The following is a 139,519-nucleotide window of genomic DNA, read 5'->3' as shown; positions in this document are numbered from 1 at the left end:
GTGAAGCTGGGACATGATCACTCCCCAAACACCCGGTCACCACCGATACATGGGTTCCTCGGCAGAGGCTGGCCCACTGCCCATTCCAGGTCGGGCTCCTTTGTTCTTAGATTCTATCTCCTCCCCGGGTAGCTCCTGTTCCCATTTCACACGGATTTCTGGCCGGAACTGTGTGTCCACTAGCAAGCCAGGCGCCCAGGCACACAAGGTTTCTCATCTCCTCTGAAGGTCGCCCCTGCCCAGAAAGCTCTGGGGAGGGCCAGTGTGCACGTACCATCCACGATGCCAGAGAGCCCCAGATACAAACTCTCTTTGCTCTCTGCCCCCTGCAGAGAGGACAGGCCCTGCACTGCTGGGGTCATTGCCCTCTCACTTTGGAGCCAAGTTCTACCAGGTAAGACGCTGTTAAGGCCTGACCAGAGTCGTAAGGGCGGCCGCCAACAAGCCGAGGGGGGGGCCCTGAGACAGTCTACTGCAGAGGGTCAGAGGCCTTCAGCCACTCTATCCTGATTCCTCCACAGCAACTTCTCAGACATGTTTCGGCTCTGTTCGCCCCTTCAACTGGCACGCTCGCTCACTGCTGCAGAGCGACGACAGAGAATAGGGATGACTGCACAGAAGGTATAGTTGCAGACTCGCAGGTGCTCCCGAGAGCACAGGCTTTGCCAGAGGGAGTCCTGGGTTTCGTGGTTCCCCGAGCCCATGACAACGCTGGGTCAGGAGTAGCCCCAGCACTGCTGGGCCCGATTCCCAAACCCCAAACCAAACAAGTGAATAAACAAACGAAACAATACAAAAGTGACTTCAAGCAAAGAACGGTTCCTCCTGTGGGGAGCAGGTCACGTGTTACTCTCCCTGACCAGCCTCAGAGGACAGTGGCTGCCTAAGGCAGAAGGAAAGCAGTGTCCACTCACCTCATCCTCACTTCCCGCACTTCCCTGAGGGCCCACTGTGCAGCTGCCCATGCTAGGCCAAGGTGTCAGCAGACCTGGTTCTGATACCAAGGGGCATAGACGGCCTCAGTTCACGGGCCTTGGGCTTGGGCTTTGGTGGTCAGTTTCTTCCTGTTGTTGTTTGCTTTCTGCTCTGTTTTACGTCCACATGCTATGGTGCTCAGGAACTCATCCTTGCTCTGCTCTCTAAGGTCATTCGCAGTGATGCTGGCATCATGCGTTCTGCCTTTGGCCTCCTGCTTCTGGGCCTGATGGTCCTAAAGTCAAGTCTCACAGTTCTGGACACACAGAGCTTACTAAGCAGCATTCTCCCCTGGATATAGACCTATAGCTCTTAAATGTTTTAAAATACGTTCTTCCATCCCCTCCCAGGAGAGGAAAAAAAAATTAAATGGTCATTCCATTTAAAAAAAAAAAAAAGAGCTATAGGTCGGCCATCTGCGTCTCCAGGAAACAAATACCTTAAACCAAGTTTTAAATTCTTCCAAACTTTGAAATGATTGTTTTTGTTTGTTAGCTTTCATTACCACTCTACAAAACTAAATGAAAGTTTTATAATGGTTGAAAAGGCAGAGACAGAAGCATTACTGAGAGAATAGAATGTACCCAGGCTAGAGAACCAAAGGGACCCAGGCAGAAAGAACAGTACATAGCTGGAGGAGGTGTCCTGGGGGTCATTACAGCACCACCTGGGCTTTCTTCAGAATCTAGAAGAGATGGGGAGAGGAAAAGGGAGGGGGAGGTAGGGGAGGGGAGATGAGGGGAGAGAGAAAGGAAGAAGAGGAGGGGAGGGGGAGGGGGGAGAAAGGAGGGGGAGGAGAGAGAGAGGAGACTAGCTTTTGCTGGGCAAATTGCTTCCTTTGCTTAGTGGAATTTTGTCCTCTGTAACATAAGGCTTTAGACAAGACCATCTATGATGTTCTACGGAGCTCTGGTTTTTTTTATTCTAAAGCAGATATTTAGACATGACAGTGTCTGAACAATATGCAACATGCAGGACTCACTAGCAAAGATCTAATGCATGTCAACAAGAGGGAAATGGCTTGAGACCCCTCCCCAGATCTGACAGCGTCACATTTGCACACAGCTCATCTGGGATTTGAAAAGTTGATTCTCAGAAGTCCACTGCACCAACATTGCACGCATACTTCAGAGTCATGTGCAGTGAGAGTAATGTCAAATTCCCATCTCAGCGTGTTCCAGATTGGGAAGCGGCTCTAAGCCGATCATTCCACCTCACCTTCCCTCGGCCAGGGTCAGCCAGCGTGTGGGATATGTACACAGAGCAAACACATGGGGAGTGTCGCCTTATTCTCCCCAGTTCATCAAGAAATGATCAAAGCAGGGGGAGCACCAGAGAAGACAACGAGAAACCTGGTAATAGAGCCTGTCCAAGTGACTTCACGGGGCCCTGCTCAGCGTGGGGCCCCACCACAAGGGCTCCGTGTGGACCCGTTCTGACCAAGGCCAGCAGTGCTCCTGCTCCCACATGAGCTGGTTTCAGAGAGGGAACTGTCGGGTGTAGCGTGTGGGGGAGGGGGGGCGCAACACACTACAACTTCCAGGGGTGGAAAAGAATTTCCAGTCAGTTCCTGCAGCGTTTGGTCCTTGGGATGATGATCGTGAATCAAAAGAGATTCTTAAGTTATTTCCCAGCTCATCTATTATCAGTTCAGAGTAGGACCCCATCGCCTTCGTCTCGTCTCCATGAATCAGCTACTCTGCGGACACTGAAGTGTTCAGTTGAATTTCAGTTTGATTCAGCCAATATTTATCGGGCGCAAATAGGTTTCCTAAACTGCTATGGACTTGGAAAGATGGCCTCTGTGTCCCAGAGGAGCTGGTCTGTCTGTCAGAGAGAAGCCCGAGAAGCTGACCAGAACAGGCCCTTGGTCACCCACGGGGTGAGTCATGCGCCAACTCAGCACGCAGTAGGGAACCCACAAACACTGCTTAGAGGTTCCGACAAGCATGTTCACCCATCCCTGAAGAGCTCTTTTTTTTTTCTTTTTGGGTCACACCCGACAATGCACAGGGGTTACTCCTGGTACTGCACTCAGGAATTATTCCTGGCAGTACTGGGGGACCATATGGAATGCTGGAAATCGAACCCAGGTTGGCCACATGGAAGGCAAATGCCTTACCTGCTTGCTCTCGCTCCAACCCCGAACTCTTTTTTTTAAAAAGTAGAATTCTCCAGTATGTAGTGGCTTCTGGGATGCAGCTTGAAAGACATCAAAGACAAGAGGTACAAGTGAGCGAAGCCCCGGTGGGGGAGGGGGAGAAGAACTGACGTGGACGGATCGTATAAAATATGAAGAAATATTCCTCCTTAGTAATATCCTTGAGGTCTATGACCACATAGATCGATAGTTCAATTCTACTTCTAGACACATGCAGCACACACGTGTATGCATGTGTGTCTAGAAGGGAGCCATAGGGAGGAGAGAGATCTTCTCCAGAACAGTTTCTTCTAGTCAAATCAGCAGGACCCAACTAACATCAAATAAAAACTGACATGTTTGGGGGCTAAAGAGATAGTAGAGGGGAGGGCACTTTTCTTGCAGGAAGTCAATTGGCTTCAAAGCCCAACCAGGAGTGAGCCCTGAGCACAGAGGCAGGAGTCATCCCAGAGCACAGAGTCAGGAGTCAGCCCTGAGCACAGAGTCAGGAGTCGGCCCTGAGCACAGAGCCAGGAGTGACCCTGAACACCACTGGGCAGGGACAGCTTTATTACCTTACATTTCCCTAGAACAGCCCACTCCATCCAGATCCTCAGTATAGGGAATCTATAGTATTCTAATTTCTGGATTTGCCTCTCCTGTTATTTTAATAAATAAGAAAATACAAAATTTTAATAAACAAGAAAAATAAAAATATAGCAACAAGAAAATACAGAATCTGGTAGTCATGCCTCACATGCTGTTATATTGATACGTTTGTGGACTTTCTATTTCTTAATTGAAATGATTTCTTTAAAAATCACAATGGGAAATAAGTTACACTATGCAGACATGTGCGAGTTTGCTGTTAGAGAAACGCATTATCCACTTGCTGATCTCGTGATTTAGTAACTGGTAGAATGAACATTCAGTGGAATGTTGGAAAAGTTCCAGGTAGAGAGCAAGCTCACAATAAAGAAATGACATTATCTTCCAGATAGGAAGAGGGAAAGGGAACATAGGTGAAAAATGAACTAAGGACAGGGATGATAATCTTGTGTTTCCTTTTTAGGTGGGGGAACTTGAGAATGAAGCAAACAGGAAGTTTAGGAGCATCAACAACAGGAAGTGGCCAGGCTATTACTGCCCTGAGGACATAGGGCAGGGAAGACCCTGCTAACTAGTTCCCTCTAGGGAGCTAGTGAACGAAATCATTAGCTGTAATTACTATAGTTAGATAATTTATAGGAGAAATGGCAGCATAGTAGAACCTCCATACCCCCAGGTCAGTTTGCTACCACTGGGGAGATGGGATCCTTTCTCCTCTTCCTGATCGTGCTTTGACAGCAATCTGCTTCCTCCTTTACTCTTTTAAGGAAAGGCTTTGGTCCAGATTCCTTTTCTCTCTTCCTGGCCAGACTCCCTCTGCTGAGAGCTGCCCTCCGTCCTCGCTGGGACCGCCAACCAGCCCCAGAAGGTGACTGGCGTTGTCTCCGTGTCTCTGGTTACCCACTGTTCCCGGGCAACCTTCCCAGCTGGGCTGGGAGACAGACAGACGTCCCAGTGGAGCCAAGAGCATCCCCGGGAACCTACCCTGGCTCCCGTCAGGGCAGATCAGCATCTGTGTCTGTAAAGGGAATTACAGAGGCATCTGGACTTCCGGAGATTTTCCTCTGGGTCAGGCAAACCAGAACATCAAGACACACGAGAAAAGCCAGTGCATCCAGGGCCTTCTGGCCACGGAGACAGACCGGTGCTCCCCTAAAGCCATCGGCCACTGCAGGCCCACAAGTCTCCCTGAGCTGCCCTGGGAAGGGGTCATGGCCAGGGGCCTTGTCTGTGATGTCAGAGGAGAAAATTTTCACCCCCAGACCAAGCACCCCCAGTGCTTCCCGCCTCCCATGGCCTGTGCCCAGTGACCGCTGGCGGGTCTGCCTCTTCTGGTACTTTCCATGATGTTCCAACAGCCTCCAGCGGTATCCCCACCCTGACTCATCTCTGTATGGTCTTCTCCAGGTCCTGGTGGCCAGGGTGGACCCGATTTAATTCTGCAGTGGTGGCATCCTCTGGCAGAAACCTGGCAGGGACAGCGGTGGTGCCCTCCTACTGAGGAAGGCTGCTGGGCTAACCAAGACACTTCAGGGGGTATCGAAACAGCGGGGTGATGCTGTGCAGGACTTGGCACGGCCTGGGACTGGCGTCTCAGTGCAGGCCACCACAACTCACTGCACCTGGACCTTCTCCTTTGAACCCCGAGGGGTGGGCAGCACGCTGACCAGATACACACTCACATTCCCTCACTTTTGCTTTGATGGTGTTGTTGCTTTGCTCGATGTGTTTGAGGCTCACTCTCCTTCCTCTCCCTTCCCCACCCAGCAGGACCGGGATGTGTGGACAGGGTCTGCTTCCTGAGGCTCAGAGGGAGAAGTCAGGTTACCTTCACGGTCACGGTCACGGTCCTCCCATTGTTCATCGATTTGCTCGAGCAGGCCCAGTAACGTCTCCATCATGAGACTTGTTGTTACTGTGTTTTGCATATCGAGTACGTCACAGGTAGCTTGCCAGGCTCTGCCGTGCGGGCGAGATACTCTCGGTAGCTTGCCAGGCTCTCCGAGAGGGGCGGAGGAATCGAACTCGAGTCGGCCATATTGGCTGCGTGCAAGGCAAACGCCTTACCGCTGTGCTATCACTCCAGCCCAGGTTACCTTATTCCACCAAAAAAAAAGGGGGGGGCAAAAAGCTCTCCTGCTTCTCCCAGCCTGGGGTTGTTTCCAAGATCATTTCTGTCCATCTGGTGTTCCTCTGCTCTTGCATCTTCCCGAATATTCAAAGGCTTGCATTACGTTGAGCACTTCTCTTCCTACTCTCCTTATTTAAAGCAAATGATTTTTTTTTCTTTTTGGGTCGCACCCAGCGATACTCAGGGGTTACTCCTGGATCTGCACTCAGGAATCACTCCTAGCAGTGATTGGGGGACCATATGGGATGCCGGGTATTGAACTCAGGTGGGCTGCGTCCAAGGCCTACCCACTGTACTATTGCTCTGCCCCGAAAGCAAGTGCTTTTTACTCTGTAGATGTTCCTTAATGTTTAAAATTTCTTTTTTTAAATTTTTTAAATTTTATAAGTTTGTTCACAATAATTGATTACATTCAATATTCCAACACCCATCCCGCCACCATGACCCCTTCCCACCACCATTACTTCAAATTTTCCCACCACCACCCAAGCCTGCTCAAAAGGCAGGTCCTAAATAATTTCTTTCGTGTGGCCTGTTATGAATAATATGCTAAAAATGGTTCAAAGGGTTTCCTTCAAGAAGTTTGTTTTCTTTTTCTTAAGGAGCAACGAACCATGGTCAGGCTTTTGCAGTGCCCGGGCTGGGCTCAGGGCTTCAACATGCACAGGACGTACTCTGCCTCAGAGCTACCTACCAGCCCCGGGCAATGGTTCTGATCAGATCTCTCTGCCCACAGCAGGCCTGCTCATTCCTGCTCAGGACCCAGCATTGGACAATCTGTGACCTGTCAACCTTTTGACAAGTGCGCTTTCACTGACTGATGGCACGTCTGCGGCCTGGGACACAAAATATTCTTGAGACTGAAAGGTCCAACAGCCACTCGGCAACCTTCCTCCCAAGTGCCAGAGGCTGTCTCAATCATCACAGCCGACCGGTCACTCTCCTTTCCAGAATCATGAGGATCTTGCTTTTCATCCTTGGGATTCTGGCCTTGCTGTCCGTATTCCCTCAAGGTAAGAGTTATCTGACCCGAGTTATGAAATCCTCCCACTGCCAAGTTATGAAAATATAAATGAAAGCCAAGAAGAGATCTCCCTCGAGTGTTAGAAACGCTAGACAGTGGGATAAGCCCCCTCCCTGCAGACGGCAGAAGGCAAAGTCGAAGCAAAAAAAACTGAAGGAGGGTGGAGGTGACCTAGGGTGTTGGGGCCTCAGGGGCACGTTGGTGATGGTGTGTACAATGCAAATAAAGAAATGGGAAGTTCGGGGCTGGAGCAATAGCACAGTGGATAGGGCATTTGCCTTGCACGCAGCCAACCTGGGTTCAATTCCCAGTATCCCATATGGTCCCCCGAGCAGCGCCAGGAGTATTTCCTGAGTGCATGAGCCAAGAGGAACCACTGTGCATCACCGGGTGTGACCCAAAAAGCAAAAAAAAAGAAAAGAAAAGAAATGAGAAGTTCCTATAGTAAGATGATTAACGTTTTATATTTGCAGTATAAGTGAGATAAAGCTTATCATTGAGAAAGGAATAGAACTGAAAAATATCCACCAGCTATATTCTAGGTATGAAATCCTCCCCCAACCTGTCAGGCAGAGCAGGACAACAGCTCACTCTTCACGCTGAGAAAAAGAAACCCAAGAGGAGTTCATACACCAAAGATACAGCTGTGTCTTACACACAGAGAGTCCTTTACAGAATGACCCCCTTAGGCTGCAGACAGCCAGTCTCTGCTGTGCTATATGTCTCTGTCTGGCCCTTCTTTCACGTGACTGACTGCTGTTCAGTGACTGACCCCCCCCCCCCCCACAGATGCCGTTGGGCCATTACAGTCTTCATGTCCCTGTCCAGATTCACATACGTACCTCTGGGCTGTGAAACTTCATTTCCTTCTTCCCAGATCCAATTCAATGGCATCTGATTTTACAAAATGTCTTAACCAGTTCATCTCTGAATTCTCTGTTTGTTTTTGCATCCGAGGGAATTTCAGTATTTCCAACCTCTCTAAAGGGACCAAAGTTCTCTTGAGTTTGTTCTTCAGAAACATCTGGTTTCATCTATCCAAAGAGAGGGGCTCTTTCCCTGTGTCGGCTCTGGCTCTTGGGAGGGGGGCAGGCATTGTCAGTTTTCTAGCCAGTGTGTGTTCTTTGAGCAAACTGCAATAAACATTTTCCACAAAAAAACAGGCCCAAAAAGAGTATAGTAGAAATGACATCTGCACTTGTATGTTCACTGCTGCACTGTTTACAATAGCCAAAAATCTGGAAAAAAACTGAGTGCTCGAGAACAGAAGACTGGTTAAAGAAACTCTGGCACATCTACACAATGGAATACGATGCAGCTGTTAGAAAAAGATGTAGTCGTGAAATTTGCATATAAGTGGATCAACATGGAAAGTATCATGTTAAGTGAAATGAGTCAGAAAGAGAGGGACAGACATAAAAAGATTGCACTCAACTGTGGAATATAAAGTAACAGAATGGGAGATTAACACCCAAAATAGTAGAGATAAGGACCAGGAGGCGGTTTATTCCATGGCTTGGAAGCCGGCCTCAAATGCTGGGGAAAAAGGCAGCGCAGATAGAGAAGTAAAGGGTGCTTGGAGGACCTGCTCAGGCTGGGAGATGTGTGCCGAAAGTAGACTATAGACTGAACACAATGGCCATTCAATGCCTCTATTGCAAACTAAAACATCCAAAAGGAGAGAGAGAACAAAAGGGAATGCCCGGCCACAGAGGTGGGTGGGGTGGGGGAGGGGGTGGGGTGGTGGGAGGGATACTGGGATCATTGGTGGTGGAGAATGGGCAACGGTAGAGGGAAACAGACTCAGCCCTGTGGGAATGGAAGCACTGCTGGAGCAGAGCACTGGGACTTCAGCGCTCCACCACAAGAGGGAGCAAGAACAGACGGTGTCCACACAGAATGGAAGCAGGTCAGACGCAGGCAAGACCCACAGAGCCAGTCACCCAGAGAAAGGCGGAAAGGCGTGCCTTAAACACTTGCCCGTCCCTCACGAGATCTTGAGTTTGAATCCCAGAGCCGCCCCAGGACTGTGTTCTCTGGAACATCCTCTTGTTGGGAATCCCAGTTAGAAGGGCTTGGAATGGCCCATGGACCAAGGGATCGTGCGGGGAAACGGGGAGTACTGAGCCTAGTCCCCAGTGCCACGCATGCCCCTAGATGACCTGGCTGCCCCCCAGTGCCCAGTCCTTTATCTAAACTCAATAAAGTGATTCATTAATAAGCTCTCTTTGACACGGCCTGGGGAGCGACCCCAGCTTCTGCTGGTGGCTCAGAGCCCTCGAAGCCCAGAAAGTTCATCAGGTCCCGGTCAGACCAACACAGCAAAATTCAGCATAACTGGTGGGTGCCCAGAGGTACCGACAACAGGTCACACAGGAGACCCGGGGGCAACCTTGGGGCCTAATATCAGTCATGGAATAACAAGAAAGCGAAGCTTATAGCTAATGGCTTCCTGGAGCTCTGGGCCATGGCACTCAGGAGCTCAGGGGCTGTTCATATGCCGAGACCTGTAGGAACTGCAAAGTCATGTAGAAAGCACAGCCCGACTGGCCTTCGAAGTCACCAGTCCCAGGGCTGGGCAGTGAAGACAGCAGAGAGACCGCAGCCAGGCACAGGGATAAAGCCCTGAGTCTACTGTGTGCCACGCCTCCACACAGGGCAGCACACAGGGCAGCAGAGCAGCTGGAACAGCCACGCGAGCTCCAGGAGCAGAAACAGGAAACAGTGTCACAGAGAGCAGTGATCCTCCGACAACCAAACTCAGAGCAGGGAACACCGGGGCTCACCTGAGAACAAGCCCTACACTGGTGTTTTTGAGGAAATTGAGTATGCAGCAAGAAAACAGAGAGGGGAAGTCGGGGCGGGGGTCCGCCTGTGCAGGGGGCACAGAGGTGTCGGGCACAGGCCGTGGACTGCGTGGAGGTGGATTCTCCCATCTCACACCGCCTTATTCACAAGAGTCACTGGGAAAAGAAACAGCCCCAGTGCCAAGTGATGGACAGAACAAACAAAAAAAAAACAGAGAAAAAGAAAAGGGGTTCGGACTTAACCTGGAGGCTTTGTACAACCTTACAGAGCAAGGGGAGTTCTCATTGACAACCGCACAGACAGACCTGGAGAGAAGCCGAGAGAAATAGCTGGGCTCAGAAAGCCAGGGCTCCCCACCTAGCGTCTGTGAGACTCAAGAGTCCAGGGGGAAGGGAGCCTGGCCCACTTGTGTGGGGTAAATAAGTTGCAGAACTCTGCACAGATCCTTCCTCCGGCCACCAATGCTGAACAATAGATTGACATTTCCTGAGCAATGCATCTTTTGAGGGCGGCCACTAGCAATCTCCTCTGCCTGCTGGGCCCTGGGCCAATGCCAGAGCCTGATGCTGTGGTGCCGGGATGCTGGGGAGATGCCACCCAGGGGTGCAGGTGGCCTCAGGGGCTGTACTCAGTGGGGCCTAGGCACCAGGTGGAACCCAGAATTGAATCCATGCAAGGCGCTTGCTGGGCATGAAACCCTAACTGCCTAACTGTTGTGCTAACTCTTGATCCCTGAGAGACAGATCTTACCTAAAAGGATCTTCCCACCAGTCATGATCATAATGGAAGTGGATGAAAGTTTGCTGGCATAATAAGTTAAAATAGCACCATCTTGGGCACCATGGGATCCCGCTGCATAAGGAAACAGTGTAAACACAGCCAACAATATGCAAACCTGCCTCACCACGAGTTTGGACATTGGCTGCCAGTAGTTTCTATCTCCTCCAGATGAGAAAGAGCCAGACAGAACTGGCTTCATGGTCTCTCTCCCTCTCCCTCTCCCTCTTCCTCTCTCTCTCCCTCTCCCTCTCCCTCTTCGCTCTCTCCCTCTCCCTCTTCTTCTCTCACTCTCACTCCCTATCTCTCCTTCTCTTCATCTCTCCCTCTCTCTTTCCCTCTCTCTCCCTCTCCCTCCCTCTTCCTCTTTCCCTCTCTCCCTCTCTCTCTGTCTCTCACACACTTTCTCTCTCACATACACACTCTCTCTCACACACACACTCTCTCACACACATTCACACACACACTTTCTCTCGCACACACACTCTTTCTCACTCTCTCTCTCACACCCACATACTCTCTCTCCCTACCCCACCCCTCCGTAAGTACTCACTACTACTCGCTACTACCACTACTACATCTATTACCACTTCCTGTGACTAGTTTTACGGCTTCTGCCACTATACAACTAGCTAAGAGACTCCAACTGGTTCTGACCTAGCATCTAATTCATTTGCAATTTGCTAAAGACACAGAGGATGCTGCGACTAGTTTAATTCTTTAGTAGTGTGTACAACAAGAAAGACATGTTTTCTAGGAAACTCTATGGAGCCAACATCTCAAGCTCTTCAACTGAAAAAATTTTTGTTTGTTTTTGAGCCATTCCCAGCAGTGGTCAGGGCTTATCGCTGGCTCAGACCCTGGTATGGGATGCCAGAGATTGAATCCAGGTCAGACATAGGCAAGGCAAGCACCCTACCGACTGTACTATCTCTCCAGCCCCTTGACAACAACTATATATATGTGTGCGAAAATGATTTGGAAAAGACCTATATATCTATACGGAATATCAATAATTATTGTAGCACTGTAGCACTGCCCTCCTGTTGTTCATCGATTTGCTTGAGTGGGTACCAGTAACGTCTCACAAAAATTCGTGAGACTTGTTGTTACTGTTTTTGGCATATCAAATACATCACGGAGAGTTTGCCAGGCTTTGCCGTGCAGCCGAGATACTCTCTGTAGCTTGCCGGGCTCTTCAAGAGGGGTGGAGGAATCGAACCTGCGTCAGCCACATGCAAGGCAAACGCCTTACCTGCTTGGCAAAGCCTGGCGATAATTATTGTAAGAAGCAAGAATGATATCCATGGATGAAAATTCAAGTGATAGAACCTGTATTTAAAAGTAGGGAAACTGGGGTCTTGGGTGGAGGTTAAGTGGGCACTGGTGAAGGAATTGAGGTTGGAGCAATATATGCCTGCAATGCAATCATAAATATCTTTATAAATTTGTAGTTCATGATGAATGAAAGTTTTAAAAATAATAATAGGTCTCACTCTTCAAGCCCGTATTGTGCCTAGAACACTCGCACTTGGTGGTCTCCCATCTCTTTGCTCACCTATTTCCACTCTGGAGACTCCCGTGTTCTCTCTTATAGATACTTCTCTCTCTTATTGCTCTCACATCCTTCTAAACAAGTTTCAATAAAAACAATCTTGCCTCCCCAGAAATAAAAGGGACCAGAGAGGTAGCTCAGTGGACAGAGCACATGCTTTGCACATAGGGGGCCAGACTTGAACTTGGCCCCACCATCCCCTAGAGGAACTCCAGGAGAACTTCCAGAACCAGGAGTAACCCCTGAGTAACCACTGCTAGGAGTAGACCGAAAACTAAGTTAATTGAATTAGGTTGTCTATAAAGTAAAGAAAGGATCGCTATAGAGCTGAGGAGAATTAAAGTTAAAAACCAGGGAGATGGAAGGAAGTAGAGAAGAAGGAGCCGGGAGGCAGTGAGAGAACGGGCTGAGAAAGCCCGCCGAGAAGCCGAGGCAAGAGCTGGCCATCTCAACAGCTTCCTGCCCAGCTAGTGGGTTCCAGAGGGAAAATCCCCTCTCCCTCTTCTCACTCTCAGCTGGCTTTTTATTGCACCCACGAAGTACAGCAGCAAGAGAGAACCCTCCCATCCTCACCGGCTCTGCATCTGTTTGTCCCAAACGCTGGAGACCTACTTGCTCTTTTTTTTTTCTTTTTGGGTCACACCCAGCGATGCTCAGGGGTTACTCCAGGCTCTGCACCCAGGAATTACCCCTGGCGGTGCTCAGGGGACCATATGGGATGCTGGGAATAGAACCTGGGTCGGCCGCGTGCAAGGCAAATGCTCTACCCGCTGTGCTATTGCTCCAGTCCCCACTTGCTCTTAAGAGTTGCTCAGGATGGGAGATGTGTGCTGAAAGTAGACTATGGACCGAACATGATGACCACTTAATACCCATATTGCAAACCATAACACCCAAAAGGAGAGCTAGAGTAAAAGGGAAGGCTCCTGCCACAGAGGCAAGGGGTGGGGAGTGGCAGAAGGGACATTGGGAACGTTGGTGGCAGAGAATGGGCACTGATGGAGGGATGGGTACTCGATCATTGTATGACTGAAACGTAAGCACGAATGTTTGCAAGTCTGTAACTGTAATCACCTCACAGTGATTCATTAAAAATTAAAATTAAAAAAAAGAGTCAAACATTCCTTCTCGCATGGAGGAGCCTGCCTCGAAGTGACTCATTTCTTTTCCAGTCAGATGTGCTGTAATCATTCTCATCAGATTGGGGGATGATTTGCCTGCGGGGTCCCCAGAGCCAGGCCTCAGCACCACATGGTCTCCCAACCATAGCCTCCAAACCTCATCAATATTCTTGAAACAACTCTCTCATTTATCTTTTCTCATCACAGAAGAAAAAAAAAATCCTGCTACCTGTTGCCAGGAGCCAAAATGTCAGTACAGCCTGACCTGCAATTTAAGAACTAATCTCTTCTTGGAAAAATGTTAAAATACATTGTGTAAGTTTCTGAGCTCTGCCTGGGATAACTGCCATGAGCCCACCGTTAGGACTCACACCACAATATATTGAATATCTGCATGCTTCGTTAATTTCCCATTTTGCCCACTTCCTCATGTAATAAGTAAATAAAAGGCTAGCTTGGGATAAATAAATTTGGAGCTTGATCAGAGTCTTGTCTTGCTTCCATTCTTCTGTTTCTCTTTTTTCCCACTCATGTACCCTCTCCCGGTTATCCACTTTGACTAGTCCCGTGGGTCAGGGCAACCTGTATTTAATATTTCTACTTTTTTTCCTTCATGTTCTACCTCGTTATTTTTCTTTTCCTGGTTAAGATTTCTGTTGATGTTTTAATGCAGTGTGAAATATTTCAGCTGGGTCAGAGCAACAGTTCAGCGTGGAGGGCGCTAGCCAGGTACCCACGGATTCAGGTTCGATCCCCGGCACCCTGTATGGTCCCCCTGCACCTGCCAGTGGTGATCTCTGAGTGTAGAGCCAGAAATAATCCCTGAGCATGGCCAGGTGTAGCCCCAAAACTAACTAAATGAATATCTCCGCCATTCGAGTATGCATAAAGGAGTAACACGGCGTTTTCTCTCCAGATGCCAAGAGCTCTTTTCTTTTCGATAGCTGCTCATGCCGGTTGGAGTGTGACCGCAGTGAGTACCTGGCCCGGTACTGCTCCGACGGGACCATCTGCTGCCTGACCAAGACGATCCCTGACTTTGTGAGGAATAAATAAAGTGTCAGCATTCACGCTCCTCTTTCTCGGCTGCTGAAGAAAATTGCCGATTTCTAGAAGAATAAACAATAGGATGGAAAAAAAGAAAGCCATGATTATTTCCTGCTTAGATGAAAAGAAATAAATTGTATAAAGGCTTACACCCTCTCTTCCTGTTGAATTTATATTGAGTTGCTGTATCTAATACTCACTTGACATAGTGTCATCTCTCCTGCTATCCCCTCTTCCCAACTGTAACCAACCTTAGCACTTCCTTCCCCAGGGTGTCCCTCCTACCTCAGGGTCCTTATCAGTAAAATGGGTCACTAGGGTGCTGTGAAGGTTTTAAGTTAACTGTGTAAAGTTCCTAAGCAGCCCCTGAACCCTAAGGAAGTTCTCTGTGTATTCGCAATGCCTTCACGAGACCAGAGAATGTCATCTGGACTACACCGTTTAAAAACTTGTCCGTCATTCTCTGTGGTCTAAGTTAAGCCTGGGATTTGTTAAAACTTAAGTGGTTATGAAAATAGGGAATATTCTATGCTTGCTAGATATTTGGCCTCCCACAAGCAAAACATGCTAATTCAGCAGCGTGCAAGCCGGTTATCCTGGCCAGAACCTTAGCAGCACTGAAAGGCAACAGAACTGCAGGATACCCGCAGCAGGGCTGTCCCAGGAGGGGTTCACATGGCACATGTCTTCCCCTTAAACACACAGATTTTCTTACCAGCTATGTAGAAAAATGTCTGGAAGTCCTGTGGGGAGAATAGTTAGGGTTTTTTTTTTTAATCTCAAACATGAGACTGGGTTCACAAAGGCATTCATCCATATGTCCAAACGTATCAAATCATATAGTCTAACATTTGACATTTTGTGTCACTTATATCATATAAAGATGTCTTAAAATAGCAAGAGTTCAAATCGAGCTGGGCAGAAGATCATGTGGGTTTTCAAATACCGTGTCCAGAGCATTTATAATACTGCAACAAAGCAGACATGGGTTCTAGACTGTCTCAAAGCAGGGACCTAATTAAGAATAACTGAAGTTTGTGACCATGCCAAAAAATATTAAACAACAAAAAATATCAATCTTTCTTAAAATCCAGTTTGGGAGTCAGAGTGATAGCGCTGCGGGAAGGAGACTGGGTTCAATCCCTGACATCCCTTGGGGTCCCTGAGCACCACCAGCACTGATCCCTGAGCACCTCCAGGTGTGGCCCAAAATCAAAATTAAAAAGAAGTCGTGGGTGGGCCAGAATGATAGCACAGCGGGTAGGGGATTTGCCTTGCACGCGGCCAACCTGGGTTCAATCCCCGGCATCCCATATGGTCCCCAAGCACCGCCAGGAATAACCCCTGAGCATTGCTGGGTGTGACCCAAAAAGCAAAAAAAAAAAAAATGTCGTGGGTAGTTTCTAAGAGGGGTTCAAGTGCAGCTCCTCCTTCCTCGGTCTTAGCAGACCACACAGTTCCTAGACCTTCATTTGCTTCCATTATGACGCGAGCACCAAACTAGCCATATTTCATTTACTTAAAATATTAAAAGCTGAGTTGGAGAAACAGTATGGGTATTTGGCTAACATGTGGCCAAATCCCACCAGGATTCAATCTCTGACACCCTATACAATTCTTCAAACCCTGCCAGCAGTGACCCCTGAGCACGGAACCAAGAGTAAACCCCAAACACTACCAACTGGGACCAAAAAAAATATTTTAAAAAATCTATAGTATTGCTAACCAAAAAGGGGAAAAAAATAGAAATTAGAGACAGGACTAAAGAAACAGTCAGGCACTGCCTTGCACGCGGCTGACCCAGGTCCAATCCTGAGCAGCCCACAGGTCCCCTGAGCTCCACCAGGAACAATTCCTAAGTGCAGAGCCAGGGGTCAGTCCTGGGCACTGCCAGGTGTGGCCCAAAACCAAAAAGAGAGAAAAGAGGAAAAGCAGGTAGTTCAGGGCCTAAGGCCCCTGTGGAAAGCCCAGCTCAGGGGTGTGGGTGGGGAGGGGGGCAGCTTTTCTGGCAGAAGCTGCTCAACAGGAAAGGGCTGTTTGTGCCTCCTGAGAGCTTGGGCGTGGCAGCTGCCTCCTGAGGGCACCCACCGTCCACACTGCCAAAGGCAGTGCCCAAGTCTCCTCCAGCCTGGTCAGACCCTGCCGCCAGACTCCCAGCCATGAGGCTTCTCCTCACTGCTCCCCACACCATGAAGTTTCTTCTCACTCTCCTCATCTTTTCCTTCTCCACGACCTCTACACTGGCAGGTAAATGGGGACCCCGTGGGCTGGGGGCGGCGGCTTGTCTAGACCCGATTCCCCTGAGCCCATCAAAGCACGTCCCCCAGCACCGAGTCCTGGACTGTCCCAACAGCAGAAGCACCTGGATGGTGACCCCTGCCCAAGCTTCTCCCGGGGCCAGAGAGGCTTGAGGGAGGGAGCTGGACTTGCTCAGAACTGAACTGGTTTGATTCCCGGTCCACTAGGAGGCCTCCCCAATCTCAACAGGAGTGATCCTTGAGCACAAAGCCAGGAGTCAGCCCCGAGACCCACCAGGTGTGCCCCCCAACATTACAAGTCTCGGCTTCTCAGAGAAGCTTCATCCTGTCCTTCACGCAGTGAAAATGCACGAGTGTGCCGGACGAGAAAGGCCGGCTCACGGCAGAACCTGCTGCACACGGGGAGACTGCTCAGGGCCATCGTCCCTACACAGCTGGTCTCAGTCCAGTTTTGACACTGCTGCTTGTCTCAAAAGCAGAACACAGCCAAGCATGACCTTCAAGCCCAGCAAACAACCGGACTTGAGAAACTCTCCCGGGCTGCTAAGGCACTTGCCTTGCACGCAGCTCTCTCTGTTAGCTCCCTGCCATCCCGGGGAGGGGGGGGCAGGGGGGTCCCTGAGCCCACCAGTTGTGAACCCTGAGCACAGAGCCAGGAGTCATCCCTGAATCCCACGGGTGCAGCCACGCACAATAGGCCAGAAAATAACCATGACACCGTTTGTTATGCTTGTTCTAAAGTACTGAGGTGACTTGCAGTTAATTCACTATTTGCAGATCCCCACGTCCATGTGGGGTTGGAGGTGGGTCTGGAACAGCTTGGCTGAAGAGTGGAGGAGCTGGTGTGTCACAATGTCTGGTTGGGTCCAGCAGCATGAGGGGAGAGAGAAACAGTGGGCCTCCTTCAGACGAGGTCCAGTGCGGCCAGAGCTGTTCAGAAATCTCACCCTTAGTGCATGTGCCGCCGTGCCCATAGGACGCTGTCAAGCTTGGGTCATGCCCACATCACCCTTCCTGAGGTGTGGACCTTCATGCTCTCCTGTCTGATGCCAGCGTGGTGTGGGAGCCCCCTCTCCACTCCGGAGAAGCCCACCTTCTCTCTTGAGCACTTGATTCTCTCGCCCTCTCTATCTCTTCCCTGCCTCCTCAAAGCTCCCAAATCAAACCTGTATTTTCACTTCACTGCCAAAAGAGAAAGAAGGAAATCTCTCTTTTTTTTTAATTATATGTGCAGTCTCTTGGAAATCTCATTTTTAATGAGCTGAGATTTTAACTCATGAGATGAGTGCTTTAACTCAGCACTCCTGGGTCCGTTCACATCACGCGGGGTTTCGTGAATGTCTCCCCTCCCTGCATAGTCTCCTCACACGTGGACTGGACCTTAAGCCATGCATGGGCACTAACTGGCTGTGCTTAAGCACCCACACAATCCAGACCTCTTGAGGCTGTAGATGAACCGAGTCTACTGTGGTTCGTGGCAGTGAATCAACAGCCACAGAACATCCGAGAACCGCATCTAGCGCACCCATGCCCATCGCTGGTGCAAGAACATTTTGCCTTGTTCTGCAGACCATCGCAACCATCTGGCCTGACTTCTGTCCTGCCCTGCCAGTGACCATGGCCTCTTAGTGTCTCTCACTGGACAGATGTGCTCCAGGACATCATGTAATGGTCAGGGGTCCGAGAAAGAAAGAAAACAGTGGCTCCGAATTTCTCCTGATGGCAAGATACGAATGCCCTTTGCTTTGTTACACTCCCTGACGCATGGAAAGCAGCATTCATGCCCTGATGGTTCCACAGAGTAGCAGGGTTGCAGGAGTGGAAGCCTGAATCTCCTCCACACACATGCCTGGCGGGTGCAGCATCTCACACACATGCTCCTGGGCTTCCGTGTCCCTTCTTGTCTATGCGGTGGTCTAGCTCCTGCTCAGGTGTGTACCCAGCAGTGTGATGGGGCACAGGGGCTCTAACACCCGGCTGGGGTCTGGGAGCTCTGCTCCTGTGCATTTTTCTGCATGTGGGTGTGCCCCTTGGCCCCCCACCACCACAGCACTGAGCCCCTCCCCCAGGCCCCTCCATTGTGGGGAGCAAAACATTAAAAATGTGAAAAAACAATGATTGATGTGTAAATGGTATAGATAACTTGGCTATTTAGAGCAGCATTTCTCAACCAGTCACCCCCACCACCACCACCAGCTGTGTGCTCCCAGCATGCCCCAAGGGAGACACAGGTACAAATCTCTAAAGTAAAGGTGGGCACAGCATGAGCGGGTACCAGGGGAAACGAGGTCGGAAGCGGACACAGGCTGCTGGGCTGTATAGGGTTTGGGCACTCACCTCACACATGCCGCGACCCGATCCTGGCTTGGCCCCAGCACCACCAGCCATGCCTGAGCCCAAAAGGGACCCCTGAGCACTGCCAAGTGTGGACCCCAAAAAAGATAAATTAAAAAGAGAAAGGGGGGAAAGGTTGAGAAATACTGGTTTCGAGTTTTTTGACCATGGGACGACAGCACAGCCAGGAGGGTATTTGCTTGTACACAGCTGACCCGGGTTCAATCCCCGGCATCCCATAGGGTCCTCCGAGCACCATCAGGAGCAAATCCCAATTGCAGAGCCAGGAGTGACCCCTGAGCATTGCCGGGTGTGACCCCAAAACTAAAAATGGAGTATATTGGCAGAGCTGGGAGATTTCTGAGTTATGGAGTGCATCAGCTCAGACCCTCCCAGCCAAATCCCACAGACTGAGTGGCTTAAGCACAGTCGAACCCGGCCAGTTTGGCAGCTAAAAGTCCAAACTCAGTGTCTAAGTCTTGGGCGGCGCAGACTCTGCCTCCGCCTCCTTTTCCCTCTGGAGCGGACCCCCACACACACACTTCTTTCAGTCCCAAGGATGTCAGGGTGAAGGGCCCTCGTCTGGTGACGTCCCCTCCCTCTTGCAGGCATAACCCATCCGGTCCAGTTGGAGCTGCACAAATTCTGCAGCAACGGCGGCACCTGCAGACTTGAGTGCTACAAGAGTGAGATGCTCGTGGACCTCTGCCTGTTCCAGCTCGAGTGCTGCGTCACCGGCAACCCTGAGCCCACGCCCTTGGCCCCCTTCACAGACTGACAGTTGCCAGGCACCGTGCCGGGTGTCTGACCCCTGTTTGTTGCTTCTCCGTGTTTCTTCACGCCCCATAGAGCTCTCAGGCCTTGGATTTAGGGTTGCAGCCTCAGTAAGACAACTCATCCCCCACAAAAACAACTCTGAGGGCCACAGAGAATGAATACCGCACCCAGCACCACATAGGATCCCCGAGCACAGAACCAGGAGTCATCCCTGAGCACAGAGCCAGGAATGAGCCCTCAGCACAGAGCCAGGAGTGAGTCCTGAGCACAGAGCCAGGAGTGAGTCCTGAGCACAGAGCCAGGAGTCATCCCAGAGCACAGAGCCAGGAGTTATCCCAGAGCACAGAGCCAGAAGTGAGCCCTGAGCAAAGAGCCAGGAATCAGCCCTGAGCCCAGAGCCAGAAGCCAGCCCTGAGCACAGAACCGGGAGTGAGTCCTGAGATCAGAGCCAGGAGTGAGTCCTTGAGTCTCACCTGGGGTGACCTGGAGGTGGGGCAGGTGAGCCCACCACCCACCCAAACAGAGACACAAGTCTCCAGAACCCAATCACCAACATGCTTATGGACAATCTCCACAGGCTCAGAACGAGCCTCATTCATGAAAGAACCTGTTGATAAGTTCAGATGTGCAGGTTTTGTGACCAACATCTCCAGGCTCTCACAGAGTTGGGGATGGGCAACTTCTCCCCATCTTCCTGCTCTTCCAGGAGCCCTCGAGCTGCCTCTGGCGCCATGTAAGCTCATTAACCGGCCATGATCCAGAGACTCACAAACAAATCTCAGAAGAGAGCAACACGCTGTAGAGATGCCTCCAGACTCCAAAATCACCATCCAGTTAAAAATCTAACTCCAGCTGCATCAAACTATTTAAAATTTTAGAATTCCTGGAACGCGTGGCCACATTCACAGTCATGTGACATCTCATACCCTACACCACTGATGTCCCAGGAGTAGCACAGCACATTGAAAAAAAGTGTAACATAGAAGGAAACTGATCTCGATCCAAAAAATAACTGCACGTTAAGTCTCAACCTGTAACAGCATGTCAGTAATCTCTTATATATCTTATATAAAGTAATCTCTTATATAAAGGCTCAGTGGCTCCAGGCTGAGATACAACAATCTTCACACCCTTTCTTCTAAGGAAACTTTCTTCGATCATTTTCAGTGGATTATCCATAACAAGTAACACAAAATAAATTATTTAGGGCCTGCTATTGGGGAAGGCTTGGGTGGTTGTTGGGAAAATTCAAAATAATGGTGGTGGGAAGGTGTAAATGGTGATGGGATTGGTGTTGAAATATTAAATGTAATGAAGTATTGTGAACAATCTTATAAAAATAAAATTAAATAAATAAATAGACAAGAGAAAAAATAAAAAGGAGTGAGCCCTGAGCACAGAATCAGGAGGGAGCCCTGAGCACTGAGCCAGGAGGAGGCCCTGGGAACCTCCAGATGAGGCCCAAAACCAAAAAACAAAAAAAAAAATCGTGGCTTATATACACAACGGAATACTACTCACTCAGGCAGAGGAAGCCTGGGAGGGTCCTTGAAGCAGAACCAGCGGCCGGTCCCAGGTGTGGAGCCTAAGGGAGCAGTAGGGGGACTGACAATGGCCAGGGAGACCCTGGGGCGGGGACGGGGCTGTCTAGACATGAATGTCCGGCTGGCACACCCAGTTCTACAATAAACGCTTTTGGTTGAGAAGCTGATGCACAAACCCGCACCCAAGGCTGTGACGGCCAGTGGGGGCATCCTCAGGAGGGCCGGGGTCTGCCCCTCCATGGCTCGGGCTGCAGGGCTGAGCGGGACCAGCTGGTACTCGGGACCACTAGCCCAGCAGAGCCCCAGCTGCAAGCAGCCAACTGTGGTGGTTTCGGTTTGAGGAATTCAGGGCGGGTCCTGGGCTGAAATGGTGCCACACACCCCCACCCCCACCCAAGCCATCTCTGTCCACTCTGCAGCTGGCGGGAGACGAGGAAAGGAGAGGCCATGGCATGTGACCTCCCCAACAAGGGAGAAGGAGGAGGGGAGCTGATGCCCAGCCACACCTTGCGCTCCCTCCTGCTGTGCGGGGAGGGTGTCCCTGCCACTGGTGTGGCCTCTGTCTCCCATCTTCCATTCAGATACACCCACTCAGTCATCCAGCTGAGCCTGGGGGCGGGGGAGGGGGGAGTCCCTGTCCTGAGGGACGGGACCTGGCTGACCCTGAAGCAGGGGCCCCCAGGACCCCTCCAAGGTCCCTCCTGGCCCCTTCCCTAGAAGGATTGGGGACTCTCAGCGCTGATCAGGCCAGGGCAGACACAAGTTCCCGGAGCTAGAAGGACCCAGACACTGGAGACAGACCTGCCCTGCCCGCTCCACCTCTCTGGGTTTCAGCCCCCAAAGTCCACAGACAGAGATCCCCCACCCCAGGCACAGACTGGCCACTCAAGGTCTCCCACCAGCTAGTCCTGCTGTGGCCTGCTGTGAAACCTGAGCGGAAGTGGACTGGCCTGGGCCAGTCCCTGTACAAAAGACACTTTTCTAGGCCTGGACAGTTCAGCGTGTGGCTGACCAGAGATTCCAAACCCGCCCGGAGTGACCCCCCAAACACTGAGCCAGGAGTAAGCCCTGAGCACTGGTGAGTGTAGCCCATGGTTCCCACCCAAGAACACTCAATTCTCAGATAGATGCTGTCCCCTGAGACCTCCTGAGCCCCCAACTTGGGGTACAGGAGACCCTGGGAAGAACACCCTGTTAAAGCCAACGCAGCTCCATGCCCGCAGAATGGCCTCTGGCAGGGCCCTGGGTCCCTTCCCATAGCAGGGCCCTGGCTCCCTCGACCATGACCATGGCCTGCAGAATCAGGTCCAGCTGCCCAGAAACAGGACTCAGATGGGCAGGAGGAAGACCTGGGTAAGACAGGCCACGCAAGGCATTGTACTGCCCACAGGACCAAGGGACACTGCAAGACGGGTCGACACGTTGGTCTTTGGGAGGCTGCAGACACCGTCAGGGGAACATAGTGCCCCCCCCCCCCCCCCGCACACCCTCTGCCTGCATCTGACCCAGTTCCGGCACCGCATGTGCCCAGAGCACAGTCTTTCCCTGAGCTTGGCCCAAAACAACCAAGTGCAGGAAAAACAAACATGAAATTATTGGTGTTTTCCAGGATATGTGCCTTCTCTCCCTTTTTATTTATCTACCATGAGCAGTAGAGTGAGCAGGAAGCCCCCAGTCCCCGCAGATCCCGCCGCTGGGCCTTGCCCGCTAACTCTGTGGCTGCAAGGATGCCGTGCCCCTAGTCACTGTCCAGCCACTGTGGCACCCAGTCCCTAGGGTCCTCCTGCCTGGCCTGGCTGGGGAACGCCACACACAGGGTCAGCGACCCCCCCCCCCCCCCCCCCCGCCGCGCCCTGTGCAGCCGATTGGTCAGGGCTGGGACTTCCCCAGTGGCCAACAGCTCCTGAGTTGGCAGTGAGCGAGGTTCCAGAGGTGACATGCAGAGGGCCAGGGCCAGGGCTAAGGAATAGGTGTTGGTCCCAACCCTGCACCAAGGCTTGGTCCCCCCAGCACTGTCAGAGCAGACCTGGTGCACCCCTGGATGTATCCCCCAAAACCAAAGAAGCTCACAGAAACCCACGAGCTTTGTACTGCATCGGTATGCTCAGTGGGACCCATCCCAGGGACAGAGACGGGACCCGGACAGGGATGGGGATGGGGACAGGAACATGGACACGGACAGAGAAGGAACTCCACAGACCATGGGAGTGAGCCTGAGCGCGCCCTCTGCTGGCCCCTTTGCGGTACAGCTGGGAGCCGCGGGCGCCCAGTGTCCGCCCCAGGTTCGAAAACACCTGCTGACCAGTCTGCAGGGACATGCCGGGAACTCTGTGGGGCAGCCCAGGAAGCTCCAGCCCGAGCGTTTCAGAGCAGGAGTGTGGTGGACAAGGGCACTGCACCAGGCCCACAGGTCTGGAAAGCGAACACAATACATTAATTAGGGCATGAAAGACAGTGGGGGCCACTACCCACTGGCCCTGCAAGGGACTCAAAAAGCCCCCAAGGGGCTGGAGCGATAGCACAGTGGGTAGGGTGTTTGCCTTGCACGCGGCTGACCCGGGTTTGATTCCCAGCATCCCATATGGTCCCCCGAGCACCACCAGGAGTAATTCCTGAGTGCATAAGCCAGGAATAACCCCTGTGCAATGCCGGGTGTGACCCAAAAAGAAAAAAAAAGGAAAAAAAGAATCACACATTGGGCTGGAGAGATAGCACAGCGGGTAAGGATTTTTTCCGTGCCGACCTGAGTTCGATTCCCAGCATCCCATATGGTCCCCTGAGCACCTCCAGGAGTAACTCCTGAGTGCAGAGTCAGGAGTAAACCCTGTGCATCGCCGGGTATGACCCAAAAAGCAAAAAAAAAAAAAAAAAAGCTCCCAAGCACCTGCAGAGCCCACTACATACGAAGCAGCTGAGCATGCAGGTCAGCGCCAGGTCAGCACCAGGTCAGTGCCAGGTCAGTGCACAGTTGAATGCCAGGTGAGCATACAAGTGAGTGCAGGTGAGTGTGCAGGTGAGCGCACAGGTGAGTGCTAGGTGAGCACACAGGCAAGCGCACAAGTGAGTGCCAGGTGAACGTGCACGTGAGCACGCAAGTGTCAGGTGAGCACCAGGTGAGCGCACAGGTGAGCACCAGGTGAACATGCAGGTGAACACACAGGTGAGTGCCAGGTGACTGAGTGCACAGGCAGTGCCAGGTGAGCTCAGGTGAGTGCAAGATGACCGAAGGAGTCCAACACGGGAGCTGGGTCATTCCTCATTTCTGCCACCAGGGGGTGCAGCTGATCTGCTCATCCAGGCCCCAGCCTCTGCTGGCATGACCCGCATAGCTGGTCCAACTTTGGGGAGTGGGACCCCAGCACAGGCCGGGAGGACTCTGGCACTACAGTACAGTCCCCAAGCTGGCAGCGGGCAGCAGGCAGAGTGGGCTTGGAACTCTGCTCCACCAGCTCAGGACAGAACCTCGGGCCACCAAAGGCAAGCAAGATGCCTCCAAACAGATTGAAGCGTCTCAGCTGCAAGAAAGGAACATGCCAGCCAGGACTGTCCACAGACTGGACGATGGCACTGTTAGAGGTGTGGTGGCCTCATCACAGACACAGGATGGGTCTATTAGAGATGGTCCGTGGGTGTGATCTGTGTGCTGACATGTCTTAAGTGCGTCCTAGGTGTGCGGTAGGCACAGTGGTGACCCAGATGTGGGACTCGTTACAAGCATGTGATGAGTTTGGCGCAGAGGTCTGAGAGTAGGTATGTTGGCACCGTGTCATAGATGTGTGATAGCCATTTTGTAGGTTAGTTGGTGAGTTATGGATGTTTTATAGATGTGATTGGTGTCTTAAAAACATATTAGAGACATGTGATGAGTGATTTATAGGTATGTTACAGGGATTTATAGTGTCATAGGTGTGCTGTGTGTCATAACTGCACAGATTTATAGACATGATACACACTCGGTGAGGGATAGGTGTGTTACATGTATGTCATAGAGATGACATAGGTGTGTTATAGAAATGTGTTCAGTGTTTTAGAGGTGTTAGAAGTGTGTTATAGATGTTGCAGAATTAAAGCCATTTTTGGTGTTATAGGTGTTTTCTAAGTATTTTATAAATATGTTATGTTCTAGGGATGTATGTTATCAGTGTTATAGGTGTGTTATAGACTTAGTGTGCAGTAGAGACTTGATATAGGGGTGTTCTAGACAGTCTACCTATGTTATAGACACTGCACATGTGTCATAGACACTGTGTTACAGACACTGTGTGTTACGGACACTGTGTGTGTATTAGACACTGTGTGTGTATTAGACACTGTGTTACAAATACTGTATGTGTGTACTAACTACTCTGTGTTACAGACACTGTATTAGATGCTATATGTTACAGATTCTGTATGTGTGTTACAAATACTGTGTGTGCTACAGACACTGTGTTACAGACACTGTGTTAGACACTGTGTGTTACAGACATTGTGTGTGTTACAGACACTATGTATATATTATAGACACTGTGTGTTATAGATAGTGGACTCCTGTTACAGACATTGTATACATGTTATGGGTTTGTTACACGTGTGCTGTAGCCTGGCTGTTGGCGTGTCATCGATGGTGACAGGGGGCAAAGGGGCACCGGATCCGTCTTGTGGCTGGGTCCCCCCTTGGCGCTGCCCAGGAGGAGCCCACAGCTGGACAGCCTCCCCTAGGCCTCCCAACTGGCCAGCCCCTGGCGGCTCCTGGCCCTCCACACCCCTGCCCGGGCACTCCCAGATAAGCCTGGACTCCCGCGGCTGGCGCCGACCCAGGGGCAGCAGACAGACACGCAGCCCTCGGGACCCTGCCTGCCCCCAGCCCTTCCCGCCCCTCCCTGGCACCAAAACAGATGACTTCATCCGGCTCTGGGCCCAGCCCTGGGAGCAGGGGAGCTGCGGCTGCTCGCTGCTACCTTGGCCCGGCTGGGGAGTGTCCGAGGAGCGTCCAGAGCACAGCTCCCAACCCCTGCCTGGCCCCCCACCCCTCTCCTGAGCCCAGCCGCCCTGGGGAAGTGGGCAACACCCCTTTCCCGCCAGCAAGTGGGAATCTGGGATCCACAGGCCACAGCAAAGGGCTGAGGTTTCATCCTGGGGGGAGGGGGTGTGAAGGGGGGTGCAGTGTCCATCCAAAGCAGGACTGAAGCCACCACTGGCCAGCTGTGTCCATTCCCTCCCATGTGGTGCGTGACCGTGCAGAGGACCCTGTATCCTTCACTGGCCTGGGACCCGGGAACCCTAAATCTGGAAACAATTCGCCCTTGGTTCCCAGTCCCCTGCCAAGACCTGCTGGCACCGCCCAGACCTGGTGCCACCAGCTTGTCTCCGACCCCACCCCGCCCAATCCACACCGAGGGTCTCCTTACCCTGCCCACACCTGGGTCTGCATGAGTTTGACCCCCAGTTCTGGGGACCTGTGGGGAGGCCTTGCTCCAGTTTTGAGACTTGCGTGGATCCCGGTAGGTTGATCATAACAGCAGTGGCCCATGGAAATGTTAGCTGCCTTCTCCTGGGAAGGGAAGCCCCGGATTTTCTTTTCTTTGGGAGTCCACATCCCCAGCAATGCTGGGAATCAAGCCTGGGCAGCCTGGGCTCTGGAGACCTGAACAGCCTCACCTTTGTGCTCACAGAGGGCAGTGTGCAAGGCCCAGTGAGCAGCATTATGTAGAGCACCTCAGGGGACAAGCATGTTCACTGTGACCCATGTCTCTGGCTGCCAGGAGCAGACAGACCTGGTCCTTACGCCTGCAAGCCAGGAGCTCTGCGGCTCATTTACACGCGGAGAGTGGGGTTAGAGGGATGGGACAGTGGGGAGGGCACGCATGTACCCAGCTATGGTCCTGCCAGGAGCAATTCCCGGTGCAGAGCCAGGAGTAAGGGCTGAGCATCGCTGGGTGTGACCCCCAAGCCAAAATGCAGAAGCTCAGAGCTAGATGAGGGGAGCCCAGCGGGTCCCCCCAAGAGTTAATGTCTGTCACCACATCTTACTGGCTGCAGCTTTTCCTCGTCTGTGTGGGCTTGGTCTGGAGGCCACACCTGGCTCTGCACTCAGGATGACTCGGGGCTCGGGGGACCCTATGTCATGCTGAGGACCCGGCCCGGGTCAGCTGCCTGTAAGTGCCCACCCCGCCTCGTCCTGTCCTCTCATGCCCAGCTGCAGAGCCCATTTAAGGGAGAGGGATTCACTGACAATTTGTTGATATGCCCCCCCACTCTCCTCCCTACAGGTAACTCCTACCTGAAGCTACCATTGTCACTGGCAAGCATCTTTTGTTTTGTTTTTGTTTTAAAGGGAGGAGTCCTGGTATTTATTCAGTCATTGAATTGGGCATGAACTTCACTTTACTTTTTTTCTTTTCATTGAATCACCATGAGATACAGTTACGAAGTTTCCACGTTCGAGATTCAGCTGCACAATGATCGAACACCCATCCCTCCACCAGTGCACACTTTCCACCACCAGTGTCCCCAGTATATCCCTCCACCCCCCATCCAAGTCCTACTCTGCCTCCATGGCAGGCAATTTCCCCAGAACACTCTTTCTACTTTTGGGCTTTGTGTTTGGTTTTGTTTTTGCTTTTGGGGTCACACCTGGCGATGCTCAGGGGTTACTCCTTGCTTTGCACTCAGAAATCACTCCTGGCAGTGCTCAGGGGACCATTTAGGATGCTGGGAATTGAACCCAGGTCGGCCGCGTGCAAGGCAAACGCCCTACCCACCGTGCTATCACTCTAGCCTGGGCTTTCTGTTTTGCTCAAATTTTCCCACCACCATTCAAGCCTGCCTGCCAGGGGCAGATGCTGGGTCATTTATTGTCCATTGCTCATTTTGAATATCATGGGTGCTGTGGTAGAGCACTTCTCGAATCCTAGATTGTAAATGGTTGGGTTCCAGAGACATTTCTGTAGGGCACTAATCCATTAGGGGATTCAATTGGGCGTCTCTGGACCAGGGCTGTTGGTGGCAAGCATATTTTGTATTTTTTTACATGTGCATCAGAGCACAAAATACAGGGTTGCCTGCTTTGCCCTGGCTTTTACTCTGTGTTTGTCTCGGGGTCAAACCCAGTGGTGCTCGGGGACTATTCCCTGGGCCCGAGGGAGTGCTTCTAGCAGTGCTGGGCCTGGAACCCGGGTCTCCCTGAGTTCATGGACAGTCCCTGTTCTGCCTTGGGGTGCGGGTGGGGAGCACTGTGCAGTGGCTCTGTCCAGCAGATGTCGCTCAGGTTCCAGCATGGAGGGGGTTGGGGGTGTCCTGAGGAGTGGAGGGGGGGCAGCATAGGATCAGCAGTTGGGGGGCACTTCCTCTCCAGTTCCTTCCTGGGGCAGGGGGCAGGCCTGCGTGGGGTCCAAGTGCTGTGCTGGCTCCTCCCTGGTCCTTTGTGAGTGACCACGGGCTGGTCTGGGCAGAGGAAGAGAAGTTTCTGCGAGGGGCAGCAGCAGAGAAGAGGCTCATCCAGAACGTTCTCTTCGGGTCCCACCCACCTTCCACCTACCCCCAGAACATCCAGGCAGGGACTGTGGCTGCACCTGGAGATGTGCAGGGGCTATTCCCAGCCCTGTGCTCCCCGCTGTGCCCAGAGGGACCGGGCAGGCCTGGGATGGGCCAGGACACCTGTGGGCAGCCACGCCTGGGTCTCTCCTCTCAGAAGGAGCCCATGCGCGGGCGGGGATGCAGGCGGAGGCGGGATGATGGAGTCCAGGCCCAGTGCCCACACCAACTTCCGTTCCCGGCTCCAGACGCAGTCAGCTTGCCGCAGCAGATGAAACTGGGAAGGAAGTGCAGTGGCCACTGTTTGTCCAGGCACGAGAGCCAGACCCAGGGCAAGGGGCCCAGGCTGGGGCCCGGGGAGGCCCAGGGTCCCCCCAGGTGATCTCAGAAGGCTGCAGGAGGCTCCGGTCTAGCTCCTGCCCAGCCCTCCCTGACCTGCCCTCCCTCTGGCCTCGGCACTGGGGAAGGGCCGTGGGAGCTTGGCTACCATTCTCCGGCCCTTATCTGCGTCCACTCAGTCCAGTGACTGCTGCTCTGGGGGTCACGCCTGTCTCCAGAGAGCCGGGCTATCTCACTGACCCGCGGGAACCCTGGCGGGAGCTCATGTTTCTGACGACAACGGCCCCCTGCCCTCTGCCCCCCATACCCCCGCCCGGCGTCGGCCGGCCCGGCAGGCTCCATCACGCCTCACTGAAATAGCAACGCTGATAACACGGACAGACTCACGGCTGGGGCCGCCTCCCCTCTCGCCTGGACCCGGAGGGGCCCTCCGCGCATCCCCTCACAGGAAAGGCCAGTGGTTGGGGGCAGAAGGGGGGTCCGGTATGCATGTGTGGCCCCAAATACCATGGAAAGAAACTGGGGGGGGGGGTGCTGGAGCGATAGCACAGTGGGGAGGGCATTTGCCTTACACGCGGCCGGCCGGGGTTCGATACCCAGCATCGCATAGGGTCCCCCAAGCACTGCCAGGCGTAGTTCCTGAGTGCAGAGCCCTGAGCATTGCCGGGTATGACCCAAAAAGAAAAAAAAAAAAGAAACTGGGGTGGGGGCGCTCACCTCCCCGTCACTGCCCCCTGAGGCACTCCCTGGCAGCCGCATGGACTGGCTTCACTGCCCACCCCCCCGGGGTGACTTCAACCAGGCCCTGACACTGTCTCCCACACACCCAGCCAGCAGATTCCCAGGGCCACAGGTGGGAACCACAGCGGGGAGGGGTCAGCTTGGGGAGGGGGGGGAGTCACAGGAGAAATGAGATGAGCAGGAAAAGACTGAGAGGGTGCTGAAGCCCCCAGGTTGCCTCTGGCCTCCGACTGCCCCGGGGCGTCTCTGGACCCAGCTCACAGAGCGTGACTCGATCTTTCTCCTCCCAAAGCCTGGGACTGGCCAACACAATTCCGTCTACCTGTCGGGACAGGGCGTGTCCGTGGAGCCAGGTGGTCCCCAGCACCACCACCACCACCCTGTCCCCTGGGGCCCTGGACCCCAGTGTGTTTTAGTTCCAGGACAGATTTCAGCAGCAGATAATTCCGTCCAAGTAGCCTGCGGTTTCTGGTTTTGTCCCTTATGCTCGTCTGACGTTTAACTTATGACTTGGTGGTTTCTGTCACCAAAGATTGCTCTGTCTCAAAGGAATATTTGCACGTCTGCGTTCGTTTACTTTGCTCATTCCTGGCTCTGTGCCCCGGGGTCACTCCTGGCTCTGTGCTCAGGGGTCACTCCTGACTGTGCTCAGGGCTCACTCCTGGCTCTGTGCTCAGGATCACTCCTGGCTCTGTGCTCAGGGCTCACTCCTGGCTCTGTGCTCAGGATCACTCCTGGCTCTGTGCTCAGGACTGACTCCTGGTCTGTGCTCAGGGCTCACTCTTGGTTCTGTGTTTAGGGCTCCCTCCTGCTGGTTCTGGGGGCCAGATGTGGTGCGGGGGATTGGAACCTGTGCTGGCCGCATGCCTAAATCCCTGCCTATTACCCCAGTCCAAGGAACATTGCATGATGGAGAACCACTTGACTTTGGAAGGGCCATCTCTGTGACTCGGAGCTTTCCAACACTGATGGGTCCATCCCAAATTCTAACTCCCTTGGGTAATTAGACCCCCAGGGCGCTCCCTATGACCTCGCACCATCTAACAAGTTGTCACAAAGTCCTGCTACTTCCACTGTGGCCTCCCGCAGTCTGTAGGTAGCCCGGCCCGACTTACAGGAGCCTCATTCTTGAAGGTTCCGCGTCACCTGGTTGGCCAGCGCTGGGCCTCGAGGGCTGGGCTGGTGGACCGATTGCCGCATGGAACAGCCCCCTGGACAGTGGAGGGGGCCTTGCTGTCCACTGGTCCCAGCCAGAAACTGCCGCATCTCCCTGCCACAGGACTTCCGGGACTGTTCTGCCCTCCAGCGCCATCTCTCGTGGAAACGATGCCCACGGCCCATGCCTGTCCACCCAGGGAAGGGCCATGAGCTCTGGGGTGGGGGGGGGGGGGCGTGCCAGCTCTAGGAAACTCTGGGACAATTGTTGGAAGGGGCAGCCCTCTTGGTCACTCACTCCAGGGGAAGGAGCTTCCATTTGAGATGATGGAAGGCCTTACTGCCCGTGTCCTGCTCCAGTCATCAGTGACCACCCAGGAGAGTGGACAACGCTTCAATAAAGTATAGCCATGTCCGGCTCAGACCCTGAGCTCAGGGGCAGGAGGACACTAGGGTCTGATGCAGTCTGAGCCCCCAAGGCCAGGGAGCAGGGCCATGCCTGAGCCCCCGAGCCCCAAGCTCAAACATCGGTCACACACAGCCCCGCAGTGCTCAGAGATGGACGAGCAGTGGCTGCCCCATCCCCCCCACCCCCGACGCCCCCTGGCGTGCTCCCTCCTCCGGTGCTCCCTCCTTCCGGGGGCAGGGGGCTGCTCCTGGTCCCCAGCTCTGTCTGCGGATGTGCGGATGTGCGTGGGGCCGGGAGACACAGGCGCCGGGCGGGGGAGGCAAACAGGAAGGGGATGACGATAAGGCAGCAGCGTGCAGCAGTGGCGAGGCTCAGGCGGTGCTGGGGAAGTCCCGGGTACCACAAGGGCGGGCGGGTGGGCGGGCAGGCAGGCGGAGGCAGCAGGTGGGGACGGGAGGCCACGCAGGGAGCACAGCCTCCTCCTGACCCCGCAGACACCCTGGGCCTGGCCCCAGCCTGCCACTCCGTCGTCTCTGTCGAGCATGTCCTCACCACTCCTGCCTCAGGCCCAGCAAGGCCCCCCACACCTGTCCTGAGCTTCCCCCCGCCCCTAAGCCTGCAGCAGGAACCACAGCCAGACTGGCTGCCTGGGGACTTCACAGTTTGGGGGGTGTTTGGATGCTTTTGTGTTGAAGCCTGGCGTGGCTGCACTCAGGGCTCCCACCTGGCTCTGTGCTCAGGGTTGACTCCTGGCTCTGGGCTCAGGGCTGACTCCTGGCTGTGCTCAGGGCTGACTCCTGGCCCTGTGCTCAGGGCTCACTCCTGGCTCTGTGCTCAGGGCTGACTCCCGGCTCTGTGCTCATGGCTCACTCCTGACTGTGCTCGTGGCTGACTCTGGCCATGTGCTCGGGGTCCACTCCTGGCTCTGTGCTTGGGGCTGACTCCTGGCTCTGTGCTCAGGGCTCAGTCCTACCGGGATGCCCGCAGGAGCAGCCATATACCAGCCAGCACTTGGCCTTCTGTCCTCCGTCTCCCACCCCCCTCTGTGCTGGGACCTGCTACCCCTGGAGTTGGGGTGGCTGTGGGGGCCTGTGCCAGGCCATGCCCCACCCCTGTAGCCCTGTCCCCAGTCCCCTTTTCCCTCCTCCCGCCTCACCTCTCCCCATTCCAGGAACAGGCCCCTCCCTGTGGCCGAGGGCATGAGGCCTCCCTCCCCCATGCTCCATTTCGCCCCTCAGGAGCAGGGCCAGGTCCCTTAGAAGCTTCTGGAGCAGAGGTGAGCACAGAGGCCAGTGCGAGTCCTGCGGCTCTGTGCGGAGCCGGGGCTGGGGGCTATGGAGGTCAGAGGGGCCGCTGTGCACGCACCCCGCCGGCAGCCCCAGCACCAGGCCACATTCTGCTCTTTGCTGCCCAGCCGAGTGCCCTCACTCCGCGTCCAAGTCCTCGGCCTGCCTTTCCCAGGGGTCCTGCAAGCCCCCAGGTGACAATCTGGGATGGCAGGACTGGCCTCTCCCAGGGCCTGACACCCCATCTTCCAGCTCCTGACCTTGAGGACCACCACAAGCTCTGGGGCTTGGAGGGAGCCTGTGGGACCCACACCCCTAAGTCTGGGTGTCTGAGCCCCTCTCAGAAGAGGGGTTTCCTCAGGCGTCAAGCGGCTTTCAAGAATGGACTGGGTAATTAGGATGGGCAGGTTCATGGGATGGGGGTGGAACCAGTCCATCTTCCCTGCCCTGCCGAGACCACGAGTTGCCTCCCACAAGCGGCTCTCCAGCTCCGGAATGACCATGATCCCAGAGGCACACAAACCAATTTCGGAACCCAGCAGCTTTTGGCAGAAATCCCTCCAGACTTAATTACTAAAATATCAGAAGTCCAAAATCGCACAGCCACAATAGCAGTCGCACGACATCATATTCTCTTTATAATCAGCAATAGAAAACTAGAAATTATCTAACAATGCCTTTTCACCAGGCCTGATTGTTGGGGGGAAATTCCAAATAATAATGGTGACTATTTTGTTGAAATAATGAATGTAATCAAAGTAGAGAGAGAGAGAGTTAGGTGATAATCATCTGTGTCACAGGCAGGGGGAAGGGTGGGATGGGGAGTATACTGGAGTTCTTGGTGGTGGAAAACGTGCACTGGTAAAGGGATGGGTGTTTGATCATTGCATGACCGAGACTTAAACCTGAAAGCTTTGTAACTGTTCTCATGGTGATTCAATTAAAAAAAAAAAAAAAAGGATGGGCAGGGGTGCTGGCCTGGCATGCGGCCCACCTTGCTTGGTTTGATCCCTGGCACCTCGTGAGTGGGAGATGCTGAGCAGAGCCAGGAAGGACCCTGGAACACCACCAAAATAAAAATAAAATCATTGGCACTTTGCAAGGCCACCCAGGCCTCCATCCCCAGCACCCCGTTTGGAGCCCTGAGCACAGAGTCGAGAGTAAGCCCTGGGAACCACCGGGTGCAGCCCCAAACACAAAAAAGAATAGACTGTCGTAGTTGTGGGACAGTTCTGTCTCAAGAGCCTAGGTGCAAGCTGAACTCCTGTGGGGTCCCAGAGAGATTCTGTGATGTGCGTGGGGCCCGTCTGAAGGGGAACCCCAGGTTGTTGGGTTCCACCGCATCCCATTCAACAGCTGGGCTGACCGGCGTGTGGCTCAGGCTGCTGTGAGATTGCGAGGAGAGACGGTCCTTCGCCCGCATGGCTCACAGGGCACCTGACAGGGCTCAGCACCATGGGGTCGCGGATCTGAGCAAACCCAGCCCGGGGCAGATGCAGGGCAAGCCACATGTGCAGGCAGGAGTGCGGTCTTAGTCACCATCCAGGAAGTGCGGCCAGCCCCGGGAGGAGGGCCCGGGACACAGAACCAGGCAGTGGAGCGGCGAGACCGGTCTGACAGCCACACTCACGGACACACAGCAGTTCCATCCCAGCACCTAGAGCAAAACCCAGACGCAGAGCACGGCCATGAACGCGGCCGGACAATCAGACAGGCAGATGGGCCATGGACTGATGTGCTTCCGCCCCGGACCGGCCATGAGGCCTGTCTCCCAGCTCAGCTCTGTGCGTGCTGCACTGTCCAGGGGTTGGCTGGCCCCTCTGGCCTCCTGGGGACATCCTGTTCGAAGGTCGCTGGCGGAAAGGGAGGAGGGGCCGCCTAACACCCCAGGGAGGGGGTGCTGGCTGCCTGGCCCGTCTCTCCCGGAACAGACCCCTGCCCCTCGGGCAAGGGAGCCATCTCCCCACAACAGGGCTCCCTAGTGCCGTCACACTGCGGGGGCTTCGAGACGAGGGACTTCCGGACGCAGCATGGCGCCCCCACAGTGACCTGAGATGGGGTAAGGCCATCCTCTGCAGAGGGGCACGGGAGGGCCAGCCCTGAGGAGGCTCCACTCTGCCCAAACCAGGGCTCTGGAGGGGCTCTGCCCCCTAAAGCACCAGGCCCCCGCCATGGAGGCCCCCAGTGCCCAGCCCGTCAGGAAGCACTTGCGTCCACCCTGTCCTGCTTCTGCTGACACACGGCCAGCCACATGCCAGCTGTTGCCCAAGAGCTTCCTGAGGCTCCAGCACTCCAAGACACTCAGGGTCATCTCGCAGCTGAGCACCCAGGAGGAAGTGACAGAGAAAGTGCCTTGTCAGGTCCCCGGGGCCTGCAGAGGAGCAGCAGGAGGGAGGCCCAGCCGCCTCCTGAAATGGGAAGAGGCCAGGGCTGGGGGCTGGGGTGGGGGGCAGGGAAGGGGGCTCAGGGGGAATCAGGGCCTGACGGGGAGAGAGGAAAATAAGGCTGGCGGACCGCCTCGGGCCCCCCGGCCTCGTGTGTTAAAGTTCTGCTCTGGACATTTTCCTCCAGATTTGGATTTTTTCTTCTTTTTTTCTTTGTCTCTTCCCCTCTCTTCCTTTGCTTCAAAATGCCTGGGCCAAACCCCGAAACAATCCAGTTTGGAGCAGGCTCTGCCAGCAAGCAGGAGAGACTGCAGGTGCCCCGCGGAGGCCGGGTGCAGGGGACGGGTCACGAGGTGGGCCCCTGAGGGCCACCTGCCTGCCCCTCACAGCCCAGCCACTTCTGCTCAGGCTATAGGATCCACGGAACCACAGAGGCACCCCCTCGGTATCACACAGGGTAAGAACCTTCCAGAAGTGAAAGGCAGTGCCCCTCACTTAGGCCGCAGACTCCGTCTGCCTGCCCCAGCCCCGTGACCACAAGTCACAGCTTACCGCCGGCCCCCACCTTTGTTTCTGGAAATACTCTGAGAGACTCGCCTCGAAAGTGGGAAGAGAAACTCAGAGCTGCCCAGCCAGCGCCACTCTGAGTTTTCTCCCCGAGGTCTCGGCGGCCCATCTCAGCCCGTGTGTTTGTGGGGATCCCATGCTGGACAGAGGCCCCGGCTCGGGGGGCAGGGGGGAGCTCCCGAGGCCAGTTCAGGACTGAGCAGGAAGGGGCGAGGTGGAGAGGATCCAGAGATCCAGAGACAGCCCCTGAGCTCCCTTGGGGCAGGAGGTGCCTTTGGCAGAACCTGCGAAGCCTGCCAGGGCCTCAGAGCCCCTGAGAGGCACCAGAGGGGCCAGCTCCCCGCAGGGCCTTCAGGCACCCACCATTGCAGGGAAGCAGCCTCGACTTCCCTGTTCCACGGTTGCTGCTGGCAGTGCCTCTGCGGGGGGCAGGCAGGTGGGGACCCCAGTCTCCTGCACTTTGCGTTGAGTTGCACGTGAACTTGGCTGCTGAGCCCACAGCCCTGAGGCAGGCGGCCGCGTGCTCAGAACTCAGATGGAAACGTGGTGGGGGGAGCCCCAAAGGCCGTCCCCGCTGAGTGCGGAGATGAGAACTGACCCGCTGGAGGATGACATTGCTTTGTCCTTTCTCCCTTTCTTCACAAGGAGCTTAGGTTTATCAGGTTACACCCGTCACAGTGCTCCCAAGTCACTCCCGTTCCTTCCCTTGCCTGCCCATCGCCACTGACCTCCCTGGGGTGGGGGAAAAGGCGTGAGACGACCGAACGCAGGCAGCAGGAGAGACAGAGCCACCACCACTGCTGTCTTTTTGAAAACACACATCTGGCAACTAAGACCAACCCACCTGGCCCTCATTCCTTCCTTACCCTGCCCATCACCATCGACCTCCCCAGGGTGGGGGAAGTTGCGTGAGACTACCAAACGCAGGTGGTGGGAGAGACAGAGCTGCCGCCGCTGCTTTCTTTTTGAAAATACACAGCTCGCCTGTGGTTCTGGCTGAATCGGGAGCTCCAGGCACCAGGGATTGTTCTAGAAGGAAAGACTCAGCTGCTACCACACCAGGCTTCACTTTGCGTGGGTCCCCCGGGCAGGCTAGAGGCAGCGGCATGACCTTCACCGGCTGTCATCCAGGGTGTCAGTTGGAGACAGGCTTCGTGGTGAAGGGGCCCAGGGAGAAAAGTCAGGACCCTCAAATCCAAGGAGGACGCTCCTGGGACAGATACACTCCATGGGGTGTCCCCACATCTCAGCCTCGGTCTGGGGACGGGGGGCTCCAGGGACCCCTAGCCAGCCCTGTGCAGGGCCCTGCTCCCTGGGAAGTGCATGAGCAGCAGCTCCAGGCTATGGCCCCAAGAGGTGACGGTGATGGTGACAGGGAGCAGGTGAGGCCTGTCTCGTGCTCGTGACCTGGTGGGACATTGGTCACCGAGTGTGCCTGGAAGGGACAGCCTGAAGCTCCGTCCAAGAAACAGCGTGGCAAGCGCCAATCAGAGAGTCGGTGGCCTGTTATCTCTGTAATTGTGTCTCATTAAGGGTTAACTCAGCCTTCCTGGAAGCTCCATGATTGAGCTCCGCTGAGGGCCTCCAGGCCCTGGGCTCCATCCCTAACCCAGTGACCGCTGCTGCTGCAGGGATGAGTCACACGCAGGGCGGGAAGGGGAGGTGGGAGCCCTGCGGCCTGGGGCCCCAAACTAGCGCCAGGGCCAAGGCTACAAGGATCAGTGTTCCCGAGAAGCCACGGGAGGTCTTCCCGCTCGCTCTCTTTCCCACGAGACCCTGCCCTTGGAAGGGCACCCAGCCACCCACATCAGGGACCTGCCAACCCCTGGCCTTGCACCCTGGCCCCAGAGCTCAGCTCCTCCAGAAACATTCAGAAACCCGGCCTCAGTCACATCGTCATGCGAAAGATGGTCGGGGTTTTGGTTTCTGAATTTGGGGCCACACAGGGCGTGCTCAGAGGAGCAAGCATTGTGGGGGTTCAGGCTTCTGCACCTAAGCCTTCGGCAGACCAGCCCTAGGGGCCATCTCTCAGGCAGCAGGGGAAGGACAGTGACACAGGACAGGGCTTGGACGGGCTCCATCCCAGCATCACCCATTCGGCCCTGAGCCGCCAGAAGTGACCCCTGAGCACGGAGCTCTGAGTACCACCTGTGTGCACCTCCCCAAACCAAGAATGACATTTAAAAAAAAAAAAGTCAGGGAGTGCAAATAAGCAGATTTCTCCCTCCCTACTTCTTTGCTGGTGGAAGTCAGACTCAGCCTCAGCACCCAACAGGAAGTGTCTCCATACCTCGCAAGGGTCTGAGTGTCCCAGGCACTCAGACCCCATGGCGGTTGGCCCTGCACAGTACTGGCCAGCTCAGACACTAAAAGGCCTCCTGGCCTCCAGCCCGGGCTCGTGGCCTCAGAGGAGCCAGTCAGGAGCCAGAGCTCGGGCCTGGAGACGACTCACACTGAGGCCTCTGCCCACCTCCCTGCCAGGCCGGCGCCAGAGAGCAGGCAGCCAGGGGGCGGCGGGGCTGGGTGACAGCACCAGGAAGCACACTGGGCTGTCCTGGGGACGGGTCAGGGTCTCCCCAAGAGCCTTGGTATCCCAGAGCATCTTCTCCCGCTTTCCTCCTCTTAGCTCCCTTTCCTCTCTCCCCCTCTCTGCCTCCCCATCCTCCCCATCCTCCTCCCTGTCCTCTCTCCTCCCCATCCTGTTCTCCTCCTCCCCATCCTCCTCCCCTCTTCTCCTCACTCTCCTCCCCTCCTCCCCTCCCTGTCCTTGCTGCCTCCTCCCTGTTCTCCCGCAGTCTCCTGCAGCTCCCCTCCCTCATCCTGTGTGGACTCCAGGTGGCAGAGGGTCCTGTGGGAGCCCCCAGGTCTCCCCCCTGCCCAGGGGCTTTGGCTTAGTGCGAGGCCGTGGGTGTGGGGGACAGGCACCCTCTGCCCCAGGGCACGCAGACCTCAGGGGTGCAGGGGGGACGGCACTGGGCAGGCTTTGCAGCCCCTGAGCCCCAAGCTGCCTTCCCTCGGCCTCCTGACCTACATCTGCAGCAGGTCTGGTCACGCGGTGTGGCCTCACACGCCTCGGGCCAGACGCCGGCCTGGCTGCACCCTGGGGCGCTGGGGAGGTGCCAACAGGCACCACGTGCCCCTGGGGGAGCCCTTCCAGGTGCTGGCGTGAAAGCTCCTGCCTCTCCACTCGTCACTGGCCTGTCCCACACATACACACACATGCACACATGCAAGTACACATGAACCTGCTCACACACATGCCTGCACACACATACATGCATGCACAAACTCACATGCATACACACACATTTGCACATACTGACACACATACATGCATATACACGTATGGGTGCAATCACACATATATGCACACACATGCACATGCACATACACACACTCATACCCACATGCATACATGCATACTTGTGAGAGGCTCAGCAGTAGGACACAGGTGTCTGAGCCTGTACACTAACACACGTGCACACACGCACACGCACATATGCACACATGCACACATGCACACAAGCACACACACGTGAGAGGCTCAGCACCAGAAAACCATGTCTGTCCAGTCCCCCCACACTCGCCCTCCCAGAAGGCCTCTTCCCTACCTGGGCCAGAGAAATAACCCCACCACAGCTCACAGGGAAATGGGAGAGACAATTCCGCATCTCACCTGGTCTCCAGTCTCCTCATGCCCCGCCCTCTCCAGCATCGGCATCGTGGGGCAGCGTGAGCAGCCCTAAGCGAGCCTCCGAGCGTCCCTCCTGTGCCCTGAGCAGAAGCCCCCGGGACCCTCTATGGCAGCACGTGCCCTGAGCTGCCGTCCCAGCCCAGTTGCACAGGGGGGGCTGATGGAGAACCCTGGCATGGGGCGAGGGGGCTTCTCTCTCTCCCCCGCCCCCTGCCCTGGGGACAGTGGACTGGATGTTCCCCGGGCAGTGCGGGCGAGCTCCCTGCCAGACCCTGGGGTCTGTCCCCCAGAAGCGGCACCAGGACACCTCTGTTTGGGACACTTGGGACTCCCCGAGCAGATTTGCCGGCCTCTGCACTAGCCCTCCTCCAGCCGTAGTATACAGCTGCCGGGTGCCTCTTGGCCGGGGCCTTTCCTGTCCCCACGTGGGAAAAGCCCGTCTCACAGGGCCACTCAGAGGCTGCTGGGGGCAAGGTGCCTCATCTCTGTCCACACCCATATCCCAACCATTTATCCACCCACCATCACCAGGCATTTTATTTTAATTTTGTTTTGTTTGGGGGCCACACCTGGCCCTGCCCAGGGCTGAATCCTGGCCCTGCGCTCCTGGTGGAGCTCGGGGGACCGAGGGGGCCAGGGTCCAAACATGGGTTGGCTGCGTGCAAGGCAAGCGCCCTTGCGTACTCTGGCTCCAGTCCCACCAGGCGTTTTAAATCCAGTGCAGACTATGGAGAACTACACTGAGCACCCCCGTTGTTAAGCAGAGCCGTTTGCTCCTGCCATAGAAAGTCTCTGCGCGGATGGACTCACGCACTAAAGCTGAGTATGTGCCTAGTGAGACACGTGTCCTCCGGGCCGTCCACTCCGGTCAGAGCCAGGCGCTTGGTCACTTCCCAGATTTCAGGCCTCTCCTGGGCCTGACCCACTCACTGTTGCCAGCCCAGCCATACTCTGGTTCCGTCCCGCGTTTCCTGCTTGTGCTAGAGCCTGGCTTTGGGGGCTGTGCTGGGGCTCACTCCCCATGCACCTCACTGAGCCCCACTCCCTGTCGGAAGCTTCGTGTCCAGGCTGCTGAGTCACAGGGATCGTCCGGCATGTTTCTGAGGTCAGACACTTTGATTCCTCCTGGGAAAATGCGTGAATGTGGAGCTGAGTGTACAGATTTTAGGCTGTGAGAAAACCAGAGTTGAGGCTGCGAACACGGAGGGGAAGTCATGTGCTCTGCACACAGCTGACCCAAGTTTGATCCCCGACACCCCTTACGCTCCCGACACCCTCCAGGGGTGATCCCTGAGCACAGAACCAGGAGTCAGCCCTGAGCACCACCAGGTTTGGCCCAAAAACTGTAGCACTGTGCTGTAGCACTGTCCTCCCGTTGTTCATCGATTTGCTCGAGTGGGCACCAGTAACGTCTCCATTATGAGACTTGTCGTTACTATGTTTGGCATATCGAATACCACGGGGAGCTTGCCAGGCTCTGCCGTGCGGGCGGGATACTCTCAGTAGCTTGCCGGGCTCTGCAAGAGGGACAGAGGGACGGCCGCATGCAAAGCAAATGCCCTACCTGCTGTGCTATCGCTTGGCCCAAAAAAACAAAAAAGAAAAAAAATCAAAACTGTTAGGGGGTTCTAACAGTTTTGCCCCTTCAGTCTCCTGGGCCCTCCAACATGCCCTGCTATGGAGTCCAGGTTGTATAGGGGTCGCAGATCATGCTGGCAATGCTGGGGGCAGGGATCGGGCAGTGCCAGGTGAGTATCCAGACAGGAGTGGAGAGCCTGCAGGGCTCTCGCACATGAGGGCACAAAAGGGCTGTGGGCAGCCAGCCCGCACCCAAGACCCACTTCATCTGCAGCCCCAGGAGAGCTGGTCCCCCCCACCACCAGAACATTCTGGGAGTGAGTGTGGTGCCCAGGAGTGCGCTGGTGCCCGGGAGCAAGCCTGGTGCCCAGAAACGAGCATGGTGCCCAGGCCAAGGTGAGGCTGTTCACGGGAAGTGATGCTGATCCCAGTCACCACTGGCTTAAGAAAAAAATTTCCCAAGCAGGCAGCTCAGACAGAGAAGGGACCACCAAGTAAAGGGCGCTTGGAGTGCCCGTTCGGGATGGGAGATGTGAGCTGATAGTAGAATATAGACCGAACATGATGGCCACTCAATAACTCTTTTGCAAACCGCAACACCCAAAAGGAGAGAGAGAGAGCAAAAGGGAACGCCCTGCCACAGAGGCGGGGTGGGGGGGATGGGTGGGGGTGGTGGGAGAGATACTGGGGTCATTGGTGGTAGAGAATGAGCACTGGTGGAGGGATAGGTACTCGATCATTGTATAACTGAACCGTAAGCACGAAAGTTTGTAAGTCTGTAACTGCACCTCATGGTGCTTCATTTAAAAATTAAAATAAAATAAATTAATTTCCCAAGCAGACCAATAGTAAAGGAAATACTGTTATTAAGGGAACATGCAAGTGGGGAGAGAGGGAGAGGCGTGCAGGGAAGGAATGAGGAGGGTGAGAGAGGGGAGAGGGCACAGAGGAGCACATAAAAGAGGAGACTGGGGCATGAGCTGGGGTTTGGGTGACTCATGGCGTACAGGTCAGTCATGCTCAGCCCCTGGAGGGGAGAGGGAGACACGGCACATGCCCATGTCCACCCCCGCATCCGTCTGCACCTTCCAGGCTTTGTTTCCACAGAACAAGGGTGAAGCTCGGGGGAAGAGGGAACGTGCTGGGACGTGTCCTCAGAGGGTCAGGGCCAAGCAGGGGAACTGCTGGACGCAGGATTCAGTCGAAGGCAGGCCTGGGGGCTGCTTAAGTAGGGAGAGGGAGAGACGCTCTTTTCACCTTCCCTAAGCTGGAGGGATGAGTGCTCCCTGGGTAGGGTAGGGGCTGGGGGAGCAGGTGTCTGCGGCTGCCTCCCAGGCACCCACAGGAGGAGGAGCCCCACCAGATTTAGAAGAATCTCAGGGATTCTTCTCCCAGGCTATCCTCAGGCCAATCTCACCCTCAATTTCCCCCTTTATCTCAATTTCCCCCTTTATCTCTCCATCAGTGTCACCAACTTCCCTCAGGCCTGGCCTGTGCCCTGACCTGCCCCCTAGGTGCCCCCAGGGCTCAGAAGCCTCCCTCCTTCTCCCCACCTTCTCAGGAGGAAGAAGGAGCCTGGGCTGAAGCAGTTCCCCCAGCAGGAACACCTGGGAGGAGGGAGAACCCTCCATTAGGGTATGATTCGGGCACCAGCCGCCAGGACAGCAGCACCTAGTGACAGCAGGGATCCCCCCAAAGGCAGAAAGATCTGGCAGGGAGCTGGGCAGCTCATACCTGGAATGGGCAATGGGGACCTGGCCCAGGAGTGATGCGAGCCATCAACCAGCCAACTCAGGTGACCAAGCCCATCCTGAGCACAGAGCCCCGAGCTCCATGCTCCCCACCTCAGTAAGCCAAGAGGGATGACCTGCACAAACCCAGAAGCGGGCCCTCAGGAGCCAGAAAGCTGCTCCAGGCAGCCTGGGAAGACACCTCTGACCCCCCTCAGCTTCCCACAGCACCTCACACTCCTGGCCCCAGTGGACGGCAGGGCCAGGTGGGGGCACAGAAGCACCTGCAGTCCACTCCCAGCCTCCCAGGGATCCACAAGCTGAGACCTGAGTACTCGGAACCCAGGACAGCTGGCCTGGCACCCCTTAAATAAAAGCACACACACATATACACACCCATGACACACAAACACACATATACACACCCATACACACATATATACGCACATCCATCTGCACACACATACCCACACTCACACATATATACACACATCCATCTGCACACAAATACCCACACTCACACATATATACACACATCCACACAGACACACATACCCATACTCACACATATATACACACATCCATACAGACACACGTACACATATACACACATCCATGCGCACACATCCACACCCATACACACACATACATACACATATATACACACATAGATGCACACATCCACACCCATACACACAAACACACTCACACACACATATATACACATACACACATCCGTATACACGTACACATACACACGCACACACACATATATACATTTATACACATACATACACATACACACACCTCAGCGCAAAGACGCACAGGGCCGGGCGGAGCGGGCGGCGGGTCACGTGCGCGCGGGGCGGGGCGGGCGGGGCGTGGCGGGCGGCGGATCACGTGTGCGCGGGGCGGGGCGCGGCGGTCACGTGGGGCGCGGCGGTCACGTGGGCGTGGGGGTATTTAGGCGCGCGGGCTGGGCACGGAGCAACCCGGCGGGCGGAGCTCGGTGAGTGCGGATGCGGGTGACCTTGGTTGTCGGGGCCGGGGCCTCAAGGCGGGATGGGGGTAGGGGGATGAGCGCCGAACACGGGGCGGACCCTCAGCTTAGAACCGCGCTCGAGGCGGGGCTGCGGGAGGCCTCCTTCGGGGACACCCAGGCCGCCGGGGGATCAAGCGCCCCCCGTCTGCCGGCCGCCTCGGAGCGTCGGGCGGGAGAGTTCTAGAAGCCGGCGAGCTGGGCCGTCCGGGGGCCCGGGCAGGTGCACGCACCCGGCCCCGAGTCCGGGGCTTCAGCTGTGCGTCCACCCACCAGGTGCTGCCCGGGACGGGCTGAGACCCGAGGCCGGGCCTGGCCGCCCTGCAGGCGAGGCAGCCGCAGAGATGGGAGCGTTCGGCGCCTTTGATGCTGCCTGTGGTCAGAGCCCTGAAGTGCCCGGCCTTAATTGCCCCTCCCAGCCTCAGAGCCCACACCTGGGCCCTCCTCCGCGCTGCCCGACTGCCTGTTCGCACCTGTGCGGCCGCTGGGACACCCCCCCCCCCCCAAGCCCCCGGAAAGACCCTGCTTCTGGGCCTGCAGGAGGGGGCTCCAGCTTCCCCGGGCCTGGGGGCAGCTGCTGGAGGCCGCGGAGCTGTCCCTTGGCGCTATCCCTTGGCTCGCGGGCGCGGTGCCCCGGCCTCTGTGGGTCACTGAGATAAGCCAGGCTTGGGGGTGCAGGAGGAGCCCGTAAACATCAGAGGTGCTGCTTCTCGGCCTGGGCTGGGTCCCCGACTCCCAGCTCACACAGTCACAGGCTCCCGGGAAGACAGCGCCCACCGGGCGGAACTGGGACCGCTGGGAGCGCGGGTGGAGCAGGTTCTTTGACCCAGATTGGGGCGGGGGGTACCATGACAGCCCAGTGCCTGTGGGCCTCCCATCCGCCCCACCACTCGAGCCTGGCTGAACAGCAGCCGCTCCTCCCTGGCCCTCCCTGGCCCTCCCAGGGGCTCCTGGTCCTCCCCAGGACTCCCAGAGTGGCAGGGAGCGGAGGGAACGGATTTGTGGAAGCTTTTGGATGGGACCAGACCTTCAGAACACTCAGGACCCAGGCAGGAGGCCTCAGACCCAACTTGGCTGCCAGCGAGCCAGAGCTTCCAGAACTTTCCATCACTGCCCAGCTCCAGTGTGCCCCAGCTGGGACCTGGGCTGGTAGTGCGGGGGCGTAGTGCTGGGGCGCCTGACTCTGGGGTGTCTGCCAAGAGGCACCCTGGGGCAGGGGGCTAGGGGACTGACATCCTCCCCGGAAGTCTGTGGGCAGTGTTTGGGGTTCCAGCAGCCCCACCCGAGTGACCTAGGCTGGGACTCGGAGGCCAACAGCTGTAGGACAGGGCCCAGTACCCTCCGTCCCGCAACCCCCACCCCTCAGGCGGTTTTCTTCCCTGGCCCTGGCGTGCAGATGGCTGTGGGTGCCTGCGTGAGCGTGTTGGGGCGCTCGTTCCTTTTTTTGGGGCCAGGGGCGGGGGACTCTGCCACACTCTTGGTGCCACACTATTGGCCACTCCCAACTGTTCTGGGACAGAGCTGGGGTCAGCCTGTCAGCGGCTGTGCGCCTCTGCCTTCTCTCTGCCGTCCCCTCAGTTTGGGCGACTGTGTGGCAGGGTCCTGATGGGGCCATGATACTGGGTGCTTCAATCAGGCTCTGCAGTTGGGCAGACAAGATCTGGCCCACTGCCCCTCTCAGCCCTTCCTTGTGGGAGGGTCCCTGGTCACTTGACACCCCTTCCAGAACCTTCTGCAGAGCCTGCAGGGAAGATGTGGTCCTGGCACCCAAAGGGAGAAATGGGGGCCCTGAGATGACCCGGGAGGGTGCCGAGTGCTGTGTGTCCTCTGGTCTGCGGGAGCGTCACGGTGACAATGGCCAACTGTCCCCATCCCAGGGGACTTCCCTCCTGGATATGGTTACATCGGCCCAGCTGTGCCATGTCCCAGGGGACTTTCCTTCTGGGAAAGGATGGGGTTTGCTGAGCTGGGTGGCTCCTGCTGCGGGTCCATCACTAAGGGTTGGGGACAGCGGGTCTGTCACTAGGGGTGGGGGAGACGGTGAGTCCCATCCCCAGGGACCCAGCATGGAGGCTGAAGCTAAGGGTCTGGGTCCCCCACTTTTCTCCTGAAAAGGGAAGTGAGCAAGTAGCTGGCTGTGGGCCTGGCACAGAGAGTGACGCCCACCTTGGTCCTGCCACAATTTGTCCCATAGTCAGGAGCCCGGCACATGCTCCCATAGGGGCACCTTCCCAAGTCCAAAGCGGCCAGGGCGGCACGTGGAGCCCACGGGGGGCAGGAAGTGCACTGGGGGAGGGAGTCCATGGGCAGCCACTTCTCTTGGGGGTGCAGGGGCTGCTGGTCTTGTGAGAGAAATGGGGGTCTGAGGATCGCCGGCAGGCAGGGTGCTTGTCAGGCACACGATCCCGGCACCACGCGTTGCTGTCCGTGGCCGCAAGAGTAGGTGGGCACCTCTGGGTGTGGTCTTGCCCCAAAACAGCACCTGCTGGCCCACAGACAAGAGGCGGCCCTCGCAGAGACCCATTGTCCTCTCTGTCCGTGAGGTGTCCTCGGCTTAATGGGGGTCACCCACCTGGTTTTGGAGTTGGCCAGACCTGGGCTCTGACCTGACACTCTCGGTTCGTCGCTGCTTCCTGTCCCCCTCCCCGGGGCTGGCCTGGGTACTGCCCCATTCTCTCTCTCCCAACCTTCTGGTTAGCGGGTCCTGGGCCCGCCCAGCTGTCCTGGGTCTCCATGTTGTCACTTTCTTCAGTCTACCCAGGAAGTCCTGCCTTGTGCATTTCTGGACACTTACCTAGCAGGGGCTGCCCCGCAGTGCTAGTTAGACTCAGCCGGTACCCGCCCTGCTGGGTCCATCTCCCGGGCACCCCATCGTCTGCTGTTTCTGACGGCCTCCTCCCGACTATGTTGCTGTCTCCTGGTTTGGGGGTCACATGCCATGATGTCAGGCCTGACTCATGGCTCTGCTCACTCCTGGCTCTGTGTTCAGGGCTTGCTCCTACCTCTGTGCTTGGGGCTCACTCCTGGCTCTGTGCTCGGGGCTCACTCCTGGCTCTGTGCTCGGGACTCACTCCTGGCTCTATGCTCAGGACTTGCTCCTGGCAGTACCCTCCCTGCCCAACAGAGAATGTTTGTCATCTTGACTTCCATTTGGGGACGCCTTTGTTCTGTGCACACGGCTGAGTGTGGGCACTGCCGGGAGCGCTCCCTGCCCCAGGAGGCCAGGTGGGGGTGGAGTTCACTTCTGTGCCCCCTCCCCCCATTCCCAGAACTCTCCCCCTCTCACTCCTGGGGAGCTCTGGGGCAGAAAGGAAGGCAAGCAGGGGCTGCCTGGCCGGCCAGGTGCGTCATACCCCGCACGGCGCATGTGAGTCAGCCTGAGCTGGAAGGGGCGTGTCTGGACCGTGGGACTCCCTGCCCACTGCCTCCCACCTGACCTGAAACTGCTCTACCCACCCCCTGCCCGCCTCCCTCTTTATGAACATGGGCCTAAAGTGGGGGGCCAGCTCCCCATTGCTGTGGCCTTGGGAGCCTCCGGCCCCAGTCCAGGGACCCCACTCTCATCACCAGCTGGTCCCTTGAGTCTGCAGGCCACACGTTGGGGGTGGGGGTCGGGCAGCCGTGCCGTGTCCCTCAGCTTCTGTGGCCACAGTGGGGTCAGGTTTTCATGGCCGTTGGGGTCTCTTGTGGGAAGCTGCTCCCCCTGTGGGATGCTGCATCCTGGAACCTTCCCCACGGGAGCTGGACCCCAGCCTGAATGTCGGGGACACTTGCACCCCCACAGCGTGTGGGGGGCAGCAGTGGGACCTGGACGCAGCAGCCCCTGGAGGACCCTCTGCCACGCGTGTGCGCAGGTTGGCCGGGACGGAAGCCCTCAGGGGCTCTGAGCACGGCCAAGCTGACCCGGCTCCTCCTAGGGGAGTACAGGACCCGCTTCCAAAATGTGGCAGCTGCTGGCCACGCTGAGCTGCGTGACGCTGCTGGCGGGGGTGCAGGGTGCCCCAAACTTCCCACCCCTGTCAGATGAGCTGGTCAACTATGTGAACAAGCAGAACACCACGTGGCAGGTGCGTGCGGGGGGGGGGGGGGGATGGAGAGAGGGGGAGGTGCAGGCACGCCTGGGTGTATGGTCAGGGGAGGGGTGTGTGCAGCTGCGTGAGGGGGAGGGGTGCGTGCTGCTGCATGTGGGTGTGTGCAGGGAGCAGGGTGCGTGCCGTGGGGTCCCTGCCCAAGGAGGTAGCTGTGGTGTGGCTGAGGACACGGACAGTGGCACCATTCAGACACGGGTACCCTGGCTGCACCCATGGTGCGGCCACCCTGGGCCCCAGAGCCCAGACCTGAGGCTGCCCAGCCCTGGCGGCTGGATGACCGACGCACGGCTCTTCTGCAGGCGGGACACAACTTCCCCAACGCGCACCTGAGCTATGTGAAGAAGCTGTGTGGGACCGTCCTGGGAGGGCCCCGGCTGCCCCAGAAGTAAGTGTGGGCACGGCTGGACAGTGGCAGGGACGGGAAGCAGTTTCTGTACTTGGCTCCTGTTCTTGATAACAGGCCCCCAGTGGACAAAGGGGCTTTTCTAGAGTGGATTGGAGTCCGGGTGGGCTACCCCTTGGGCTGTGTGGAGCCCCCAGGCCTGCCTTGTCCCCTACCAGACACAGTGACCCCTTCCTGTCCCCCCCACTCCGCCCCACTGGCCTCACCTCATCCCAGAAATGGTGACCCCTGCCTGCCCCCCTCCCGCCCCGCCTGCCTCACCCCTTCCTGGACACGGCAGCCCCTGCCTGTCTCCCGCCACCCTGCCCTGCCAGCCTCAGCCCCTCTCGGACACGGTGACCCCTGCTTGCTTGTCCCCAGAGTGCAGCTGACCGAGCCCATCAAGCTGCCCGAGAACTTTGATGCCCGTGAGCAGTGGCCCAACTGCCCAACCATCAAGGAGATTCGCGACCAGGGCTCCTGCGGCTCCTGCTGGGTGAGGCCTGTAGGGACAGTCACCGGCGTGGCAGGGGTCGGAGGGTGGGCTGGACCCTCATTGAGCCTGCGCTTCACCCATAGGCCTTTGGGGCAACCGAAGCCATGTCTGACCGCATCTGCATCCACACCAGTGGGCGGGTGAACGTGGAGGTGTCGGCCGAGGACCTGCTCACCTGCTGCGGCCTCCAGTGTGGCGAGGGGTGAGCGCCCAGCCCAGTGTCCCCCCACCCAGAGCCCCCTGCCCCCAGTGCCCTATCTCACTGCCCGCGGGCCCATGCGCTAAGCAAGCCGCTCTTCCCTTAGCTGTAACGGGGGCTTCCCGTCTGGAGCATGGAATTTCTGGAAGAAACAAGGCCTGGTGTCTGGGGGTCTCTATGACTCCCACGTGGGTGAGTGGCCCGCGCCTGGTGGGGGAGGGCGTCTGGGAGGGTGCGCCCCCCCACCCCCCGGGCTGACCACCTTCTGGCCTCCAGGCTGCAGGCCCTACTCCATCCCGCCCTGCGAGCACCATGTGAACGGCTCCCGGCCCCCCTGCACAGGAGAGGGGGGTAGCACCCCCAAGTGCAGCAAGAGCTGCGAGGACGGCTACGGCTCCACCTACAAGGAGGACAAGCACTATGGTACGGCCGGCACCCGCACTGCTCCTTGGGGGGAGGTGGTGGGTGCCTCTCGGAGGGAGTGTGTGTGCGTGCGTGTGTACATACGTGTGTGAGTGTGCATGCATGCAGATGCCTATGCAAGCTGCCACACAGGCTGGGTCCTATGCGGACACTCCTGGGCCACAGCAGCCCCCTCACATGTCCCGGCCCTGCAGGCTGCAGCTCATACAGTGTGTCCAGTGACGAGGAGGAGATCAAGGCTGAGATCTACAAGAACGGCCCCGTGGAGGCGGCTTTCTCCGTCTATGGTGATTTCTTCGCATATAAGTCAGGTGTGTGCCCCGGCCAGGGGAGGGGAGGGGGGCTGCATCTTCTGTACCTGCCAGGTGTCCCCTCGTCTCATTACGGGCTCTCTACCAACCACTCACGACCTTTTATTGGGCCTGACAGCAGGGCGAGGAGGCGGGCACCTGGGACCCCCTTCCCAGATCCAGGCCCGCGACCTGCTTCCATTCTACTCCCCACCCTTCAGGGGTGGGCCGTGGGTGAGTCTGCAAGGACCAAACCTGGACTTCAGCTCCCACCTGTTTCCCCTTGTGACCTTTTTTGTTTTTGTTTTTGGCTACACCCAGCAACACTCGGGGCTTCCTCCTGACTTTGTGCTCGGGGGTCACTACTGGCAAGACACCAAGGGGTGCCAGGGGCCAAACCTGCATTGGCCATGTGCCAGGCAAGCGCCCTCCCCGTTGTGCTCTCTCTCGGCCGCTCTGTGACCTAACGTAGGAAGGAGCCGAGAGGAGCCTGCAAGAAAGAAGGAAGGATTCTGTTTCTGTTGCCTGGTCAGCAGCACCTTCTCTTGGACGAGCCCCCCCACCCTGAGATCAGGGCTCGTCCCTGCTGGGGGCCTGCTGACCTACTGAGCACCCCTTTCTCAGGCGTGTACCAGCACGTTGCCGGGGAGATGATGGGCGGCCACGCCGTGCGCATCCTGGGCTGGGGCGTGGAGGACGGCACCCCATACTGGCTGGTGGGCAACTCCTGGAACACAGACTGGGGTGACAACGGTGAGTGGCAGTGTGGGGACAGGGCGGGAAGGCGCCTACCTGGTGCCCCTGCTGTCCAGCACTGACCGCTGACTGTCCTGCCCACCACTCCCCAGGCTTCTTCAAGATCCTGCGTGGCCAAGACCACTGCGGCATCGAGTCCGAGATCGTGGCCGGCCTGCCCTGCACGGAGCATTACGTGCACAGGCTGTGACCCGCATGCACCGCCAACCAGGTGCGGCGGCCCTGGGGAGGGTCTCAACATGCCCATCCTTGTAGTGCTGTCACTCCTGTTCCCCTACCAATCCCCACAAACGAAGGGGCGACTTAGGCTCCACACGGTGCCGGGCAGGGTACCGGCTGCCGCGTCCAGCTTGCCCTCGCATGGCATTCTGACCCAGGCTGTGCCATGCGCCTCAGCTAATCATGTGGACTGAAGACTGGCCAGAAGTGTGTCCTCCTTACAACAGAGCAAGCCCCACCCGCAGGGAGGGACCCCCACTATTCAATCACTGCTTTCACCAATGGGCATGGCCGTGCCAATCAATAAAAGGTTTCTCCTGTGCGGGCTATCCTGATGTCTGTGTGCCAGAGCCCCTGGGAGGGGCTGTCCTGCACTCACTCTCTGGTTACTCTGTCCAATGCTGGGCATGAAGAGCCGGTGTATGGCAGAGACTGGCAGCTAATTTGAAAGGTGGACCCTGGTCCCTGGCACAGCACAGCATAGCTCTGGGCCAGGAGGGATCCCCTCAAACGATCAGCTGTAACGGTTCCCAGCAGCCAAGGGGCCCCCCCACTCAGGAGCCCTGAGCCCCATTGGGTGTGACCCCCAAGCCCTAAGCCAACCGGGCAACTGCAGAGGGCAGAGAGGCCCGTGGGTGCCGAGGAAGGAGCCCCTCTGCCCTGTGGGGAAACAAGACTCCAAGGACAGGAGGCCAGCAGCCTGGTGTTTATTAATCATTGCCACGCAGCACCTCTGTGTCAACTTGGATCTCCGCACATTGCAATAGGCCGCCTCCTTGGGGCCCTGCTACTGCCCTACTGGCTGGGCTTGCCTGCAGGCCCGGTTTGGGGAGGGCAACCCGTCATAGCAGCGCCCATGTCCAGCTGAGTCCAGGGTCTATAAGGGATCGAGGCCGGGGTAGTACTGTCCAGAAAGGTCCGGCCCGGCCGCGCATCTCAATGCTCCCCGCCCTGCACATAGTCCCCCGTGAACTGGGTCAGGGTGCTGAGGTACTGCCAGCTCAGGGCGGCCAGCAGCATGGCGCAGGACAGGTAAACGGGCAAGTAGTGGCTCCTGGACACCAGCTGGCAGTTAGCAAGGCTGTGTGTGCGGACGCTGCAGATGAGCTGCTTGGTCCTGCTGGAGGACGGGTCTGAGTCGGGGATCCTCTGATAGATCTGTGGAGAGGAGCATGAGAGGTGTGAGCGGCCCCCTCACTTCTTACTGGCCCGCTGGCCCAGGGCATGGCTCAGGCAAGGCCAGTAGGCACCGCCAGGAAGACACTATGGCCGACTGTGGGTTGCATCCTTCACCCAAAGCCTCCTTTGGGCCTCACCACAGCCTGGGTTTCTTTGTCCACTGGTCTTGGGGCCACCCCGGGGAACAGGCAGGATGCAGCTGGAGGGGCCGAGCCTGGACCTCCTGCAGACAAAACCAAGGGAGGCCTCCGCCCCCACAGACAGCAAGTTTGCATGGAAATGCTCTTCAGCTGTGCTCGCCGTGTGCTGGGTCACCCATCTACCACTCAAGGCGCAGCAAGGGGTCAGTTGAGTCCCAGGGAGGGGCAAACAGCTGTGCTGCGCTGAGGTCAGATGGAGGCCGGAGAGTCTGCACTGCCAGTAATGGACATTCATCTGGGCCTCGGAGACAGACACCAAGGAGTGTCCAACCACATCACCTGTGCCCACAACCAAACTTCACTCCTGTCACCAGGAAGCACAAGGGCCCCATTGGAGCTGAGCCAGGAGGGGCGTGCACACACCCTGTCTCACAGGCGGCCCCATGCCCAGCCTGACTGTACAGCAGAGCAGCCCCACGGCCACCCACACTGTCCCCAGTCGAGTGGACAGGCCACAGGCACACGCACCTCTCTGAGAGGCACCAGCTCCTGCTCACTGTGGCAGAGGCCTGGGGCCAGGTGACACCACCCCGGTTGGTAGAAGAAGGGCCATTCAGCTGCCTGCAATCATGCTGAGATCAGCAGGCCTTGGGCCCAGATTATGGCCCCAGCTCTGGGGTCAGCATCCAGTTCTCAGGATATAAATAGCACCCGCCATGAACTGGGCCAGGCAGGCAGCTGGCAAGAGGCCACTGGATTCCACACGTATCCTGGGCGGGGGTTGCTCACTAAGGGTTGCAGCACATGAGCCCCTGCTGAGGCCGGAACGGACTCTGCGTGTAACAGCACCCGCCGGCTGAGGGGCCCACGTGCTCGGCCTCGCTCTGGTTCCAGCACCCTGGGTCTCCTAAGCTTCACCAAGTGTTGCCCTGGGGTCCGACAGCACGGAGCCAGGGAGGTCTGGGTTATCTGTCCTAGCACTGGATTCCTGGCCCACAGCAGAAATTGGCGTCTAAGGAACAGCGACCAGGTCAAGCAGGGTTAGGGCTCCCTCCGGGGCTAGGAATGAGAACGAGGGAAACTGAGGCGCCTGTATGCTGACAGTCCACTCTGGTTTCCTGTCCAGCCTCTCTCTGGAGACTGGAAGGACTGAGCCTTGGCGACGCCCTCCCCTCAGCCCCTCACAGAGCCTGGCAGGGCACCCACCTCTTCCATGTACTGCTGGAATATGGCTTTGACGGCGGGCAGGTTGGTGGCGTCCATCATCAGGGTGACCGCCTGCCCTTTGCGGATCTTCACCACCCCCTTGAACACCTGCTGGTTGTTGTAACAGGCAGCCAGCGTGGCGATGGCCATGACCTGCAGAGGCAGGAGAGAGCACGTCCGTGTGACAACGTGCAAAGCACCACCGGGACAGGCTGGCCCTGTGTCCGCATGACCATCCCAGAGCGAGGCTGGGCCTCAGTGGGGGCCACAGGGCTGGGCTGTGGCCTTCCCAGGAGCATGTCTGTCAAGAGACCCAGCATAAAGGTTTCTCTCAGAACAAAGCGGGGGCACTCGGCACCAGGGCCAGCACCCTGGCCCAACTCCACTGGGACAGGAAATGCCCGGCTAGGCTGCTTCCTTGTCTGTGATTCTCAAGGTGAAGGTGGGCAGCATCTCCAGAGACAAGCCGCAGAGCATCCCCTGCTGGGGCTGATCAGGTAAGCGGGGCCAAAGACAGCCGCAGACTCCAGCTCAGCACCACCCAAGCCAGAAAGCACATTCCACGACTCAGCCTCCAGGTGAGTGTCTTTTTTTTTTCTTTTTGGGCCACACCCTGCAATGCTCAGGGGTTACTCCTGGCTCTGCACTCAGGAATTACTCCTGGTGGTGCTTGGGGGACCACATGGGATGCCAGGGATTAAACTGGGGTCAGCCGTGTGCAAAGCAAACGCTCTACCCCCTGTACTATTGCTTTACTATTGCTCCAGTCTTCCAGATGACCACCTTAAGTGTCAGGAAACACTTAAATCATGAGAATGTGGAATGTTCTAGCACATTCTAGGACTCACGTCCTTAGCATATTCTAGGACTCACGTCCTAAATAACAAAGGACAGGGCCCACAGGATGGGGCTCAGTATCTGCATCCAGGAGGGACAAGACCATGTGCTTCTCAGTCTCGTCACTGACACCAGTGTCACGCGTCCTGCAAGCCCCCAGAGCCTGAGGCCTTGGCTTCCAACTGAGAAGCAGGCTCTGACCAGTGCAGAATGGCCAATGGAAAAGTGGAGGAACAACGGCAGATTCCAGAAAGAGCCGTGCGTGCTGCTTGGGGCTGGAGACAAGGTTATGATCTCCATGAAGGAAAATCAACCGTCCTCTTTGAAGGGACCTCCCTGAGTGCAGCACCTCCAGCTCATGACAGCGGACATGGTCATTAGTAAGCAGGAAAAGGAACCCCTGCCTGCGCACCTGTGGGATGGCGCAGAAGTTGAACACGCTCTGGTTCCTCAGGCGGGAGAGGTAGGTGAAGACGTCGGGAACATGCTGCAGCGCGTTGGTGACCAGCTCGTTCAGGCACTGCACCGCCAGGTCCAGGTTCTGGGGCTCGGGGAAATCTTCCAGCTTCTTGACATACTTGCTCCACACCTGGGCAGAGAAGGATACTGACGGCATGCCAACCGCAACACACACCCCAGGAGCAGGGCAGCCACACTGGGGTTGCCTGTGCCCCACAAGCGTGGACCCCAATTACAGCGCTGGGGGTGTCACCTCTCAAGGACCTGGCTCATCTAAGGGATGGAAAACAAGACTACAGAAAGGAAAAAGGGGCCAGAGCAACAGAGATGAACCCAGGTTGAATGCTGGGCACCGCACATGGTCCCCTGAGCACTTTCAGGAGTAATCCCTAAGCACGGAGCCAGGAGGAGCCCCAAGCATCACTGGGTATGGCCCCAAAACAAAACAAAACAATTTTAAAAGAATTATTTTATAGCACAGGATTTCAACTTCTGGAACAAATCCTCATCTGCAGGGCCGGCTGGTTGACCAGAGCTCCGCAATCAAGCCAACAACGAGCTTGTAGGTCTGGCCACTGCAAGAACCAGAGGCTCTCGGCAGGAGAGGGATGAGTCTCCCGAGGGGGTGTCCCACAGCTCCGATTGTGAGGCAGGGAGCCGACTGGAGCATGAGGCCACCACACTGCCCACAAGGCTTTTGGGAGGCATCGTGACTCCCAGGGTCCCAGGACTGTCCTTTCTCTGAATCTGGCATCAGGGAAGGACCGCGAGCTGCCTGTCCCCTGGAGGGCAGGAGCCTGTTTCCAGCGAAACCGTCTGCTGGAGGATCCATTTCTCTCCCTGCCTAAACCAGTATGGGCTGAGGGGAGGCCTGGCCCAGCATCCTTCTTTCCTGTTCTGTGTGCTGGGCAGATAAAACCTGGCTCTGCCAAGAATACGCAGCCTTCTAGACAGTCAGTGGCTAGGGGCCAGAAGCTAGCAGGCGGGGGACACGGGCTGTCGCACCTGCAGTAGCAGAGGGGAAGCCTGTTGAGAGGCAGAGTGCACAGAAACTCACCCGAGCCCAAAGCCCAGAGCCCGGAAGTTTCCATAGCCATGCACGTGGAGGGAGGCAGTCCAGCCACACGGCGACCTGTCAAGCGTGAGTGGTTCCCAGCTGAGAGGCCCTGAGCCCCGCCTGCCCTCACCTCCTTAGGCCAGAACACTCTGCCCTCCCGGAGGTCCTCTAAGAAGTCGCGGATGATGTTGGTCTTCTGCAGGAACAGGCCCATAGAGTTGGACAGTGCCGTGTCTTCACCACACATGGGGTCTTCAAGCCCAGAGGCCGAGAACAGACGGGAAAGGCCAATGCCCACCAGGCCAGCAACGTAGTGGCAGTACTGCAAAAGTAAGTGAGAGGAGCACCTCAGTGGATAGGGAGAGGAAAGGGCTGAGGCCTGCCACTCTTGGGGCTAACAAGACCCCAGGTCCTGTGTGAGGAGCAGTGACAGTGACCCCCAACAACAGGCGACGCCCATGATGTGGACCAGGGACACCCACACACTCAATGATGGAAGGGAAGAAAGAAACACCAGTTTTGAGATCTGAAACTACTGACATCTCCCGATCACATGCAGTGGGCAGGGCCACACAGCAATGTTTCACGTCCGGGTCAGTACCCTACTCTCAGTCCTGGTGGTGAGACAGGCGGGTAGGAAGACCAGAAGGTCTCAGGGGGCCCTGTCCTCCCAGCAACCCCCCTCCCCCACCGCCCCAAGGTCACTGACCTTGTCCCACTCGCTCTCCGAAGTCACTCTCTTCTCCAAGTACTCCGCCATCCCACAGCCCATTTTCTGGCAGGTATCGGCAATCACGGTGCGGAATCGCTCGGCCAGATTTCTAAACTCCAGGGAGATCTGAAATGAAGGGCACAAGCAACAGAAAGCAAGAGCTAAGCACTCCCACTGGTGACACCATGGCCGCCCCATGGCGACAGAACAAAATACCTGCGGAGCGTAGCACACGCAACTCGCCAGAGGCTGGTCCAGAGCCTGACCACTGTGACAGTGATACTGTGGCTCTAAGGAGGAAACACTTGCAGAGGCTGGCTGCATGGGACTCCAAGGACCAATTCCTCATTCCCACAGACTCAGGAGCACAGGTCACTGCCAGGAGCTGGGCACTAAGAGAACCTACCAGAGCCACATACCCTGTAGTATCATGGGCCAGGAGTGGGGGACAGGGGTGTGGACCATGTCTGGCAGCACAGCCACTAGTGGTCACTGGGCGGGGCAGTGACTTTCTCCCACTTTCTGCAGAGCTCTGTTGTCCTGGTCACTGTTTCACAACGAGGGCCCTTGGGTCCCAGACTGTGTGGCAAGTGCCCTGGTGGAATGGACCTGTGCCATGTGGGGGAAGGGCAGTGTGGGTCTGCCAACAGGCAAACAAAACGGGCACCAACCCCCTCAGACGCTGTGATGGGAGCTGGTGCTCTCGGCCTCACCTGGAGCCCTGCTCTGCTCTGGGCGCCCATGACCCCCAGTGCCCAGTTCAAGCCCTGGTCCAGCCACTTCCCTTGGGGGCTCTCAGGCAAGGGCGGCACTAGCGTCAGTTCTGGGGCCCAGGACCTGTGCTGCTCGCCCAGGGTCCTTCCTGGGCAGTACCAAGCCAGTCCTGCAGAGGGGCTAGGTAAGGCGACTCTACTCCAGTCTCAACTGGGGGCCGTGAGGTCCCTGAAGCCCCGACATAGTCCAAGGGGGTCACAGATGAAAAACCACATAAATGGGGCCTCCAGTAGGAAACGGGGTCGGGATGGGGGCATGGTGGAGAGAAGCTGCGGGCACTGCTCCAGCCACAGTGCTCTGTGTCTAGGCCGGTTCAGAGAGCCTGGCCAGGACACTGGTGGCACCAAGGCACAAGGCGCCCAGGCCCACTCTTCCAAGTGCAGCCTAGCCGTCTGGGAAGGGACAGGTTAGAGTTCGCGAGAAGTACCCTTAAGTTGGGGGTCTGGGCTACAGAGGAAGACCCGCACACCAGGCACAGCCTTTCACAACCACCCATCAACCCCAGGTCTACTCCAAAAGTGCATTCATGTCTGTCTTCCATGGCAACAACGCACTGGGGGATTTGTGGAAATTCACAGCGAGCCAAGCATGCGTCTTGCAAGCAGGGGCCACAGTCTGATCCCTGGCACCAGACAGTCCCCCAAGTACAGAGCTGGGAGCAGCCCCTGAGCACTGCTGAGTTGGGCCCCAACATGGGGAGGAAACTCCACAGAACCAACCAGGTAGAGGAGCGAGTCCTTCCCGGGTATGCACGCACATTCTGGGCGAGCAGGACCCAGCCACCTAGCTGAGCACAAAGCATCAGGACACACCGACCCCATGGGCAGGAGCAGAGAGCTAGAACTTGCAGCTCAGCAGGGTCCCCCGTCCTCACGGCCTACAAATCTGCCAGCCCTACGCTACTGGCTCCATGTCCTGCGCTCAGGGCCCTGCGCCTGGAATGCTCAGAACTGCCTCAGCCCTCAGTCCTCACAGCAGAAGCAGGGGCCGCCATTAGCCCAGTTTTAAGGAGAATGCTGCAGACCCAGTCAGCCCGGCTAGCGTGGGGAGGGACGGAGCCCAGCACACACCGTAGGGAAGTCCTCCAGCACTTGGCGGTCCTTCTCCTGACTCTCCAGGAAGCACCAGTCCGGCTCATACAGGTAAGAGTGGAAGTTCTGCAGCATGGGGACCTTCCAGTCTATGGGGATCGTCATGTCATCCTCCACTGTGTCCAGAGCCCGGAGCACCAGGTAGAATATGCAGACAGCATGGCTGGAAAAGAGGAGCCAGGTCAGCAAATACCCGGAAGGGCTCCAGCAGGCCAGGCAGGGGGTCCCGCACCTTCTCCCACTTTCTGCAAGAGGCCGGATGGCCTTCTGCAGTCAACAAGATGAACCTGCCAGCTGGACATCACCACCCACCCAGCTGAGCTGTGAAGAACAACTGTGTGAGACCCAACTGAAGACCAACTGCTGAGACTGAATATTTTGACAGATTTTTTAAAAAATCTGGGCTGGAGGACAGCATGGCAAGTACCACGCAGCCTCACATTCAGTCCCCCCTAGTTCCATCCCTGGCAACCCATATGGTCCCCGAGTCCTGCCAGGAGTGATCCCTGAGCATGAAGCAAGGAGCGCCAGGTGTGGCCCCCAAAACAAAAATAAAAAACAAGTTGAAGACATGCATATCTCAAAACACCGTCATTCAGGAGGAAAGACAACAGGTCTGAGCTCCAGTTCCCACCGGGAACTTCAGAAGGACTACCCCAACAGCTGCAAACACAAAGTAGCAGAAGCCGAGAAAGACGCGTGTCCTGCTCGTTGGACGCGCCGGGGAGAGGACAAAGGCCGTGGGGGTGCAGCTGCTGGGGGCAGCCGGCCCGCCCTCCCTGGCCACTCACCGCAGCTCCTCGTCCAGCGCCTGGATGACGGCCGAGAAGCTGCGGCTGGTCTGATCCAGATACCTGTAGCATGTCTTCATGCTGCTGCTGAGCGCGTCCTGCGGGCACAGACACGGGGCGCTGGGGCACGGCGGGGCGGGCAGGCGGTTCTGCGGACCCCCGCCTGCCCCGCGTGGCCAGCGCCTGCAAGGCCCAGCAGCGGGCACGGGGCAGCCGCGCGGCGGGGGCCGGCCCAGAGTCCGCTGCAAGAGGGACAGGGCCTTGGCGGCCATGGGAGAGCGGGGCTGCTGGCGGCGGCCCCCGGAGACCCGGGCGGAGACACGGGTGGGAGGTGCCCACCGCGGGGCGGGAGCCCAGACCCGCGGGGACGCGGCCGCAGGGCCCGGAGCCCCACCCCAGCCCACCCCCGCGGGCCCCGCCCCCAGCTCGGCATCGGCTCCGCAAGGCCGGCCGGGCCCAGCCCCGCCCACGCCTCTCAGGGCCCCGCCCTCGGCCCGGCCCCGCCCATGCCCCTCCAGACCCCGCCCCCAGCTCTGCACAGGCCGAGTTCAGCCCTGCCCACGCCCCGCCCCTCCGGCCCCGCCCCCACCGGGTCCCGCTCCCCTGGCCTTTCCCCCCACAGCCCCTGGAGACTAAGACGGGCAGTGAGGTCCTTGGGGCCAGCGCTGTTTTCTCCACAGTGCTCCCAGGGCGCCCCAGAGAAAGCGGGAACAAGGCACACGAACACCTTTGCCCATTCTGGGGCCGATGGCCCGGTGGGCGCGCCAGGGCTAGGGGCTGCGGAGCTGTGGGGGCGGGGGTCTCTGATGCTACACCCGCAGTGCCCAGGGCCCAACAGGGCTTGGTCCCATGCATGCCTGTGCCTTCTCCTGATTCTCTCTGGCTCCTGGAATGCCTTGTAGGAGGGCCACTGCCCAGGCTGAACCAAGAGCTCGCAGTTTGCATTCTCCCTTCTTCAAGGGTCAGTGAGACCGGTTCAGGTTGGGGGGGGGGGTGTGCACCCACAAGCCCTGAGTTTATACAGCAGGTTAAGAACGACCAAGCTCGGGGCACAGGCAACACTGCACAGTGCGAATGTGACCTACAACCCTCTCCAAGCCAGAAAGCAGACACTCAGCCTGGCCTCACCAGAAATCGGCGGGCAGAGGAGGTAGAGAGAGGGGTTCCAGCTCAGAAGGCAGGCGAGAGGATGGGGACTGAGCTGAGACCCTTCAGTATGGGCTGCACCTCTCACTGAACAGGACAGGAGCACCCCAGGGCGGCCAGAATCACCACTCTGGCTGGACTAGAGCAGAAATGGCTATTTCCCTGGACATACTGAAAAGCCCCTAGAATTGTAATTAGTAGTCCAGTTTATCAACCCCAATGCCCTATGAATCCTCTCATGACAGAGATGGTCAGCCTCAGTGTCTCCTGAGAGCACAGCTCCGGCTTCTGCTACTACAGGGCGGACGACCTGTTCCCACTCTAAAAAGGGAAGGACACTGGCCTTGCTCGCGCACCAGCAAGGGGATACATACCTCCGGGGTCCTCCAGGAATGATCCCTGAACACAGAGCCAGGAGCAAGCCCTGAGGACTGCCAGTGCCCCCTCCCCCCGCAAGAAGAGCTCCATGAGGCTAGGGTAGCCCATAGTCCGGTGCCCTTGAGGAAACCCCCGACTCCTGGTTCTGCCAGACCCCAGCAGCGACGCAGCCTCGGGACTCTGCATTTCAGGGAGTAGCCCAGGTTGCTCCCAAACACTGCCTGGGAGGACCCCCAGCCCAGATGAGGAGGTCAGAGAACCAAATCGCTGGGAGCTTGCGGGGGGCCCAGGATGCCCCCTGCCACAGCATGGTCACCAGAGAACCTCCAGAAACTGAGTGGGGTAACCCCAAATCCATAAAAACAAATGAGCAGCCAGTGAAAAGGCTTCTCCTTCCCCTCCCCGTCCACTCTCCAGGGACGAGGCCACTGTGTTCCCAGGAGTCTCACTTTAGAGGAAAACAAGCCACAGGGAAACACTCCGTGCCAGATTACAGCGTCCAAGTGTGCCCCCAACTTCAGACTTCAGCCCTGTCTGCTAGTGTTTCCTACCCAGAAACCCTGATCACCCGGTCTAGTCCAGACCCCCCTGCCCTGTCCCCTATGGGAATACTGGGACCAAGAAACACCCCTCACAGCCTGCACCTTCTCCAGCACCAGCAGCGAGAGCTGGAGGCAACTCGTGGCCTTGTCTGATGAATGAATAAGTGCAACAGGAAGTGAGGAAGAAGGAAGGGAGAAAGGAAGGAAGGGGAAAGGAAGGAAGGAAGGAAGGAAGGAAGGAAGGAAGGAAGGAAGGAAGGGAGGGAGGGAGGGAGGGAGGGAGGAAGGGAGGGAAGGAGGGAGGAAGGGAACGAGGGAGGAAGGAGGGAGGGAGGGAGGGAGGGAGGGAGGAAGGAAGGAGGGAGGGAGGGAGGGAGGGAGGGAGGGAGGGAGGAAGGAAGGAAGGAGGGAGGGAGGGAGGGAGGGAGGAAGGGAGGAAGGGAGGGAAGGGAGGGAAGGAGGGAGGAAGGTAGGAAGGGAAGGAGGGAGGGAGCGAAAGGAAAGAGGGAGAGGAAGGAAGGAGGGAGGGAGGGAGAAAAGGAGGGGGGAAGAAAGAAGGAAGGAGTCGGGAGGAAAGGCCGAGGGAGGGAGGGAGGAAGGCAAGAGGGAGGGGAAGGAGGCAGACGGGTGGGCACTAACCCTGGGCAGCAGCAGGAAGGAAGCCTGGGGGGGGGGGGCAAGGTCACCACCAGCGGCTAACCAGAGTCTGGAGCATCTGAGCCTAGGTGGCCTCAAGCCAAAGTTCCAAGTTCTCCTGACAGGGCTAGGAGCTGGGTGAGTCGAGGGAAGTGACCCAACCGCTGTTCACCAGTCCTGGAAAGGTACAAAGGCAGAGACAAAAGACTTGGCTATGATGTCCAGCCTCAGGCCCCGCCAAATTCATGTCTGGAAATGCCACTGGCCACTGGCCACTGATCACTCAACCTCTGGACTCCCTCCCACGAATTAACTTTCTACTCGGGCATGGGGCCCTGTGTACCTGCTGTCTCCTGGCCACGCTCACGTTCCGGAACCATGGGCACTGGGGGCCATGGGCACTCACCCCCTGACCCCATCACACGTGTGCTGACTGGGAGCGGGGCGTGGCCAGTGGGTGGGTGGAGAGGGCGCAGCAGGCTCTGAGGCCAGGCCCAAGCCAGGCTCAGGCATTTGGCCTCCCTCACAGTGTTTCTGGAAGGTTCTGGGGTGTTTAAATGAGAGCTGTGAGGAGGCGCATAAGCTGCTGCTTAAGCCCAACATGGCACAGGACAAATCAAGGGGCTGTGGTTGAGACACTGTGCCACCCAGGCAGACCTCTTAAAGGGGCGAGGGCAATCCGGGGCGAGTACTAGGAAAAGGATGTCTGCCTTTCGTCTGAAAACACCAGTGACCAGAGCCAGAGATGCAGCTCAGTGGCACAGTTTCTGCCTCACCTGTGTGAGGTCTGGGGTTCAATTTTGGACCACAAAAACAAAGGAGGGCTGGAGCGACAGTCCAGTGGGGAGGGAGTTTGTCTTGCACACAGTCAACCAGGCTTCAATCCCCAGAGCTCCATCAGGTCCCCTGAGCACTGCCAGGAGCGATTCCTGAGGCAGAGCCAGGTGTGGCCTAAAACACACAAAAAAACAAACAAAACCAAATGGAAGCCAGTGAGCATGTGTGACCACTGTAAAAGGTCTTTGTTACCTTAAGAAAAAAAGATCACATAACATGGCAGAAATATATGTTTAAACTTGGGCACAGACCTAACACTTGTTGTCGAGGCTTTTTCTACTTCAGATTAAAAAAAAAAAATGGAATTGCAGCTTCCTTGAGTTTTTGTTTTGGAGGAGGAACCTGGGGCCTCACACATTCCTGGTAGGGCCACACATTCCTGCTAGACACGAGCCCCCTCTGAGGACCTGGGGCCCCTCCACACACGTCTCCAGGTGCACACCAGGTCCTTTCTGAGCACTGCTGGGCACAGCCCTCTGGGCCCGAGTACTGCTGGGGTCTGCTAATTTCTGGTACAAGAATCACGGGGAGGGCACCTCAAAACAAACCAACCTCTTGGTCGCTTGAACACGACTGTGTGACGGAGATGACAGGGACCTGCAGTGAGCAGGTGCACAGTCGAGGCTCTGCTGGCTAAGAGGCCACGGGGAAGAAGGGAAGGGCAGAGGACACAGTATTCTGCTCAAAATGAGTCTTCTGTGTTTTGTTCTGGGGGGATGGGGAGGGGCCACACCGGCAGATCTCAGCTCTCTGGGTGCAGGCAGGGCTGCGGCTGGCCCCCTGCCCTGTTTAGAACTGGGAGGTCACAATCTGGCAAAGCTGTCCCCCTCCCTCACACTTAGAAGCCACTATTTACAGGGGGCACGGGGAGCACCAAGGGTCTCTTCTGAGACTCGTGAACTCCTGGGCAAGCACAGGGCCGCCTGCGGGCCCCACCTGGTTCATCTTGGGTATCACCTTCCTGCCCACCCATTGGAGTGCCCCCTGATGGGAGGGTCCAGCAGGCCGCGGAGAGGGCAGCCCACACAGCGCCCGGGGGCGGGTCTGGAGCACAGCCTGGCTGGCATGGCCCCAAACACAAGCCAGAGACTCCGGGTCAGGGCAGGTGGTTTCCAAACCGAGGGTCCTGGATCAAAACCCGAACCCCAGGAGGAGAGAAATGACCCAGGCCGGCGTCCTGTGGGCGTCTCCCTGGAGCCGGGCCCTGCCCAGCGGTGCCCGGCGTAGGGCGCTGAACTGGCACCTTCACCCGCTGGGCAGGGCTGGTAGTGACCAAGCCCAGAAGGATGGGGAACCTGGTCTGGTTTCCTGGATGGGCCGGGGAACGAGCCGCATGCTTTAAGAGGGGCAGCGGGTCCAAGGTGCCTTTCCAGGCTCTGCCGGACGCTGGGCCGCGAGGCCCCTCCCCTGAGCCGCTCCGACGTCGGGGGGACACCGGGTGGCCAACGCGGGTTGGGGCGCCAGGGAAGGGGGTGGCTTCGAGGGCGGGGGACACGGCGGCTGGACACGGCTGAGGCCCCGCGCCCGGCCCCGGCCCCGGGGGACACGGCTGGACACGGCTGCGGGCCCCGCGCCCGGCCCCAGCCCCGCCGCCCGTGGGATGCTCGGCCCACCTGGTTCATCTTGGGTATCACCTTCCGCCGGCCGCCCATCTGGAAGCGCAGCAGGTTGTAGAACTCCTCGGGGCGGCTCAGGCACTTGACGAAGTCCATGGCGGCGGCGGCGGAGGCGGCGGGCAGAGCTCGGACTCACCTGCGGCGCGCGGCGTGGACACGGCGGCCAGCCGGCCCGCGGGACCGATACCGCTGGGCGCGCGGGGCGGGGCGGGGCGCGGGGGGCGGGGCCGGCGTGGGCCACGCCCACCCCGCGTCCTGCGGGCCCCGTCCCTCTCGCCGCATCCCGGGCGCCGGTGGGCGGGCGGGCGCTCATTGGCCGCGCTCCCTCGAACCAGAAAAGCCCCGGCCAATCGGCGGCGGGACGCGCCTGGCGTGACGCCCGCATCTGGCCGCTCATTGGCGAGCGGGAGAGGCGCCGACCAACAGGACAGCGCTGCTTGGGAGGGCGGGCCTCGGCGCGGGGGCCGGCGGGTGGGCGGACTGACGGGGAGCGCGGGCCGCGCGGCTGCCGGGTCGGCTCGGTGGGGGCGAGGGCGAGGGGGGTCGCCTGGAGTCGGGCCCTGCTCAGCCGCCCGCGGTGCTGCTGCCCCGCACCCTGGGGTGGATTTGGGGGCCACGCTCGGGGGCCACGGTGGTGCCCCGGGGCCCCTGGACGATGCCGGGGTCAGACCCTGCCCAGCCGCCCGGCAGGTGCCGTTTGGATCGCGTGATTCCGGGCCCCGCCCAGCCGCGTGGGGGGCGTGAGAGGCGTGAGGGAACCGTGGGAAGAAGCGTCAGGCCCGAGTCTGCAGGGGGAGTCCTGGGCGGGTCTGGGTCTGCGGGAGGCAGGGGCGCGCCGGGAAGGGCCCAGCCAAGGCCCGTGGAGGCTGGCACCAGTGGGGCCACGCAGAAAGGGGACCGGAAGCTGCATCGAGCAACTGTGGTTTGAACCAGGCCAGATGCCTTTCATCTGGGTCAGAATTTCTATTAGAAAACGACCAAATCATCGCTTGAGAAACCAGCTGGGAACCAACTGGCCACCGAGCTGCCACCAGAGGAGACCCTGGCAGAGCCGACTGGAGCCGCCTCGTCCTTGTTCCTCTGCGCGCTTGCCTCTTTTGTTTCCCCGCACGCCCACCTGCTCGTCTGAGCCGTCTAGCCCACGGTGGGACGGCCCCAGACCCTCACAGGCCCTACTTCTCTGGGGCGTGGGGATAAGCCACCCGCCCCTCTCAGCAGCTTCCTCAGGAAACCCGGCTGCGACGCTCCCTCTCCCAGGTCCCCAGCCCCGTCTCTCCTCTGACCTTCCTCTGCTGAGCTGCTCACACCCCCAGGACGCATTGTGAGGGAATTCTCGGAGGTCGTCTCCTGCCGAGTCCTTCCACTGCAAACTGCATGAGGATGCGTGTCAGGATGGTGGAGCAGGGAGGTCAGGGCAGGGGATATGAACGCTGTGGCCTTCGGAGGCCACCAAAAGCAAATCTTTAAAAGTTCTCACAGGAAGAATGTTTGATGTTGGCTAAATGTGTTCTCATTTTCTTCGCAGAATATACATTATCAAATCACTTTGTGCGTTCTAATGTACCCATTATCTCAACTAAACTGGTCATAAATGCTGATCCTAAAGTAAAATTCCGCAAAGGGACAGAGAGTTCACGGTTAGGGCACTAGCCTTGTATGTGGCTGAGTCCTCCGGGTGTAGCCCAACCCCACCCCACCCCCAAATTCCACGGGTCTTTTAAAAAAAAAGAAATCAAAGTGGGCTTTCTGGCATTGGAGAAGGCTTCTCCACTAGCCTGGGGCCATGGCTCAGGGGTAGAGCACCTTCCTCACATGCCAGGCTCCCGCGGTGGAAAAAAAAAATCATCTGTCCACTCCGTGAAGGGCCCTAGAAGACGCTCTTTGGGATTGGAGCCTCCTTCCCAGTTATTCCCAGAGTTCAAACACAGATCCCAGCCTAGACTGGCCCCATTCACGGCCTCTGAACAGGTCTATCTGAGACTCATCCATCTGCCAGCTCATCCCCTGGCTCCCGGCCAGCTTCCTGCAACTTGGAAATACCAGGGGCACATTTTTACACCATCTGTAGTTTTTACCTGCAAGTATCGACATTTCAACACCAGAAGCAACTGGCTGCACTGTTTCTAGCACCGGCTCTGAAGCAGTGTTTGCTGTGTGAAGCAAAGGGAAACTGGCAGGGAGAACTGTCTCCTGGCATCCAAGTTCCTATGGGAAGGCCCCAACTTAAGGGGCCACTAAAAAATAGGGCCTTTTAAGAGTCATTAAATGTGGATGGCAAGATGAGGTCCTAGTCCAGTGAGACTTCATCCCTGTGATCATCACAGTGGCCGAGAATGGGGCTCTGTGAGGGGGGTCCATCTTCCCACATGTGAGCTCCGGCTCTGACCTGACAGCCTGCCTGCATGTGGAGGTATCATGGGGTGTCCCGGCTAAGCAGAGAAAGTGCAGCCATGCATGAGGTGGACTGGGCTGGAGGCAAGCAGATGGGCTGCTGCTCAAGGGCGGCAAGTGGGTGTAGACTGGCTCACAGTCCCGCCAGGCAGTCATCGCTCCCTGCTGCTGCTCCCTTCTGCAGCCCTGTGCCGGCCCTGCTCCCAGCACACTCGCTCCTGGCACTAGGACCCTCTGCTCAACAGAATACCGTGACAAAGGGCTTCACTTCTGCATCCCTGGTCTGGTTTCTCACAAGAAACCACCCGTGGGTGTTCATGTACTGCCAGATAATCACCCATGGGTGTGCCCTGCTATGTAGGAACCCACGGGGGGTGTCTCTGCCCTGCCTCTGGCTTCTCAGCTGAGCAACAAGTGAGCAGGCGGAGGTCGGAAGCCGCTTTTTCTACAGCCCACTGGGCACACAGGAGTAGTGGGCAGCCCGACCCCCACCCCATGCTGCCAGGACCCTCCTCCCAGGGGACAGACAATTAAGGGGTGAGCCTGAGCCCAAACAGGCAAGCTCAGGCGGTGACTTCATGAGCACGGGGGCGGTGGGCTGTTCACAAAGGCTGGATCCAAAACCATTTTTATTCTGCCGCAATGGGACTCCAGCCCTGTGCCTCGGGGTGTGCAAGTTTGCACCCCTCACAATGGTCGAATCCCACAGCAAGTGTGGAGGCAAGCAAGACCCAGCCCCTGACAGACCTCCCCCCACTCCGGGCCCTAGGAGGCCTCCCGCTGGCCCTGCTCCTCCAGAGGCACTTGGGGTTGGCACTGTGGGCACCACCAGGTGAGCCTCTGCAAGCCCCCTGGTGGGCCCAGGGCCTCCCTCTGGACCGGGTGGCCATCAGGGCAGTGCGCTTTCTGGTAGATGTGCGTGTGCTGCCGGCGGCCCTGGGTCTTGCCACGGAGCCAATCTGCGCTGAATGCCAGGGCCTGATCCAGCAGTGTCTCCAGCTGGGCCCGGCTAAGCACGGAGCCCAGTGAGAGTGGGTGTACCCGGGCCTCATACAAGGCTTCGTTCTTGATGACATTCCCTGGGACAAAGACAGAACAAAGCAGTGAGTGACGTCGAGCATGCCCGGGTACCCCAGCATCGCCCCGTCTCCAGCATGAGGGCTGGACTGGCAGGCGTGACCGCTCACCTACACCAGCTGACCCTGGGAGTCCCTCCTCTGTGAAATGAGGCTCCTTTGCATCCTTGCTCTGGGGAGCAGTGAGGGCCCCAGCCCAGGGGGAGAGAGGTGGGCCCTGGGGGTGAGGAGCAGGCACCCAGGCACCTAGGGGATGATGGGAGGATGGCACCACAGCCCTGCACCCTAATCAGCAGCTCTTCCACTTTCCAGGCCTCTCCGTGTCCCCACTGTGGGACGGAACCCGGAGGCCTGGCTGGAAAGACTGAGCAAGGCGGGGGGTGGGGGCTGCAGCTCGTGTGGCACCTGCCCAGGGCTGCTCCTGTCCCCCACTGGGGCTCCTCCCACTGTGCCTTTGCTCTGATGGTCACAGCTGTGGAGGCCACATGCTCAGCAGGAGACGCTGTTACCGTGACAGCCCCAGAGATCCCCTGGAGGGGCTGCAGCCTTTCCACTCACAGGCTACCTCCTGTGCTAATGCAGGCTGGGCCTTGCGGGCGGCCCCAACGCGGTCCCTGGTGGTTTATGTGCTGCTAGTCCCTTGCTCCATCTGAGCTCTGGGGCCTGGGCAGGAAGCCAGCTCACACACTGACACACCTGCCTGGCCGTGCAAGGCCCCACGTCCAGCCCCTGGCACTACAGCGCCCTGACCACTGTGAAGTGTGGACACTATGAAAGCACTGGATGCTGTGGGGGACATACCCACGGTGCTCAGGACAGACTCCTGGCTTGGCTTGGGGGACCACATGGGATCCCGGGGAACAAACCAGGGTAAGCTGTGTGCAAACCAAGAGCTCCCCACCCCCACACCCCAAAACAGAAGGAGAAGCTTAAAGGGGGTCATGTGGTCCCTGAGCCCCCCCCACACACACACACACCCTACCTAGGCCCGAGAAGTGCCTCTGATCCATCAGCGTGTAGCAGACGGGTCTCGCCTGGCCCAGTGCCTCCAGGGCTTGTCCTCGTTGGAACATCTGTGATAGAATGTCAGAGGCAGCTGTGCCCATGGGCCCCGGGCCCCAGGTCAGTTGACAGGCGTAGAAGGTCAGGAAGCTGCCACCTACGAAGCGCAGGAGCAGCCTGGAAGGAAAGAGCCAGCAGGGTGGGGGGCTGTATAGGGGAAGGGGCTCTGCTGGATTCTGCTGAACCCAGTCACTCTGAAGACTCAGCTGGTCGCAGGCCCCGCTTCTGGTACACGCTCACAGCCCTGTAGCCACCGAGAGTCGAGTGCGGGGTCCATCCCACATCCCCTGGTCCCATGCTGTCGGGAACAGCCCAGCACAAATCTCCACCCCCCAATAACTAGCAACTGAGAAGATGCCCAGGTCTTACAAAAAGGAAAGAACTGGGAAATTTGGACATAAGGAAAGGAAACAGGGCCAGAGCGAAGTACAAGCAGGAGGAGTTTCCTTCCTCCTAACAGATCCAGGCTTTACCTCTGGCACCCCGTAAGCTCCCCTGAACCCTGCCATGAGTGATTCCTGACCGCAGAATCAGGAACAAGCCCTGGGCACACTGCACCAAAACAACCAGGGCTGAGGGCTTGAGAAAGAAGCCACATCTGCGATGGGGACGCCGGGTGTCGAGCAGCGCAGAGATGGCTCAGAACCTTCCAGACAGGAGCTGCTGCAAATAGGGGTGGACGTGCTCCAGCAACTCACGCTTGAAATATGTCCAAAGAACACACAACACCCCCCAGGAGAGATTCACGTGCACCCACGTCACCACAGCCTGATTAACAGCTGAGATCTGGAGACGCCCCAAGCACCCAAGGAGAGCTGGGCTGGGGCAAACTCACAGGAGCTACGGCTGGGCGGGGAGAGACGCTAGGGCTGAGCAGGACCAGGCGTGGCACGCAGTGGCTGTGGCAGGAAGAGGAGAAGACAGCTTGCCTTTTGCAGAGCTCCCCGACCCCCGGAAGGAACTGGAAAGGGTTGTGCGAAGCTAAACACAAGAAAGACCCACAGCAGAGTCTTCACTGAGAGACAGATGAGAAGGGAAAGTGCCCAGCAAAGCCCAGCAGAGACCCGAGGCCCAGCCAGAATGGCGAAACTGCAGGCACCGGGAGGGTTCTGACCTCAGGCAGCGGCTGTGCTGTGGGAACAGGACCACCCTAGCGTCTCACCCTCTCCTCACACCCCGCAGCCCTCGGGGCTCAGATATCCCACCTCTCAGCTCCGTTCCACATTCTGATTCTGCCTGGACCTGAGGGGTGACCCATGCCCCTCTAATGCACCGTCGCTTTAAATGGCAACTTCATGGAAATGGCCCATGTGCCCCAGCACAGAGCTCGGAGCTGCCTGAGAAAGAAGCAATGAGGTCACCACATAACCAGCAAACTCATGCCAAAAGATGGAGTGCACCATCACATGAGGCCCCTGTGTGCATTCCAGTTCTTCTTCCTTTAATTTATGACCCTCACTGCTAAGATCGGACCTACGTAGGTCCACATCTAGGTTTCGGGACCCATCACAGTTCAGTGAACGTGATGTTTAGCCAGCCCTCATGCGTGCCATCATCTATTCTGAGGACATTTGGGGGACAGACACAGTGGCCACGGCCAGCTGCCTTCTTCCTCCAAGCTAACCTCAGCCCTAACTTGGCAAAATCAACTTCTTCCCGGAAGGCAGATATGGGCCAGGGGAAAGACACCTGCCTGGCACACAGCCGACGGGGTCTGATCCCCAGCACTGCACAGGGGCTCCTGGGAACTGCCAGGAGGGATCCCAGAGCACAGGGGGTGAGACCCCCACACCAAGGAGAATCAAGTGTTTCCCATCCTCTATGCAGAAACGAACCTTTCCTTTCTGGGGCCACATTTGTTAGTGTTCCAGACTGACGGCTCTGTGCTCAGGGCTGACTCCTGGCTCTGTGCTCAGGGATCTCTTCTGGCTCTGTGCTCAGGCAGGGCTCACCCCTGACTCTGTGCTCAGGGCTCACTCCTCGCAGGCTCAGGGAACCATATAGGATACCGGGGATTGAACCCAGGTCAGCTGCGTGCAAGGCAAACACCCTCCCTGCAGTACTATCACTCAAGCTGGTAGGGATTCTTTAAGTCAACACTGCCCAAATAAAAATTATCTTTGCACCAAGCAAGTCTTAAAAAAAATTTCATTCAGAGAAGCAAATTCCCCTCCTCTCCCTGCTTCTTGTCCCTTTGCTATGGCTGTGATGGGAAAGGGACCCATCTGGCTGAGCCTTGGGTGGGTCTTTCTCGACATGTGGGGTCTCTGGTTAAGTGTTTTAATCAACCTCACCCATTGCCTCTGAGAGCATATCTGAGAAGCAGCGTGAAGTGGGGGCCTGGCTGGTGAGGGTCCCCTCTCCCTTATGGGGAACACACCCAAAACGGCTGGGAACTGCCAGGAAGGTGGCGAAGGCCACGCTCTGGCTCAGGCTGGAGTCAAGCCAGTGAAGGCCAGGGAAAGCTCTGCACCTGGCCATGCTGGGGGAAGCTCCAGAGGATGGGATCTGGGGAACTCTACACATCCCCACATTGCCCACACACACACACACACACATACACTCACACATTGTCACACACACACACACACACACGTGCACATTCCCACATCCCACATGCAAGTACACTCACACATGGCCTCACGCATGCACACACACACTCTCACAGGGACTGAACCCTTTCTGCTGCTCACCCTCCGGACCCTCTTTGTCTGTCTGTCCCCATGTGCAGCAATGAGCAAACTGAGGTATAAAGCCCACGGGACCCCAAAGCTCGGGGCTCACTGCCCTCAGACGGCACCTTTACCACCCAGAGCATCAGGCCACAGAGACAGCCCAGCTCGGACAGAGGGTGGGCCGGGGGTCACTCACAAAGGGTATGGGCCCGACGCTACAAACACAGACATTTCAGGACTTTAGGAAGCAACCGGGAAGGAGAGCAAGGACTGAGCAGCACAAAAACCAAGGATGCAGGGGTGGGGTACCATGAAGTACCCTGCTTCACAGTCAAGGACCACAGAGTGTCTGCCAGCCACAGGCCCATCACCACGTCAAGGTCATAGCTGGACTCAGCACCCCTGGTGGTGGGGCACCTGCTCCCTGACGCCAGCCACGCTTCCCCCAGAAGCTAATGGGGACCCTCATGTCACAGACCAAGAGAGTAATCCCCACAAGAACATGAAAAGCTGGAGCAAGGGCCAGAGCCAGGGTCCAGCGGGGAGACAGCTGACCTTGGCTTGGGTCCCCAGCCTGCAGGAGCAATGCTGAGCATTGCCCAGGGTGGCCCAAAAGCAAAAACAGAATGGAGCATCTCTGGGCGCCCAGGACAGAGCACCCCACATGTGTTGAGAACAACCCAGTGGGCACCGGCACTTGGGGACACCCCAATTCAGTGTGCAAACACCGTGACCCAGTGCAGAGAACCCAAATAAACAGCACAAGGAACAACCACCCATATCCCAAAGAATTCCAGCTGAGAGACAGAGCGCCCCACTCAGGGGTGCAGATCCTGGCCATGGTCTCCCACCGTGCCCCCAGTCCACTGGCCTGACTCACCTGGGAGCGGGGTCCCTCCAGTCGCCCCGCTTGTTGGCCTGGGTGGCCCTGGAGAACTCGTTCCTGCGGATGCTGCCAAACAGGCCGAAGCGCACCTGCAGCCACGTACCGGCTGCATTCCCGCCACACCGGGCAGAGTCTTCCTGGCCACCAGGACCCTCCCGCTGCACCTCTGGCCCAGAGGGCTCAGGTGCACTCTGGCCTCTAGTTTCTTCATCCGGATCAAACCTAAGGAACAGGATCTTCCCGTGGACCTGGAGGAAAGCCAGGGGCCTCAGCCTCTGCTGCGGGCAGTGTCCGTCCCTCACCTCCTCCCAGCCTGAGGGGGCCAGGTGGGACACAGAGAGGCATCCAGGTCTCTGGAGGGTCACCCTCGCCCACATGAGGACAGAAACCACCAGCCATGAGCAGAGCCTGAGAGCGCTACACTTGTCTGGGGCTGGGAACCACACCCACCCTGCCAGGGAATCCCAGGGGTTCCCTGGGCTGGCCTGTGTCTTCCTGTTTCCCCCAGCATTGCTGGCCGGGACCTGCTCTGCCGTTTGAGCCACACCCTCACTGGTGAAAAGACCAACAGCAGCAATCACTTGGTCCCCGATCCACAAACACAGCACCTGAACATCACCTCAGGAAAGCCAGCAGCCTCTTGGCTCATGGACACGGATACAATCTGCAGCCAGGGCCCTTCGCTGTCCCCACCCTCACCCCCCACAGGGCAGTCACTCAGGATTCTGGGTGCTCCCTGGTGCCGGAACCCCGTGGCTGCATACAGGGCGAGCACCGCACTCTCTTCCTGCCAGTCGTGGCTACACACCAGCCAATATTCACGCAATCTGCGCTCACCCACTGCCAAGCTGGCAGGCCTCGCAGGGATTTAGGCTTACAGGTGGATTGTTGACAGGGCCCAGAGTCCTGGTGCTGGCCAAGGAAGACCCAAGAATTCAGCTCGGTTGGGGCAGGGTGCAGGTTCCATGCCCAGCACCCCACCTGCCCCCCCCCCACAACTCACCAGGAGTGACCCCGAGTGCAGAGCCAGGAGAGGTCCCCAAATTGAAACCACAAGAAGCTGAGCTCATTTGCTGAAGTGGAAAGTGTCTCAGCGAAAGGAAGTGAGAAAAGGAAGCCGCAGAGAACGTTCTGGCTGCTTAGGCCTGTTTTCCGACCTAGTACTCAGAACTATGACACGTGGGTTACAGTCCAAGGCGGCTGGGGTTTAGGGTACTTGCAGGCCTGTTGGAGGGCCCGGGAGATCCTGAGTGGCACGGCGGCGCCCTAAGCATCTCAGGTGGGGGGGTCCAGAGCAGGGACGAGGCTCCAGCCTCGCGGGCAGCGACCCTTACTGGATCCTAGCACCCCTGGCAAGGCCCCGGGGCCACCCCGAGCACTACTCGCTTGGCCCCACATGACCCCGCTCTGGGGGAGGGTCCCGCGAGAGAAACTCTTCCCCCCACACACATTTTAAGCACCACACAGCCTGTGCCAGCGGGGCCTGCCCCAGCTACACCAGATGGTCAGCTGACACCACGGGGCCAGGGGGAGCCCCCCCGCCCCCGCAAAAATGCCTTCCCGCAGGGCTCCAGAGCAAGCTAGGTCACCCCGGGCCGCGGACACATGGGCACCTGGGAAGGGCGGTCCGGCAGGGCACTCACCCGGGTGTCCATCAGCCGCAGGCCCTGCAAGGCGGCCGGCTCCAGCTTCCTGGTACTGCCCCCGGCGCTGGCCACGCGCTGCCCCACGAAGGGCGACACTCGCTGGTGGAACACGCGCACGGACGGGCCTTCGGGCATGCCTGCTGCAGAGGGGCGTGTTGAGGGCACGCTGAGCTGTCCCCGCCACCCTGGCCGGTGGCCACCGCTGCCCGTGGTCACCGCCGCGTCCTCCACGGGGGCAGTTAGGACTCAACCACCCCAAACCTGCGGGCCCCTGGCACCAGCCCACCGCGTCTCACCTGTGAGTGCTAGCCGTGCGGAGTCCTGGGAGGGAGGCAAAGCTGCGACAGCCCAGCTGCCAGTGTCCACGGCCCTGGAAGTGCCACCAAGCCTAGGCCTGCCCGGAAGCACGTGACCCGGGGCACGTGGGAGCAGCCAATCCTGGGCCCGCCCGGGAGCATGTGACCGGGGCACGTGGGAGCCAAATCCTGAGCGTGCCCTGGGAGCACGTGACCCCTGGGAGGCTCGAGCAATCCTGAGTCGGCCCTGTGTGCACGTGACTATGGGCATGGGCTGTGCAGCCAACCCTGACTCTGCCGTGTGTGCATGTGATGAGGGCACGTGAGCAGAACCCGCCAATCCTGACTGCCCTTTGCACATGCTCGGGGTACTGGGGGGTTGAAAGCGTCACCAATCATACACCTGCCCTGGGCACGTGACCAGGCACGCGAAGGAGAGGAAGGAGACGTGCAGCCAGACGGCATGCCATTGCACATGTTCCGGTATGCATTCCAGGCTCCTGCGTTGGGTCCTGGGCCCTCCCGAGCCAACTTCTGCTGGGGGCTGGCGGGGCGGAGGGGGCGGCTGCCGCCCCTGGAGTCACTTTCCAAGCACCCCTGACTTGGCATCAGCTGTAGGACCTGACGTAGGCAGGACACTGCCAGCCCCCCCCCCCTGCCCTGAGGCCCCTTAGGCCCTGTGGGGTGTCCCGCTGCAGGCAGTGGGGGACAAGGGCGACCAGTGGCAGGAGTGACCTCGCCGGGCGGGGCAGCGGCGCCTGAGCGAAGCCCCTGACCCGGGTGGGCACCGAGAGCCCAGGAACGGGTCAACGTGGGGTCCTGCTGGGAGAGCAGCGGCGGCAAGCACAGCCCGGGAGCCGTGTGTCTGCCCCGGGAAGTCAGGCCAAGGTCAGTGGCAGTGTCGGCAGTGGAGCTGGAGAAAGGACTGCCCACTACTGGCCTTGCCCCCGTCCTCAGCACGACAGACGCTCCTTGTAGCGGGTGGGCGGAGCCACCCCCGAAAGAAGGCACAGCTCCCACTGATGATGGACACGGACACGGTCCTCCCAGTTGTTCATCGATTTGCTCGAGCGGGCCCAGTAACGTCTCCATCATGAGACTTGTTACTGTGTTTGGCATATGAATACGTCACGGGGATCTTGCCAGGCTCTCGGAGAGGGGCGGAGGAATCGAACTCGGGTCGGCCATGTTGGCTGCTTGTAAGGCAAATGCCTTACCGCTGTGCTATCACTCCAGCCCACTGATGATGTAAATACTTTTTTTTTTTTGCGTTTTTTGGGTCACCCAGCGATGCACAGGGGTTACTCCTGGCTCTGCACTCAGGAATTACTCCTGGCAGTGCTTGGGGACCATATGGGATGCTGGGAATCGAACCGGTCGGCCATGTGCAAGGCAAATGCCCTACCCGCTGTGCTATTGCTCTAGCCCAATGCAAATACTCTTACCGGACAGTCTCTGAGCTGTCAGTTCAGAAGCTAACCCTGACCTTGGCCGGATTCTCAAGTACACCTTTTGGGGAGCTATTCCTGGCACAGTGCTCAGAACCCTGTGGATTCTCAACTGCACCTTTCGCAGAGCTGCTCCTGGCACTGCTCAGTCCCCTGTGGATTCTTTACTACACCTTTTGCAGAGCTGCTCCTGGACAGTGTTCAGTCCCGTGTGGAAGAGGTTCCAGCTGGGGTCTCTCACACCCCAGGCATGAGTGCCAGCCCGGGACACCTCTCCCTGGCCCCCAGGTCCACATTGGGCCCTCCCCAGGATCATCCACAGCTGCCTGCGACCAGTGCCTTGCTGATCAGGAGCCCACATCACCTGATGAGAAGGGAACCCCCCATTTCTAGCTGTGTGGGAGTCCCAGAGCACCTCCAAGTGGCCCTGGAAACAGTATTCACCGCAAAGACGGGCTGCGTGGGGCTCAGAGCTCCCAGAAGACAGATGGACATTCCCCATTCGGCTTTGTGGCTGAAGGTTCAGACCCCTTCCTGGGCCATGGCAGTTGGGCAGTGGGGACTGGAGTTAGGAGTGGGGCCAGACTGTGTCCCCACGGGCGCCAGTGCCTAGCACCCAGTTCCCCCAGCAGGACGAGAGAGGAAAGAGTACAGATAAATTTATTAGTTAAATACTGATTTTACAACCATTTCACCTTAAGACAATGTTAGCAGGCTGTGGGTTAGGGAAGGTACACAGGGCGGCCTTCATGGAGAAAACGATGTCAGTGGTGATCAAAACAGAATCTCGGCTGAAAGACATTTTCTGCTATGGCAGGATGGAGAGGGGGGCTGGGTGCGGGAGAGGGCATGGGAAGGCCACGGTCAGCACTGGCCGGGCGGGGGAGGGGGGGCAGGAGGAGAAGGCCAATTCCAGAACATTCCTCAGCAGCGCAGTGCTTGGGGGCTCTTGGGCATCTCACTGATCTTGCTTCCCATGAGTTTGGGGGGGTCGGGGGGTTCCTGCTTTAATTCATATCACACACCCCCAGCTTCCCCCATCCCAGACAAAGGCCCTTGGCGGGCCCCCAGGGGTGCATCTCAGAAGTCCCCGCAGACACAGAGCGAGGCATGATTCTGACACGGACTCCTGGCCGTGCGAGTGAGCACGGGGCATGGTCTGGGTCAGAACTGCCGCCACCAGCCAGGGACAGCGGAGAGGGGAGCCCAGTCTGTCCCCAGGACGGAGGGGGCGAAGCGGGGGTGGGAGGCGGCCTGGCCCCCCTGTCGCATGGAGCATTCAGTAACACAAGTGCCCCGTGTCTGCATGAGGTCCACAGCGGCCGCGGGGCGTGCCGAGTCTGCAGGGAGTGTTGGGTGCACCCGGAGAGGCTCAAGGACGCTCGCGGGGGGGCGGGCGGGGAACCAGGCCGGAGTCTCTGGCCCCCTAGAAGGGCTCCTGGTCCCCACCTCGAGGGTGTGTGCTCAGAGCCGGCGCCGCACCCCCGCCAGGTGACTTCAAGTTTCTTCCCAGTTGTGGAGTCGCTGCAGGCGGAGCAGGCCGGACCCCCGGCCCGTCCACTCGGCGCGGGCATCAGGAGGGGGCCTTAGGCCGTGATGATGTCCCCGTGGCTGTCGGTCAGGGCCAGGCTGTTCCAAGGGTCCTGCTTGGAGCCGGCCTGCGGGGACTGGCTGACCGAGGACGTGTAGCCTTGCGGGGAGAGCTTCAGGGCCGAGAGGGCGGGGTGCAGGGGGGGTCCGTGGGCAGACATGGCGCTCACGGAGAAGCTCTGAAAGGCAGAGTGGAGTGAGGTCCAGGTGCCGCCCCAGCCAGTCCCACTCCCATCCTGAAGACCCCGGCCAAAGTACCCCCACTCAGCAGCCTGGGCAGTGCCAGCTATGCTCGTGAGTCCTCCACCCCACCCCTCCGTACCTGGGAGATGGAGCTGCTAGGCCCATAGTGGGCCGCCAGCCCGGGCTCTGTCTTGATGGGGCGCAGCTCCTCACTGCCACTGGCCGCCCCGCTGCTGGCAGTGCTGGGCGCTGAGCTGGCGGGGGGCAGGCTCTCGGCACTGGAGGGACCTGTCAGAGGGCACTGTGAGCACCAGGACGGGGTATGCAGAGTCCCTGCCCAGGGCCCGCCCTTCCCCTCACCTGCCGGCGTCTTGGACTTGTTGAGGTTCTTGGGCTTCCGTTTCCTGGTCTGGATCCCCTCCTTCCGCATGGCAAGAGGCCGGGGCACCTAAGGGCGGAGGATACTCCCTCAGCAGGATCCCAGGGCCCACTGAAACCAACCCAGGGGTATGGAGTGGCTGCAGGGCCCTAAACCCCACAAGGGAGGGTGCGCTCCACTGAGCACCAAGGGGCCAGCCAGGCCCTGCAGGGAAGGTCTGAAGACAGTTCCTCCCATCTAGAGGTGCTCGGTCTACTGGGACAAGAACTGGGAAACAGCCAGACTCCTTAGAGGCACAGAAGGAAGAATCCCGAGCTAGTTTTGGAAGAGGAACACGGTACGTGCAATCTAGGAAGGCTTCTGGGGGAGGTGATGCCTGACCAGTAGGCTTTCCCGCGACACACAGAGCTTTCGTCTGTTTGCCATGGGGACACTGGGCACATGGAAAGGATCATTCCAGTGACTCAGCAGGCAGCAAGCAGTGTGGGGGCAGAGGAGGCCATGCCGGGAGGCCCAGAAACCAGTGTCCACAGAGACCCAAAAAATGGGAATGTGCTCTGTACCCCAGTGGTAAGGCTTTTGCCTTGCAGGCAGCCAGCCTGGGCAAGCTGGGTTCGATTCCTCCACCCTTCTCGGAGAGCCCGGCAAGCTACCGAGAGTATATTGCCCGCACGGCAGAGCCTGGCAAGCTACCTGTGACGTATTCAATATGCCAAACACAGTAACAAGTCTCAAAAAAAATGGAGACGTTACTGGGCCTGCTCGAGCAAATCGATGAACAACGGGAGGACAATGTTGTTGTTTGTTTGTTGCTCTGCACCCCGATGTCTGATCAGGACTTGGTGCCTCCCACACGTGGCACCTTGGCCTGAGAAAGGCCACGCCCACGGGGACCCACGGGGACAGGTGGGGCTGGGGATCTGATGCAACAGTGCCCCCAGCATGCATGGCCGCTGACCCCAGCTTCCGCTCAGCAGGGATGCGGGGGGCAGAACCCCACCTTTGCCCTCACGGTGGGTTCCTGCACTGTGTGCAGTGGGGCGCAGGATGACCCCGGAACCCTTTACCTCTCCCCTCTTTCCCCGTGTGCATGACCAAAGTCCCCAGCTTCTGACCCCAACCCCGCAGCTATCCCCTTTCTGCTCTTCTCTCCAGATCTGGCCACTCCAGATGCGTCTGTCCAGTGTCTGTCCTGTGCGAGTGGCCGGCATCTCCCCAGTCAAGGTGCCGCAGGGCCCAGCACAGACAGTGCCGCAGCTGCTGCCCTCCAGCCAGCTGTCTGGTCGCCTCCCCGGGTCTGTCGTGAATGCACGTCAGCATGCGTGCACACAGCCGGGGCCTTGCCTCCGTGCCTCCCAGTTTTTTGTGGACAATCTTTCAGTTTGTTTTTGGGTGCTCAAGACTCTGTTCTTAGGAGTCACTCCTCCTGGCAGGCTTTGGGGGGATCTACGGGGTACCAGGGATCGGATTGAACCCAGGTCAGCTGCATGCAAGGCAGACACCCTCCCCGCTGCAGCCAAAGGACAATCTAACACCTGCACAGCAGCCCTGAGACTCTGGAACTCCCCAACAGAACCAATGTCTCTCCCCATCTTCCTCCTGAACAAAGCAGTGTTGCCTCGGGGCCAACACTTCTTGCAGAAAGAAACAGACCTTCTGAAGCATCGGGAGGAGTGTCCCTAAGACATTTGAGGGGACTGTGACAAGCAATCAGGAGACTCAGCCCCACTCTCAGGCTGATGCCAATGCCTAAAAGATCTCAAGCATACATCTCCAGAGTACATGTCTGTGCTACCCACATGTGTGCCTGTATGTGTGCACACCTGTATATGTCTGTGCCTGTGTATGTATATGTGTGCACACCTATAAGTCTGTGTATACATGTCTGTGGGTGAGTGCCTGTGTGTACATGCCTGTGTTTGCCTGTGTGTGTACATACCTGTGTGTGAGTGCCTGTGAGTACCCATGTGTGTACATACCTGTGTATGAGTACCTGTATGTGAGTGCCTCTGTGTATGCCCGTGTGTGTGTATGCCAGCGTGTGCCCAGGTATATACATGCTTGTGCTGCCTGTGTGTGTGCATGCCTATGTATGCATTCCTGTGTGTGTGTGCATGCCTGTGTGTGCGTGTGCCTGTATGTGGCACTCAGTTCACTCAGGCTTTCAGCGGCATGGCCTTGTGCACTGGGGACAGTGCAGACCATGGATAGTTGGTGCCACTTAATACAGCCACAGAGCAGCTCCAGCCATGTTTCTGTTTGTTCGGGGGCTCCAGCCAGCAACGCTCAGGGCTTAGCCAAGCACTCCTGGGGTTGCTGGGAACTCCGGGGGCTGCCGGGAACGGACCCCGGGCTGGCTGTGTGCAAGGCCACACTCCTGCCTGCTGCACTATTGCTCGAGCGCCAGTAGAGCCACTTTCTCCTGGGCTGGCAGGAAATTTCAGCAGCTTAGCCTCAGCCGGCAGGCCAGCAACTGAAAGCCACTGTGTACTTTATACTGTTACACACACTTCTTTGGTTTGGTTTGTTTAATTTAAATGATATTTGAAGTCAGACTTTCCACCTGGACCGCTGAAAAAGGAACAAAAGGGGAAGCAGCCATGCCCCCTCTGGGGGTGCCCATGAACCAACGGTGTTCTACTTTTGTGTGGGAAGAAGACTATGGGGCACAGGGCAGGGCTCAAAGCCTGGAGCTCGAGGCCAGCACTGCAGGGACCCCAGGCACTGCTGACAGCGGCCCTGGTGCCGACCAGGAACAGCCCCGGGCACCAAAGCCCCCAAACCAGCAAGACCAAAGAATGGGGGGCCACATGCTCTGTGCTGTGTTCTACATGTGACTAAAAACCAAACTCTTAGAGAAACTGTTCTGAATGAAAACATAAGGACTTTACAGGGCAGCGTGACCAGACAACGGGTAGGTCAGTCCCGTGTATCGCCCACAGTGGCCCGAAGTCATCCCTGAGTACCACTGCGTGTGGCGCAAAAACAGACGAAACAAACCCACTCGAAGACTCTGGCGGCTCTGAACTAAGGGAAAGTCCACCCTTCTCCTAACACACACGCATACTGGTCTTTACTTCCTTTTCTGGACTTTTCATATACTCGTGTTAAATGTCGCCTGAATACAATCAAATATGTCTGACTTCTCCCTGGTGGCTTAAGAGTTTGGCAAACTTGCTCCAGAAGTTCTCCTGCAGTTGGGGACTGGTCTTGCTCGCAGGGTCCTCGGGAGCCCAAGGCAGCTAGGGGACAGCAGGCAGCCAGGCCTGGGGCAGGGGGGCGGGGAGGAGGTGTGGGGGGACGACTCACGCCATGGAGCTTCATGTAGAGACCGCATGCATTGCACACGGGCTCGCCCTCAGCGTTGCGGCGCCACAGGGTAGTGGTGGTTGTCTGGCAGTTGGCGCAGGACAGGCCCACACGGCGGGAGGCAGACTGTGACACGGGAGACAGGGAGTCAGGAGACCCCACGGCCACCTCACACCAGGGGCACCCGCTGCCACGCCCGGGTGTGCGATGCCCCCCACCCCAGCCCCAAGTCAGTCGGGGTCTGGCTCAGGGCCTGTGAGGAGCTCAGCAGGCGCAGGTTGCCCGAGTGGACGGCAGGTGCCGGAGAGTGGTGGCCTCCAAATTTGCCCTGTCCATTTCCCCCACTGGTCAAGGCCCAACTGTGGGCCGGGGAGAGCCTCAAAGGGCACACACGTGGGAACGCCCAGTGCTCAGAGCACTGAGGGCCATAGCCCCAGGCCAAAGGAACCTGCAGATAAGTCGGGGGGGGGGGGGGGCAGCTCCCAAGAAGGATGCTGCCCTCCCACGCAGGGCAGGGTGGACTGTCAGGACCCCATGCTGACCTAAAGGCAGGAGAAGGGCAGGTAAGACTGGAAGCCAAAGGCCAAGGGAGGCTATTGCTGCATGCTGAGCTGTGGCCAGGGCGTGGCAGGGAGTGAGGGGTGCCCGGGGGTGCCCGGGAGGGAAAGTATCAGGGCCCGGCTGGGGGCTCCTCACCAGGCGACGCTGCGGCTTGATGAGGGGCCGGTTGATCCCGTTCATCTTGTGATAGAGGCCACAGGCGTTGCACAGGTAGTGGCCGGTTCCATCCCGCCGCCACAGCGGGGTGGACATGGCGCCGCAGTTGACACATTCTCTGCCTTCGGAGAAATCGTCGAACATATCTGCGGGGGGAAGCAAGGGAGCACTCGCATGGGAGCCCGTCCCCGAGACCCTCTCTCCCCCCTTTGGGCGAAACATGGTCCCTGCCGGGGGGGGCGGGCGGGGAGGGAGAATGGGCAGGCACTGGAGGACAGCCAAGGCGCCCCAGAGCCAGACAGAGCGCCCGACAGGCCCATCCTGTCCAGCTGAGCTGGGTCCCCGAGAACCACAGCGTAGCTCACTCCTCTGCTCTTCATAAACGCCACCAGCCATCCCATGTCTCTGCAGCACAGAGGGCAGCAGGGGAAGGCTGGAGGAGCTGACGGGGCCCCATGGCGCCCTCCCCACCACTACACCCCGCTGCAACTGCAGTGCCATGTCCCCCGCATAGTCTATGTCCTCCGCAGGGCACATTCCGCTGAGTGACACGGTGTCCACTCTGGCCTGTCCTCCTGCCAGGGGCCGGCTGGCTCTCTGGGGTCAGGGCCAGAACTCTGCGCTCGGGGATGTGGGCTGGCAGGGGACCCCACTTCACACAGCAAACAGGTGCCTCCTGAGGCCCCAGCTGTCCTGTGCTGGCCACAGGGAATGTCACCGGCCTCCCCCGCACAAGCCACAGGCCATTCCTGCTCCCCAGGCCTGGCTCCCCCGGAGCTGGACAAGGGAGAGTGGGGGGTGGAGGGGGCAATGGCCAGCCCAGCAGGTGCTGCGGACACTAGGTGGCACCACAGCATGGTGTCCCTCTGTGCTAAGTGACCGCACCAGCTTCCTGAGCCAGCAGGCAGCCCCCAGTCCCAGCCCTGGCCCTAGCCCTGCCCGCCTCATTCTGGAAGATTCTGGCAGGTTTCCCAGAGGACAGATAGAAAACTTTAGCCCAAGATTTTGTGTCCAGTGGTGTTCCGGAGACACTCTGTCTGCCACACCGCATGTCCAGCACTGGTGAAGAGAGGCCCCCCACAAGCCCCTGGGTACTCCCTTCTCCTTCCGGACGCAAGCATGCCTGCCTGAGACAAGCACTCAGAGGGAGGACCCTCCTCTCCTGCTGCATGAGCCATGTCTATACCACGGCCTTGCCGCAGCCCCTGAGCCCCCCTGAGGAAGCCCCCGGCCACTCTCAAAGGGGCCACGCTCGGCTGGCATGTGGGCAGCGGGTCTGCTGTGCCCACTGGCTCATGACCATGCCGCAGGGTGCCACGGCTGAGGGGCCTGAGGGCCAGCGCGGTGATGGATGAATATGGACAAGAAGCCGGATCCCCAGGAAAGGGGCTGCCGTGGACAGTTCTGAAAGGCATCTGAAGGCCATGCTCCTCTGCGCAGCTGCTCTGCCAGACACTGCCCCTGCCCCAATCGCTGCACCTCAGCAAAGGCCCACCCACCAACCTGCTCAGAGAGCCACACGCTGGCATAGGGGCTGGCACGGTGGGAATGGGGAAGTCCAGGCCCCAGTCAGAGACAGAGAACTGCCTCCAGCAGGGCAGCACCATCTCCCCCACCCCACCCCAAGGGGACCCAGAGTGTCACACTGTGTGGGTTTTCCTCTGGGGGGGGTTGGCTTTGTATGCGGGAGCTGAACCCCACAGTCCCTCAGCACGCTGGGAGAGGCCCTGAGTAGGGTCTGCCCCCCAATAAAAACACTTGCCATTAAAGATGAAGACCCCTTGGGGCCAGGACAGCTGCACAGCGGGTAAAGCTCCTGCTCGGAGCAGCCTGAGTCCCCAGGAGGGAGGATCCCTGCGTGCAGAGCCAGGAGGAAGCCCCCAGCACTGCTGGGTGTGGACCCTAAGCCAAGGACACCCCGCCCTGCATTTAAAGTAAAACCCCACCCTACATTTCAAAATGTCCACCTGGAGAACAGCACCAGGGCTGGAGGACTGTATGCTGGAGCCTGGGTTTGAGCCTCAGCCCTGACCTCAAGCAATGAGTCGGGAGTGGCCCCTAGTGCTACTTGGCGTGTCCCAAGAGCTACAGGGGAAAAGAGTTCACATAAGGGATGGAACCCAGCCCTGCCGGGAAGAAGCCCTGACAGATTGGGCCCCAAGGCCCAGCACCAAAAGCCCTCATCCCCATTAAAAACGGAAGCAAAGTATCGACCTCCCGGGCAGCTCGCGTGCACTGGGAGTGGCCCCTTCCTACTCGCTCTCACTCGGCTCACATGAGCGTCTTCTCTCCCCAGGATGAGCCCAAGCCCCACAGCTCAGTGGGAGCCACTGTATACAGGCGTGGGCACAGCCAAGGGCATGGCACCATGGGAGTCGCTCAAGCCCTAGGAAGCCACGGGAATGCGGCCACAGCTGGGTGGGTGTGGGCAGTGCCCACTCTGCAGGAGACTTGTAATAGTATCGCAAAGTGGTGTGCAAATATCGGGGGGACTCCCAACAATGCGGTGAAGTGCTTGGCGAACAGCCCAGATGACATGGTGCGTGCTTGTTTGGGCTGAGGGGGACACCAAGGGCCCCTGCCCTGAGGAGTGGCTGGGGGGAAGAGATGGGAGAGAGCTAGCCTTTGCCAGCACTCCTGTGTGGACAGGAAGGACTACAGACTCAGTAGCGGGGAAGGGAGACACACAAACGATAGCCACCGAGAGACAATGGCCACAAGAGACGATGGCCACAGAGAGACAATGGCCACAGGGTGATGATGGCCAGAGAGATGATGGCCACGCTTAACGTGCAGACAGCCTAGTCCGCACTGCTGGAAATGAGTGAATGAATGAATGAACGAATGAGTGCAGGTCACTTCCAGCCAGAGCCTGAGCACAGATGGAGGGGTTCACCCTAGTGACCAGAGAGAACTGACCTGGTCAGCAGCCAACAAGACCGTGGCCACACCTACCCTGCCAGGCATCTTGGGGCCTACCCAGGGGCCGAGCTGGAGCAGCAGGCGGGGACGTGGGGGCAGCCCGTGGGCACTGCTGGACACTGGCTTTCCAACACTGCTTCTGGGTGTACACGGGCTGAAGGTGCACAAACTGCCCAGAGCACCCGGGCCCACCCATGCGTCCCTGGCTGAGACCACCCAGCCCCAGTTCCCAGGGCCCGGGCCAGCCCAGTGGTGCCGCAGCATGCGTCGAGCTTTCCTGGCAGCGGCCAGCCGGTGGCTCCTGGGCTCTGTCAGGCCTGGCTGTGACAGCGCGGCCGAGCCAAAGTGGGGGCAGGGGGGCCTATTCTGGGAGCTCCGGGGCTGAGGCGCCCACACCGCCTCTGCCAAGTCTGCCACAACTACTGCACCAGGAGACAGGCTCCACCCAAGGGGCCCCGAGGCCTGGGTCTCAGGGCGGTGTCGGCGTGGAAGGGATTGCTGACATTACCCACATGCGCACACACCTCTCACACTCACACTAACACTCAGACACACACACACACTCACATACACTCACACACACGCAAACTCTCTCTCTCTCTCTCTCTCTCTCTCTCTCTCTCTCACACACACACACACACACACACACACACACACACTCCCAGACAGCCAAGCTGTGAGACTGTGGAGGGTCCAAGCTTCTGTCCATGCCCGTGGCCAGCAGCTGGAGTACCACATGGTACCTGGCTCTATACCGGCCTCTGGCATGGGGTCTGTGCTCAAGGGCCAGTGTCCAGGGACAGGATAAAGGGAGGAAGGCGGGAGGCCTTTAGGAAATCAGGGCAGGTTCCACGGCCCAGACAGCGAAAGCCTGATGTGGCCAGGACACACGGCATGGGCCCAGCTCGGCCAGCAGAGCCCTACTGCCCAGCTGTCAGTGCAGGACCGACCCTCAGTCCAGAGCTGAGCACTGAGTCCATGAGCCCAGGACAAGGCTGCTGATGGCGAGCCCGGCTGTCCACTCACAGCTGCTTCCTGCTGCGACATGCCACCGTCAGCTCAGGCACTAGCGTGTAGGGAAGGCGTGTGGCACCGCCCGGAAGGTGCGGGGCTAGAGGAGATCTGTGGCTCACTCCAGGCCAGCTCCAGGACACACAGTAGCCTGTCCACCCTGGCCTGTCCAGCCACAGGGCCACAGACCACCCAAAGCACAGCCCCTGTCCCGAGGCCTGTCTGGACTCTACCCTGAGACGGCCATGCTGGGAGTGTGGCTGGCCATGAAGCAGCGAAGGTAGGACCCGCGGACACCACCCCGCCCAGCTGCACTGGTGGCCTCAACCTCTCAGGCCTTCCCGCCACTGCCCCCTGCCTTCCTTTCCAGCGTCGTTCCCCCCCACCTCTGCCTATGGAACATGAGTTCTACACAACGTGGATTCTGGGATGGGCTGTACCCCTCCGCGGGCCTGGAGTGTGCTCGACACACCGTCCGATGTCCGACACACACAGAAGCCCTCCGACACCTTGCACATGGTGAGTCTCCAGCCAGAAGCTCATGCAGGCTCAACAGAGCCACAGAGACCACGCAGGACAATCGGGCGAGTCCATGAAGGCAAGCGTCCAGAAGGTCCCTGACCCGATCTGGCCATCTGGGCATGATACTGCTGCCCACACTGGCCACAGGGCTCCCACTAACATGGCAGCATCACGGGGTGCAGGGGGGTGGGCTGGCCAAGGGTCCCGCGCCCACTATTCCTGCCATACCCGGGACCGCCAGAGCTCAGACACAGAGGATCTGCTCACAGATGGACACGGAGTGACATGGGATCCGGACACACGGACACGAACTGACTCGGGGACACACCCAGCCCAGGCTCTCTGGGGACAGAGTGGTCAGGGATGCGCTGAGTACCCCAAAGGGACCTCCTAACCCCAAAGGGCAGGGAAATGCGGGTCTGTAAGAGGTGGGCTGGTGGGAGCCCCACGGTCTACTGCGGGAGCCTGATGAGAAGAAACCAAATTGCAGTTTAGACTAAGACTCCCCCTTCCTGCAACAGTTTAGAAGCCTGAGCACAGGCTCGGTCAATCCAAGCCGACTGGAGAAGCAAAGGTCCTAGGGCCCGTGATGCAGATGCAAAGGCGGGTAAGGGGGACTCAGGGGATCTTTATGGAGTGATGGGAATGTTCTAAAATCTACCCTGAAATGCCAGCAGGACCTTGAACTGTCCACTACAATGAATCACTGCATTCACAGAACAGAAATGAAGTGGCAACAAAGTAACACGTACAAACAAAATAACTGCTAGGGTGGGCCCCTGGCCTTGGGCTGGGCCCCAAGACGCACACTGGACATCTTCATTCCCCAGAGCCACACACCGGGACTTCTTAACCCGTGATGGCAGCCCCCGCAGCGGGGCGCGGGACAGCACAGGCTGGTCTAGAAAATCTGCCTCCAAGAGCTTGCAGGCAGGGCCAGGCTCGCCTGCAAGGACGGTCACTGGGCTCTTCTTAGCCGGAGCTCAGCGTTGGGTCACAGGATCAGAGATGCCCATGGCCAGCACTTCATAGGCTGCTCTCGGTCGGTTTCTGGGGGAGCCACCCTGTGCTTGGCCACTTGGAGGTCCAGGCTGACCCCCATTCCTGCATCTGAGCCCCCGCTGCACCACGTCCCCGATGCCGATGCCAATGTGGAGGGCAGGAAGGAAACACTGAGTGAATGGCCAGGCCAGCTCCCCGGGGGAAAAGACAATGAGTCTGCAGAGAAAGGGCCGCCGCAGGAACAACTTCCCCTTGGCCTCGGGAATGGCAGCAGCGGGCGGCCAGGGAGATTTATGGAGATATAATGTGACCTCTTTATGGCCTGCCGGGCACGCTCGGGAGATTTACGTCCTTCCAGGGGAGGGGAGAGCCCCGGGGAAGCCACACAAGGCCCCGGCGCCCACAGCGGTCCATGGAGGCGCCCACAGCGGTCCATGGAGATGACGCCTCAGAGCTCACATCCGCTCCCACGCCCCCCCACAACCAGACACACACCAGTGAAGCACCAAGCCCATGAGGGATCCACAGAAGGGACACAACATGTGAGACTCTGAAGACTCTGAGAGGACATGGGTGCAAAACTATAAGGCAACATGAGTGTGAGACTCGGAAGGGGCAGGTATGTGAGACTCTGGGGAGGGGACACATGTGTGAGACTCTAAGGGAGGGGGCATGAGTGTGAGACTCGGGGGATATGAGTGTGAGACCCGGAGAGGCATGATCCCCACAGCCAGGGAGGGAGATCGCTGTCCTCCTCAAGAAGGGCCTCCGGCCACCAGAGGGCGCCGTCGCACCACCCAAAAGACCAGCTGGTGCCGGGGGAATGTCCTCAAGGTCAGAAAAAGTTGCGCCAAGACTGGGAAACCCACCTGCCAAGGGCAGCGTGAGCTGAGTCCCCTCTCTGGACGGCCACCAGTACAGCAGACTGCGACGTCACTGTCGCGGGCATCAACACACGCACTGCACACCACACCTGCAAAACCCTCAAGGTGAAATGCTGCAGCAGTAAGCAGGCAGGGCGCTTGCCTGCAGAGAGCTAACCCAGGCTCCATCCCCTGCATCCTGCACTGTCCCCTAAGCCAGCAGAGATTCTTGAGTGCAGAGCCAGGATTAACCCCTGAGCATCACCAGGTGCAGCCACAGAAAACTAAAAATAAAATTTTAAAAAATGACACATTTTGAGGTCACCCACCCAAACTTATATTTAAATTGTGTTCAATTCCTCCGCCCCTCTCAGAGTGCCCGGCAAGCTACCCAGAGTATCTCGCCCGCATAGCAAAGCCTGGCAAGGTCCCCGTGACTATATATTCGATATGCCAAACACAGTAACAACAAGTCTCACAATAGACTTGTTTACAGGGTCCGCTCAAGCAAATCGAAGAACAACAGGAGGATAGTGCTACAGAATCATAATTGGTACACAATTCCACACCGCACAGAAGGGGCCCTACAAAAAGTAAGTCTCCAATAAGGCCATTTTCCACTCCTTCCCAGAGACAACGGGGCTGACAAGATATCCATTTTCCCAGAATGTCCTACTCTATCACTAAGCACGCTTAATTTTAGGAATTTTGAAAGTCCAGGAAAGTACCAGAATAATACAACCGTCCATTTTCCTCTCAATGATGATCTCTTTGGCTTTAAACTTCGTGCTACCCTTTCCAATCCATTTTCAAGCTTCTGCACACATAAGTGGACCCTGGAATATCTTAAGTATTGTGATGTTTTTAATTTACACAAATGCCTTCAAACCATATATTACACGTATAGGTTTATGTTTTTAAAACAGGACTCATTTTCAGAAAAAAAAATTTTTTTAAAGACTGGGCTGCCCCGCAGTAGGTTACTGGCACTGGGCCACCTCAGGTGGGAATAGGTTTTGTTCCTTGGCCTGTTATTCCTGGTGACTCGGTGGCCACCATCCTCCAGAGGCCACTGGACAGTCAGGTTTGGGCCCACAGTGACGAGATACGCGGGGCCTCATGGGATGGGGGGTGGAATCAGCCCTTTCCTTCTCGCCCCAATGAGACCCTGGGTCGCCACCCACAAACGGCCTCTCTGGCTCCTGATCAAGCTGCTTAACAGCCATGGTCCCAGAAACTCAGGAACAAATCTCGAAACCCAGCAGGTTTTGGCAGAAATCCCTTCAGATTTAATTGTTAAAATTTCGGAATTCCAAAATCGCGCGGCCACTACTGCGGCCTCGTGACATATGTTATTCATAATCAGCAACAGAAAACAAATTGTCTACTGTTGTCTTTTCGACAGATGAGTGTTACGGTAAAACCCCAAATAATAATGGTGGGTCTGGTGTCGAAATATTGAATGTAATCAAAGAAGAAAGAGAGTAATGTGGAAATCATCTGCCCCACAGGAAGGGGAGGGTGTGGAATAGAGGGTATACTGGGATTTTTGGTGGTGGAAAACGGGCATTGGTGAAGAGACGGCTGTTTCATTATTGTATGACCAAGACTTAAACTTGAAAGCTTTGTATCTGCTCTCACGGTGATTAAAAATAAATTTATAAAAAGGAAAAAATAATAAAGACTGGGCTGGACAGATAGTATGGGGAATTACATATTAAATATATCTTACAAAGTATTCTTTTCCATTATGTTTCTGGGTTTTAATTACGTTCCTACATAGGATTAACGTTTTGAGTTGCTGAATAAGGTTTTTCATTATATTAAATATTATTTGGTTCACTTCTGTACTGATGGATATTCAAGGTGTTCCTATTTGCAGCAAATGTTCCAAAAGGCGTATCTTTCTATGTACCTGTTTGTATATATGAGAAAAATATCTCTAGGATATATCAGTTACAGGCATCTTCAAAAATTCACTAATGTGAGCCAGAGAGATAGGTCAGGGGCTAAGGCACTTGCCTTGCACATGGCCAACCCCGCTACATCCCCAAACATGTCAAACAGCCACTACCGAAGTTACACAACACTCATGTTTGGATTTGGTGCTGCTCAGAGCTGTCCTGATTAACTTTTTTTTTGCTTTTTGGGGGGGGTTACACCCAGCGATGCAGAGGAGTTACTCCTGGCTCATGCACTCAGGAATCACTCCTGGCCATGCTTGGGGGACCATATGGGATGCTGGGAATCGAACCTGGGTCAGCCGCATGCAAGGCAAATGTCCTACGCACTGTACTGTCGCTCCAGCCCCCCTGATTAACTTTTGCCTAGCATGGGAGGGCAAACCTCCCCAAATCTCAGCCCTCCCTCCCGACAGCTCTGTTGTTGTGCCCATCAGCTGTCAGTGGAGTTCTGGGGGCACACTTCTTTCCAGAGCTCAGGATGAAGGTGTAGCCTCTGTCTGGGCGACACTGGCCTCATGTGACAGGAGTGAAAACAAAAAAGTGGTATCAGAGCCACAAAATATCTCAACGTAACTTCCAGTCAGCTGCTACTGACGCAAGCGAGGGGGCTTGGACACCTTCGTGTCTTCCGAGAAGCAGCATCTGCCCATGCAGGCGAGCTGCCATGACCAAGGCCCTTGTCTCAGCAGTTGTCCGATAAGGGGGAATATTCGCACCCGGCCCTGCGGTTTCCACAGTGCAGCAAGACCTCGGTACCTCGAAGGGCCCAGGCCTCGTGTCGGCCTCTCCCTGTCGGGTACTGCTGCCAGTAATCCCAGTACCCACATGCAGGTCCAGACGCTGCGCTCTCCTCCAAGAAGACCCCACTTAGGATCCTCGTGTGGGCTGATGCTTCGCCCCTTCTGTCTTCTTTTTAAAAATTACCTTGGCTACCCTTAAACAATTATACTTCCACATAAATTCTAGGAACAGCTTATAAAGCTGCGGCTAAAGAATCCAATTGGCGGGCTGGAGTGATAGCAGAGTGGGTAGGACACTTGCCTTGCTCACAGCTGACCCGGAATCAATACCAGGCATCCCGTAGGGTCCCTCGAGCACCGCCAGGAGTGATTCCTGAGAGCAGAGCCAGGAGGCAGCCCTGAGCATTGCCGGGTGTGGTCCCCCGCCCCCACCCACTCCAGCTGGGTCTGCGTAATATACACACGAGTTTGAGGGCCTTGGTCTGGAGAAAGCAGCTCAACTTCCCAACACAGGGCCCTACGCTCCCTCTCACTCACTGCTGCTCTTCCTGCCTGGGGCTTCATGCAGCGTCACGGCTTCTCCAGAGAAACCTGACTTGCTCACCAAAGTGGATCCATCTCTCACCTGCAGATGAGAACATCGTGGCTTCTCCCAAGGTGTGACTTTCCGACATACATTCACCCCAGCAGGAGGCCGTGGCCTGAGTACTCGTGTGCGTGGGCACGCGGGTGCTTCCGAGCATCGTAAGAGAGAAATTCAGGTTTCATTCTGGGGATTCTCTCGAGTGACCTGGGAGCATTTGGGCAAGAAGGAACGAGGCTCCGCTTCACCACAGGAAGTGTCCTGTGGCCTCCACGTCCTTCGTGGGTGCCACCACCTCTGTCCTCCGGAGCTGCCTCTGCACACGAGGCCAGCGCTCCCGCGGGCCCAGAACCACAGATTTTCTCTCTGGCTGGGGACACCGCTCCATGCTGCTTCACGCCATATCAGAGATTGTCACAAGTCTCCCAGATTTGTTTCCTAAACTTTCTCTTATCTCACTTGTTTATTTATTGGGGTTTGGGGTTTACCTGTTTCGCCTTGGGGCTTGTTTGTTTCTGCTCTAGTTTCTGGACTCTGCAGCCCAGCACAAGGTCAAACTGCCTAAGCCGGGAGAAGCGGCTCCAGGAGGGACCCCTGTTCCCGGCTCCCTTGCCCGCCCAGAGCTCAGCAGCTGAAGCCCAGCCTGGCCTTTCACACGAGTGTTTCCATCCAGCCTCCGCTTCGTCGGCACAGCCAGCCCCAGGAGAGCAGGAGTCCAGGCCAGGCGAGGGAGGACGTCAAGGGACGATGCCACCTGCTGACCAGGCTCCGGGGCACCCCCAGTCTGCTGTCTGCCAAGCTTCTGCACTCTACTTTTCCTCCTACTTTTCATCGTGTATGAAAGAGATGTATGACATGAAATGACCACTGACCACGTGTCCATTCCCCAGAGGCCATTCCCAGGGCCCAGCACATCCAGTCTTATAATCGCTCACCACAACGCCTCACCCCAAACTGAAACTCTGCTTGGTCTCTGGGGCATCAGCATCCAGCAGTGCAGGGGTGGGTTGACCTGGGTCCTCTCAAACCACTTCCTGTCCCCCCACCTTCAGGGGAAAGACCCCATTTTACTCCCTGCCTCTGCTTCTCACCACTTTCTGGAGCTCAGAGAAGAGGAATCACAGAATCTGTCCTTCTTTCACTTACATGAAGTCAAGAGTGATCTGTCCATGTTGACACATGTGCTGGTATGTTTTTTTTTAATTTATTAATTTGGGGGTTTGGGGACATCACAGTCAGCAGTGCCAGGGTGAGAAGGGGAGGCAACCCCCCACCCCTGGGGTTGGTACTTCCAGATGAATGAACACCATGTGTGCAGATTACTCTGCCCATCCACCCCTCTAAGGCACCGGCAGCTTCTTATCAAAGTTAACTTCTGTAGCACTGTCCTCCCATTATTCATCGATTTGCTCAAGTGGGTCCAGTAACGTCTCCATTGTGACACTTGTTATTGCGTTTGGCATATCGAATATGTCATGGGTAGCTTGCCAGGTTCTGCCGTGCGGGTGAGATACTCTCGGTAGCTTGCCAGGCTCTCGGAGAGGGGTGGGGGAATCGAACCTGGCTCAGCCATGTCGGCTGCATGTAAGGCAAATGCCCTACCGCTGTGCAATCGCTCCACCCATCTTTACAAAAAGTGAGACCTCGGGGAGGGATAGGCACTTGGCTGGGCCCTGGAGGGTGAAGCCAACGGCCGGAACTCAGCCCTCAGTGGCTCAGAGCCCAAGCGCACCCACCCAGGCACCTCCTCAGGGCTTCTGGAAGGAACCGAGAGTGTGGGAGCAGCAGCACCGGTCTGTGGCAGCCAGCTTGGGGACACAGGGACGTGAGCATTGACCCAGGTGTCAGGCTGGCCTGGCCTGCCAGACTCAGGCACTCAGCCATCGCGAGTTCTTCTCTGCCTGGCACAGGGCAGCTGCCAGGATCGATAATTAAGCCAGGCAGAGGCAGGCAGTTGGGCCTGGGCACCCTGGACAGCACCCGACACCCCTGCTTCCTCCCACTGCTCACGGACAGGACCAGGCACATCCTTCATGACTGGGAGGAACCCGAGCCGCTTCCTTCCCACTGAGGCTGTGTCAGGAGGTGGCAAAAGCCCCAGTGACCCCTGCCGGCCATGCCCTCAGGGGTGAGGGCTGGAAAGAACCCCACACCCAGGCAGCACTCGCCCCACCCACTCCTACCAGACCCTGTGACAAAGTGGCTCTCAGCCCTGCTTGTGTCCAGGGACATACGCACCACCCATAGGCACATGTGTGGGGCAGCTAGACGAGTGGCCCCTGGCCATTCAGCTCCTTCTCACCTTAATGTCCACCTCCATGCCCAGCAAACCTGCAGCCCTGGGAAGCACTGGCCCCTGGAGGGGGGTGGGGCTGGGAAAGGGGCGATGTGGGAGGTGCCACATTCTGAGATCCCCGACACCCCCGCTGGACTTGTACGGACTCACCCTGCACCGTGTCCCTGTCCCCTCCTTTCTCCGTGCCCGCCCTCCTTCAGGAAGATCCGTGACACGTGACAGAGCCACGCTCTGTGTCAACAACCCCAGCGACCTCTGTGCACGGACACACCCCTCTGTGGACAGGGTCGAAGGCACAAAGCTGGATGCGGGAAAAAGGCTGAGAAAGGAGAGTGCTCGCCGCCAACGGCCTCTGCAGCTGCTTCCCAGGGCCCTGAAGACCCACCTCAGCACCAGCCCGAGGTGAAACCTTTCCAGTGAGCGACCGACGCCAGCAGCTGTGAGGGCCCACGCACGACGGTCCACACTCGTGACCCATGCTCGGACGGCCACACTCGGGACGAAGCCGGGTGCTCTGCTGACAGCGTCATCTCCCGTGATTCACCATCGTCCTCCGTGATGCGACAGTCAGACATGGGTCTTCCGTGAGTGTCAGAGCCAGACCCCCTCGTCACACATCACAGTTCTAGACCCAGCTCAGAACCCAGCGAAGGCTCCGAGAGAGGAGGATGTCAGGCTCATGGCCACCTTGCCCTCATCAGCCCCTGCCATGGCCGCTGATAGCCATGTACGGCTCCAGTGGCACCTGCTCTTCCCCAAACCTGACGAAGGCCTCCCACCACTGCCCACGGCCATCTGGGCCATCCCTGGGATCCAGGCTGCAGGAACATCAGGGAAGGGGCGCAGGTGCGCGCGGATACCTGACATACCCGGGAAAGGCAGGAGGGAACTGGGCAAGAGCCAGACAGTCCAAGAAGCCCAGGTGCCGTGCCCCCAAGCTGGAGGCGGGAGACCGTGTTAGGGCCCAGGCTGGCCCTGTCACTGCAGATCCTCACACACTCTTTTTAAGTTCATGCATTTAAATAAACCAGAGTCTTAAAAAATTGTGATGGGGCCTTGTTTGCTGAAGGTCAGTGGTGCTGGGGGCTGCCAGGATCACCCTCTGGCAATACTCTGGGGCTCAAACAACCCCATAAAGCAAACAAGGACCTCGGGGGCATGTAAGGCCTGCACTGTCCCACCAGGAAGCCTGCACCAACCTCGAGGCTGCTGGGAAGGGGGGCTAGGATGTGAGTCACCAAGTTTAGGTACATAACGATGTGCAAAGGATGTGACTGAACAGCTCAGTGGCGAGAGCACAGTGCTCTCCCTTCCACGCAGAGCTACCCTGCCCGGCCAGCCAAAAGCCACAGGCACACAACAGCACAGGAAGGAGTCCCCAGGGGGCCAGATGGATGGACGCACAGCACACAGCACGGGCTGCACGTTCCCAGAGGAAGGGATTCTCACGCAGGTGGCAGCAGAGAAAATGCAGAAGGCCATGCGCTGCGTCCAAACAATCCCCACGGCAAAGGACCAACACTGCAAGGAACAATCCAGAGAACTGAAGCGGGAGCGGGAGTGGCCAGGGACAGGGCAGAGTTGGAGATGGAGGAGGCTGTGGGGTTCATGGGTGTCACTGCCCTGGACACCGCAGGGGGCAGCAGCTCTGAATCTGACCCTGAGAAGTGTCCACTTGCCAAGTGGGATCCAAGAGGTGCCCTGGTGTCCATGTCATGGTGTGCGACCTCTGACATGCCACAGCAGCCAGGTACCGGGACCCTGACCACGACAGCAGCAGCAGCGGCAAGAGGGGAAACGTTGCCAACTTTGTTATATATACTATTACACAAATTTCTAAAAGATGCAAACTGGAAGCAAAAGTCTTTTCATCCTGAATTTGAATTGGAAATACCGCACAAACACTGGTTGGCTTATCTGCGCTCTGGGCCAGGCAGGGAGTTCAGTCCTCAGAGGAGGAGGAATCAATCCAACAGAAGGAACAAAACCTGCAGAGCTAGTTCCAGAGGGAGCTCTGCGTGCGGGTCCTCTGGGAGAAACAGCCACAGCCACAGCCGGGACACAGGGGGACAGGGATCCCCTCTGGATGGAGCAGGAAGGTCAGACACACTTTTTAAAGATTTTTGTCAAAGAACTGAGGGCCCCACTTGAAGACAGTCCTGAGGGCGAAGATAGGGAATTGGAACATCCTATGTGGGAATTCACAAGCTCTTTGAGATTATTTTGAAAGATTTTTATCCAGGGCCAGAGATAGTAAAGCATTTGCCGGGCATGAGGCCGGCACCCCAAAGAATCCCCTAAGCACCACCTGGGGTGACTCCTGAGTGCAGAGCCAAGAGGAAGTGCTGAGCACTGCCAGGTGTGGCCCTTAAGCCAGAATTTTTTAAAAAATTTAAAAAATTAATCTCTCTCTCATGAGTAATTACTGGTGGGTGCTAGGAAAGCGCTTCACTGAGCACTGTGAAGCCAAGTAGGAGAAGAGTCCTGCCCATCTTCCTGTGCTGCATACCCCAGGCTGACGGGCACGAGGGCAGAGGCCTGCCAGTCTCCGAGGGAGGGGGCAGCTCAGCCTCTGAAAGCACAGACAGACCCAGGCGTGGTCCCACCTGTTCCTGTCAGAAGCCGGTGAACAGACGGGGTCACACACACGTGACGGTCAGAGGGAGACGCAGCTGACCAGAGGCTGGGGACGCGCGGGAGAAGCCTCGTGAAAGGCAGAGGAGCCGGGGAGGGACCCCCCAACCCGTCGACACAGGGACCTGGGGACTCTGGGGTGACAGCAGGAGCATTCTCTACGTGTCCTCTGTCTCGTCTTTGCTCATGTGGTACCACAGGAACTGGGCTCTGGGCCTGCATCCGCACAGACCCAGTAAGTCGCCAGGATTCGCTACACAGGCCAGGCATGGCCCCGAATGCCGGCGGGACACAAGTCCAGGAAAGTGAAGATAGCTCTCTCCTACCTTCCGATGCTCAGATCTTTACACTTTGGTGATCTTGCTGCAACAGTGGGAATCAAACTTCCAGGCCAGAGGCCCAGGGCGAGGTGAAGGCACCCACCCACTCTGCGTGCGGCTACAGCAGCGACGCTGGCTCCAATCTGGGCCCCACATCCGGTCTCCGGAGCACGGTCAGGCACAGCCCTGAATACCAAGGGGTGTGACCCCCCAAAAGCTCCCCATGAGGGGTGCACCCCACTTCCTAAAACAAAATGTCCTCTTCACCCCTAGCCTCCTGGGAGACACCCCCTCCCCCAGGCCTAGAGACTGTTTCTCCGGATGTGACCTTCTGAGACCCTGCACTGAGGGGGGGGGGGATCTGAGCCTTGGTCAGCCAGCCAAGCACCCCCTGTTCCGCAGGACCCCCTCTGGGAAGCGAGATTTGAGGATGTTGCTCCTTAAATCTGATTCAACCTGCACACAAGCTCGACAACAGACACAGAACTTTCTGGAAGGAACCTGCAGCCTGCCCTTCTTTCATCTGGGTCTGTTCCCAGTTGGGAAAGACAGAGGGAGCAGGGCCAGGCCAAACCAAGCAGGGCCGCAGAGCTCAGAAACTGCCACACCACGGCTGGATGGCGTGCCCCAAGCCATGCGCACATATGGAGCCTCAGACAGCTTCCCATGGCCCACCCCACCCCTAGCCCCTAACCACCCTGTAGAGGGACCAGGTCAGCCCTGCATGCTCAGGGCACAGGTAAGAAACCCCCATGACCCGCCAAGCACACACACTCAGATCCACTCACACACATGCTTATACACACTCATCTCACATACACTCACACATAAACACACTCAAACACATACATACACTCACGTGCACACACACTCTCACACATACATTCACACATGCATGTTGCAGTCATTTACACACTCATATCGCCCAGTGTACATGTGCGTACACACCTGCACCCGCATTTATTCTCATACACACACTCATGCACACACTATAATACATGCTTACGCACACACACTCATATAACCCACAGTGCACACACACTCACTCACACACATACTTATATAATGCAGAGCCCATACACTCATTCACACACACACTCAAAACTCACAGTGCACGCACTCTCATACACACACTCATATATACCCAGTGCGCACCCGTATTCACTCATACCCACACGCTCCCGCGCACACGCACTCCCAGTCGGGCCGCAGAGGCCTCCTCGCGTTTCCCAGCTGCGCAGCCTGACACGCCTGGCTCAGGACAGGAGGCGAGGCTCGCGTGTCCTCATGTCCTTGTGGGCTGCTGGCAGGAAGGGACGCTGGGACATCTGCATGGACGCCCTCCTGCTGCTGAACACTCCAACCCGGCTGCCAAACCAGCGGGACAATCTCGGGGCAACTCTGCGTCCTGCAGTTCCCCGGAGCTGTTTTACATTTCAGGGGTCAAGGGTTTGAATTCCGTATCGGAAAAAGCGAAACAAGCCCTGGGCCTTGGCAGAGACTGCAGCTAAGACGGGCACAGACCGTAGGCAGACAGACCCCAGTGGTGGGCTCACGGCTCATGGAATGAGGCAGGGCAAAGTCGCGGGGGCCTTGCTACAGGGAAGCCCGCCCAGCCCTGAAGTGCCAGCCCCACTTCTTAATCTCATAGAAATCAGGGGACTGCTGAGCCCCCCGAGCCTCAGGGCCAGGCCATCACAGGGGCCCCGGAAAATTCAAATACCAGCACAGAGCCTGGGACACAAAAAGTTACAGACTTAAGTAGCAAACCCAAAGGAGTGCACAAACAGTTTTCCCACTGTGTTCACTCCTGGCTCTTTGCTCGGGGATCACTCCTGGCTCTGTGCTCGGGGATCATTCCTGGTTCTGTGCTCAGGGATCACTACTGAAGAACCCAGGAGACCACCCTGGCTGGTCAAGTGCAAGACAATCACCCTACCCCCTGTTGAGGCACTTTGGTCCCCTAGGTCATAAATCTTATAAAAACTTTCCTCAACACTGAAAAGACTAGCCAATTACTTGTATAACCTCTTAAGCATACACACACACACACACACACACACACACACGCACACGCACACACACGCACATGCATGCACACACACATGCATGTGTGCACACTCACACACATTCACAGACACACCCACACCTGGGAGCCTGTAGTGGGTCTCTCCGGGCAGCCAGACTGCCCAGCATGAATGCACACGGGACTGTGAGAGCCCCTCACAGGTCCTTGCTCGATGGGCATGGAATTCAGTAAAGGAAAGAAACTACGCTTCAGAGGATGGCCGCAGGGAGCCCACCTGCTGCCGAGGATTCCAACCGCTCCTTGGAAAGGAAAGCTTTTCTGCAGCCATCTTTGGCCCGGCCAACATTTCCTTTCTTGCAAGTCTGCCGGATTTCCCCAGCAAGCCCACACTTCGTGAGAACCACATTCTTTACTCCGGGTCAAGTTAAGTTCCCTGGAGAGGCTTGGGGAAGGTTGTATTTGCTGTTTGTTTTCCCCACCTACTCGATTTTGAGGGATAACTTATATTATTGCCTCTCTTTGCCTGGTTTGATTTATGATCTTGGAAGTAAGGTCATTCTTTGCGAGGGCAAAGAAAGAAAGGGAAAAAAAAGTTCTCCCCCCACCTAATACCTGATAAAATATCTCCAAAGGTCACTGCAGACCTTGACAGAAACACATACAATTTCAACCCAATCTGATAAAACCACAACTAGAAAACTTTTATCAGGAGAAAATGTAACTTGCCATTTCCCAACTCAATTGACTGAACTTGTTTTATCTGAAATGACAGACGTCGTCAGATAGGAAAAGTTCCCGATAAGCGACCAAATGAGCAGTCCCGAATCAGGTCCGATTGTCTGCTGGGTCAAGCCCCCACACCTGCTCAGGGGGTCAACGAGAGGCTTGGCAGGGTCCCCGAGGGGTTTGGAACACTGCACAAGTGGTGAACTTTGAGACTCCAGCGTTTATTCTGCGATTATAATTAACCTGCTCACCAGTTGCTATCGATCAGTTCTGAATGGAGGTGATAAAGTTTGACTGGATTTCTAGAAGGAGAAATGGAGATTTAAACTGGGAAGAAAAAAGCAAGACTGAAACGTAGTTTAAAGACTGAATTCAGTTTGTTTTTTGAGGGGGTGGTAGCGGTGGAAGCGGTTGGGCTATACCCTTTCACCTTGTAGTGCTCTGAGGCTACTCTGGCTCTGTGCTCAGGGATCACTCCTGGATCTGTGCTCAGGGATCACTCCCAGCTCTGTGCTCAGGGCTGACTTCCAGCTTTGTGCTCAAGCTGATTCCTGGCGGTACCAAGTGCCATGCCAAGGATCTGAGACAGGGTCAGCAGCTTCCAGGCAAGCACCTTATCCCTGCACTGGCTCTCAGGCCCTGGGTTAAAGTTTAAGGAGCCCAAAGTGGGCCCAGATTGGGGCCTCCCAGGGTTTACAAAGTCACGATCCTTCTAGCTTCCCACCACAGTTGGATTGCTCAGGCTCCAATCTCCAGTTTGTGGGTGACCTGCAAGCTGGGGACAGCACTTCTGCCTGTCCCTGTGCTTCTGGGGGTGGATAGGAGAAGACATCGAGAAACATGAAGTCAACTGCTGGGCTCGTGCAAAACGCCGATGGCCAAAAAATCAGATTCCACTCATTGAGATAAGAGCCATGGTGCTGGCTGGATTCTGATTACAGAGCAAGATCAACCCAGAGCCAGAGCTTCCCAGGGGCCCCCGCTCCCTGCCGGCCACAGGGCTGTGCTCCTGGTCTTGCTTCTAGTCGCATCTTTATTAAAAACAAAATCAGGGGCTGGAGCGATAGCACAGTGGGTAGGGCATTTGCCTTGCATGCGCCCAACCCGGGTTCGATTCCCAGCATCCCATATGGTCCCCTGAACACCGCCAGGAGTAATTCCTGAGTGCAGAGCCAGGAGTAACCCCTGTGCAACGCCGGGTGTGACCCAAAAAGCTAAAATATAATTTTTTTAAAAAATCAGTCTGGGGCCTGAGCAACGGAACAGTGAGGAGAGCATTTCCTGACCTGGTGCCATCCCCAGCACCTCATAGAGTCCCCTGAGCACCACCAGGAGTGAGGAGTGATCCCTAGGCACCACAGGGCGTAACCCCAAAACCAAACCAAACAAACAAACAAAACCTAGAATCACTTTAAGGAGTACTGGGGGTAGGGTGGGGGCAGCAGGACTGAGAAAGCAGGGCTTCACCATCCTTCTAAGACCAAAGGACACAGGTAGGGGAGGGGACGGCACCTGCCCTCCTGCCCACACACAGCGGCCGGGGTTCCAGCCCATTACCTGGCCTGGGCCCCAAGTCCCCAAGTCCCCCAGGAGTGATCAGAGCAGAGCCAAGAGTGCGCCCTGAAGCACAGCCAGGGGAGATCCAAGCACCAAGAAAGGAAAATAAATAAGTCAACAAATAAATATGCTATTATAGAGATTTGCCCCAACCACGGGGAGACTCATCGGGGAAATGGGGAACGTGGCATTGTCCTCGGCTGCAGTCGGGGGATTCTAGACGGGTCCTGGGGGGGAGGGGGCAGGGTCCTTCAGGGTTACCCAGAAGACCAACCATATGGGAGAGGAACGGGGCACAGCTGACCTGAGGAAGCCCAAGGTGGAGCTGAGCACTCAGGAGAGTGGGTCCTCACCTGAGGGTTGGAGCCAAGCGCGTCCCTTAGGCTCACAGAGTCGCACATACAGTCCCAGTGGGACCCAGACATCCCCTCAGACCCCAGATGGCCATTAGCCAAGCCGTAATGTCGCCGACTCTCGCATTTATTTGGTAGAACTCAAACACACCCGAGGTTATTTCTACTCTAGCTCCACTTCGGCTTTCTTGGTGGGACAGGATAGGAAGGGGTCTCTGGACCCCACCCAGTGGCACTCAAGGGTCGCTCCTGGCAATGCTCAGGCAATGTGCTGGGGACCGAACAGGAACTGGCGACCTGCAAGTGCCGCCAGACAGCCCCTCCACTTCTGCTTTCTCCCTAAAATGTGTGCACCTGGAACTGTCCAAGGATGCCCATTCCCAACCCTCGGGGCGCCCTTCCCTCTTACAGGAAAGACCTCCGGGGGCTTAGGGCAGCAGCCTGAAAGCTGCCTTCTTCCTCTTTCCTATGCAAACAGCAGCGTTACCTCTGGGGCTGAGAGGCTGAGAGGCCTCTTTCAAGGCCTGACCTTGCCCCGAGGAAGGTCACCTGGTTCTCCAACACCTGTTCCACTCCAGGGAGGGTGGCCGGGGCTGGTGGCCAGTGACTTCTGGTTCCAGCCCCAGGTAGGCGAGAGAGCTGCCCTCCGCCGCAGGTGAGGTGGCAGGGCTGTGTGGGAGCCCGGCCGGGGCAGGGTGGCGGCAGCCAGCGCCCACTGAGGCACTGCTGAGGAGACCCAGGCGCTGTGTGTGCTCACAGGATCCAAAAAGAAAGATACTGTTGGCACAAAGCAAGGAGGGGACCAACTCAGCTGCTGCTGACAGACAGCGAACCAGGCCCCGGGCGGGGAGTCTTACGGGGCCACAAGCAGGAAGGAGCAGCAGGCTCATCCCGAGCTCAGGGACAGAGCAGGCAGGGCCTTCCCACAGGGGACAAGGCGTCCAGCTCAGGAGTGACCAGGCGCTAGGCAGAGAGCTTGAGGTTGGCAGGCTACAACATTATGAAAATCTGTCTCACAGACCATTCTACCACACACACACTCCCAAACATGGCACACTTAAAAACAGGGTTTGAAAACTTTTAACTTCCTTATCATTTTACGTTTCTGGCTAATTACTGTTCAATGTTATTTCCTTTTTAAGGCATGACAGAAATTCCTATAAAAAATGATGACGGTGGTTGAGAAGGACCAGAAGGCCAGACCAACTCAAAGGGTAGCAAAGGCCCGCCAATGTGGGTAAAGCCGGGCTAGCCCCACAGCACCGCACCAATGCTCCAAGCCCCCAAGAAGACGGTTTCACACCCAGGGCAGGCAAATGTCTCACATTCCTGCTGATATTTCCAGACATAAATCATCTATTTTCAAATACATAAACATTGTTTTTTTTTTCTTTTGCACAAACGTAGCACTGTCGTCCCGTTGTTCATCGATTTGCTTGAGCGGACACCAGTAACGTCTCCATTGGGAGACTTGTTACTGTTTTTGGCATACTGAATACACCACGGGGAGCCTTGCCAGGCTCTGCTGTGCGGGTGGGATACTCTCGGTAGCTTGCTGGGCTCACAGACCAGGAATGGAGGAATCGAACCCGGGTCGGCCGCGTGCAAGGTGTGCTATCCGCTGTATAATGTAAAAAAATATCATGCCATGGAATGCCTTTCCTAATCTTTCATACTGACCCAACACCTTGCTGTTTGCAGGGACCAGATGCAATCCCAGTGGATGCCTATCAGACATCCCAGGTCATGTCTGACTTTCACTTCAAGCAGACCTGCAGAAATCCGACAAGTGATGTTTCTGGGTCTCAAACAGCGACTTCGGGACTGGAGGGGTATCCCCAGAGGCTCCTGAAAAGGACAGGCTGATGAAGACCCCGCAGTTCCTATGTGCCACACTTTGGCGGTCTGTTTCCTTATTTAAGTAAAAATGAGAAAACGGAGAACAGGAAAAAAAAGCGTCTCACTGAAACTCTCCTCTGTGTAATCCCCCGAGTGCTTAGAAAGAGCTGAAGAGGGACCAGAGCAACAGCCTAGCGGGGAGGGCACTGGCCTTGCATGAGGGACAGGGCTCTATCCCCTCTGTGTCCCATATGGTCCCCTGAGCCCTTAAGGAGTCTGCCCTGAGCTCAGAGCTGCCAGGTGTGACCCAAAAAACAAACAAAAAAAATAAAAGTATTGAGTGAATGGGCCTGATCTTTCAGTGGGATGTCAGGCGAGTGACAGCGCTGACTCGAAGCGGGGACACGCCTCAGCCCACAGCCTCCACACACACACCGCCCCCCGTCATTGGCTGTCACCCCAGCACACAGACCAGCCCAGCTCACACTGACCGGCTCAGGGTGGTGACCGGAAAGTCAAACAACTTGGCGTTTCTCAAAGACTGACAAATTGGTCTCCGGCCAAACAGGCCACTTTAGAGCTGATCTCACAAAGGCCCACACTGGCTCGCTGATAAGCAACAGGCCCTCGAGGCTCCACTGCCGGGCACTGTGAACACTGCGAAGCCCCCATGCGACCTTCAGGGGGGGCATCTGGGTAACCCAGAGGCGGATTTCACTGTGCTGACCCTCAAAATACTCGGAATTTCTGAGAGCTTCTGAAAACAGGACAATGGTTTGTTCTTCTACTACCCAAGAGGACAGTCATTTCACAAGAGAATCTGTTTTCATAGATCTTCCAGAAGCGTCTACTACAAACAACCTACTCCTCCACTCATGGTTCCTGAGCACTGCCAGGCTCACCCCCGAGCACAGCACAACCAGGTATGGCCTCAACCCCAAACTCATTCATCGAACACAGTGAGGTCCTTCATCTTTATTTTAGTTTTGGGGGAGGCCTCAGCCAGCGATGCTCATGGATTACTCCTGGCTCTGAGCTCAGGAAAACTCAGGGGGACCATATGGGGTGCCAGGGGATGGACCTGGGTTGGCCACATGGAAGGCAGAGGCCCCACCGCTGTCCTGTCTCTCTGGAGCCGGGATTCTTTGCCCTGAAAATCAACATCAGGTGTAGACCCTGATTTAAGGCACGCTGCCAAATCAGACGCCATGTCCCTGCTGTGACAAGGAGGCAGCCGCAAGGCCCCAGCTCCTGCGCCCACTGACCCAGACGTGGCCCTCGCCCTGGTCCTTGCCACAGGCAGATGGCAGTGCCGTCACCCAGTGCCCAGGGTGCTACCAAGAGAGCTCAGGTCCCGGGCCACGAGCACTGGGATGTGCTCAGTCACACTGGCACCGAGTGGGCTCTGTTGGTAGCCCCCCTCCCCCACCACTGCTCGCTCGGGGGTCAGCCCCTCCAGCAGCCACTGTCTGTGGCGTGCCCACGTGAGCACTGAGCCAATTCCCTGCTACATCTCTGCTCAAATATTTGCTAAGTGCCCAGCATGTGCCAGGCACTTAAATATGAGTAAGACTCTGTCCCGGCCCTTGGTAAGGTCACATAATTCCCCTAATGTGCCTAACTGGCGATTTCCACGGGAGTCCAAGGCACAGCACATGCTGAACTTGGAATGAATTAAAGTTCACCGGGCCAGCAGGGCGGGTCTCACAGCCACCTCAGCTGGGCGGCGGCTTCCCAGGGGCTCTCGTGCCTTCTCTCCTGGGTGTCTGCATTTGCTTCTTTCCCACAGCCCACACGGGGCCACTCACTAACGCTACCACGAAGGCGGTCGGCGGGACACGGGGTAGGAAGGCTGCTCATTTCCTCTCACAGAAAGGAAAACGGGTTGAGTCCATGAGTGAAGTCGGAGACGTTTTGCCTACGGCAACAAATGCATTTTTTAAAACCAGCGTTTCTCTTCCTTTTCCCAAATGTGGCCGCCTTCCAACCCAGTATCCATCCTGTGGGCCCCCTGACCTGCGCGTTGGCCCCCTAGTCTCAGACCACAGCTTCCATTCCCAGGATTGTCACTGGAGGTCAGAGTGGGTCCTCTGGACCCTGGCCGGGAAAGCTGCTTGGACAAAGACCAGCTTGGAGATGCCAGTGCATTAGGGCACACGCAGATATAAACATTCTTACTCCAGTGCAAGCGCGACTCCCGGCTAAGGCGTGCTTACCCTTCGGGATCAAACGCAGATGTCAGGCCTTAGGTGAAGCCTTCCAGAAGGTTCTGAGAAGACAGAACCACTGCGCTAGCTTTCCCCTCAGCCCACTACTGCAGGGTGACACTTCACACAAGAGACAGCACTCACTCAGGACAGAAGACAGACGCTGCCCAAATCCTCCAGCTCAGGAGACCCGAGGGAAGGCAGGTAGGCTTCCACCCTGCCCACACTAAACACCAGCATCCAGAGGGTCCACTATCCTCCAATCCTCCTTGCAGCGTCCCCAACCTGGCTAAGGGCGCTCACCCTCACACTTTCCACTCAGCACGCAGTACAAGCTTAAAAGGGCACACATGACTCCCAGCTATGCCAACGGTGGGCTGATCCTGGTGGGCTGATCCTGGCCCGGGGCTGTGTTCACTGGGCAGAAGCACCCTGGAAGTGACCCCTCCCCCAAACACACACACACACACACACACACAGAGTTCTCAGCTCTTCCCTTTGTCGTTGCTGGAGTGAGTAGAAGGCCTCAAGCCTCCAGATTTTGCATCTCTTTCCCTCTAATCAAACAGCAAATTCTCACTCCAGGATTTAAGAGTCTCTGGGCACCTCAGCCCCAAGTTAGAAGCAGAGGCTATCCCCTCCCCTCCCGCTAAGAGAATGCAAGCAGCCCTGCTGGCGAGGGGCTGGCCACTCCATTGTATGGAGATGGGTGCCGCCTTATCTCCACTGGACCCCCAGAGGCAGGAGCCTGGGCCACCCGGCTCTCCCCGGGTGCCGTCTGGCTCCCCCAGCTCACAGTGGTGTGGAGCCACCTCCAGGGTCAATGAGATGCCAGGGGATGTGTATTTGGCTGGGACCCACCTCCAGGCCCAGAGGGTCCTTTAAAAGCTCTTTCAAAGGAACTCAGAAAGCCCAGGGTCAGGCCTTCCTCCGCAAAGTAGGCAAAGTGAGAACAAATGCCAAGGGGTTTAGCACTTGGAAGGTGGTCATGCCAACTGTCTCCAGCAACCCACCCACCTCTTCCCTCCCCTCAGAAAGCCCCTGACGTTCAGCCCCACACTTCGATTCCTGCCAATCCTGCCAAGTGAGGGGCACAAGGTGGTCCCAAGGGGATACCCGGCCAACCTGAGGCCCAGTCCCCTGAGGCTGGGGCGTCCACGTGCAGCACCCTCTCTGGCTCCTTCCTGGTGGCCAGCGAGAGACCCCCACCGACCCTGGGAAACCATCTGACGCCGCCAAGGGAAATGGTCCCACCCCGCGGCCAAATGGCCCTGATCTGGGGACCCAGGGCCAGGCACCAGTCGGCTCCCCTTGAGGTCTCCACGGGGGGCCTCGGGATGGCCAGCACGCAGCTCCCCCTGCCTGAGGGGCCTGCACCAGGACAGTGCGCGCTCACCGGCCCGGCCTCCCCCACCCACCCGCCGCCGCCTCATGGGCCAGATCAACAGGCATGCTGCCCTGGCCTTGGGGGTGTCCGGGGATTGGGGGGGTGACCCCTCCCCACCGCCCGCCCTCCGGGACTCTGGGCACGCGCCCCCCGCGCCGCCCCGTCCCGCCCGCGCCCTCGGGGCGCCCCGTACTCACCTAGGTTGGGGTGCCGGCCAGCGGGGTTGGCGCGGCCGGGCAGGCTGTGCAACACTGGGCCGTCGAAGGGGCCGGCCGAGGCAGCGGCGGCGGCGGCCCAGGAAGCGCCCACGTCGGCCACGTAGGCGGGGTAGGGCCCGGAGTAGGACCCTGCGAAGCCCGCGCGTCCGTACTGCTCGCGGCCCGCCAGCCCCGCGCCCGCTGCCGCGCCGCCGCCGCCGTAGGCCGCCGCCTCCCGGGCCGCAGCGGCCGCCGCGGCCGCGGCCAGCGAGCCCGACGTGGCCGGGAAGGAGAAGCGCGGGGACACCGGCGGAGGCGTGTAGGCCGCGCCTTCGGCGCCCGCCTGGCCCCAGCCCGGGCTGCCCTGCTGCGCCCCGGGCCCCGCGCTCGCCGGGGCTGCCCCTGCGCCGCCACCCGCCGCGCCCGCGCCGCCGCCGGCCGGCAGGTAGGACAGGCCGAGCACGGACGACGGCACCCGCGGCGTGGGCACGTACACGGGCGGGGATGCGGCGGCCGCGCCGTGCACGAAGGCGCCCGCGCCGCCCGCCTCGTAGGCGCCGGGCGGGGGCCCGTGGTTGGACATGGCCAGGCTCTGGTACATGGCCCCAGGCCGCCCCGCGGGGCCCGGCCGCTGCTGGGGGGCGCGGGGCTCCGGCTCTTCGCGGCTGTCGCTCCGGGCGCGCGGGGGGCTCGCGGCGGCGCGCGCTCTCCTCTTCGGGCCGCCCCGCGGCCTGGGGCTCGGCGTGCGGGGCCGGTGCTGGCGCCGACGCCCAGAGCCGAGGGTCCGACGGGCTCCACGCAGCGGTGCGGTCCTGGGGGCGCAACACAGAGGAGACACGTTCAGACTGACCTGAAGGAGCACGGGCCAGGGGACCGGGGGCAGGGCCGCGGGGGAAGGTGCTCGCCCGCCCGGCACGGCCCGGCTCGATCCCTCGCGCTCCCCTACGGCTGTCCCCACAGTCCCCCACACGCGTGATCCCCGAGACAGGAGGGAGCCCCGCGCGCAGTCAGGTGTGGCCCAAAAAACAGGGGAAAAAAGCGGGAAGGCTCGCGCCCCGCAGGCCGACCCGGGTCCCGCGTCTTTGCAGAGAAATCAGGCTTCCCGGATCCGGGCCGGCCGGGATGTTAAGTTGTGAGCCGCGGCTCTTACTTTTGCTTTGCTTCAGGAAGCACTTTATTTTTAGATGATTTTCGAGCAGGTCGTTAAGTCCCAAGGTCAGGGGTTTCTGAGTAGGGTCTGCACCCTCCAGAGCTCAGCTTCCCCGTTCTCACCCCCAGGCACAAGCCTGGGAAAGCTTCAGCCGCCCGTGGAACACCAGAACAAACGTTATGAAACAGCAGCAGTCTAAGACTCTCCGAAACAGTAACAACAGAAAGAACGAATCCTCTGGTCTGGCTAGTCAGAAATGATTGTAGGCCGGTGCTCCTGAAACGGCTGGAGATGCAGCTGGAGCTCAGACCTTCTAGCACAGGGACATGAAACTAATGAGACCAGCGTTTCCTTTTCCATTTTTCTTCCTCTTTCTGTTTTTGAGCCATACCTGGTGGTGCTCAGGACTCACCGCTGATGGGCTGGGGGACCAAACCCTGGCTGGCCAAGTACTGGGTAAGCTCCCTCCCCGCTGTACTACTGCTCTCTGGCCCCAACAATAGAAATGTTTCTTGCAAGTAATTTGTGGTTTCCATTTTTTTGCAGGATGGATACTGCAACCAGTCCAGTGAGAGACATGGAGTAAGGTCACTGCACAGAACAACTCTCTGGGTCCCGGCAGATCTCAGACGGGATTTCTTTCCAAGAGGACTGCCCAAACAGAAGACCCCAGGCCTTGGGAGGGAGGGGGGAATACCAGCCGCAGTACTCACCAACCCTGTCCTGCTCTCCCATCTGTTTCTCTGGTCAAACAAGAGCCTGTGCTCTTGAGTACCTGCTTCTCCAGAAGCCCAGGAGGCCCAAGGGCCTCTCCACATTTTACCAAATAACTGGAAAACTTGTCTAAGTTCCAGTATGGTTAGAGGATAAGAGGGTGGACTCTAGAACCCCGCAAGCTCCAGGCTCTGGGGAAGGCACCCGCCAGCACCCATCTCTCCTGACTGCTAAGAGCACTTTCCTTGTCATGCCAATGTCGTGACAAAGATGTTCTCCACCACTTACTGAGTAACTCCAGGTGCGTTATTTAAACCCATGCCTGTCCTCTCATTGCAAGAGGCACATTTTCAAGGAATCTACCTTGTAGTCATTATGAGGGAGGATGTTAATAAACCTATTTAATGTACATATAGCTAGGTTTTATGAAACTGTTACAACAGGCACAAATAAAGTCCCATATAAGCATTACTATGTAACTTAATGAGCCACAGAAAGTATCTCAAATGTATTAAAAGATACTGTCATCTCTATAATAAATTCTAGAAATCGAATTCTAACGCATTAGAATTCTAATAATGTAATGCTTCCAGTATAAACAGCATTTAATTTTGCAGTATTACTAATAAAATTTTTGTGAAATTAATAGCACTATGTCACATTGGCTATCTTAGGAAGTCCTAAATGGTTTATTTAGTTTTCAAAATATATCATGAATTATTGGTTTGATGAACATTTCTTTCCAGTATGATGTCTGATTAGAAAATGAATAATAATAAAAAACTTTGAGATCTGATATCACCATTTCCCCCTTTGAAAGCGAAGGCCAACTATTAATACCTCATAGGAATGTTGAAGCTTCAAAAATTAAATTAAGAAGTCCACCTTGGTGAAATATTCCATATTTAATTTTACAGAGCAAATATATACTTAACTTGTTTCATTGTGTTTTCTGTAATACTCAGTTCCTGCAACTCTGAAACTTTACTGGAAGGCTTTGTAATTCTGAAACCCAATTTCCAGTCTCTTTAGACACATATGCTAAAATACAGGCTTGAAAACGAGCAAGCCCCCAGGGCCGGTGGGATCATCCTAGCACCGCCTGGAGCGACCCCTCCACGCCCACCAAGGCACCTCCCAGGGTGGCCCAAAACTCAAAGTTACGGGAAAAAAAAATTCTACAAACGAAAAGCAACTGTTCCGAATGCCACAAATCGCACCCTCATAAGACCACCTTCTCTGCCTTTAGTGGCCCAACCGCGACCACCTCCAGGCCGGCGCAGGGCTGGGCAAAAAGTACAAGACAACGTAAGACAAGAGCGGAACCACGACCGTCCGTTTCTGCAAACCAGAGTGGGTTTAGGCGCCGCCAACTACCGCGGGCAGAAGAGGCCTGGCCTCCCAGGGGCGCACGGGCCTGCGCCCGGTCCCTCTCCATCCAGCCGTTCGAGCCAGACCCACGGTCGGCAGCCCACCGCCCCTTTCCCAACTCCTTCCGAACGCGCAAACGTCGCGTCCGTGCACCCGGCCTCCTCGCGGGCCTCGGCTCGGGGCCTGCTGCGCCGAAAAGGGTCTTCCTGGCCCCTGGCGCTGGGCAAGACGGGGCCCATCGGGGGACCCCCAGGCACAGGGCGCGCAAGGCGTCCTCGCCCCTATACCCCAAGACCCTCCGAGCTCCGGGAAGCCCCGTGCCTTCCCGCAGGGGCCCCGCGGCGGTTCCTGGCCGTCCACCTCCGACCCAACCTGGAGGCAGGTCACGACGTCCCTCCGCTCCCCGGGGAGGCCCAGCCCCGAGCCCGGTGGCCACTCTCCGGGCCCGGGCGAGTCGGCAGGGTCGGCGCACCCCGAGCGGACACGCGGCGACTCCGGGGCGTCCCCAGGCGCGGGCCGGGCCGCGGGGCCTCGCTCCCCGCGCCGAGGGCACCCGGCCACGCGGCGGTTCCCGGGGCGGCGGGTCGGGGCGGATGCGTCCTCGGAGGCGCGCGCGCTCCCCGCGCCCTGCGGCGGACGGGCGGGACGGCGACGGCGGTACCTGCGGGACTCGGCGTCCTGGCGCGCCGGGCGCTCCCCGCGCCCACCCGGAGCTTCGGCGGCGGCGGGCGCTGGCGGCCGCAGTGCCGGCAGCGTCCGAGTTCCCCCGGCCGCGCCGGTGCCCGCGCCCCCGCGCCCCGCTCGCCGCCGCTGACTGGCTGGCGGGAGTCACGTGCCGGGGGCGGGGGCGCCGCGGGGCAGCGGGCGGCGGGGCCGCAGGCAAAGTCCAGCGCGGGGCGCTCCGCGGAAGCCGCCCGCGTGCCCGCGCCGTCGCCCGCCGGCCTTGATTCGGGCTCCCGGCGCCCTACGCTCCCCGGTCCGTCCCCGGCCCGGGCGCGGTGCTCGAGGGGCGGGGTCCCGGGAGTAAAAGGGGCCCCCTCGGGCGCGCGCAGCCCCCCATCGCCCGTGGTCAGGGGTCGCCTGGGGGACCCGGCGGGCTGCGCGCGTCCAGGGGCGGTGGTCGTGCGGCTCCTCCTCCCCCGAACTCAGCCCCCCGCGACTGACCGCCCGCAGCCTGCGGGGCGCCCAACTTCGCGAGGGGCAGCCCCAGGAGTCGTACGGACAGAAGGGCCGGCAGCAATCCCTCGCTCTGGGAGCCCGGGCAGAACGCGCGCCCCCTTCTCCCCGCAGCGCTGCGGGGCGAGGCCTCTCCCCTACACACACACCCCTGAGCGGGGCCCGGGAGCGTGGCCAGGCCGGGTTTGGAGCACGGCGGGGCTGCGAGCCCGGGTCCCTCAGACAGGTCTAAAGGTTAATAGAGCAATCACAGGGCCCTATTACCGCGTAAAAATAACCCATCGATTACCGCAGCCTTCAGCCCCAGATAACAGCCGGCCGCGGCTCTCACGCTCTCGGCCACTCGCCCCCACCCCTTCAAGCCCCGCCGCGCGTCCTTCCCGCCCGGCGTTGGGTTCCCGGAGCAGAGCGCAGAGGGCGGCAGGTCCGGAGACCCCTCTGCGGAGCTCCAGCGCTGCGTGTCCTGGCGGGAGACCGGCGTGGGCATGGCTCGGCACGACAGGGGCCCCGACGGTGCGCAGGAGGCCGACGCGCGGGCGCGGGGGAAGGAAACCCCCCAAGGGATCGGGGCCAACTCGTGGGGAGTCTCGGGAAAATCCCAGGGAAGAGCAGAGCGCCGCTGCGCCCGGGCGCCCAGCGAGCACCCAGCCCGAGGCCGGGATCCCCACCCGCCGGCTTTCCCAGCGCCCCGGCAGATCTGATCTGTACCGCAGATGCCAAATCTGGGAGCCGCGTGGGGGAGAAGGTCCCGAGGGTACTGGCTGACCCTACTCGGGCATGATCCTCATGCCCCAGGTTTGGCCCTAGCGGGGGAAGGGACGACCCTCGCTCTATTGGAAGCAGCGACCCCCCGCCAGTCCTTCCCGTCGCTGTGGGTGAAAGACGCTGGAACCTCAAGGCCTGTAGCCTGGGCTGACGTCTTCCCAAACTCGAAAATCTGGACCTAGCCGGACAAAAACCTGCCTCGGCCTCTCTTCTCAGTGGCCATTTGGGCTTCCTGCGTGGGGGTGGTTCTGGTCACTCTCCCTCTCCAAGTTGAGCCTCCAAGGCCCAAGAGGGCTGAATTCGGGGGCGGCAGTGAATTCTTTTACAACAAGCCTTGAAACTTCGCGTCTGGCAGACCGGCCAGCTGAGCGTCCTTCCCCAAGGCCAAGGACACGGCTGTCTGCCCACTTGGGGGCTTCTTCCAGCTGTCCTAGAGGGAACAGTGTATAGAGAGGATAATGACAGACCCAGTCCTGTGTGTCCCTGGTGAGACCCCCTCCCCGCTGTGGAAGAACCGATTTTTTCTAAGACTTTTCCCGACCTGGGGTTCCCAGCAGGCTGGACTGTTTCCCCATACCCCATAGCAGTATTCCAGGAAAGAATCGTTTCTCTGAGAATGCACTCAAGGGCATAGAATTTTGTGACTTTCCTCTCCACTCCAGAACCCCAATTTCCACCAGTTCCAGGAGGACCCAGAAGAGGAATGGCGAGTGATCTACTCTTTGGGGTTAAATCTCTGCTTTCCCCGACTTCCTCCCTCTTTCCTTCCTTATCCCCCCACCATCCCTGCCCATCGCCCCAACCCCCCCCCCCCCCCCCGCCCCCCTCACACACACACACTGGGGAGGCCGGAGCCTGGCCACTGAGCGTTGCCAGGAGCTGGGAGCATTTCAAGGCCTTGCAGGCTGGGCGGGAAGAGGTTTATCGATGTTCCCAGGCTTGTCCCTCGCTCAGAAGCCCACCGCGGGGTGTGTGTGTGTGGGAGGGGGTCTTGAGGTTCAAACTCTTGGATTCTTTTTAGAAAGTGTCCCTGGGTCTGCTTCCGAGGGTGGCCACCCCACTCTGCCCGGTGCCTACATCTTTTCTTGGGTCAGCGTCCACAGGATGATTTTAACACTCTCAACATCTTTTTTCCCCCTTTTCTTACTAGTGGCCTGATAGCTAAAGAGAGGTCATGTTGGGAGATTTTGGACAAAAAAGATAATTACTTAGAGCTATTCTTTGCTTACAAAAGAAATCTCGCTGTGCCTGCACTAAGGAGAATTGGTCCATTTCAGTCTCCTGAGCACCATTGGAACAACGACTCCTGAGCGCGAGAGCCAGGAGTAGCCTTGAGGACTACCAAGTGTGGCCCACCGAGGAAGACAGTGGGGGAGGAGGGAGAGGGAGAGAGAAAGAGTGGTGGGGAGAGACAGAGAGATCTCCAGGCCCCCAGAGTGAATCGGTTCCTGCCGCAGGGAGTGAGATCGGGCTGTGAGCCGCGGATAGCAGATTCCAGCTGCAGTTCCCTGGAAAACGCTCAAACGGGAACGACGGGTTCATAGAGAGACCGGGGGTCTCCCCGCTCCAGGCCAGGGCTTCTGGTGGATCCTCCCCGCCAAAATAAATAAGTCTTGGGTTAACCACCCGCTAGCAGTCTCAAGTTCGGGCGAGCGGGAGACTCAGGCGATCGCGGCGAGGTGCCCAAAACGCACGCGGCCCGAGAAGCCCCAGCCGGAAGAAGTCCCCGGGGACCCGGGGCAGGAGGAGGGCGGCCGGCCAGGGCCACGGATTCCCGGATTCCCGGCTGGCCGCGTAGACGCCTCTTTCGCGGAGGGCGCCGAGACCCGCCCGCAACGAAACCCGGCCCACCCCGTCCCGGCCTGCGGCTTCTCGGACTCCCGCGCCTCCGGCCTGGCCACCCCCGCCCGCGGCGGCCGCCGCCGGTTCCCCTGCAGCCGAGACGGGGAGCGCGGGGCCCGCCCGGGCCGGCCCGCTCCGGGGAAACCCGCACAACGAATTCAGCTCCAGGCCGCCGAGCCCCTTGCTGCCCCGGGACTCCCGGGCTTCGGGCCCCGCAACGTGTTGGTGGGCGCGGGCGGCACCGCGGCCCGGCCTCCTGCCCCCTGCCCCGCGCCGGGGCCGAGCTCTTCCCTGGAAACGGCTCCAGCGCGGAGCCCTCGGGGAGCGAAGGAGCCGTTTCGTCCCGGAGGGCAAGAAGGACGCTGCGCTCTGCAGGGGCGCACGCAAGCACGGGCCCCCTGGCATCCTCCCTACGCCAACGCCAACGAACGGGTAGAAGCTGTCCCACCCGTGCCCCGGGAAGTCATCCCGAGAGGGACGCGGCCACCAGGGCCAGGTACCCAAGTACGCTGCTGGGAAGCCTCCCCACCCAGTGCCTGCCTCGCTGTGACTTTCCCGGCCCAATTCAATATCTGGACTTTCTAGAACGAACGTGGACCGTGGCTTCTCTTTCCAAGCATTCCCTCATGTCCCTTAGAAAATAAATCATAGTTGTAGGTCAAACAGCTTGGTGTCTCCTGGCCTCCCGCCGGTAGGGAAGGAGGGAAAGAAAAGCGAAAGGGAGCCAGGCATTTCCAGCACCTTCTGCAGGGCGGGCGTCAGCGGTTCTCTGGAGTGGGGGGGCACCTCTCTGTCTGGCCAGCGGTGGCCAGGGCTCAAAGCTGGTCTCACCCCTCTGTGGGAGCCGGAGCAGGCGTTGACAGCACCCCTGCACTCGGATTCCCTCCACCAGGCCCCAGCACACCAGGCCCTGGGAAACCGCAGCAGCCGGACTTCCGGCCCCACTGCCTGTGGCCCCGGGTCGGCTCTGGTCCACAGACTGCTGGGGAGGCTCCCTGCCTAGGTCTCCAGCCGGTGACTTGGGACCCCGCTGACACATCCTTCCCCGCTGTGCCTCCCACCACCAGTCAGGGGCTCTACCAGGGCTTCCCCAACCCCCCCACCCATCTATGGGGTTCTACTCCCCTCCCTGCTCTCCCCCCAGAAGGGAGGTCCTCTGGTCACGCTGGCAGGAAGTAATGCCCAATGCGTGTCTGTAGAGTGGTCACTGTCACAAAGAGGGTGCCAGGAGTCAGAGCCAGGAAGACCCCTCAAAGGGGACCAGGAGAAGCCTGCAGATCAGCTCCACCAGGACCACCCCTTCCGAATCCAGGAGGCTGGGAGGGATGGTCCAAGGTACTTTCAGGCACTGTGGGACTGACCCCAGAGGCAGCCTATCGGAGAGCCAGACTGAAACCCTGAGGGAGGGAGGGAGGGAGGGAGGGAGGGAGGGAGGGAGGGAGGGAGGACAGACAGGAGGAAGTCAAAAAAGGCTGGGGGAGGAGGAGAGCTGGGGTAAGGGGGCTGGTCTGGGGGAGCCAGGATGGTCCCATTGTCCTTTCATTCACTCCAGCACTGAGCACCCTGCCTCAGGCTGCCCCAACGGGCTCCAGCGGGGAGGAGAGATTCCGTTTTGTGAGAGGGCTGGAGGAACAGAGAGGGCGCTGGCTGGCCCAGGGATGGGAAGAAAGGAGGCAGGGATGGGGGTAAGCCTTGGAGAGGGTTCCCCCTCTCCCTCCAGGCAGTAGAGATTTGGGGTGAGCAGCACCCCACCCCACGTGCAGGGGACGTGCACGTTTGAGTGACGACCTGTTTCCGCCCCGGCGGCCCCTCCCCCACTACCCTTCCCCTGGCCACAGGGCCCAGCCCGAGGTGACCCCGAGCGAGAAGACGCCCAGGCAGGCGCCGGGCCGTGGCGCGGCCAGCGAGAGACAGGAAAGTGTCGAGGAAGCGCGAAGCCCAAGTGCGAAAACAGTGTCTGCCGCTGGGGAGGGGGGCAGGGGCGCAGCGCCATCACGTCTGCCGTCTGCCAGTCCCTCACCCCTGCCCAGGGACAGACAGCAAGTCCACCTCCTCCCACACCCACAAGGGGGCTGGGAAGAATCCCTTCTTCCAAGGAGCGGGGTTAGGACTCTGCAGAGTCCAGGAGGGGCCCTGAGTCCCAGTGTTCCCATCCCCGTAACCACTACCGGTGCCTGGTAGAAAGTTGGGGTGCTGTGCCCTTAATGGGCCCCTCTAGCCATGCCCTCTGCCTGCCGCCAAGGGGCTAAGACACATGTCAAGGGCAAAGAACAGAGAAAGAAAAGCCGCAGGCAGATACTGCGAAGGGAGCGAAGGGAGCGAGGAGCACAGAGCCCAGAGCTACAGAGCTCCCAGGGAGTGCTCAGCTGACCCTCCCACTCCGCCTCAGCACTCAAATGGGGATCCAGCCTACAGAGCTCCCTGGAGGTGCTCAGGGCCTGCTGGCACCCCACATTCCACGTGGGGTGGGCTGGAGTGGAGGAGGAGAACCGACTCCATTTCACCCAGTCCTAGCCGGCCCTGGACCCCCCAGTCACAGAGAAACCTGTCTGCTGCCACTTGAGAGGTACCCTTTTTTTTTTATCTCCGTCCCTCCCTCCCTCCCTCCCCCCTTCTCTTCCCTGGCTCCTCTCCCTACACACACACACACACACACACACACACACACACACACACACACTTTAGAGAGTCCACACCCCTGGTACATGTTCCACTCCCACCTCAGATACTTCAGACTCATGATTTATATGGGGGAAGATGCCGTTTCCTCCCTGGGCTCTCCTGGTGTGGCCTGCTGGAAGAGCCGCAGAGGCCCCTCTGGACACAGCTCCACTGTCCAACTGGCACCTGCACTCATGTTTCATGTGGCCACAGAAAGGGCGAGATCTTGTTCTCAGTCCCGAGAGGCAGCAACCATCAAGCAGAAGCTCAGTCACTCTCAGCAACAAACTGGCAGGAGAGCAGCGGGGCAGAGCCCAGTGCATGGGGGAGCCTGGCCAGTCTCGGTTCCTCCAGCCAGTCCCCAAGGCAAGTATGCCAAGAGTTGGCCCTGACAAAGGAGCCTGCCCCCTGGGAGCTGGACTGGATTTCCAGATTTCCATGTGGACTCAGACTCGGTGAAAAGTGCTGGTGAAATCTGACCTCCCACAACCCAGTGCTGGGTAAAAGCTGAGCAGGAGAACCAGACAGGGTTCTCAATGCTGACAACTGACAACGGGGGCTGCAGTTCCAGATGCCCCTTCTGGCCACAAGTAAGGCTCCTGTGGGGGGCGTGGGAACAGGAGAGTGGCACAGCAGAGTCCACAGTAGCACCACATCCTCCGGCGGAGCAAGAAATTGTCCTTTCGGGATAGCCAAGGATGGCCAACTCCCCCCCACCCCCTGCCAATCTCTTGAGCACTGCAGGGGAGGACCTCCAATAAATTAAAATAAACCCACAGCTGAGTTACAACAACCAGAGTCTGTCAGACCTGGAACAGAAAGCCACAGGCTACCTGGCCACAGGCTGGCTTTGCTCCCTCTTCAGTAAGTGTGTGTGTGTGTGTGTGTGTGTGTGTGTGGTTTCTACCCCTTCCTACAGATGAGGACAATGTCTTTGTTTCTTTACTTGTTTTTGTTTTGTTTGGCATTGGGGTCCACATCCAGCGATGCTCAGGGGTTATTCCTCACTCTGTGCTCACTCCTGGCTGTGCTCTGGGAACCAGAAGGGGTGGCGGGATCGAACCCAGGTCAGCCACATGCAAGGTGACCGTCCTACCCGCTGATCTCTCTCGCCCCAATGTCATTGCTTCTAACTCCAGCCAAACCGTGGGTCATGGAGGGACAATCAATGTTAAGTCATTGGATTTAACATTGCTTTTCTCACCCTTGTTCCTTGGATTAAAAACCCAACACACCAGCTAACAAAACTCTATGGTCACAAAGCCAGAACAAAAAAAAAAATCATCTGTGTTTCTGCTGGAATAACGCTTTCCTACTCTGTCATCCCACCTCCAGCTATGAGGTGCTGTGAAGGGGGTAAAGGGAGGAGGGAGGGCGGCTGGAGGGGAGAGTGCGATGCCCATGCGTGGCTGAAGTCCCCAGCAAGGTGGATGTGATGTCCACTCTGTGGCCAGGGGCAGATCAAAGGCCACAGTGCGACAGTGCGTGCAGATGAGGGAACCACAAGGGCATCTGTGAGCTCTTCCAGCCTCAGGGTGCTCTGCCCCTTCCAGGTGGTACCCCTTCCTGGCGCAGATGGGCGGACCCACCAAGCTCTGAGAGCGAAGGAGGCAGAATCCCACACGCCCTGGCTGCGCCCGCCAGGCTACACAGCAAACAGGCACCTCCAAGGGCCCGTATCCATCTCCCCTTTAATGCCGTTTCACATGGGTGGACGCGGGCAGACGGGAACGTCGGTCACGGGTCCTGCAAGGTGCTGGGCAGCGGGCAAGACACCAGCGCTGGGAGAGGGGGTCAGATCTGGGCTCTGATTTGCGTTCTGGGATTGGGGGTATTAGAGTTTGGGGGGGGGGGAGGCTGCCCAGCTCCTTCTGACTCGTCTGCGAAGGCTCCTGGCTCCTTAAACGCTCGCCAGAAAGTCCTGAGCGGGAGCAGGCTGGAGAGTCACTAGGGCTGCAATGACAGGGCCGCCTGGAGCGTGGGAGGCCCGCAGGTGGCCCCAGTGGCGCCCCTGTGCCAGCCCGCGGCCCAGAAACGCGAATGAGCCGGAGTCTGGGTGAACCCATCGCCCTCCTACGGGCCGAGGGGCCACCTCCGTGCCACGCGGCGCGTGGGCTCCCCGGGAACGTGCGCCCGGCCGGCCCGCGGGGTGCCCGGCGCGGTGATGGATGGCCACGGCCCGGCGACCTGTCAGGCCTTATTGATGGGGTGCGCGCTGACGGCCGCCGCGTAACCCGGGCGGCGGGAGGCGGGCGCGGGGCGGCGGGCGGGCGGGCGCAGACTCCGCGGCGCTCGGGGTCAGCCCCTGGCCGGCCGCCCCCGCCCCGCGGCGCGCCCCGACCGGCTCCGCGCAGGGAAGCGCCGCCCCGGCCTGGCGCCCCGCGCCGGCCCCGCTTCCTCCCCGCCGCCCTCCGCCTGCCCCGACTAGGGGGCTCCCGGCCTCAAGGGCGCGCGCACCGAGGGACACTGTCCACCCCCGCCACCGGCTCGCTGCCGGGCGGACACTGGTCTTGGGACGAGCGCGCGCGCGGCTGTGACCTCCCGCCGCCCCCCTCCCCCTCGCAAGGGCAAGCTGTCCCGGGCCTCTGGCGTCCTGCGGACGCCAAGGCCACCTTGAGGGCCGTGCCACTGGGACGGGATGAAGACCGCGCACGTCACTGCGCACAGGGCTAGTGGCTTGAGGTTGGTGTGTGAATGGGCGGTCCACTCGGGGTCCAGGCCAGCCCCGCAGTGAGGGTGCCGTGCGCCATCGGAGGAGGCTCAGGTCTGGAAAAAGCTGCACGGAAGACCAGGGTCAGTGGCCGGGCAGCAAGAGAAGTGGCCCTGGCTCTGCCCTGCCTCTGCCCCCCACTGGGGCATGGCCTGGCTGAAAATCCCTGCCCTAAACTGGAGGCCTTCGGACCAGCCCCTCCTGCACCCGCACCCTGACTTTCTGCCCTTAGGCCTGAGCTCAGTCTCAGCCCCAGACAGTGCGGTGGAGCACCTGGAACAGGGACAGATCCTCCTCAGGATGGCCATGTAGGACAAGTCTCATCCACTCAACCTGCCTGGGAGCTGAGCTCCTCCCAAGCACCCACACTCCAGGTGCACAAACAAGGCAGAAAGCTTTCTCGTGTTGCTGCGGTGGTGCTCCCACCCCCACTGCCAGTGGTGCTGGGGACCACAGGCCACACTCGAAAGTACTCATCAAACCCCAGAATGGGACCCTGGATCTGCAGGCATGTCGGGATCCAGCCCTTTCAACCATCCACTGGCTCCCCAAGGCACAAAGCTTTAAAGTAACTCCTCAGCTTAAAAGGTGGGAGAGGCAAGACTTACAGGAAAGCGTTCCAAACCCCAAATAATGCCACTGTGTACAAGGCTGGTAGCGAACGCCATGAGGGTGGATAAGGGGAAATTAGGCTTTCTTTTCAGTAGCTTGTTTTTTGTTTTATTTGGGGGCCACATCCAGCCCAGTGATGGCTCAGGGGTTATTTCTGCCAGGGCTCAGGGGACTGTATGAGATGCCAGGGATCGAACCCAGACTGGCCACATGCAAGTCAAGTGCCCTACAGGCTGTCCTGTCTCTCAGCCCTTCCCCTCCCCCCCACCCCCCAGTGGCTTGCATTTGGGTCTCGTCTGCTTCCATTCTCCTTCCAGTCCTTTCCCTGCTGGTTCCACAACCCTGAGCACTTCTGTTTGATTTTTCCATGTGTCAGTCTGGATGGACATCCCCCCCCCCCCCCGCCGCACTCCCCCCTCCCCCCGGCCACACAGACACACAGACACACACAGCTTCTTGAGACAGAAATCCTGAGTTTCATATCTTGTTTCGCTGCCATCGCTAACACAGAGCGGAGAACTCTGGAAGCTGTCGAATGGAATTGGGAACAATGGCATCACCAGCGTCTTCTCATCCAGCATAAATGTCTGGCTGGCGGGTACTGCAGTGGCAGGGAAGTGGCATGCATGCACTGGCCACAGGGCCTGGTCCCTTCGCTTGGGCAAACACGGAGAAGCTCCTGTGGCCTCAGCAGCAGCTGTGTGGCCAGGGCCCTAATAGAAAGGCCACAGGACATACCCCCTTGTGACCACTGACACAGGCAGTATGGCACCCCGGGGCCACCAGAACCAGTGCACTCGTGTTGGAAACAAGCCAGTCTGCGTGCAGGGAGGACTGGGGGGTCCGGAGTCTTGTGGCTGTTGGAGGGCAGGACTGGGAGCGAGCTCCTGCTCCTGCATTTCAGCACGCTGCCACAGGAAGTGATCTCTCCCCTCTATAAATCTGAACCCCAAGGCCAGGCTCTCCTCAGCTGATGCAATCGCAGAGGGGGAGGATTAGTGATAAGGCAGCCAGGGAGTCTGGGAACCTGCAGAGCTGCTCCATGCCCTCATCTGCAGGAAGGTGGAGACTGAATCCACCTCAGCCCCCGTTCCTGGTCGGGGGGATGCGGGGGCTGCAGAAGGCCAAGGCCAGGTCTCAGGCCCCGTTTCAAACTTGGGGTCCCCCGTGTCCTGAGTTCTCTGCATCCTGCTGAAGCTGCCTCGAGCCCACAGGAGCACTCAGTACCTCTCACACTGGCAGGAGGCTGTACCCACTATTCAGAGGGCTACCAGGGCATCTGCTGCCTTGCCATCACATACACTCACACTCACACACACACTCACATACACACACACTCACACACACACCATGCCACAGAAACTCCATGACCACCCTCTGTCTCTTCATCTTGAAACCCTGGGGTGGTTTCTCACCTACAAAGGCAGGGTTTTGAGTGGATATCTTCCATGGGGCTGGAGAGATAGTACAGGAGCTTCCCCAGCATGTAAGCAGCCTGGTTTGGATTCCCGACACCCCAAATGGTCCAGAGCCTTGGCAAGAGTGATCCCCGAGCACTGCTATATCCTCCATTTTCTCCATCCCCCAGAAAAGCTTCCCTATTTGTGAATGAGGCTCAGGAGGAGTCTCACTGTTTCTCTGTGCTGGACAGTGGAAACAGTGACCTAACGAGTATGTGTTTCTGATGCTGAGTCCTGGCCTCCGGTCCACTGCTGCCAAACTGGGAATGAGAAAACACCACAAAATGCAAGAACCCAACAAGCAGTGCTCACTTCCCGTGGAAGACACTTGTCTATCAACCCACGGAATCCCAGCTCTCCCACACTTGGTTTGTGCTTAAGGAACAGACCACACGGGGTCAGTTCTGATTGGGGTCTTCGATTCACTCTCGTTTTTCTACTTCCTTTCTCAGGAGGAAGGCAGGTTGTGGAGGCAGGGCTGTGGCAAGGGGCCCTCAGGGTGCTCTTGGGGGCAGCCCTGCACCCAGCACCCTCTTGGCTCCTGTGCTGCCACCCCTTCTCTATAGCCCCACTGTCTGTGAGGGTCAAGCCGTGTGCAGGACTGTGCGCTACTTCCTGCTCTGCTCTTGTCAGTCACCTGCTTTTAACCACGCCGGGAGCCTTGCACACAGTAGGTGCTCCCTAAGTGCTCAGAAGAAGGAACAGGTGGACGGCTAGACAAGTCTGGACACAGAGAACCAGCAATGCACCACGGGCAGAGGCCAGGGCTCCTGACCACTTCCTTCCGTTTCACACCGCAAGAGACCTCAGGCGCCACATTGCCCGTGTCTGGCTTTGGAAACCACTTTATTTTCACTGTCTTGATCTCACATGTGTGGGCTCTTAAACTGCTATTTGCTTCCCTTTATAACTTGCACCTTGGAGAGGCTGGGTGATAAATGAGAGATGATTAATTCCTTATTGCTACTTATCTGCCCAATCTATAAACTAGTGTCAGCATTTACTCAGTTGGGTTTAGAGCTGTGCCTGGTATACTTATTAACCTGCTTAAAATACGCCATAAAAATGGGCTTGGTAGGCAGTTCTTTTGACTAATTTTTAAAAATGACATTGGTCATTTTCCACTAACTCATGGGTGACCTTTGGCAAATCACTTAGCCTCCCTGGGCCCCACCTGCAGGGTGAAGCCCTGTGGCGGCAGGGGGTGGGGGAAGCCGACACTGGCTTTCTCCATGCCTGCTTTTCAGGGGAGCTGGTGACCCCTGGTCCTAGCTGAGGAGTACAGACCCCTCCTGGGTCCTGGTTTCCCCGGGACGGGATGTAGTGGCCGGTGACGGGCATTTGGGTCTCGTCTGCTCTGTTAGGGCTGTGATCTTTGAGACACAGCTCTGACAGTGCTTTCTTGTCGACAAACGGGCATAACACTCTTCCCAGCAGCCACACGGCCTCCCCCAGGCTGAGCTCACCCCAGAGGGTGCGCTACATGGACCCAGAGCCTCCAGCTGGAGGCAGCAGATAGATATCTATATCCCCTCTTGTTCACACTCTCTGGCTCCCCTCCTCACGCTCACCACCCTGGGTTGCATCCTTGCCAGGCCGGGGTCACCCTGGTTTGGTCAGGGCTGGGTTGAGTCCCCGCTGTGATTCTCTGTGTGGGGGACACACACCTGTGTGGATTGCTCTTTAGAAGAGTGGCTTCACCATGCCCGGGTGGTGTCTGTCCCAGGTCCTCACCACAGGCAGAGGAGGCCGGAGATGAACTGGCCAAAATGCTGGAGTTCTGCCAGAATTCTATTCATGTTCCAAACACCGACCAGCCAACCAGTCAACCAGATGAAGAGCAAAGACTGACCCCAAAGCTGAGGATGAGGCTCAAGGCCAGAGACGGGTCGATGGTGCGGAGCCCACATTTGACACAAGAGGCTCAGGTACCATCCCTGGCCCTGCGTGGTCCTCCAGGTACCACCAGGAGTGTCCCTGAGCACAGAGCCGGGTGTGGCCCAAGACTAAAATAAAACGAGGCCTAGAGAGAAAGGAGGGCCTGGAAACTCTACACCCTTCAGACTGCAATGGTTTCCTCCCTGAATATTTGCTAACAGTCTAACACTGGTCTCTAGGGCCAGTTTACTTTTATCGTTAGTTACATTACATGCGAGTCAGAAAGGATCTTGGGACGATTTCCTGATTTTTAAGGTGAGGTTTTGATTCTCCACATAGCCATCTCCCTACTATCCTGCCCTGTGGAGGCCCCACAGAGGGGTCAGATAGCTTTCCTATTTTTTTTTTTTTTTTTTTTTTGCTTTTTGGGTTACACTGGCGATGCACAGGGGCTCCTCCTGGTTCTGCACTCAGGAGTTACTCCTGACGGTGCTCAGGGGACCATATGGGATGCTGGGAATAGAACCCGGGTCGGCTGCGTGCAAGGCAAACGCCCTAGCCGCTGTGCTATCTCTCCAGCCCCTAGCTTTCCTATTTGCAAACTGCTGGTCCCTTTCTCTATCAGTTAGAAAATTCCAAGATGGGTATTTTATTTTTCCTGGTTCTTCCCCCGCTTCCCTCCCCCCCCCCCACACACACACACGGGGAGATTTGCTCAGGGGTTAGTCCTGGCTCTGCACTCCTGGCGGTGCTCGGGGGACCATATGGGACCCGGGAATCAAAACTGGGCCAGCCGTGTGCAAGTCAAGCAGTCAAGCTCCCTGCCTGCCACGCCATCACTCTGCTCCCCCAACAATTCCAGTTCCCAAACGCGCGTTTGGTTTCCCTAACAGTTGGGACGCATCTGGTCTGGTGGCTGTTCTACTTGGTTATGAGCCTTCTTGCTTTCACAAGGGTCTTCCTTCCCGGCACTGGAGCCAACTCTCTGGTCTGGGGAAAGATCCCCAGCCAACCCACCTCCTCCCTGCCTCCTCCTCCTCTCTGAAGGCCTCAACAGTCAGCGGCTATTTGCAGCTGGACAAGCACCTGGCCTGACATTCCATCGCATCCTTCTGCCAGCAAAGGGAGTTTGAATAGGAAAAAGTTACAAGAACCTCCACTATTGTTTTCTGTTTCTGAAACACTCAAGGTTACAAGTGATCGGAGAGACAGTCTGAATGCTGAGAAAACATTTGCTGAAGGGGAGGTGGTGGGGTGGCTCCGTGTGGACACATCACCCAACCAAGCGCCAGGACCAGCCGGGGTCCACTGAGTTCTGAGAACGCTACAGCCAAATTCCCTACCCCAGATAAGCTCAACCGTCATAAGCACATAAAATCAAAATAAAAGGATTTAAGACATTCCCTGCACCTAGTCTGTCCTCCCACTTGTTCCAAGTTTTTTCTCTAACTTCACAGAAACAGGAACTCATTGTAGTTCACTGCAGGGAGGGGGAGGGCGAAAGGGAAAGTTAAGAAAAACAAAATCCATCCTTAACCCACCACCCAGAAGGAACCATTGAGAAGTCATTGAGAAAAGACATTTCCTCTCTTTGCCCTCAATTCTACATTTTATAGTGATTTGCAATCTACTTTTTAAATTAAAAATATTGATATTCAAGAAATAAAAAATAAACTGAGAACTTTCCGAATCATTGAATGTTTTAAGAAAGAGGTTGAAAGTTACACTATAGATTTAATATAGCCGATAGATTTAAGCAAACCTAAGCAAACCCATATTGTTTGAAGTTTAGATTACTTTCTTTCTTTTTTTTTTTAAGATGTTTTTTGGGGGGAATGGGGACAGTGTTCAGGGATTACTCCTGGCTCTGTACTCAGGGATCACTCCTGGCAGTGCCAGGGATCAAAGCAAACTCCTTACCATCCATACTATTATCTCTCTGGCCCTGAGTTTAGGTTATTTTCTATTTTTGCTATAAATAAATAAGTGTTTGGCATAGCCTTGTCAAAAACACATACATTTTGATGATAAGAGGCATCTCGTAAACCTCTGATGATTTCCTCGGGCAGATCTCCAGGACTAGATACAATAGACCTAAGAATATGAGCCCTGGCAGAGCTCTGGGTACAGACAAACCACCTTCCAGAAGAGTCACACTGAGAATACCCTCTACCTTGGCAACATTCAGTTTGGGTAAGATAATTTTTTTAAATTTCCATTTATTTATTTATTTAATTTTGCTTTTTGGGTCACATCTGGCGATGCTCAGGGGTTACTCCTGGTTCTGCACCCAGGAATTACTCCTGGTGGTGCTCAGGGGACCACAGGATGCCAGGGATTGAACCCTAGTCAGCTGCGTGCAAGGCAAATGCCCTACCCGCTGTGCTATCGCTCCAGCCCCTGTAAGATAATTTTAATAACACATTTCAGCTTCTCAGGTAAATCTCTACCTCATTAGAAAAACTGGACTTCTGAAGTGTTTTGAAGTCACCGGCTAAGTAGCAAAACAAAGCCAAGGATCCCTGGTGCCCCATGGAAGTGCTCACATGGGTAGAGCACATGGGTAGAGGGGACCCTAGTGCCACATGGAGGAGCACACAGGGTAGAGGGAGCATCTGTCCCCTAAGTTTTGTGAGGATGTAAGGAAAGCCAGAAAGCAGAAATACTGCCAAAGCGCCGCTAGCGGGGAAGACGGGATTCATTTTTTAAAAAAATTTTTATAGCTTTTCGGGTCATAGCCGGCGATGCACAGGATTTGTACTCAGGAATTACTCCAGGCAGTGCTCGGGGGACCATATGGGATGCTGGGAATCGAACCCGGGTCGGCTGCATGCAAGACATATGCCCTACCCACTGTGCTATGGCTCCAGCATGGGAAGGCAGGATTCTAATGCCCACTTCAACTCTTAGCGTGATCGGAACAACATGCACTTGGTACTTTATCAGAGCTAACGTTTCCAGAATGGTCTCTGGGATGAACAGCCTTTTGTAGCTTCTCAGCTTCTGATTGGCACATGGGACTGATCATGCCATACCCGAGGGGAAATGTTATTTCTGGGAAAGGCAGCATCCTCGTCTCTCTGGAAGCACACCCACCTGTCTCATGTCTAGAGAACATTCCAGAAAGTCCCCTGAGCTAACTTTGCAGGTGACAGTGCTGTTGCTGTGCTGGTTGCAACCCCCAGCCTCAGCTGCAGTGAAGGGAGCAGCCCCCACAGAGGGCTCGCAGGCGCCTCCGCGCTTCAGCTGGTGCCTGGCACCGGGCCGCTCCTGCTTCAAGGCTGAAGGGGAGGTGGCAATGCTGCTGACAGCCCTCCCGGCTCCAGCACTGAGTGGACAGGCCGGCACATTTCCCTGGGAAAGAGCCACTGGGTCTCGTTTGAGGATTTGCACGTCTGTGAGCCAACTTGGCAGTGACCAGGGGCTACTCCTGTTGGGCTGGGCAAAGCCCCTGTGGAACCTTCCAGCTTTCCCTGCAGGGAGCCCCCTGGGAGCTGGGGCTAGTGGAGAAAGGAGGGAAGAGAAAGGGCCCTTGTCCCACCCGCTGGGGAGGGATTCCTGCATTGAATGGAAAGCCGGACCAGATAACCTCTGGGCCCCTCCAGCTCCCAACGTCTCCGGGAAGGCAGTCACGGGACAGGAATAGTTGGTTTAGGGGCCGCCCAGCGCCGGGCCAGCAAGTCCTCATCTTGGGCAAATAATTTAACCTGTCAGTACAAGGCACAATGCCTGGCTCCAGGCAGAAGGAGAGCTTTGTAAATGTTTGCCGAATGAATGAATGAATGACAGGCTAGGTGGGCTGATGGAAGTCTCCCACGTTCCACTGGCGGAAAGAAGGCTCCCATAGGTCCTTTGCCTGGGTGGGGAAGTGAACTCAGCTTCCCAAAAGAAAATGGGATCCCCCAACCTGAAGGTGCCCTGGGGGTCTTTCGATGATCACACTTCACACCTCCATCCGGAGGCAGTGCCTGGTCGGCAGAAAACTCTCTTGCCCCCCCCCTCTTTCACACACACATTCATGATACACACATACACCCCCCATATACACACACACCACACACACATCCCACATTCACCACACACTTCCACTCACACATACACACACCACACACATACTCACGACACAAACACATACCCCACACACATATTCACCACACACTTCCACTCACACATATACACACCACATTTATACTCACGAAACACACACATACAACACTACACACACCCTGCACACATATTCCTGACATACACACACGCATGTTCACCCTATACACACATATTCATCACACACACGTACATTCACACACAAACACACACACACACTCAAAACACACAACTTACACATCAGTAGGAGGCAAGTGCTTTGTCAGATTGCAGAAAACTCTTACATATATACACGTGAATGCGTGAATGCGAGCATACACACATGCACACATATACACACTCTTCTCCCCATGTGTGCACGCGCGCGCGCGCGTGCGCGCGCGCGCGCACACACACACACACACACTTCTCCCCCGGCCCACACAAAGGGGCAGCTCTGCACCTCCGCCTCCCACCAGCAGGGGTGCTGGGTGTCGGGTCCCAGTCCCCTCCTCCTGGCCTCGGATAAATGCCTCGTCTAATGGATTGTTCAAGCTGCTGTCCAGATTAGATAGGAAACCCCTCCGTTATCTCGGCTGGAGCAAACCCCAGAGCCTTCTAAGGCAGCCTAGTGAGCACGAAGCCCGGGAACCTAGAGGCCAGACTGCAGGGAGAAACCCAGGGCCCCCCAGCTGCCCCCACCTTGAACCTCCTGCAGAGCTAGTCCTGAATCCCTGGCACTGCTCCACCACCCAGCCACCCCCCTCCAGCAGGCAGCACAGCACGGACAGGAGGGGGATCTCGGCTGAATTCAAGCAAGTGGGCTCTCAAGTTCCAAGAGTCACTTCTTTTTATTTACTCATTTCTGAGCAGAGAGGCAGTGGCACTCCTGGCAGTGCTCGGGTGTGAGATCATGATGAGCCCCGGTGGCTGAGGGAAAGGCAAACGCCTGCCTGCCAGACAGCCTGAGTCTCCAGACAGCCTGAGACTCTCCTGTCATTCCTGAGGGGGGCTCTCCCCGTCTGCCAGAGCCAGGGAATCTTGTTCTAGAATCTTCAGAGAAGGGGCACCCTCCTGTATCCCTCTCCCTGTGAAGGATCTTGGTTTTTAAGGAAAGCACCTTTAGTTTCTTTTAAGAGTTCTATTTTCGTTTGTATTTGGGCCACAGCTGGCCATGCTCAGGGGTTACTCCTAGCTCTGTATTCAGGAAGCACTTCTGGTGGGACTCAGGGGATCATATGGGTGCTGGGGATCGAACCCAGGCTTGCCACGTGCAAGGAAAGTGCCTTAACTGCTGCATTAACACCCCAGCCCCAAGACTGACATTTCTTAAGAATCTTTTTTCTTCTAAGCTATTTTTGGGTCTCTAGCTATTTTTGAAAGCAGAAAGGACCGACTGACCAGCAGAACTGTTAGAGGAAATAAAAAATACTCCTGCCGGCAGCCACAGGGATCCACCCTCCCCCACATACATTGTAACGACAAATTCCACATATAACAACAAATGCCCAGAACTGTATCTCTAAGAAGAGACTATTGGATCATTATTATGCTAGAACTCCAGTGATCTAACAAAAAGCAAATAGAATCTTAGCTCACAAACAACGACAATTTGTCTATCTGCACAGACCATTTTCCTAGTAAATCTTTGCTTACTGGAAACTCAAATCATAAGGCTCGGTGTTAAAAAGTTTCCACAAAGTAAGAGTGGGGGGGGGGGGAATTCTGCGTCATGTTTCGGACAGAGTAAACGAATCTCCTTAGACATACCCTCACCCCTGAAAAATGCTTTCACTGTACGCTATTTATTTAGAAACATAAACTGAAGAAATCCCTTAAGACAACCAAAACAATCACTGAGCAGCTGAGCACCCAGAAATTAAAAGAGTAGCCAGGGGAGGCTTCTGGGTCACCCCACACGACGTGTTAATGGGGACGCTCGAGCCTGTGACCAGAAAGGCCAGTTTGTGAAAAAAAAAACGAAAAAATAAAAAACGAATCCTCGAATCCCCTGTGAGGGCGCGGAGCTGGCGGAGACGCAGGGCTGCCGCGGGGTTGGGAGAAAGGACGCCCGCAGATGCGGAACGAAGGAAGCCGTGGACTGAGGAAAGAGAAACAAAACAGCACCCCAGCCCTGGCATAGAATTAGGGAGAGGGCACGGAGCGACGGGAGCGGGAAAGGGTGCGCACAGGAGAGGCAAAACCCGGGCCCTTGGAGACACGAGGCTAACGAATAAAGGCGCCCCAGAGGGGCGAGCGGGCAGAGGCGCAGGAGGAGAGCAGGGAAGAACAGGCTTCGCAGCCCCGGTGCGGGCATCTGCGGCCACCGTGGCCAGCGGCGGTGTCCCAATGTGTTCCGTGTGGGGGGCACGGGGACGAGGCTCAGAGACAGCCCTTCCCAGAGGCCCGGGGACAGGAGCCTCCGAGGCGGGACCCCAACACCCAGGCTGCCCTTCTCCGTAGGAGCTCGCCGGTAGCGGGGACTGAGGTCCAGAGCCGCCTCCTCGAGCCGGGACGAGAGGGGTTCGGGGTGAGACACCCCTCGGTTCTCGGTTCTCGGCCTGGCGGGAAAGCGGTGGGCCCTGGCGCTTTGCTGGAGCATCGCGGCACTGCGGAGCACCGCGGGCGGCGCGGCCCGATGCGGCCCACGTGGCGCCCTGCTGCCCGCGCTGCGTCTTGGAGCCCGTTTCGGGGGCGAGTACCAGAGCGCCGGGGTCTGCCGGGCAGTCGTTCTGCAAAGAGGCACCGCCGCCTCGCCCGCACCTGGCCTGGACTGAAGCCGCGCGAGATGCTGGGGGCTGCGGGCAGCGCGCGGAGCTGGGGGGTTGCGGCGCTGAGGGCGGCGGGCAGCGCGCGGAGCTGGGGGTTGCGGGGCTGGGGAGTTGCGGGGCTGGGGGCTACAGGGCTGGGGGCGGCGGGCAGTGCGCGGGGTTGGGAGGCTGTGGGTAGCGTGCGGGGCTGGGGACTGCGGGCAGCGCGCGCGGGTTCGCGCGGGTCCCGGCGTCCCTGGCGCTCCCCGCGGGCTCTGGCCCTCTCGGCGTTGTCCTGGGCAGCCCTTGGCAGTGTCCCTCCTCCTCGTTCCGCAAGAAGCGGGATGGAAACCTCGAGCGGAAACGGGGTTTGGGGTGAAAAGCCCCAGACGGAGGGTTCCGAGTGCCGGGCCGACCACCCTCTCCCTCGGCCTGGTCCCGCTTCATCCCTCCCTCCGCGACCCTCCGTGCCGGCGACCGTCCAGCGGCCTGGGCTGTGCTCCCCGGGGGTTATTGGGGATCCCTGGGGTGCGCCGCGCCTGCGCGGGGGTCTGCAGCGCGCGCCGCGGCCCCGGCTCCGCCCGCTCCCCACGCCCTCTCCAGCCCCAGCCGGGCGGCTCCACGCTGGGCTGGAAGATCGGTAGATTTGCCCGGGGAGTTATCGGCCTGGCGGGGCGTCCAGGGTCGCTCCCCGATCCCCGTGCGGCCCGGGGCCTCTTTAAGCTTCTCTAGAAAGCTCCTTCCTCTCCCAGACCGCCCCAGCACCCAGATCAAGCGGTGGACTCTCCGCGGGAGGAGTAGGCCCTTCCCAGGGCCATCTTCCGTGTCGCCCTGGCCAGCAGCGCGTCTAGGGAACCGGCCGCCCTCCCCCAATTGTTGGGATAATTGCGTCGGATCTCCGCTTGGTGCTGTGTTTAGACAACTCGAGATGGATCGCTGTGATTTCTCTAGTCTGCGCGGCTCTGGCTCCGCGCCCCCCGGCCCGCGGCCCCACCCAGAAGGCAGCTCAGCCCTGAGCTCATGCGGACTGTGATGTTCCCTCCCATAAATCAGTTGGCAAATATTAGTAAGGCATTAGAAAGTCATTTTAAATGGGTGTTTAAGTGGGCTGGAGAAACAGAACCGGGATAAGGAACAACTTATTACCATATCCCAACCACTGACCACACAAATGGCTCTTTACAAGGTCTCCCCGGCCACCAAAGCAAAATCTCTCTCCAAGAGGGCAACTCTTTCAAAGTGAAATTTGTTGATAACACCCTTGCTGCTAAAAAGGAATTGCAATGAAGGGTGTTTGCCTTGCACATGGCCAGCCAGGATTTGATCCCCAGCACCCAGCACTGCATATGGTCCCCAGTCTCTGCAGAACTGATCTGGGAGCACAGAACCAGGTGTAAGCCCTGAGTGCCACCGAGTATGGTCCAAAAGCCAAGAAAAGGGAAAAAAAAAATAACTCCAGTGATTTTTTTTTTTAAACTTCAGAGTGTGACTTTATCCTTCTAGCCTACAGCAATCCTTCCAGAGAAGACACAGCCCAGTATTTGGTGACAAACCTCAGGGTCTAGGAGCCCTCCTGAACCACACTTCCCTCAGGCCAGAGCCTGCTGAAATTCCCACATCTCCCTGTATAGGGAGGACACGGGGAGGAGGGAGAGCACCCAGGGAGCATGTGCTGGCAGACAGAGCATGCCAGTGAGCTTGCAGGAAGGCGAGCACTAGGAGGGCGTCTGAGAGTCCCTTTGGGATTCAGGGCTCTGAGGTGCAGAGGGGAAACTGGGAGCTAGGGAAGGGTTTCCCATTCCCCGCTCTGCACAGCAAGAACCTGCTCTGAGTGCAGAGCTCTGGTCACTTGGCACGAAACTGTCCAGTTCTAGAAGCCTTAGGAGACTGGAGTCAAAGCCTGTGGGAAAGCCCCACCCTGGGGTTGAACCTGAGGTTCAATCTCATGGGACCACAGCGTGAAGGGGTGCCCCCCTGCACCTGGTCTCCTCAGCATGAAGCAGTGCCCTCCTGAACCTGGTCTCTTCAGCTTGAAGTGGTGTCCCCCTGAACCTGATCTCCTCAGCGTGGAGCAGTGGCCCCCCTGAACCTGATCTCCTCAGTGTGGAGCAGTGGCCCCCCTGAACCTGGTCTTCTCAGCGTGAAGCACTGGCCCCCCTGAACCTGGTCTTCTCAGCATGAAGCAGTGTCCCCCCCCGAACCTAGTCCCCTCAGCGTGAAGCAGTGGTCCCCCTGAACCTGGTCTCTTCAGCCTGAAGTGGTGCCCCCCCCCCGAACCTGGTCTCCTCAGCGTGAAGCAGTTGCCCCCCTGAACCTGGTCTCTTCAGCCTGAAGTGGTGCCCCCCCTGAACCTGGTCTCTTCAGCTTGAAGTGGTGTCCCCCTGAAGCTGGTCTCCTCAGTGTGAAATGGTGTCCCCCTCTAACCTGGTCTCCTCAGCTTGAAGCAGTGCCCCCCTGAACTTGTCTCCCTCTTCTCCTCAGGGCCTCAGGGTCGTTCCTCACTGAGGAACTGCCTTTCTTCGAGACTAACCCATCGTGCATTTGCACAAACTGAAAGCAGGGGTGCTTCCCATGCATGTCGCTCGCTTCCAAACTGGCCTTGGAGTGTGGGAGGAAAATGGCCTTGGGGCACCCTCACTGCCACCCTCCCTTCCCGTCACAGGGCCAGCTCCGAAAGAAACGGGAAACTGTATCTAGTACCAAGGGAGAGTTCGGCTGGCCCTTGGCCGGTACTAGAAGCCCTGAGGCCCAGCCAGTGGCCTGAAGCAACCACCTCTGGGAGCTTGGGAGCTGACTGGGGCAGGCAGGGGCAGAGCTTCCGAGGGGCGAGGGGTGACAGGGATCCCAGGGAAAGCCTCTGGGCTGAGGAGGAGGAGTCAGAGGGTCCGGCACTCGCCAGATCTGACTGAATTTCCATACGGTCCATATTTTTTCTTGACAGACTAACCATCCTCAACGATCTTTGGCTGTTAGCAAGCTGATCCACAAGATAGAGAAATTAAAATGCCACTGAGCTAGAGAGAGAGAGAAAGAGAGAGACAAAGAGAGAGAGAGAGAGAAATAGAGAAAGAGAGAGAGAGGGGAGAGAGAGAACAGAAAAGGAAAGAGAGAGAGCGAGAGAAGGAGGGGGGAGGGAGAGAGCATGGAAAGAGGGGGTGGGGAAATGGCGCCTGGGGTTGTTGGGGGAGGCCTTGCCTCTGTGGCCGGCCACCCTTTTCTCCGATCCCAAGGCCTCATCCTCCAAGACAGACACTGGGCATAGCCCGACAGGCCCCCTGCTGCCTCCCTGTGCCCTCCTGGGCACCTCCCGCCCTCCCCTGCCCTTCAGAGTTAGAGGGACCAGGCGAGACTCACTCACCGGCTCTGGCGCGTCCCGTGTCCCTGGGCCGCAGACTCCCAGGACTCTGGGCTGCTGTGGGCGGGTGGGAGGGCGGTTAGGAGTCGTCTCCCGGCTCCCTCGGAGCTCCCAGCTTTCCCCTCGGAATTAGATAACAGGAAAAACAGATAAGAGAAGTGGTTCATTAATTCAGCAGCCGCTTTTTTTTTTTTTTTTTTTTTTTTTTTGGTATGTGCACCAGGGAAAGGAAACCTCGCTAGGGAATGAGGTCCTGGTTGGACGTTTTTGAAAAAGTTGTGTTTGCAAGGTTCTAGAGACGCTTCTGCAAGGACCAGAGTGGGCAGGAGGCACCCTGGCCTCCCTCAGCTGCTTTCTGGGGTCCCGGGGTGCACTCGGCGGGGAGGAACAGCTGCACAGCCCTCTCGCCTTGCAGACCCTCAGAGCACTGGCTCTGGGGTTGTTCTCGGGCTCCTCACCCCAGGGGGAGGCAGAGACCTTGTGAGCTCAGTGGCCAGGGAGCTGCTTAGAGCCCGTCCTGCAGCCCGGAAGCGCTGGAGTCCATTTTGGTTTCCAGATCAACTGGTTCCTAAACGGGCAATAAAGAAACCGACCAATCTTTAGGCGCTGCACAGACTCAGAATTCCAGCTTCTGTGAGGTGCCGATTTGCACCATCCTCGAAGGCTCCTGCCCATGGGAGCAACAGGATTGCAACTCTTTGCTGGCCCCCGTGAGACCCAGGCCCTGAGAGACAGCAGAGTAGCAGCCAGAGGCTGTGAGCGAACTCTCGCCCCAGACAGCCAAGCAGAGATACGAGGTCTGGCCCGTGGCTTCATGTCCCTGAATTTCACCCCACATCCCAATGTCTAGGGTCAGGCCCTGCACTTTCTGCAAGGTAAGGAGAGAACGCACACGTTTTTCACTGACTTCCGAACATTGGCCAGGGATCTGAGAGAGATGAGGGTCGGTGAACTGCCGGAAACCAAACCGCAAATGCCTGGTGGAGAAGGAACCAGAGAGATGAGCACCAGGAAAACTGGCAAACCCCCGGGGTGAAATGAATCCTTTTCTCCCAAGAACTTTTGCTCGGGAACATTTGCCTGCATGATGGATAAGGTGTCTATTATTGTTATCTGCCCGTAGACTCTTTTGCTGCCAAATGACTTGTAGAAACTATGCCACAGGAAGATTTTCGTGTAAAACTCCCCGTGGCGTCAGATCATTAAAATTCCTGAACAGTGAGGGCTGGAGAGGCGGCCAGCCGCACCCCGTCCTGGGGGCCTGTCTGCGCCATGCTGCTGCCTCACCCCGGCTTCCCTTCACCGACTGGGGAAGGTTACGATAAAATACAAGACAGAAAAACTCATGCATTTACCTGTTTTGTTTTAAGTTTTGGATGTTTGGGGCCATACCCAGCAGTGCTCACGACTACTCCTGGCTCTGTGCTCAGGGGACTGAACCAGGGTGAGCTGCGTGCCAGGCAGGGGCCCAAGTCTCTGAGCTATTTCTTCAGCCCTATCTCCCCTATTTCTAGGTTTTCATTTGGGGGCTCACGCTCTGCCACTCCCTTCTTGTCTCCTCCACTTTCGAGCTGACAGGTAAGTGGCACAGATCACATGAGGGTGCCCTTCGCCATTGGTCCCTGAAAGCGGTTCCTGGCACGGCCCCTCTCTCCCACTCAGAGAGGTCTGGGGAGGGTGGGGTGAACACAGCACCTGTCCTTGCCTTTCACCCGTGATGCTGGTGTGTCAAAGTTCCCTCCTCCTTTCAGCTGACTTTCATGGGGGCTGGGAGTGGGGGTGTGGGCCCTTCCCGGTGATTCTCAGCAAACCAGCTGGTGCTTCAGGCTGAGTTCTTGAGGGCGCTGTGCTGAGGATGCCTGGGGATTTCTCTCTCAAGGCCCAGTCCTGTCCCTCACATTGTCCACTCATTCCTCCAGGGACCCTGGGCAGCTGTGAGTGATGCTGCGTGGACTTGGTGGGAAGCATGTGTGGTGGAGGAAATGTTCTGTCGTGTGGAGCTGAAATGTGGAGAGGAGGCTCCTCCTATTCCTGCCTAAGTAGACAGTGGGAGCACCACCAGGCTCCTCCTCTTCCTAAGTAGACAGCAGGAGTATCACCAGTTTTCTCAGGCGCTCTGACGGTTCAAACATTGTAGAAAACATCACTTGTGTGTCATCTGAGAATTGCATGGCACTCGCTTCCCTGCGAGGCCAACGGGCTGACTTACGGTGTCAAGAACAGCTGTGTTTCAAGTCTGCTCTGATGTTCATCCCCTGTTCCTACTTGGGGACGCAGCATGGAGGGCGCCCAGATGACTCAGAGCTCCCCCTTAGTGGGTGAGCGTGATTAGCTGCACACTGAGGAAATGCCATGCTGGTCCATTTTTTTTTTTTTTGCTTTTTGGGTCACACCCAGCATTACACAGGGGTTACTCCTGGCTCATGCACTCAGGAATTACTCCTGGCAGTGCTAGGGGGACCATATGGGATGCTGGGAATCGAACCCAGGTCAGTCGCATGCAAGGCAAACGCCCTACCCACTGTACTATCACTCCAGCCCTGCTGGCCCATTTTTGAGTTCTGAAATTATGTTTTCACCACACCCCTTCACTGGGACAGCAAAAACTGCTCACCTTCAGTCTGCGTGCTCTGGAGGCAAAACTCCTTCCCTCCTCAGAAACGGCTTCTGGAGGCTGTGCAGAAGCCCCCGCCCATGCCTGTGACTCCAAGTCCCCCCCACCCCAGCCCCCCAGCCCCAAGAGCAGCTCAGGGTCCACAGTCAGCGCAGAAATCTCCAGAAGAGCCAAGCTTCCACATGTGCACATCTGCAATCTCCTGCCCCTCGGGAAAAGACTGAGCCAGACTGTGACCTGGCTTTGACGTCTCCTTTCGAGCCCGTGGTCTTCAGGAGTGGGGCCCTCCGGGAATTTCTTTTTAGAGGCTAAGAAGACTCTTGGGAGATCTCAGTACTTGACTTTCTTCCCTGTCTTTCAGCGTCTGGCTCCTCTTTCCCAGGCCTGAGTCAGAACTCAGAATTTTCCTGAGATTTCTCAGTCAGGGGTAATGATGAAAAACCCATCTGTATTGGGGTTCCGAAGTTGGTAGGGGCCAGAGAGACGGGATCTAGTTTAGGGTGCTTGCCGTGCACGCGGTCAGCACCGGTCAGATTCCTGCACCATATGGGCCTTAAATGCTGGGGGAGCAACTGCCAAGCCCAGAGCTGAAAGTAGCCCCTGAACACTGCTGGGGTGCCCCAAACCCAGCACCCTGTCAATAATTAAAGCCAAAGTTGGTAGGATGTGTGTCTCCAGACTCCACACAGGGGAGGCTGTGGCACTGACGGAGCATTCCACACCCTCTATCCCTCTGTGCGTCGTGAAGTGAAATGTTTATTCATACCTTTCTTGTATTTTGTTTTGTTTTCTTGTTTTTGGCCATACCTGGTCATACGCAGGGGCTACTCCTGGCTCTGTGCTTGGGGGTTGCTTCGGAGGCTGCTCAGGGGTCAAACCTGGCCCCCCTCATGCCGTCTGCGTTCAGGCTATTGAGCTATCTCCCCAGCCCCCTTTTCACATGTTCTGGTTTATTTGTTTTTCCACCGTTGATATTTGATTTTTTTTTCTTTTTTTGCTTTTTGTGTCACACCCAGCAATCAGGGGTTACGCCTGACTTTGCACTCAGGAATTACTCCTGGTGGTGCTTGGGGAACCATATGGGATGCCGGGGATCAAACCCGGGTCGGCTGCATGCAAGGCAAAGTCCTACCCATTGTACTATCGCTCCAGCCCCTTGAAAAAATTTTATATGTGTTAGGTATGAAGTCCTTTGTCTTTGGATACGTGGTTTGCACGTCTTCTCTTCCTGTAACTTAGCTTTTCCATTAAGACAAAGTTTAGATTTTGATGAAGTCCAATTTATTGATTTTTCTTTCTTCTGTTGTGATTGGTCACTCGTAGCGGTGTGGGGGTCTGGCAGTGCTTGGGGGCCCTCAGGGACACGCCCACTAATATCTACAGGTGCATGTGTGTTAGGGCTCACACCCAGGGCCTTGCCCAAGCTTACCACGAGCTCCACCCCTTGAACCACATCCTTGGTTAAACCTATGTTCTATTTTGAGGTAGTTTTATATAAGGTGTGTGAGATTTATTTAAGCATTTATTTTACCTGCAGATAATGAATTTCTCCAGTGCCATTTCTTAAAAGATCTATCCTTCACTGAATTGCTCTTGCACCTTTGCCAAAAAGCATTTGACCGGGGCTGGAGCGATAGCACAACAGGTAGGGCGTTTGCCTTGCATGTGGCCAACCCGGGTTCAAGTCTTAGCATCCCATATGGTCCCCTGAGCATTGCCAGAAGTAATTTCTTAGTGCAGAGCCAGGAGTAACCCCAGTCCATCGATGGATGTGACCCAAAAAGAAAAAAAAGTCATTTGACTGTACATTTGGGGCTAATTTCTGGTGTCTGCATTCAGTTCCTTTGAGCTCTGAGTTTGTTTTTTGTTTAGAGGCCATAACCAGCCATGTTCAGGGCTCATGCCTGGCTCTAAGCTCAGGGGTCATTCTTGTGCAGTTCCAGGGTCAGCCGCATGCAAGGCGAGCATCTTAACCCTGTTCTATCTCTCCAGCTCCATAAATATTTGAATCTCATTACCAGAATCTTGTCATTTTTTGGGGGGTTAACATGGGTGCAGAGCTGGGGATAAAACACAGAACGTCTATGTGCAAATGAGCTCTAGCCTTTACACTACCTCCCAGGCCTCGGCTTTAGGGAATTTTTAGTATGCGAGTCCTCTACATGTTTGAGCTTGTTTATGCTGATTTACATTTAAGTATTAAAAATTTTAGCAACTATAAACAATACTGTACTTGAAAGTTTAGTTTACATTTATGGTGAATACAAAAACCAAAAGAAAATTTTAAAAGTGTAAGTGAAATAAAGGGGAAAGGTATTATAGACTTTTGAGCGGGCATGCTGCATGTAGCTAGCATTATTGGTTCTAAGCATCCTTTCTAGGGCTGGAGATACAGCACAGGAGGGAGAGTGCTCCCCCTGCATGCTGCTGACCTGGCCACAACCCCCAGCACCTGCACTGCCAGGGCTCATCACCTGCTCAGAGGCGGGAATAGCCCCTGAGCACCACTGGGTATGGCCCAAACCCTCTTCCACTGAAAGAATATTTGATAGATTCCTCAGGGGAAGGGAATCCATGTAGATGGTTAGGCCATCTATAAATTGGCACACTTTTATTCCTTCCTTTCTGATCTGTATTCCTTTCATTTCCTTACCTTATTGTTCTGGCTAGAACTTCCAGTTATTTTGAGTACAATGAGTGAGAGCAGAAATCCTTGTCTGATGGTTAATCTTATGCAAAATGTTCGCCATTATATATAATATCAGCTGTAGGATTTCTAAACTGCTCTTTATATCTGGTGCAGAAAATTTCCTTCTATTTTTTTCTTCTTCTCCTTTTTTTCAAATCTTGAATGGGTGTCAACCCTTGGCAAAATCTTTTTTCTTCTGTACCAGCTGACATGTATACATAGATATACTTGTTTTATATTGGCCAAACTTGATGGCACTCAGGGGGCTTTTCTGGTGCCTTCTGTGCTGGGAATCAACCCTGTGTGCTTCCAATGTTCTCTGACCCTTTGAGCTAGCTCCCAACTCAGACCATTCATCTTTAAAAAAATTAATTTATAAAACAATAAAATAGTTCACAATATTTGATTACATTTAATATTTGAGCACCAATTCCACCACCATAACACTTTCCCACCACCATATTTTGGATGTTTCCATCCTGAACCCCAACCCCTGCCCCAAAGCACTGTTCTAGCACTGTAGCACTGTCCTCCCGTTGTGCATTGATTTGCTCGAGTAGGCACCAGTAACATCTCCATTGTGAGACTTGTTGTTACTGTTTTTGGCATATCGAATACGCCATGGGAGCTTGCCAGGCTCTGCTGTGCCGGCGGGATTCTCTCGGTAGCTTACCAGACTCTCTGAGAGGGACAGAGGAATAGAGAACCGAAATAATATATTTTATATTGTTTGTTATGAAAAATGCTGAAAATGCTCCAAAAAACTTTCCTTAGAGGAGAGTGTGTGAAGATTATTGTATTTCACCCAGGGGCCATTAAGCCCTTCTATAAGAGATTACTAACATATATATATATATATATATATATATATATGTGTGTGTGTGTGTGTGTGTACACATAGTTGTTGCAACAGCTATGTGTACCTAGGTCGAGAGGTCAACATGACAAATGACCTGGCACCCGAGCTGCGCAGGAGGAAGAGAGCAGCTTGGAACGCCTTCAAGAACTTCGAAGAAATAGCTAAGAGGATGAAGAACCTCCGGCTCCGGGCACATCTCTTTGATTCCACTGTTCTTCCTGCATTT

The 139,519-nt window shown here is 57.4% G+C and overlaps 4 protein-coding genes across 7 annotated transcripts; 1 reads left to right on the top strand and 3 right to left on the bottom strand.

Annotated features, from left to right (window-relative positions):
• The first annotated feature begins 43,447 nt into the window (after window positions 1-43,447).
• On the top strand, window positions 43,448-50,713 carry CTSB (cathepsin B). 2 transcript variants are annotated; one of them, XM_056114097.1, is made up of 10 exons: window positions 43,448-43,507; window positions 47,455-47,604; window positions 47,928-48,013; window positions 48,392-48,506; window positions 48,590-48,708; window positions 48,812-48,897; window positions 48,982-49,128; window positions 49,323-49,439; window positions 50,043-50,171; window positions 50,267-50,713. In XM_056114097.1, exons 2-10 carry the CDS (start codon window positions 47,479-47,481, stop codon window positions 50,362-50,364), a joined length of 1,023 nt encoding a protein of 340 aa, XP_055970072.1. In that variant the 5' UTR covers window positions 43,448-43,507; window positions 47,455-47,478; the 3' UTR covers window positions 50,365-50,713. The 2 variants fall into 2 exon arrangements, with proteins under 2 accessions (XP_055970072.1, XP_055970073.1); XM_056114098.1 differs by having other exon boundaries at window positions 43,454-43,507; window positions 47,465-47,604.
• A 547-nt stretch (window positions 50,714-51,260) lies between these two features.
• On the bottom strand, window positions 51,261-63,973 carry FDFT1 (farnesyl-diphosphate farnesyltransferase 1). 2 transcript variants are annotated; one of them, XM_056114084.1, is made up of 8 exons: window positions 63,792-63,973; window positions 58,640-58,737; window positions 57,828-58,011; window positions 55,981-56,109; window positions 55,402-55,593; window positions 54,168-54,344; window positions 52,919-53,071; window positions 51,261-51,551 (listed from the first exon to the last, which is right to left on the bottom strand). In XM_056114084.1, the coding sequence occupies exons 1-8, from the start codon at window positions 63,888-63,890 to the stop codon at window positions 51,330-51,332; spliced, it is 1,254 nt and encodes a 417-aa protein (XP_055970059.1). In that variant the 5' UTR covers window positions 63,891-63,973; the 3' UTR covers window positions 51,261-51,329. The 2 variants fall into 2 exon arrangements, with proteins under 2 accessions (XP_055970059.1, XP_055970060.1); XM_056114085.1 differs by lacking the exon at window positions 63,792-63,973 and adding an exon at window positions 63,115-63,134 and having other exon boundaries at window positions 51,262-51,551.
• A 2,977-nt stretch (window positions 63,974-66,950) lies between these two features.
• NEIL2 (nei like DNA glycosylase 2) lies at window positions 66,951-73,665 on the bottom strand. The gene is made up of 4 exons (XM_056114363.1): window positions 73,528-73,665; window positions 71,879-72,132; window positions 68,244-68,440; window positions 66,951-67,264 (listed from the first exon to the last, which is right to left on the bottom strand). The coding sequence occupies exons 1-4, from the start codon at window positions 73,663-73,665 to the stop codon at window positions 66,951-66,953; spliced, it is 903 nt and encodes a 300-aa protein (XP_055970338.1).
• A 2,266-nt stretch (window positions 73,666-75,931) lies between these two features.
• Window positions 75,932-107,274, bottom strand: GATA4 (GATA binding protein 4). 2 transcript variants are annotated; one of them, XM_056114209.1, is made up of 7 exons: window positions 106,605-107,274; window positions 103,675-103,677; window positions 81,432-81,598; window positions 80,736-80,861; window positions 77,408-77,495; window positions 77,187-77,335; window positions 75,932-77,043 (listed from the first exon to the last, which is right to left on the bottom strand). In XM_056114209.1, exons 1-7 carry the CDS (start codon window positions 107,203-107,205, stop codon window positions 76,861-76,863), a joined length of 1,317 nt encoding a protein of 438 aa, XP_055970184.1. In that variant the 5' UTR covers window positions 107,206-107,274; the 3' UTR covers window positions 75,932-76,860. The 2 variants fall into 2 exon arrangements, with proteins under 2 accessions (XP_055970184.1, XP_055970183.1); XM_056114208.1 differs by lacking the exon at window positions 103,675-103,677.
• Between the last annotated feature and the right edge of the window lie 32,245 nt (window positions 107,275-139,519).

The sequence above is a fragment of the Sorex fumeus genome, unplaced genomic scaffold, assembly GCF_029834395.1.
Source record: "Sorex fumeus unplaced genomic scaffold, SorFum_2.1 ptg000024l, whole genome shotgun sequence".
In the NCBI taxonomy this organism is placed as follows: domain Eukaryota; kingdom Metazoa; phylum Chordata; class Mammalia; order Eulipotyphla; family Soricidae; genus Sorex; species Sorex fumeus.
Note: the sequence above shows the minus strand (reverse complement) of the source record. Positions and strands in the feature narration are given on the sequence as shown.

Coding starts and splice junctions, on each gene's coding strand:
- CTSB (XM_056114097.1), top strand. CDS start 47,479: ATGTGGCAGCTGCTGGCCACGCTGAGCTGCGTGACGCTGCTGGCGGGG. Junction 47,605..47,927: donor AGCAGAACACCACGTGGCAG/GTGCGTGCGGGG, acceptor GCTCTTCTGCAG/GCGGGACACAACTTCCCCAA. Junction 49,440..50,042: donor TTTCTTCGCATATAAGTCAG/GTGTGTGCCCCG, acceptor CCCCTTTCTCAG/GCGTGTACCAGCACGTTGCC.
- FDFT1 (XM_056114084.1), bottom strand. CDS start 63,890: ATGGACTTCGTCAAGTGCCTGAGCCGCCCCGAGGAGTTCTACAACCTG. Junction 58,012..58,639: donor GCGCTGGACGAGGAGCTGCG/GTGAGTGGCCAG, acceptor CCTCTTTTCCAG/CCATGCTGTCTGCATATTCT. Junction 55,594..55,980: donor CGGAGAGCGAGTGGGACAAG/GTCAGTGACCTT, acceptor TTACTTTTGCAG/TACTGCCACTACGTTGCTGG.
- NEIL2 (XM_056114363.1), bottom strand. CDS start 73,665: ATGCCCGAAGGCCCGTCCGTGCGCGTGTTCCACCAGCGAGTGTCGCCC. Junction 68,441..71,878: donor TGGAGGGACCCCGCTCCCAG/GTGAGTCAGGCC, acceptor CTTTCCTTCCAG/GCTGCTCCTGCGCTTCGTAG. Junction 67,265..68,243: donor GAGGCACTTCTCGGGCCTAG/GTAGGGTGTGTG, acceptor TCTTTGTCCCAG/GGAATGTCATCAAGAACGAA.
- GATA4 (XM_056114209.1), bottom strand. CDS start 107,205: ATGTACCAGAGCCTGGCCATGTCCAACCACGGGCCCCCGCCCGGCGCC. Junction 77,496..80,735: donor TCTACATGAAGCTCCATGGC/GTGAGTCGTCCC, acceptor CTCCGCCCTTAG/GTGCCCCGGCCTCTTGCCAT. Junction 77,044..77,186: donor CTAGCAGCTCCATCTCCCAG/GTACGGAGGGGT, acceptor TCTGCCTTTCAG/AGCTTCTCCGTGAGCGCCAT.